Source organism: Notamacropus eugenii, chromosome 5 (genome assembly GCF_028372415.1).
Source record: "Notamacropus eugenii isolate mMacEug1 chromosome 5, mMacEug1.pri_v2, whole genome shotgun sequence".
Lineage (NCBI taxonomy): Eukaryota > Metazoa > Chordata > Mammalia > Diprotodontia > Macropodidae > Notamacropus > Notamacropus eugenii.
Window position 1 is genome coordinate 416533180 of NC_092876.1, and position 117607 is coordinate 416650786.

The 117607-nt window shown below is 35.9% G+C and overlaps 2 protein-coding genes across 2 annotated transcripts; both read left to right on the top strand.

The window, feature by feature from the left end:
* Positions 1–755: 755 nt before the first annotated feature.
* Positions 756–67280, top strand: TMPRSS3 (transmembrane serine protease 3). The gene is made up of 13 exons (XM_072615770.1): positions 756–800; positions 2002–2152; positions 22350–22460; positions 23319–23435; positions 24131–24254; positions 34458–34583; positions 42665–42708; positions 43953–44118; positions 44935–45104; positions 45873–45968; positions 58101–58243; positions 60471–60623; positions 66847–67280. Exons 1-13 carry the CDS (start codon positions 756–758, stop codon positions 66862–66864), a joined length of 1464 nt encoding a protein of 487 aa, XP_072471871.1. The 3' UTR covers positions 66865–67280.
* Positions 67281–90878: 23598 nt separating this feature from the next.
* TFF1 (trefoil factor 1) lies at positions 90879–100356 on the top strand. Its single transcript, XM_072606942.1, has 3 exons — positions 90879–91025; positions 93959–94102; positions 100128–100356. The coding sequence occupies exons 1-3, from the start codon at positions 90950–90952 to the stop codon at positions 100139–100141; spliced, it is 234 nt and encodes a 77-aa protein (XP_072463043.1). The 5' UTR covers positions 90879–90949; the 3' UTR covers positions 100142–100356.
* The last annotated feature ends 17251 nt before the right edge of the window (positions 100357–117607 follow it).

Genomic DNA, 117607 nt, shown 5'->3' on the forward strand with positions numbered 1-117607 from the left:
TAATTAGACTTTGATATCATACAATGAGTCCTTTGGTTTGCCTCTTTATAGAGCTCAGGTAAAAACTTGGACTAATATGTTATCTATTCTCCAAACTATGTCATTTTGAGAACAAACCAGGGGATGGCAGGCCTCCATACCAATTCACTTATTTTTGCTTTAGTCACAAGCCACTATATTGGACTATGAATTTGTTGAGATCAGAAATTTAGTTTTATCATAGGGGAGAAATTTCATGTCATGTCTTCATGCCTAATATTTCCGTGAATATGATAGACAACTTTAAATGTGTTCTGTAGTTCATAGATAATAGAATTTAGAGATAAAAAGGTCTGTTGAGATAATTTAGTCCAATTGCCTCATTTTTTCACAAGAGAGATCAGAGGCACAAAATGTGGGTAATGAGTAGCAGATTAAAGATTTTAACCCTTTAACTCCTGTACTATTTATCACTATTTTTTATTAGACCAGTAAAATAAAGGGGATAAAAAATTCAGCTTCACCCCAGTGAGAAACTACCACTGCACTGCCCCTAGCTTCCTATGCTATTCTTAACGAAAATGAAAACAATCTATTCAAAAGATTCTTTTCTGAGAGGTCCCTGGAAGGGTTTGATTACCTTACCTGCTCACACTAATTAAAAAAGAGGCAGCTTTTTTTTTTTTTTTTTTTTTTGCCTACCCCATTTCTGTAGTCCTGCCATCTAGGCTATCAGATATCCGTAGATAGCTTGAATTTCACCGAGCAGAGCAATAATGTCGCTTGCTACAAATACTGGGTCTGCGGTGCTGAGTGAATTGGTGAAAACATTTCCAAAGTGGAGTAATTTGTTAGGCTAGTTTCTCATTGAGTTGATTTTTATAATGAAAAAGGAAAACCCTTTGGTTTTGAATGATGGATTCTCCAGAAATGGTGAGTAACATGGGGGTGGGCAGTGATGCATCATTAAAAAGAAGAATTCCTCATGTTTCTCAGCGTGCTATATACTTACTTGATTGCCTGTTTGAGAGAGAACATTCTTTACTCCTAAGTCTTACATTTCAAAAAGTATTTTACATCTTCTTTTATCTCATTTTTTCTTTCTTTTCTTTCCTTCCTTCCTTCTTCCTTTCTTCTTTCTTTCTTTCTTTTCTTTTCCTTCCTTCCTTCCTTCTTTCTTTCTTTTCTTTTCTTTTCCTTCCTTTCTTTCTCTTTCTTTCTTTCTTTTTCCCTTTCTTTCTTTCTTCCTTTCTTTTTCTCTTTCTTCTAAATAATTTTCTGAATGCCGATAGTAAGCTGCAATTACCAGCTGGGATAAGAAAACAAGATGGCTGAAGCATATACGCAAGAAGTGCATTGGATATTCCAAACAGCTAACAGAATGAAGAAGGAGGGGAAGGGAAAATAGCATGTTTTTCTTTTTTGGAATTGAACTGTGCACTTAAAAAATGATTAAAGACTAAATTTGTGTAATAGGAAACGGGGCTGGTCAAATAGTCCAAGACCAGTTCTGGGCCCCCTGATACATGTTTTGTATTGTTTAATAAAAACTGTTTTGAAATATCTCTAAAGCAAAGGGAATAATGATGAAGAATGTCAAACACCTATTAACATATATGTTTTAAAAATTTGTGCAAACTATAGTTATGCAAAAGTTCTTGACCTCTGCATTGAGGAACAGATGGAATTCCTTGATTAGGGAATAAAGGTACGCTATCGTAGTTGCTAGAAGGGAGGTCCCCTATGCTTATTCAGACTTTGCTATATAATGGCAGCTGAGGGTGGCAGACACCCAGCTCCAGCATTTATTCTCACCCTTAATTAGGTCATATGTTTAATGGCCAGAAAAATGATTTTTCCATAGAGAAATGCAATATTTAGAATTGTCTTCAGAATTATAATTTATGGTAGTTGCACCAGCATGAATGAATAGATAGCACTTAATAGTCTAAGCATAATCACTAGACAGAATCATCAAAGATTTGAAAATTTTCTCCCCCTCTTTCTCTTTTTATTGAAAAGGAGGTGGAAGTGGAGGTGGAGACCAACCGTGGAAATTCTGAAGTAGTCACTGGCACTAATCCTGAGTTGTCAACAGCTGAGGCCCCTTTTTCTTTTAGATCATTTTTTGGTTTTGATGATTTAAAAATGGAACCTGGTGATATCGGAGCAGGTAGGTTTTTCTTTCTCATCCCAATGGTTACTGCTATAGAATATGCCTCTTCATCTTCTTATGTATTCTTATGTCCTTGAGGGTAGTACGATCACAGAATGTTAGAGCCTGAAAGAACAACTGATTTATTGGTTCATCACCCCTGCCACCTTTAGCTAGGTATCCAGAATGAATAGTTGTTGAATTTTCTAATGGCTCCTCTCAGTAGCTTGTTACAGTGTTTTATTATGATGACAAACAAATTCTCCCTCATTTCTCTTTTTGGAGAGGGAGATCACTCTAGGGAGGTGACTGTGAAGAACTTCCTTTATCATTTCAGATGGGTGCCTTTTCTTGCAGAATTTCTAGGGGATCCCAAGATTATATGACTTACTTAGGGTCGGAGAAGGAACCTGAATTCAAATCTTCCTTTCTTTGAGGCAAATTATTCACTATGACACATTGCTTTTTCCTGCACTAGTAATTCTTTCTTATGTCCAACCAGATCTTCTACCTTAATTTAAACTCATTTCTCCATTAGTGTTCCAGGAATATGGAAGCATCTGAGACATTATATATGTAAAGAATAAAACACTGAATTTAAAAATAAGACCTAGATTTGAGTACTGGTGTCACACACAGGTTAGCTTCTCTGAGACTCAATTATTTCATCAGTAAAATGAGTATACTATTTATTTATACAATATATATGACATATATACACATAACATATATATATGAGGAATAAATAAGTAAAATGCATGTGAAGAAAGTGCTTTGTAACCTAACAGTACTGTACAAAGTGTTTTTATAAATTTACAACAATGTATATCATAACAATATATCTGTCCCTCATTAAGACCTTTTATAGAAATGAATCATCATCCATTATCTACTTCAGTTCAGATCAGATTGCTTCTTTTGTGAAATCAGACAGTTGGTTTTAAGTTTCCAGAAATATTTGTAGCAGGTTGTCAGGGAGAAGGAACAAGATGTATTTTGCACCTTATTCTCAGATGCATGAGAAAGGCAATCTGTATAAATCATGTAAATTATGAATAAATGAGGGAATGAAATGGCATTTACCAAGTACTTACTATGTGTTGAACTCATGCTAAGGAAGTGAGGCTATAAATACAAAAAAAAAAAACAGGTCCCACCTTCAAGGAACTTGCATTCTACTGTGGAAAAATCACCTACCCACTGCCATTAATGGCAAAGAGAGCACTGGTTTAAGAATATTACATGGGATTGTGAGGTAGGCCATTGGGTAATAAACTGACACACTTTATCTAGGAGCAATAGCAGGTTTGATAGGATCATCAGTGGTTCATAGTTTCGGACTTGAAGACAAGTGCAGAAGAAAGTGTTTTGGGATAGGTAGTTGGTAAAGAGGTATAACCACTATCCCAAGGCTTATTGGCATAGGATTCTTTCCTTATTTGTATAGATGAATGCTCTGCCTTGCATGAATGACAAAGAGGAGTTAGTGAGAGGCAGAAGAGTTTTAGTTCTCCAATTCCTTTTGAAATTCTTCTAGGCTAGTTGTTTTGTGACTCTCCAAGCTTTAGTCCTTTACAGGACTCTTAAAACTTCTAGTTTTTTCAAGTCTCTTGAAGTGTTGAGTGGCTTTGGATGCTTCTAGCTTCCAGCTTTGATAGGTAACATAGCAGAGGTTAACCTCATTTCAGGATACTGAAAGAAAAGATTCTGGGAAGACATGAGTAAAGTTACCAGTCTTTACAATATCTCTAATCCCAGGTTATTACATTAAAGATTTTCAAGGATTTCCCCTTGGATGAAACCCAAGACTCCCTTGAATTGTCTTAATCTCAATGGAAGAACTTCTTTACTGTGTATTGTCTGGTATATATTCTTCTTTGTATACCCTTCTGTATTTCTGTGATTTGGATAAAAGGTTTTCTTTGCTATTTGTTATATGTGTTCATTGTAGAATTGTTCTTAGATAGGCAAGGAGGCAAGCTTTGGATATAAAGCCTGAGATCCACCTTCCCCTTGATAATGATGACCAAGTAATTGAAAGTTAGATTGAACCTCTAGATCACATCCTCTGGACTAATAATATTTAAGGGAGTACGTGCAATTCTAGTTCAGCATCTCTCTCTCTCTCTAAGTAGAGCAGAGAAGCTTCTGGCCCTAACTTCTGGTTTCCCCTTTTGGCAGGAATGACACCCCTCCCCCCCAACCTGAGAAGGATGGGCATAGAAAATACTAGAGATATCTATTCTGCCTCACTTTGAGCCACACCATGATAGTCTCCTCCTTTGATGTGGGTCTCTCTATATTTGAGGGTTTTTTCCACAGAGGTTATGGAGGAGGTAACCAAAGTAGAGAGAGTAAAATAAAGTGGAGCATGGCTGGAGTTTTTCTGGGAAAGGAAAACTTTTCTGGGAAAGGTAGTCACCAACCAGGAGAAGTAGTGTCCCATAGCAGAAGTTCCTCCAAGTCAAAATTTGTGGTGTGGGCCTGAAGAGGTCACGGGGTATGTGGCGAGAGTAAGAAATCAGTTAAAGACTTTTCAGAGCATTCTGCTTACTTATTCAGAGAGCCACAGAGATGGCTATGAAAGATAGAATCATGTGAGAATTTGGTCCATGCCTCAAAGAATAAAAAAAGGATGCTACTTTAATTGATTTCATTAACCAATCTGGGCGATTGATCTAGAAAGAAGCATTAATAGCTACTTCAGAAGGAATAAGCTCAAACAGTATCTTCTGAAGTGGTTTTTTTTTTTTTTCGCACTTTCCCAGTGAGATGGAAAAATGAGCAGGGGCTATTGTCATAGTAACTACATCTTATTACCAGTGTGAGACCAGTGGGGGCCCCTAGAAGATGGAAGAAGATATTAATTGCATGGATAGGAAAGCTGTTAGCAAGCACACAAAGGCCTGTTTAGTATTTCTAACTTAGAAAAGAAAATATTGAGGCTGGATCTTATGTCTTGAACTCTAGTCCTAAATCTGTTTTTTTTGAAACTATAACTTGTACAATGACATACATAGTTTAAGATACCAATTTAAGAAAGAAAAAAACACATTAACTTGGAGTAACACATTTAAATTCATTAATTTGTTACTTAGAAGTAGGGTTCTCTATCTTTTATGATGGACCTTAGTATTCTTACCAAGTCTATGGACCCCCTTCTCTGAATAATGTTTTTAAAAGCATAAAACAAAATATTTAAGATTACAAAGGAAGCCAATTTTATTAAATATATAAATTTTTATATAATATAAATTTATCTATATATAAAGATCTGGATTTCTTAAAAATTCAATTTTTCCTGTGCAATTTTACATACCCCTGAAATTTACACATAGACTCTAGGTTAAGATCCCTTGATGGGGAAAGAATTTTCTGTTCTCTAGGTCTTCCAAATTTGCCACTTTGTTCTTCTATTAAGCAATCCTCCTTTTCATCATTACTTAATTAAGAATGAAAGTAACTTTACCTATTGACTTTTGTCACACTTCCTTTCTCACTTTCCGTATGAACATTAACTAGTTGACAATCTTTCTGTCTCATTCATTTCCCTTCTCCTATCCTGCCTTTGCTTATTTTCTTTTGTTTTCCTCTTTTCCAACCTCTTTCCTCAGCTTGTATCCTTTTTAAATTTCAGCAAATCAATAAGTAAATTAATAATAACTCACATTCAAATAGCATTTTGACTTGCAAACCCTCCCCCGCCCTGGAGGTGGACAGTACCTATATTATTATGTCTATTTTATGGATGAGAAAGCTGAGGCTCAGAGGGCTTAAGTGCCCTTGAGCACACAGTCTAGAATTCAAATCCAGATCTTCATACTCCAAGTCTACTTCTCTTTCCACTACACCATTATTATACATCTGTTATATACAAGGCACTAAGATATGCTAATTTAAAGAAGTGGCTCCTGACTATGATCCAATGGAGATAAAAAAAAATCTGTATACAAAGAGTAAGAATACAAAATAGAATGTAATTCATCCGTAGAAGACCTATAAACAAATTGTTATGAAAATTCCCATCATCAAGATGGTTTTGGGGTCAGGGAAGGGAAGATGTTATGGAGAGAGTAGTATCTGAGCAGGATCTTATGAATGAGTTGTATTTAAACAAAGATGGGAAGGGAGTGAAGGAATGAGTATAAAAAGGGAAGAGGGAATGAATTAAAGCAGGAAAGTGTGAGATGAATTCAGGGAACAGTTTGTAAATGACCAGATGTCAGAGACTATTTGACATTTTGTCAGAGTTATATACACTTCAAAGCACAGAAACACAAATCTGCAGATCACACTGTGGGTATTTTTTCACTTGTTCCTAAAAGCAATATGGCATAGTGCTGGACCTGGAGTCAGAAAGAACTTGGCATTAATCCTGCATCAGCAACTTGTTGGCTGTGGCGTACTGAAGGAGTCATTCTTTCTGAAGCATTTTTGGCTCATTTGCAAGATGGGGTTAATATTAGTACCTCAAAAGTTTTTTGTGAGAATGAAATGAGGAAATTTTCATACATTGCATTAAAAATTTAAAGTGCACTAGTATTTCTGAATATCATTATAGTCATTATTTTCATCTCATTGTCATCTTTTTTCAAGGTGTTCAAGTAGAAATGGTTATGAAAACTGTCATTATATTATTTTTACTCTTTTTTGGATTTTAAACTAAATAGTTCTTTTTAAATTAACAATCATTTTTTTTCTCTCCTCACTTCTACATACCCCCTCCCTAGGGAAAAAAAAGGAAAACAACAAAATCCTTATAACAAATATATGTAGTCAAACAAAACAAACTCCCACATTAGTCACATTCTGTATTCTCTGTTAAGAGGTGGTAGCATTCTTCACCATTGGTCTTTTGGAATTATGTTCATTCACTCATTGGTCAGAATTCTTAAATCTTTTAAGGTTATTAGGTTTTTAAAATGTTATTATAATGTAAATTGCTCTTCTGGTGCTACTCATTTCACTTTGCATCAGTTTATGCAAGTCTTCACAGGTTTCTCTAAAACCATCCTCTGTTGTTTCTTACAGCACAATAGTATTCGATTACATTAATATAATTTAATTGTTCAATCATTCTTCACTGACAATCATTTCCTGAGTTTTCAATTCTTTGGCATCATAAAAGAGTTGTTATAAAGTTCTATGTAAACAAGGCAGGTGGATGGTTCTAGCAGATGTAGCTCCAGACCTGGTGTTAGGAAGACCCGAGGCCAGCCTCAGATGTTGGCTCTGTGACCCTGAACTTGGTTGGTCTCTGTTTGCCTCATTTTCTTATCTGCAAAATGGGAATAATAGTTCCATCTACCCCTCAGGGTTGTTATGAGAATCAAATGAGACAATAATTGCAAACTCTTAGCACAATGCCTGACTAAGTGCTGTGTAAATGTTAACAATTGTTATTGCTGTTATTATTATTATATAGATCTTTTTCTTTTCTCTATAATTTAATAGATCATAGCCTAACAAAGGTTATACTGGGTCCAAGTATATGCACATTTGAATAACTTTTGGGGTATTGTTTCAAATTGCTTTTTAGAGTAGCTGGATCAATTAATGGTGAATTAATGTACCTATTTTCCTGTAGCCCTTCAAATATTTGTCCTTTTTTTATCTGATGGATTGGAGGTGGAATTCCAAAACAGCTTTAATTTGCATTTCTCTAATTGTCATTGATATAGAGCAGAGGTGTCAAACTCATAAAAACAGCGATCACCGAACTGTACATAAGGAACCCTAAAGGCTTCATGTTGATTTTGTTTTAAAATATAGTGTTATCCATCTTTTATTGTATTTTTATTTTGTTAAATATTTTCCAGTTGCATTTTAATCAGGTCCAAGCTGCACTTGGAAGTGCTGTGCACTGCATGTAGATTATATATTTGACCAGTAGATCATATATTTGACACTTAATTTGACCAGTAGATCATATATTTGCCACTTAATTTGAAACTTTTTTTATATGGTAATTGATATTTTGACTTTCTTCACTTTGAGAACTGCCTGTCTCCTTATATCCTTGACTATTTATCAGGAAGCATGGAAGAGGAAGCTGATAAGGAAAGCTATAAAGAGAGCAGGGAGGATGTTGTGGCTGAAGCCAGCAAAGATGACATTGTGAGAGTGATGATCTTTTCAGGTGTCAAAGAAGCAATAATTCTTATACATTTGAATTAGTTCCTTAAATATTTTAGAAATAAAACCTTTACCTGGGAAACATGCTATAAAAGTTTTTCTCCTAGTTAACTGTTTCCTGTTTAATTCTAGCTGCATTTCTTGTGGTTTTTTGTTTTGGTGCCAAATTTTTTAAATTTTATATAATAAAAATTGTTTACTTGATATTTTATGATTTTTTTTCTTGTTTCATTATGAACTCTAGCTGTAGATCTGAAAGGTAATTTCTCCTTTTTCTCCTCTAATTATCTTATGATATGACTGTTTTTTTTTTAATCTAAGGCATATAGCCATGTGAAGATTTGGAGCTTATGTTGATATATGATGTGAGGTGCTGATCTAAACCTAATTTTTGTCTGACTGCTTTCCAGTTTTCACTTCAGTTTTCATCAAATAGTGAGACCTTATTCCAGTAACTGAGGTCTTTGCTTTTTCATACTTTATTCCTTTCCACATACTCTTTTATTCAATGACATTGTCCTTCTTTGTTTAAAAATTAGTTTATTTTTAGCTTTCAGCATTCATTTCCAAAATATGCTGAGTTCCAAATTTTCTTCCCATCTCTCCCCTCACACCACCCCAGATGGCATGGATTCTGTTTACCCCTTTCCCTACTCTGCCCTTCCTTCTATCATCCCCTCTTCCATTCCCCCCGCCTACTTTCCTGTAGGGTAAGATACCCAATTAAGTGTGTATGATATTCCCTCCTTATGCCAAATCTGATGATAGTAAGGTTCACTCATTCCTTCTCACCTCCTCCTCTTCCCCTCCATTATAAAACCTTTCACTTACCTCTTACGTAAGATAATTTACCCCATTCTATCTCTCCCTTTCTCTTTCTCCCAGTATTTTCCTCTCTCACCCCTTAATTTTATTTTTTAGATGTCATCCCTTCATAATATTCAACTTACCCTGTGCCATCTACCTACCTACCTACCTATCTATCTATCTATCTATCTATCTATCTATCTATCTATCTATCTATCATCTATCTATCTATCTATCTATCTATCTATCTATCTATCTATCTATCTATCTATCTATCTATCTATTTATCAATCTATCCATCCATCCATCCATCCATCTATCTATCTATTTCCTCCAACTACCCTAAAAAAGAGAAAGGTCTCATGAGTTAGAAATATCATCTTTCCATGTAGGAATGTAAGGAATACAACTTTAATAAGTCTTTTATGATTTCTCTTTCTTGTTTACCTTTTCATGCTTCTCTAGATTCTTGTATTTTTGAAAGTCAAATTTTTCTATTCAGCTCTGGTCTTTTCATCAAGAATGCTTGAAAGTTCTCCATTTTATTGAATGTCCATTTTTCTCCCTGAAGGAATATACTCAGTTTTGTTGGGTAGGTGATTCTTGGTTTTAATCCTAGCTCCTCTGACCTCTGGAATATTATATTCCAAGCTCTTCAATCCCTGAATATAGAAGCTGCTAGATTTTGTGTTATCCTGTTTGTATTTCCACAATGCTTGAATTATTTCTTTCTGGCTGCTTGTAATATTTTCTTTAACCTGGGAACTCTGGAATTTGACTACAATATTCTTAGGAGTTTTCCTTTTAGTATCTTTTCCCAGAGGCCATCAGTGAATTCTTTCAATTTCTATTTTACCCTCTGGTTATAGAATACCAGGGCAGTTTACCTTAATAATTTCTTGAAAAATGATGTCTAGGCTCTTTTTTGGATCATAGCTTTCAGGTAGTCCAATAATTTTAAAATTATCTCTCCTGGTTCTATTTTCTGGTGGTTTTTTCAGATGAGATATTTCACATTGTCTTCTAATTTTTTCATTCTTTTGGTTCTGTTTTATAACTTCTTGATTTCTCACAAAGTCATTAGCTTCCATTTGCTCCATTCTGATTTTGAAGGAATTATTTTCTTCAGGGAACTTTTGGGCTTCCTTCTCCATTTGGCTAATTATTCTTTTTAAGGCATTCTTCTCCTCATTGGCTTTTTGGACTTCTTTTGCCATTTGGGTTAGTCTATTTTTAAAGATATTATTTTCTTCAGTATTTTTGGGTCTCCTTTAGCAAGCTGTTGACTGAATATTCATATTTTCTTGCATCACTCTCATTTCTCTTCCCAGTTTTTCCTCTACTTCTCTTACTTGATTTTCAAAATCATTTTTGAGCTCTTCTTTAGCTTAAGACCAATTCTTATTTTTCTTGGAGGCTTTTGAGGTAGGAGCTTTGACTTTTTCTTCTTCTGGTTGTATGCTTTAATCTTCTTTGTCATCAAAGTAAGATTCTATAGTCTGAATTCTTTTATGATGCTTACTCATCTTCCTAGCCAAACACTTGACTTTCTAAGTCTTTATCAAGGTAGGACTCTGCTTCTGCTGGGCTTGGGGTATACTGTCCCAGGTTTCAGAGATTTTGTATTAGCCACTAGATCCCCCACTATCTGTGGGCCTAGAGCTCCAGAAGCAGCTTCTGCCATTGTTGCTGCTACGACTCCTACCTCCCTGGGGCTGGGACTGGACCTATTTAGATGGCTCACTTCTCTTTCACCCAGCTCCTACAGAGTTTTCCCACTGACCTTTTTGGCATTTGTGGGTTGAAAAGTTTGGAAATTGCCACAGTTGCCAATGATTAAGTCCCCTGAGGCCTGCTCTGGCCCATCTGTGCTGGTGTGGCCCACACTGGACTGTATTTCACTCCCTGCCAGAAGTGATAGACACTTCCTGCTGATTTTTCAGGTTGTCTTGGCCTGGGGATTTGTTTCACTCTGTCATTTTGTGGATTCCATACGAATTTATTTAGAGTCATTTTTTTTACAGGTATTTGGAGGGCTTTGACGGAGGGCTCAGGGCAGTCCTTGCTTTCACTCTGCCATCTTGACTCTGCCCTGATATTGGCATTCTTGACAGAAAAACTTGTATAAGATACTCATTTCCTAACTTTATGCATTTTCATTGACTGTTCCCGTGATTGGAATTTTCTCCTTTCTCATTTCCACCATCTGGTTTTCCTGGAAATATCAGCTAAGATCCCATCTTCTGCAAGATACTTTTCCTGGTATCACTTAATGGGAATGTCTTCCCTCCGAAATTATCTCAAATTTATCCTGTATATATCTTGTTTGTACATAGCTGTTTGCATGTTATTTTCTCCATGTGATTGCAAACTCCTTGGAAGCAGAGACTTTTTTTATAGCATTTATTTGTATCCCCAGTGCTTAGCACAATGCTTGTCATGTCCTAGATCTGTAATAACTGTTTACTGACTTGACTTGCCTTGTCTATAACCATAAAGTATGTTTTAAAATTGACATGCAATTTTTGTGTGTATCTTGGCAGGTAGATTGTCAAGTATTTTATTCACCCTCTGATTATTTTTCCTGTGATTTTTCTTTGTATTCTTCCTGGGCTTTGTTTGTAATACACAGAAATACTAATAATTCATGTGGATATAGTTTATATACTGCAATTTCATCCCAGAAAAGTCTTTGACAAAATCCAGAGCTTCTATGATTAAAAAAGTACTACAAGTAGCCCAAAGGAAAAAATTCAAGTTTAAATGAGTCACTGTGAGGATTCAAAAGATTTGTCATTTGCCACTATAAAGAGGAGAACTTGGAATACGATATACCCAAAGACAAAAGATGGAGGCTTTCAATCAAGAATAATTTAGCCAGAAAAAATGGAGTATAATTGTACAGGGAGCAAAATGGATCTTTAATGAAATAGAGGCCTTCCAAGAATTCCTAATGAAAAGATAAGAGCCTACTAGAGACTTTGAAATGAAAACATAGGAATCAAGAGTACTGTAGAAATGCGAGTATGTTAGAGGAATCAGAAGGAATGATATAAAGATGAAGTGTTTGCATTTTAATAGATTGAAAAGAAATAAATGTCCCTTCATAACTCTAATGTCATTGAGTGGTGTCAAAACGGGAGTTATATATAAGCAAGGACCTGGAAGTGTTTTTTATACAGTTATTTGAAATCATAAAGACCATGGGAGGCAAAAAAGTAATGTACTAGGGAAGAAAAGAAGTGTATATTTGTGCACGTGTGTGTGTGTGAGTGTGCGTGTGTTTTGGGGGGCTTACTATCTCATATAACCAAGGTACACAAGCTATATATTAAACCAAAAAAGAAGTGGGACTAGTCAGTGTCACTCAAAGCTCATTCCTTCTCAGTGGATCAAAGGAGGGTAGAACACACACATAGATAAGTTTGATATAGAAATACATTCAGCTTAAAAGAAAAGAAAGGGATTGGGAGGGTGGAGAGGGCAGATCTGAGATGGCAAAGACGGTTGGTACTCTCATAGAGATAGTCACAATCAAGCAAACTGTAACCTTAGAGAGTGAATCATGAAAAGGGGTTTAGAGAAAGGTATAAAAACCCATGTGTGTGATCTCAACAAAAGGAAGAGAAGGAAGAGGGGCAGAGGCAGACTGAATCAAGCATTTCACCATCCTCTTCTGCATGGTTAACTTACAGATTTCAATGTACCTATTTCACACACACACACACACACACACACACGTGTGCGTGCGCACACACACCCCCCCCAAACAAATGAAAAAAGCAAACAAGTGTAAGAAGTTAAGTACCTGAATATAATTTTAGAAAGTTTAGCTCTCTGGTGGTTGCTGATTAGATATGTAAAAGAATGTGTTTGTCTCTGTATATACACACACATACATAATGCATATATACACATATGTAAATGCATATGTGTATATATTAGTATCTATCTATCTATCTATCTATCTATCTATCTATCTATCTATCTATCTGCACGTCCCTATTTCTCCCCTATAAATACTTATTTCTCAGAATTGCACGACATATTTTAAAAACTGACCACATATCAAGACATGTAAAACCTCACAAAATCTATAAAATTCTACATATTGAATGCACTTTTTATTAATCAGAATGTGACACCACTTTAATTAATAAATGGCATTGAGCAAAAGAATAAAAACTAGACTAAATAACCCTAAAGAATTGATGAGTTTGAAGAATGTCATGGAGAAAATACATAATTTCATTAAATATAATCCAATAATTTTCCTGCCACCACTTTAAAGCTGTATATAGCCAACCACCAATGTAATGTTATTTCTATACTACTTGCAAGCAGCAGACAACCTCTCTACCTATCTATCAGGTGAAGGTAAAATGTCTTTTGAGAGTCTAAGATGGGCATATCTTATTTTGGAGCAGTGCTAGGCAAATGATTAAAACAGATTCAATCCCTGGAATATCAAGATAATTTGAATTTTTGCTTTGCAAAATCTTGTCAGTATTGATAGAATTCTATTAGTTAATAAATAAATTAGTTATTAATATTCCCATAATAATATTGCACATTATATATAATATATCATCATTATTAATAATTATCTTCCTGACAAGTTCATAGAGATTCAAAAGGCCAAAATTTTAAAAAGAGACCCCTCCCCCAAAGTATTTATAGATGGATTGATCATGTATACTTCTGAAAAATAATAAGTGAACATTTTGGAAAATTTGCAGATTGACAAGATCAAAATTTCTATGGACAGAAAAACAAATGAAAGAAGAGAATTTTGTTTCATGATATATTTATCTGAAGAACAAGTGAAGAAATTGCTGTAAAATAGATGTCAGATTGGTTCTAGAAAGTGTGAAATCAAAATTACACAAGCCAAAGAGTTAGACAACCAAGAATACATTGAACAAAATGAAGAAAGTGTTGCTACAGCTGACAAACAATGTGGTGCTAGGGTTCATGATCAAAGTCAACAAAACACCTGACAAAGCATCCTCAGGGGGTAATAATCATCAAAAATAATTAGCAACCAAGTTCTGATGCTATTTTGCAGGATGAGGACATTAAATGGTAAATTCTCTTCTACTGAGACTTTTAGAGTACAATGTACATCTGTGTCCAATTACAGGTAAAAATGGATAGTGTTTTTCTTTTGTCTCATCTCACCCTTGCAAATACAAATATGTATTTGTGTTTATAAAAATTTTGGGGGGATAATTTCATGCTAAATGATTCTTCAAAAAATACTTGTGGTAAACAATAGGAAACAAGAAAAAGCAAAGATAATGACTGGACTAAGGAAACAGAACCAAAATACAGAAGATTAAGCCAAGGCAGTTCTGAGTAGAATATTTTATCTGAGCACTTTCATCTGCAAAAGACTGAAATAAATGATCAATTTGTTGGGTATTCAACTAAAAAAGAATAGATAGAGAATAAAGTAATTAAATACATGTTACAATTTTTGGATCTCAAAGAAACTAACAAAATTGAAAGCAAAAATCTCCAAATATTAAATTGATGAAGCTATTGATACATTGATAAAAGTTGTCTTTAAAAAAAGAGGTCAGTAAAATAAACAAACCACTAATTGATCTGATTTTTAAAAAGAATGATCAAGATCAAATTAGCAATATCAAAAATGAAAATAAGTCACAAGTGAAAAGAAAAGAAGGACGTTCACATAAATCATTAGTATTTCTGTTTGCTACCAATAAAACCCACCAAGAAATAATGGGAAGAGATATTTCATTCAATATTACTATAGAACATATAAAACATACATAGAACATTTAAAAACATAAAATACATTCTACCTACTAAAACACAACTTTAATGAATGCAACTGAACTTTCTTTATAATAACAATATAATAAAGTCAAAAAAATTGGAGAAATATTGATTGTTCAGAGGTAGGCTTAGCTAATATAATTAAAATGCCCATACTACATAAATTAATTTACTCATTCACAGCTATAGTAATCAATATTTCAAAGGATTGTTTTGTAGATATAGTGAAAATAATAATGAAATTCAATGGGAGGAACAAAAGTTCAAGTATGTTAAGGAAAAGAAACTAAAGGGACCCTGAAATCATAGATCACAAACTATACTATAAAGCAATAATTATGAAAATGATTTGGCGCTGGTTAAAAAATAGAGATATTCATCAGTGGGACCAATTAGATACACAATATAAAGAAACAAAAGAACTTATTAGCTTCATCTTCAACCCCATCTATTGGGATAAGACCTCCCCATCTGACAAAAATTGCTGGGAAAACTGGGGAAAAAAGTCTGGGAGAAATTAGGGTGACACCAATACTTCACAATATTGCCTCAAATGGATACATGACAGATATAAAAGGTGACATAAATTAGAGAGCAAGAAACAAAGTACTTTTTACAACTATGGATAGAGGAAGAATTAATGATAAAACAAGAGATAAAGAGTGTTACAGAAGACACAAAGAAAAATTTTGATTGCATAAAATTGTTTTTTTTGCACAAAAAATCCAGTTTACTTTTTGTTTTTATTTTTCAATCAACAAGAATTAAAATTTTTTTCTTACATCTCAATTTAAGAGAAAAAGAAAACCCCCTTAACAAATATGCATCGCGAAGCAAAATAAATGTCCACCTCATCCATGTCCAAAAATGTGTGTCTCGTTAAGCATCTTTTATTTCTTGCCCCTCTGTTGAGAAAAACAGATCATTATCAGTCCTCCGCAATCATATTTTGTCACTTCGTTCATCAGAGATTTTAAGTCTTTTGTCTTTATAATCCTGTTATAGTGTACATTGTTCTCCTTGTGCTGTGCTCTCTGAATCAGTTCATGCAAATCTTTTCAGCTTCCTGTGAAATCATCTTCCTTGTTGTTGTCCTCTTTGAGCCAATAAAAAAAATGATAAAAGTCTATGAACTGGAAATTTTCAAGGAAAAATTCCAAGCTAATAATAAATTATATATATAATTCTTATTTATATTTATCATATATTATATTATATGTAACATATAATATTTATATTTATTATAATACAAATAATAAACAAATGGAAAAATATTTCATATCATTAATAGTTCTTGAGTGAAAATGAATAACTCTGAATTTGTACTAAGAAACAGAAAGGTAGATTAACGGAACAGAGTAGACATATAATTTATAGCAGCAAATGGATATAATAACCTTATATTTGACAAGTTTAAAGACATGTTTTGGGGGTAAGAATTCACTATTTGGTAAAAAAAATTCTTGGGAAAACTGGAAAGCAGTGTGGCAGAAATTGGGCATACATAGATCAATATCTTAATCATTTACCAAGACAAGGTCAAAATGGATAGATAATCTAGATAGAAAGAGAAACATTACAAGAAAATTTGAAGAACATTTTACTTATCTTACTTATTAGACTTATGGATGGACAAACAGTTGTTTGTTTCGTTTCCCAATTGATAAATGGTCAAAGGATATGAATAGACAATTTTCAATGAAGACATCAAAATAGTTTATAGTCATATGATAAAATGCTCTAAATCAATATTGATCAGATAAATGCAAATTCAAACCACCTTGAGAGATCATTTTACACCTATCAGACTGTCTAAAATGATTTTGGAGAGCAATCTGGAATTACGCCCAAAGAGTTATTAAACTCCCTATATTCTTTGACCCAGAAATAGCACTACTAGGTGTATTTTCGATGACAATTACACAAAAAGGAAAAGAACCTGTATGTTCTAAAACATTAATAGTACCTCTCTTTGTGTTGTCAAAAAACTGGAAATTCTGGGGATGCCTGTCAATTGGAGAATGACTGAAGAAGTTGTGATATGTGATTGTGATGGATTAGTACTGCGCTATAAGAAATGATGAGTTCATTGTTTTTAGAAAAAATGGATAGATCTGCATGAAATAATGAAGAGTGAAGTAAATAGAAGAAAGAGAATATTGCCTATAGCAATAGCAATTTTATTTTTAGAATAACTTTGAGTGATTAAGTCATTTTGACTTTTATAAATTATATCTACAGTGGGCCTATGAAGGAAGACACTATCTGTATCCAGAGAAAGAACTGATAAATAGAAGTAAGCATAGGGTGATTTTATATACATGCATGCATACATATATATATTTGTGTTTAATGGTAGTTATCTCTAGGGTAGAGGGAGGAAAGAAAAAAGGGAAAAAATGTTTACCTGATAACTTTATTATATACATAAAAGTAATAGCAAGTTGTACATAATACATTTGCAGTCTTGTGCCATCATCTTCTAAAAATTCTATTATGATAACATAGTAGTAAGCATGACAATGCTTGTTTTATTTCATAAATTAAAAATAAATAAAATTTTAAAAATTTATCCTTCTACAAGCCTTGGAAAATTCTTCCACTAATACGTGCCATCTGAGTAATGGTAATGAGGTCAAGGCTACTGAAAAGTCTAATATCACAGGTCCATGATAATTTTTTTCTCCATATGAAGTCCTCGCAAAGTCCCCAATCATGCAATATCTCTTTAGGGCAGTTTGCTCAGCTGAGCTGCTAAGGTTTGCTCCTCTCTACAGCTCAGTTCTCAAATTTGAATTCTCAGTTTTATGGACTCCCATATCCATATCTCATCTCTATCACCAGAGGTCACACTCTTGAAAGATCTATCCATGTCAGTCTGGCATGTATGTCTGTGCTCCCTCAATTGTGCCTTGAATTTTCTCAAACTGACTTTTCAATTCATGGATTGTATATTTCCTTCTTGGCAAGTAGTTCCATTGTTAGAGACCATGATGAATGTGTGTGTATGTGTGTGTGTAGTAGGACCAATTTACAACAGGGGTCTCCCCTCTCCCAACATGATTTCAACCCTAAAAGGAGAAAAAAACCAGGACTTAATTGGCCTGGGGATGTAATGTTAATGAGAGTTTAAAGATCTTCCCCACTCATTGATGGGCCTGCTCATTAAGTGAAGCTTGATAAAGGGAGGTCTACACCTTTTCTTAATTTCTAATGAGGCACTGGTTCTCAAGAGTTGTGATGCCCTCTGGCTCTGAAAAGTGTATAAATACTCAGGTGAGTTTTATTTTGAGGCTTTCTCATTGGAAGTGTTTGACTATATGAGACTCTGGGCAGCTGCTAAGGATCCCTGTGGTTTTGAAAGCCCATATGTTGGTGCTTCTCTCTCTGGTAACTATGTATGTACGTATGGTCAGACAGTTGGATCTGTCTGTTGACCTGTGATGTATGCATTGCTTACAGTCAGACAGCTGGAAGCCCCGTCTGTTGGTTGATGGTTGTTTCTCTGAAGTTCAGAGTGCTGACTTTTTCCCCTGAGCTAAATGAATGATATACGTCTTGATTAATGTAGATTCTTGACCCCTCAAAAGTTGCTTTCCTTTTAGAAAAGCAGATCTAAGAACCTGTACATCAGGCCCTCCTGTGTATGCTAGGGTCCTGGCTGTTACAGAGGTTGGGTCAAGGCTTAAGCTGTACCTCCCTAGAAGTAACTTCTTGGGGCCTTTACTTATGGTGATGTGGTTTTCTGATTACCTAAGGTATGAAATGATCCCATCCACACGGGGTCACTGCCTTTCCAACTAGATGGATGCCCCCAAATACATGGATTGCTATGCTCTAGGGGAGAATGGGCATGACTATAGAAACTGCATTAAAGTGCTACATCCTTTTTTCATATCCTTGCTATGTCACGGCTAAGTAAACATTCTTTAGCTAACTCTCCAATTATCTATAAATATCTCATTTATCCCAACATTGAAGCTGAAGTAAGAGGTTGTGGGCATAAGGCACACTTGATCATTGGGATGAAATGGCCTCTGTGTTTTACATTACACTTACTTACAACCAACAATCATGGTTGAAGTAGGGAAAAGGTATAACAAACCTGGAGGGTGGAGTGATAAAATGGCTGGATTCAGCAGGATGGAACCTGGTGGTGAGGTCCCACTGGTTGTGTATGGGGAGACCTCTTAGTGAAACAGGCAGCTTGTCCCTTTTCAGATGGAGCTATTGTTCCATGGGTCCTGAGAAGGCTGTTAGGAAGTGGTGGGGGTGGGGAGAGGAGAAGTGCCAATTCCAATATTCCCTGCTGGTTATTGTCTTACTTTCAGAAGCTGAGCTGCAACTATAACTGCCAGACTGAAATTAAACTGGCCTAGTCCATTCAACCATTAGAGAGCAAGCTCTCAGCTTTTAAGCAATGTGCATTGAAGATGGAGGGGAAGCTCACAGAACTGGTGACAGTGCATTTGAAAGGATTCCTTTCCAGGGTTTTGGGCACTGACAGGCCACAGTCAGGAACTCATGGCATGATGTGGAACCAAAAGCTGCACTGCATCCTGTTGAGGTCAGAGCCATGAGACAGGAGATTGAGAGAAGAAGAGGGGAAGAAACTTGGAAACACCAACATAGCAACAACAAAAACAAACCTCAAATCTGTCTTATTACTGTTCCTAAGAGGAGGATGTCTTCCTCCACTGAGAGAGCAGGGGTTAGGAAGACTTTCACCACCAAGGAGCTGAACAGGTTGCATGAGAAATTCAAGCATGAACCTCATGAATTATTTACTGGAGCAATGAAGGGCTCCTGAGGACCTGATGAAGTCATTACTAAAGCTCTTTCCACAACTGACTTTCACAGGCTTTAGGAGCCCTTTGGGGACACACAGAGTCAGGTAAATCAGAGTCTTCTGACTAGGGCCACCTTTTTCACTTTTGATTGGCTAGAATGGTGAAATATTTGCACATAGTAAGAAAAAAAAAAGAAGAATTTATCTTTCAGCTGACTGCCTGACAGCGTATGGCAAGGGACGAGATTAAATTCCTAAAGGAAATTGGTTTGATGAAACTTCCTCCCATCTCAAACAGCCTACCACACCAGCTTTTATGATCAGTTTGCCTTGAAAGTAATTGTATCCCTCCTTTTCAATGGCATCTCGTTAGAATGATGTCACCTATATATCTTTCTTACTGTACAACTACACAGGTTTGGCCTAATTAATTGGTAAAATTTGATCAAGAGTATTGTGGCTTTGGTAAAGATTGTAGTCAGTGAAAATAAACACTCTGGGATTGTGAAGAGCAGTTGTGGATCTCATCATCCTGATAGATGGGCAAAGTGCAATGACATCCTCTCCTGGAGGAACTTTGGGATATGATTCTTAAAACATGGAATTGACAAGAAAGCAATTGATAACTACTCTCTCTCATGGTGCCACATTATGGTGGGCAGAGACATGAAAGAGACCTCCCTAGTGGCAATAATATATACCACTATAATGAAATAATATTTGACCAGGCCAGAAGAAGTAATGGTGGAACAGGTCCAAGGTCAGACGATGGCTCATATGAAGAACTAAAGGTGGGAGATCAATCCTATCAAAATGCTATTTTGCCTGGTTTACTGACTGATCCATCCACTATGAGAGGCATACACAATAATTACCAGTCTAGTAATATTCCCCTAAGAAGTGGATGTCTTGGTAGGTCCTTCCAGTGGGCTAAGATCCAATATTTATGAATGGTATATGAGAAAGCCTTGAGGGATGAGACAAAGAAGATCTTTATCTTCACTGATTCCTGGGTCAGATCAAGTGGTCTGTAGCCTGGAGAAAATAAGATTGGACAAGCAAAGGCTCTCCTCTTTGAGATCAGAATTCACAGGAGGAATTTTGCTGATATGTCCCACTGCATAGAGTTGCTTGTGTGACATGTCAGCATCAACCAGTAATATCATGTGTTAAACAAAAAGTAGGGAAATGATATTTGCACTTGCACATTTCCAGGAGAAGGGGTATTGGTATTTCTGATTTGTTCCCATGTATTTTTCCATATTTAACCAAAACACAAGGGAGAGCTTCTCCATATTCAGCTTATGATTAGAGCTGTGAGTAGAGGAAGTCTGTAACTTAATTTAACTGCGATGCTAACCCAGGAAATGTTATTGCCAGAGCCCAGTTTACCAGTATTTTAGAAATCTACAGATATCTCGAAAGCCTCAGATAATTGGAGTATTAGTCACTGTAGTCAGCAAAACCCTTCCCTCCCTCCTTCCATGCCCTATGGAATGATAGATTAAACTTTCAGGAGGTTGTAATATTAATAATAATTATCATTATCCTTTGTAGTAGTAACAATAGTAGAAAGAACAGTAATTTTGGAGTCATGTGACATAGATTTGAATCTTGGTTTCACCACAGAGTATCAGTGTGACTTTTGGCAAATAATTTGCCCTAACTAGGCATGTTTTTCAATCTGTAAAATAAAATGAAGGGGCCCAGAATATTTTTTGCCCCAAGCCTCTTTCATTCCTTGATTCCAGACCAGAGGAAGACACAACTTTTTCTAGTGATTTAACTATGAAAGAAAAAAAGTTACAAGATAGGTTGAGGGGACAAAAAAGTTCAGTGAAGATTTAAAAATACTTTTTATTTTCATTTTTTCAAAGGATAGGGGAGAGATGAGCATATTTGTAGAATCAGGAAGGAAGGAGATAGTTATTAAGGAAAGATTTAAGGTTAGTTAAAGAAAGAAAGTTATCTAGGTGACAAGTTCCTGAAGGATCCTGGAATTAAGACCATATATAGAGGGGTTGGTCTTGTAAGAAGAGTTCCTTTCTTGTCTAAAAGTAGAGGAGAGAATGGCAAAAGATATACATGGAGTTTTGATATGTGTAGTAGAGGAGAAACAAATGGTTTCTTTTCATTATGACTGGTGACTTCTATTTTCTTGGTAAAGTAAGAGGCAAAATATTCCATTAAGAAAGGGCAGTATCTTCTCCCCTCCATTCAATTTAGGATGCCTTTTTCCCCTCAGAAGTATTACGACAATCCTTGAGACTATATTGGATTAGAGGAATAAGTTTAAATTCAGGCTGTTGATATCACTTCCTGGTTGCCCAAGTACAAAGCAACTATGAGGAACTCCATGGACACTGATATTTAGTTGATGGATTATGCTGGGCAACTCAGGCAAGGGAGCTCTGCTCAACTGAATAAACTGTCTTCCAGGCTTCTCCTTATTGAATATCCTTTTTTTGCTATGGTAAGTAAATCATTTTTGTTAACTCTTGAATGTATTTTTTTAAGTGTCTCATTTGGTTTCCATGTTAAACCTAAATGACCAGATAAGATTGACTTGAGTAAGGCCCAACACATAACAGATGGGAGGGAGTGATTTAGAGGATGTTAGGAGACAAATATCATCTTTCAATTATGGTTACTATTCCCATTCTTCCATTTGGATTATAGATGCTGATGCATTAGCTGCGCAGATCCTTTCTTTACTTCCTTTAAAGTTTTTCCCCATCATCGTCATTGGAATTATTGCATTGATCATAGCAGTGGCCATTGGTCTGGGCAGTGAGTACAATTTATTATTTAATAGGTCTTAAAATCATTATTAAAACATTTCAATGTTCATGAGCTTCCTCTTTAGATTAGTGCTTTGTTGCCACATACCCTTAATTAGTGAAACAAAAGGTACTGTTGGTTAGGCTAATCTGCTGTTTCTAAAGCCAAGTGTGGGCAAAAATCAGGGCTACGTCACTAAGGAAATTGAAACAGTGAGAAACATTCAAAGGGAGATACTGTAACTGAATAGTGTCAGGTGTGCCAACATTGTCCAGAGCACCCCTACACACAAAGAACCCCATTCAGTCATTTATCAAACATTTCTGCCATTTGAAAAACAAGTTGGAGGCAATTTTAGTGAAAATCCATTGTTTCAAAGTCTGTCATAAAAGGAAAAATATTTGCTCATCCATTGGATTTACTGAAATAATGATTTAATGCATTAGTGGACTTCCGGAGCCGCCATTCATTTGCTCCTCTTCCAGAATAAAGGGGGAAAAGAAATAAAAAATAAGATTAATGAGCAGACTATCTTTAAGGTTCCATCACTAAACTTGCTCAGCTATTCAGTACTTTTAAGTGCTGGAATTTCCCTTCTCAGATTAAACTTTCAGATAGCTTCTACTCTGGGAGAGGAAGCTGTGTCTCTCCTGGGTTAAGAAATAGAAACTAAAAAGGAGTAGAAAAGATAAAGCATCAGAAGAGAATACAGCTTCTACAAATGTTATTATAACTTCAACAGGGCTGAGCAAGAACTTTCCTATTGTTTTTAAATTGTATTTTGAGCACAGAGATTTGTTTTTCTTGTATTTAGAACTATAATCTGGTTAACATTCTGGGTTTTTTTTAAAATCCAATTTCCCTTAGTACACTTCAATTGCTCTGGGAAATACAGATGCAGATCATCTTTTCAATGTATTGAACTGACAGCAAGGTGTGATGGTGTATACAACTGTAAAGATGGAGAAGATGAATACAGATGTGGTAATATGATTTATTCTTCTCTTTTATTATTGTTAGTATGAGTGAGAGGAAATTTATTCAGCTACTCTTTTTTCTTATCTGTAAAAAAGGTCATACTCATGTTTTGTTTAAAATAAATGAATCAACAGATATTAAGTGCCTATTCCATGAGGTCCTGTGCTAGGCCAGAGGTGAGTAACCTAGGGCCATATGGGGCCTTCTAGGTCCTCAGGTGAAGACCTTTGATGGAACTCAAACTTCACAGATGGGAATTTGTTTGGTGAAGTTTGGATTCAGTCAAAGGGCCATACTTGAGGACCTGGAGGGCACATGTGGCCTTTCAGGCCCCATGTTCCCCATCCCTGGCCTAGGTTATGTGAGTAATATGAAAAAGAAAGTTTTGTTCTCTACTCACAAAAAAATTAGTTGATGAGAATATATATGTATATATGTACCTGTATACATATATGTATCTATGCATAAGTATTTATACATATATATGTCATGTAAGTGATAGACATGCTACATGGGTACAGATTATTGTGGATTGTAGCAATGAGGAGAGAGGATTCAAACAGGGTTATGAATGACCCCTGGATAGTAATAATGAACAGAAATAAACATAGCTGGATAAATAAAAAGCACTATTTGAATTATGATATTGCATTATCAAATCTTGCCAACTAATCATATTTTTCTTCCTATGTTCCTACCAGTCCGTGTGAGTGGACATAATGCTGTGCTTCAGGTGTTTGTTGCTGCTGCTTGGAGAACGATGTGTTCAGATGACTGGAAAGGTCAATATGGACTTATAGCCTGCGAACAATTAGGCTTTTCAAGGTAAATGGAAAAAAATTCAAATCTACATGCTGCTGTTTGTTTTGAAAAGTTAAGTGCAACAGATCAAAATTTTGAAATGCTATAATATATGGAAATAGTAGAAAGTCTTTAAAAGGTTGCAGATTTGGGATAAACATCAATAGAAGTACAATATATTCTCTCTTTCTTTTTGGCTGTCTACATGAGACCAGGGGCAGCTAGGGCATGACATGGGCTGGAGTCAGAAAGACCTGAATTTAAAGTCTAACCTCAGACACTTAGTAGCCAGGTGACCCTTAACCCTGTTTGCCTCAGTTTCCTTATCTATAAAATGATCTGGAGAGGAAAATGGCACAACCACTCCAGTATCTTTGAAAAGAAAATTCCAAATGTGGACACAAAGAGTTGGAAAGGACTGAAAAGACTGAACAATAACATGAGACCAAAGGAACTTTTTTAAAAAATTAGTTTTTAAGAAGTAGTAATTCAAATCTGTTAGTATCAAGTAAATAATGCTATTTCAATGAATTTTTCATTTGTTAACTATGTTTTATGTACATAGGATGGCATCAAGTAAATATATCCCTATCCTTATTTCAATTTCCTCTTCCTTTCTCAATCCTACTCTTTACCACTTCCATGTCCCTTTGAATCCAATTTCTCTAAGTGTTCTATGTCTCTAAAATTGTAGTTCTAACATGGAACTTAAAGAAAACAACTTTGAAGTAAACATGCCCCCCTCACCCAACCCAGCAGGATCTCTGTCCTAATACCAACTTGTTGGTTGATGGGCAGCTAGCTTCCTTTTTCTCTGTTTTCTTTCCCTCATCAAAACTGTCCCATGTCTCATTTCATTAGGGTCTTACGTATCTGATTATTATAGGACCATAGATTTCTAGTTGAAGAATGTGGCAGGTGGAAGTATCTCAATCCCCGGGGCAAGCAATCTATTAAACTTGCTGACTCTGCCAAAAAAAAAACCCAAACAAACTGTCAGGTGAAAGATGAAATGACTGAGGAAATAAAAGTTTGAGCTTTCAAGCAAAGCAATTTATTTTTTTATTTTTTAAATTATTAATTTGTTTTTCAGTCTTCTACAATCACTTCCATAAGTCCTAGATTTTCTCCCTTTCCCTCTAATCTCCCTCCCTGACATGGCATGCAATCTCATATAGGTTCTACACATATATTTCTATTGAATACATTTTCACATTAGTCATGTTGCATAGAAAAATTAAAAAATATGGGAGAAACCATGAGAAAAACCCAAACAAAACAAAAAATAACACAAGAGAAAATAGTCTGTTTCATTCTGTGTTCCAATACCATAGTTCTTTCTCTAGATGTGGAAGGCATTTTGCCTCAAGAGTTCTTTGGGAATATTTTAGGTCCTTGCATTGCTATAAAGGGCTAAGTCTATCACAAAAATTTCTTGAACACTTGTGGTTGTTGCTGTGTACAAAGTTCTCCTGGTTCTACTCCTTTCACTCAGCATTAATTCATAGAAGTCTTTCCAGGTCTCTCTGAAGTCTTCTTGTTCATCATTTTTATAACTCAATGGTATTCCATTACATTCATATACCACAACTTGTTCAGTCATTCATTCCCCAATTGATGGGCATCCCCTCGATTTGCAGTTCTTGGCCTCCATCAAGAGAGCTGCTACAAATATTTTTATACATGAAGTACATCAATTTATTAAGCAGTGTTTGGTATTTGCTCAACAAACTAGACTGCACTGCTTCATCTTAGGCCTGGACCTTGAATACAGGAGGAGACAGACTTTTATATATTAGGGCAAACAATACAACATTCGATCATGTGATTTCTAATTGGAGGAAATATTAGGGACTTTCCTAAGTTGAGATGGAGAGAGCGAGCAAGTGCAATTCCCTGAATTCAGAAAAAAGAAGTGCCCTACTCCCCTCAAGTTTCTGTAAATAATCAAAGGAACATGGAAACAATAACTGATTGATCAGCATGAGGCCAGTTTTCAGGTAAGAATTATGGGTTGCTTGAGATGTACAATTGTAAGAAAACTCGTTGCATCAATCTTTGGATCTTAATAGATTTCTGGTCGGCATAACCTAGGCAGCAGGCCAAGATGGTCCAGTTTCCTAATCATGTAAGACTAGTTTTAAACAATATGATACATTTTTCTCCTAATTTCCGTATTTGAATACATTTTTCTCAAAAGATAGCATTTGGACTAGACTCAACTGAATAGAAAGGGAACTGAAATAGCTCCAAAATTGAGTCACAAGATGGAGTCAGTGTGATTCACTCAATTCCCAAAATTCTTAATCTCCTCAATTTTCTCAAGTGGACCTCAAAGTCCAAAACCTCAAAGAAGTTAAGAGACTTAGTGTTCAACGTCACACAAGAAATAAGGAGTCAGTCTAAATACTGGGATTCATACTGTATCACCTTGTCTCATTTTAAGCACGGATCCCCAGCCAAAAATTAAGCTATTCCAGTAGATAATGAGGCCTCATCTAGTAAATATTCAAGCTGGTTGTTACCGTCATGTTCCCATTTACAAAGTTTTCTGTCATTCCCTGAATGCAAGGAATTAAAATTTGTAGTGACATCACGACCTGTACTTCACTCACAGATTTCACTGTCAATACTCTTATAACTCGAGTATCCAAAGGTTTTCAGTAAAAATAAATTCTTAAAAAAACATTGTGAATCCTTGTGATAAATAAATCACTGCTAAAGTCTTAATGTGGTGTATCCAGTAAAACACATCATGGATTTGAAATGCCTTCTACAGTCAATAGGCATTTTAGACACCATAGCAAGCCCCCTTTAAGTACCTGCTGTTCCCACGTGTCTCAATATGACACTGAGTTTCTCCTGTAAGATTTTATAAAAAAGTTGTATCTATATAACAATACAGTAATATGGCCTATGACACAGTTTCTCATATTATAAAATACAAATTAAGACTGTTTACATTCTCTTCCTCCCTTTATTTTATTTAATATATTTTTAATACCAATATTTTACCACTATTGTGGTAAAATTATGAAAATACATGAATAACAGTTTCCCAGTACAGGCAGGCGTGGATGGATTATGGTCTATAATGCAGGAAAGAGCATCCAAATGGATGAGATTTCAGATATATTTTGCTATTTAATCTAAATTTAAAAAGTCATTATTTTATATCACTGACATTTTCCTTATATCTATCCTTTATTCCCCCAAAGCTGCCCCATATAATAAAAATGTTTAAAAATAAGCTTTGATTAATATATTTTGCTTTTTTGTTGCCTAAATTTCACCCTTTCCTCCACACTCCTCATCTTACAGAGAACCACTTCATGTAACAAAAACTTTTTTTATTTTTATTTTTTTATTTTTTTATTTTTATTTTATTTTAGTTTATTTTTTGTTTTTATTTTTATTTTTTTAAATTAATTTATTTAACTTTTAACATTCATTTTCACAAAATTTTGGGTTCCACATTTTCTCCCCTTTTGTCCCCTCCCCCCACCCCAAAACACGGAGCGTTCTAATTGCGCCTGTCTGCCAATCTGCCCTCCCTCCCTCCCCACCCCTTCCCTTTGGAAGGCAAGCAATTCAGTACAGGCCAGATCTGTGTAGTTTTGCAAATGACTTCCATAATAGTAGTAAAAACTTTTTTTTTGAAAGAAAGAAAAAGAGGAATAAGAGGGAAAAATGCTTCTAAAGATATGAAAATATATGCAATGTGTTACTACCACTGGACCTCCCACCTATGCAAAAGACTGGATAGAGAGGTGTCTTTTCATATTTATCTTTGGGACACAGTTTATTCCTCATAATTTTGCAGCATTCACTTTTTATTGTATTGTGTTGACTGTTCTCTCCACTTATATTGCTGTTTTCATTGTGCATATCGTTTCCTTCTCTCTGCTAGCTCCACTCTGTATCAATCCGTGCATGTCTTTCTGCGCTCCTCTGTATTAACCATATTCACTGTTTTTACATTACGAAAATATTTCATTGTGTTCATCTATTATAATTTTTTTTAACCATTATTCAGTTAAAGTAAAAAATTACTGCTATAAATACTTTGGTGTATAAGGAAACTCTTTATCAGTGACATTCTTGGGATATATATCTAAGGAGAAAAATTTCTGAAAAGACTAGGAATATTTTGCATATTTATAATTTAGTTTTTATTTATACAATTCAAAATTACTAAAATGGTTGTGCCTCTCTTCCACAACTCACTCCTTCAATATGGATTATCTCTATCTTTTGTCATCTTTGCCAATGTGCTGCATGTGAGGTGAAACTTTAGGTTGTTTTGACTTGAATTTCTCTTATTATTAGTGATTTGGACCATTTAAAAATATAATAAATAGCTTACAATTCTTTTGGGAACTATTTAATCAGATCCTTTGACCACTTATCTACTGAGAAATGGCTTTTGGTGATAGATGGATTGATCGATTGATTGTTAGATGGATAGAAAGATCTGTTGATTTGAATATCTTTGATACCAAACAAGGGTTTGGTAACAGAGATATTTGATACGATATTTCCCCCATTTGAGATCTTTTCCACTTAATGTAGAAGCACTGATTTCATTTGTGGAGAAGTTTTTCTACTTTAAGAAATCAAAAACATATATTTTATCTTTTGTAATGGATTCTCTCCTTTGTTTGGTTGAAAAGGCTTCTCCTACCCATAGCAGTGAGAGGTCTATGATCTACTTCTTTCCTAATTGCTTATGGTATGATGTTTAATATTAAAGTCAAATATTCACTTTCAAGTTACTGTAGGAATATGCATAAGAAGCTGTTCAGTTTGATTTCCAATTTTTCTAGTAGTGTTTTATCAAGTAGAGAACTCATTCCTGAGTAATTTATGTTTTCAGTTTTCTTAAACACTGAGTCATTGAGTTCTGTTATTTCTGAACCCCTTGTTTCTTTGTTCTATTGGTCTTCTCTATTTTTTTAGTCAGCACTAAATTGTTTTTTATGATTACTATTTTGTATATAATTTAGTGTCTGGAAGTGCTTTGGTCTAAGGATTACTACCATTTGTCATTATTTCCCTTGATACTCTAGATTTTTTGTTTCTCCAAATGAATTTTATTATTTTATTGAGCTGTACAAAGTACAGATTTGATCATCTGACTGGTATAGTATTAAAATTGCAAATTAACTTTGATAGTATTGTCATTTTTGTTACATTGGCACAGTCCAACCATACACAGTGGATATTCTTTGTACAATTTAGGTTGTTCTGAATTTCTCTGTAATTGCTTTGTAAGATTGACCTACAAATATTTTATATACTTTTTAGTTATTTGGAATCAGAATTCCTCTTCTATTGTTGTCTGTTGGATTTCATTGTTATATAGAAAAACTTGATTTTTCTTTTAGTTTGCAACTTTGTTGAAGCTATTACTTATCTCAATTGTCTCTGCTGTCCCTGGTGTTCTCTAAGGATATACCACATCACCAAAATGTAGTATTGTCTTTGTTTCTTCTTTGTCTATATGTATGCCTTTATTTTTTATTTTCTTACTATTGCTATCTCTTTTAGAATGATATCAAATAATAGGTGGGAAAATTTGTACATCGCTTTACTATTGAATATATTGGAAAAACTTCCAGTGTATTCTCATTGCATATAATTCATGCTTTTAATTTTAGACCATTTTTATTCTATTAAAAATGTCCCTTTATGCCTATATTTTGAAGGATTTTAAACATAAATGAGTATTTTACTTTGTCAAAGGTTTTGTAAAAATGCTTTTAGAATCTATTGAGATAATCGTATGGTTTGGGATTTTTAAAAAATATGATTAATTAAATTGTTTATTGTTGAACTGTCTTTGCGTCTCTGGCATAAGTCCAACTTGATCATAACAATAGTTAAAGGCTTGCAGATTTCTTTAATATGTTAACTCATTTGCTACTCATACAACACCTGAGAGGTAGGTGTTATTATTATCTTCATTTTACAAATGAGGAAACTAAGGCATTTAGAGGTTAAGTGGCTTGCCCAGGATTACACAGGTAGCAAATATTTGAGGCAAGGTTCAAACTTAAGTCTTCCAGATTCCATGTCTTGAATCTTATTCACTATGCTATCCAGCTTTAATAATTTCTTGAATTAATTAGTTATCTTTTTGACAGACTTTATTTGAAATTTTTGAATCCACATTCATTCATGATTTAGCCTGTAATTCTCTTTTGCCTTCTCTGATTAGGGTATCTCATAATCTGGTATTAATAATTCTTTCTGGCAGTGGATAGTTGGTGCAGTGGATAGCATGTTGGACTTAAAGCCAGGAGGAACTGAGTTTGAATTCTCTTATTAACTTTGTATCTCCGAGAAAGTCACTTAACTTCTGATTCATTCTATAAAGGTAATCAACATATAAAGTAGATTGGATGGCTACTTATTTACTATTTATTTTCCTTCACCACGACAGAAATGTTTAAAGCATGTATTGACAAGTAATGTATGTAACAATAAGTTATAACACCTGTTTATACACTCCTTTTGAGATCAATAATTAAAACATGATGTCCTTTGTAAGAATGTGGTTTGAGCAACTCATTCATGGTCTTTATGACGCTGGGCAACTTCTCTGAAAACTTTTTTCAGAGTTCACTCTTACTGGGCAACCAGTACTTGCATACAGGAGTCTCTTGCTTCTCAGTTGCTTATGCTCAGGGGAACAAAAACACAAAACAGAAGCGGCACCCAGAAAAGTCTACATAGATGCCTTCGTTTTCTAGCTGGGAAGAACATAATGATTTGAACTAGGAGTAAGGATTAGAAATGGAGCCTGTTATCTGAAATAGGACGTAATCACCACAAAAGTATATAACCCTTAATACACACACACACACACACACACACACAAGCACACACAAGCACACAGAGGAAACAACTGAGTTTTCTAGTTAAGGGTCTGGATAGAAAGAAAACTGACTGGAATATTTTTAAAATTTCCCTCTTTTATGATGAACTTAATATGTACAAACATGAATATTTCAATATGTGAAGAAAAAAGAGAAGAGGAAAAGTGCAGATGAAATTGCTAACTTCTATTATGTGTAGTTTTTTTCCTATGTACAAGTTGTAACATTTTTACAAAAATAAAATTTAACATGATAATTACAAATCTTGTCAGATTGTGCACAATTCTGGAATTTCTTTGGCTCCTCTGGTTTATTTCTTATGATTTAATGACATTCTTTTCTTTCTTTTTCCTAGTATCATTCACTGTACTGTATTCCCTGACCTAAACCTTGCCCTCTGAAGAATAAAAATGAAAGGACTTCTATGTAAAGTATAAATATAGATGTGAAAATAGAAGAGAAAAAATAAAGGGAAAGGGATCATTGAATCATTTTTAAAACAGAGGGCAGGAAATAGAAGGAATTTTAGGAGAAAACATAAATAAGCAGGACAGTTTTAAACATTGCTTATTGAATTTATTATGTAATTGAAAAGAAAAACTAGTTGTATGGAGTAGAGATTTCTTGTTTCAAACACAACCTCTATCTTGCAAAGGAAAACATTCCTTTTATTTAGTATTTGTTAAGTCAAAATTTAAAAATAAAAATAATTGACTTAATATTCATTATTTTAGTCTATATTTTTCTTTGATTTACCTTATACAGATATCAGTCCAATAGAATGAGTTTGATAAGATCTTTTCCTTTCCTATTTTTTCAAACTATGTGATATTTGAATCAATTGTTATCTGAATATTTCATAGAATTCATTTGTGAAATCACCTGGTCCTGTTTTGTTTTCCTTTGAAAGTTCTTTTAATGGCTTGTTAAAATTCTTTTCCTGAGACTGCTTTATTTCAATTCTCTGCTTCTTGCTTTGTTTGTCTACATTGTATATCTATAACTATTCATTTACCTTAACAGTTTTATTTGAATATAGTTGAGCAAAATTATTTCTAAAAATTGGATTATTTTCATTTCTTGTGAATGCTTCCTTTTCACTTTTGTTATTAGCTTTTTAAATTTCCTTTTTTAAAAATCAGGCTTGGATGAGGGAGGGATTAATAGAGAGAAGGGTAAGGGAATAAGTTATAGGGAGCTATAGAAGGATGCTCAGATTTATGAGAATGGGAGGATGGTGGGTAGGCACGAAATAGCAGGGCAAGGGAGCAGGTAGAAGTAAAGTAGAGGAGGCGGAGGGATAGGAAACAAGAGATATACACAAACATAAAAACAAAGATCAAAAGTAGAATTGTTTGGGAAAAAATATATCTATATATGTCAGCATATGTGCGTGTATTTATAGCTATAGAGAAATATATCTGCACTTAATTTTAGCCTTCAGCGGGGGAGGGAAAAAAAGAACAAAAAAACCCAAAGGTACACAGCAGAGAACAAAAGAAAACTTACAAAAAAGTGAAGAAAAGATGGACAGCTCTCAGCAAAATATGTAGTGTTTATCAGTTTTTCTTGAAATGAAAATTTATTGTTACCTATTTTGTACCCTCTCTTTACATTCTGGTATATACATGACGTGCTTCCCCCTTCTTACTTTGTATTTAAGTTCCAATATTTAAGTTTATGATATGTTTTTGCTCCTTTCTCTATTCTGTATTTATGTTCTGGTTTTTGAGTTCTAAAATAAAATAAAATAAATCAGGCTAGCTATAGGTTTGTTTGGTTTTTTTTTAAACCAGGTCTTATTTTTGCTGATTCAACTTTTTAAAAAATTGTTCTCTCTTTTTCAGAATTCCTAATTTTATGTTTGATTTAGATGATGTGTTTTGTTGTTTTTCAATTTTTTGGTTGTATAGTCATTTTTTTGTTTTGTACTTTATTTTATTAGCTAAAATATTTAAGGACATACATTTTTCCTGGGGTGTGCTATAGATGTATCCCAAAAGTTTTTGTTTCATTTTTGGCATTTCTTAAATAAGTTAGTTTCAATTTATTCTTTGACTTGTTTAGGACTAAATTACTTAATCTCCATTTAATTTGGATACCTTCTTCAATAATCCTTTAATTGCAGCATTTTTTTTGGTATATGTTATCAGTAAAAGATCTATTTCTGTCTTTCTACATGTATTTATAAAGTTTTTTAACCTAACCCACGGTTAGAGTTTTTTGTTTGTTAGTTTGTTTTTTAGGTTGCTATGTCAGGCTGTGAAGTTAGTTATTTGCAATTCCTACTCACCAATTGTCAGAAATACATCATATCCAACTTTTCTAAACTTCTGTTTTTGTCCTTAATTTCCTCATTTTTTGGGTCATATTCGTTTATCTCTAAAAGAGGTCCATCAAGATATCTAACTATTGTAGCTTTTTCTGTCTATTGTTCCCTATGAATCAGTTTTTTCCTTTGAGTTCCCTTTGAGTTTCAATCAATTTCCTTAGTTGTTATGCCCAATGCTTATATATTAAGTAGGGAGATGAATAGATATTGGATCTGTAATTTCATTGTTATAGGGAACTTCCAGGTGAGGAAACTCTCTCTCCCAGTATAAGTTGGCAACTTATCTTCCACCTACAGAGCAGAGGTTCTTAATCTGGGCTATATGAACTTGTTTTTAAAAATACATATATTTTGATAACTGTATTCAATACAATAAATTTCCTTTGTAATCCTATTATTTTATTTTATGCATTTAGAAATATTATTCCGAGAAGGGGTCTACAGGCTTCACCAGACTGCTAATGGGGTTTGTGACACAAAGATTTTAAGAACTTGAGGCATAGAGATTGGCCCATGCCTCTGAAGGGCTGAATGGCATGTTTAGGGTTACAGAGCCAGTTTATATCAGAGGGAAGATATTAGTCTGGGTTTTCCTGGCTCCAAGAGTAGCTCTCTGTCTGCTGTGCCATTATGCTTCTTATATATTAAATAATGATACTATTTAGTAATCCCTGATGTTTGTAAACAAAATATAATTTCCCTGCTTATCTCTTTAAACTATGTGTATTTTTACCATTTCATCGTCTGAGACTCAGTTTTCTATCTTGAGTTTTTAAGTTTTATTTTGCCTAAAACCTAATCAATTTCTCTTGAGTCCTCATTTTAATCCTGTGCAAACATTTATGAGGAATATCTTAATCCAAAATGAACAACTTGCATTTTCTTTCATCCAGATAGGCCTGCCTTATAAAATATGATAACCAGCAACTCTGAGAGTTGAAGTGAAATTCACCTGAGTTCTAAAAATCCATATAATAGTGAAGATAGTGGTTTATATTTCTCCTTTGTTTGCAGTTATATAAGTTCACATACCATGAGGGTAGAGGCAGTTGAGGAGGAGTTTCAAGAGGAATTTGTTTCCATTAATCACCTTATACCAGAAAATAAGGTGACCTCTCTACACCATGCAGTATATGTAAGGTAAGTTCATAATTTCATTGATGTATGCAGTTCCTCCACTAAGGTAGATTATAATTCTTCCACGCTTCAACAGACAGCCATCAGACCATTTGAAACCTGTCTTTTGTGAAGTGGAATTCTGAAGATAGACATGCCTTTCCAGCATAGTTGGATTCACTACAGCTTGTGGTAGACTTCTAGGACCCAGGAAAATGAGGAGTTGGACATTAGCATAATTAAGAAATAAATGAAACTGTCTCAAAAGCAAAGAAATCAAAAGAAACATAGATTCCAACTTGGAAGATATTGAAAATATTCACAAAACCATAGATTACTTGATTGAATTCATTGCCTATAGTTATAGAACGTCTTAGCTGCTCATATAATGCTGGAAGATGCAGAAAGTCAGATCAAGGGTTGCCTATGTGGCTGAAGCCTAGATCACATTATTAAAGCTGGCTCTACTCATTCCTGATCAATTTCCTGAAATTATTTTGTGTTTTGTTTCATAAATTTTAACAATAAACACTAGTGATCCTCATTGCATTTCTTACTACGGATGAATAAAAAGTTCAGGAATACATCTCATTTTGTTTTAAATAATTTGTATTAACCTTGTTGCAGACAATTTTTTAGATTCGTAAACCTGTCCTCATTATCCTTAGATTTCTGGAACTGTGGATGAAAATAACTCTCAAAGGGCAAAAATAGAGCCATCATCAAATCTGATTATACCGGGTAGCTTGTTATATGTCTTTTTTTTTTTTTTTGGTTATGTTATCTAATGATTGAAATTATAAACATTAAAGAGCCTTTGAAGAAAGGAAATCCAGATTAAATAATTCAGCCCTAAAGAAATGATGAGTGGAAGAAGAACTTGTAAAAGCAACAGATAATTAAATTATAGAAATAAAAATTGATGATCATGAAAGGATAGATGTGACAAATAGAGGATGCTAAAGTGAAAAAAGGTACCTAATGTTCTCTGGAAAGAAATCAGTCAATAAGCGTCTGTTAATTGCCTGCTATGTGCCAGGCATTATGCTAGGCTTCAATGTTTGCTTTTCACCTGGTCAACTAAGAAGAATATATTAAGCACTTACTGGAGGACGTATAAAAAACTGGAATTGAGATTGCTTGGAGATATATCAACAATCTCAGAAATGCAGACAAGTCTACTGATGGCAGAAAATGAAGAAGAATTATGAAGTCTCCTAAGAGGAGAGTATAAAAGCAGGCTTGGAGTTTGACATAAAACAAACTCTAAGATTTTGGCAACTGGTTCCAAAATTTGCTGACAAATAAGGGAAGAAAAAATGGAAGTATTTTCAAATTTTATATTTTTGGACTCAATGATCACTCCAGTGATGACAACCATAAAATTAAAAGATGCTTTGTGCTTTGCATTCTTCTCCTCATTGGCTTTTTGAACCTCTTTTGCCAATTGAGTTAGGCTAGTTTTCAAGGTGTTAATTTCTTCAACATTTTTTTGGGTCTCCCTTAGCAGGGAGCTGATCTGCTGTTCATGCTTTGACTTCATGTCTCTCATTTCTCTTCCCAGCTTTTCCTCCACCTCTCTAACTTGATTTTCAAAATTCTTTTTGAGCTCTTCCATGGCCTGAGCCCATTGGGTGGGCTGGGACACAGAAGCCTTGATTTCTGTGTCTTTGCCTGATGGTAAGCATTGTTCTTCCTCATCAGAAAGGAAGGGAGGAAATGCCTGTTCGCCAAGAAAGTAACCTTCTATAGTCTTATTTCTTTTCCCTTTTCTGGGCATTTTCCCAGCCAGTGACTTGACCTCTGAATATTTTCCTCACACCCACCTCACCTCCTGATCCTCCCAGCCCGTGTTTGTGGTCTGAGATTCAAATGCTGCTTCCAGCCTCAGGGCTTTTGGCGGGGGCAGGGCTGCTATTCAGTATGAGATTATGTTCTGGTGCTGAGATCGGGGCAGGGCCACCTCTCAGGCTCAGTTCCCTCAGGGGGTTTATGCACAGACCTTCCACAATGGATTCAGGCTCCCGCCCGCTTGGGGAGCCCCTGTCTGCAGCCGCCTCTCAGCTTCTACCTCCCGGGGGGGGGCCTGTATTATGGGGGCACCCCACTCCCCTCTCGACCCGCCAAAGAGACTCTCTCACCCACCCCTGTCACCTGTGGGTGGAGGGACTTGTGCGGCCGCTGGAGATCCCGTCCCTGAAGCCTGCTCGGATCTGTTTCTCTCGGTGCAGCCGTGGCCGCAGCAGGTCTGGGCTGGGCTTTGTGTCTGCAGCGCGACGGACCTTTTGCGAGAGGTTTGCAGATCCCTCTGTGGGTTGAGGGACCCGCGTGGCCGCTGGAGATCCTGTCTGTGAAGCCTGCTCGGATCTTTTCCTCTCGGTGCCGCGGCTGCGGCAGGGCTGCACTCAGCTCCCAGTCCCGGCGCCCAGTCCGCAGCGCGAAGGACCCCCCCGCGAGAGGTTTGCAGGTCTCTCTGGAACAGAAATCTCCCTCGCTCCAATGTTCTGTGGCCTCTGGGTGCGGAATTCGCCGTGAGTTACTTCCCTGTAGCCATTCTATGGGTTGTGGGTTCAGAGCTATGTGTATGTGCGTCTTTCTACTCCGCCATCTTGGCTCCGCCCCACGCTTTGTGCTTTGAAGAAAGTTATGACAAATAGCGGCAGCATACTATAAAGCAGAGACATAACCTTGTTGACCAATGGTCTGTATAGTCAAAAGTATGCTTTTTTTCCAGTGGTAATGTATGTCTGTGAAAGTCAAACTATAAAGAAAGCTGAGCACCTTAGAATTGATGATTTTAAGCTGTGGTGCAAGATAATCAATGCTTCCTAATTGTGGCGCTGGAAAAGACTTTTGAGAGGCCCTTGGTTAGCAAGGAGATCAAATCAGTTAATACTTACAGAAATTAATTCTGAGTATTCACTGGAAGGTCAAATACTGAAACTGAAACTTAAATGCTTTGGCCATGTAATGAGAAGAAAAGACTCATTGGAAAAGAGTCTGATGTTGGGAAAGATTGAAGGCAAATGGAAAAGGGGGTGGTAGAGGATAAGATAGTGTCATGGAAGCAATGAACTTGAACTTGAATAGACTTTGAGAGACAGAGGAGGACAGAAGGGCCTGTGGTGATATGGTGCTATTATGAGTCAGATACCCCTGAACAACTGAACGACAACAGTGAGAGGAAAATATGACTTGAAAAAATACTTTATAGGAAATATTTCATCTCCAAGATCCTGAGGTCCAAATAAGTAGTTTTATCTTTATGTGCCAGGCCTAGAGGCCTGAGGGCTACCCGAGTCTTACCTTACCTGTCCCAGGTCTTCGGTTGGCCAAACCGGATAAACGTATGAGAGAAGAGACTTTCCGGAGTCGAACAAGGGTTAGGCTTTATTCAGGGTCCTGGTTACATGTGCAGGGGGAGCTCTTCCTTAGGAGGGAGAGAGAAATCTCCCAAGGAGGCAAAGATCTTACAGTAAGAGATTGGAAGCAGAAGTGTAAGTGGGGAGAGAGGGGGAGGGGAGAGCGAAGAGAGGAAAAGGGAGGAGAGGCCTTCTGTCCTGTAAGGGCCCCTCCACACTAAAGAGCGCCTTCAGGCTTTCCTGACCCTAATTAAGCTCTCCGGCCGTGTAGTTTGCACCTGAATACCGTGCCTGTTAGATAACAATAGGTGTGCCCAGATCCGGGACAGTCTCGAGGGTGGGGATGCTCCTCCCATCATGTTTCTCACGGGAAGAGGCGGAAATACACGAGATAGCTCGGTCTCACTCCTCGATTCCCTGGTGTTTCATGGGGGGCCTCATGAGAACTCTAAGATTTAGAAGTTCCCACCTTTACCCGCCCGAGACTGTCCACATGGAATTGAGCTTCCATCCCCAACATTTATGTTGGAGTAAAATATAAGTACTTTCACATCTGTTTCTCATGTTATAAAAAAGCAATGACTTTGTGCAGCTTTGCCTCACTGAAATCCAATTCATCAAAAAGTCAAGGAATCACCCTGTAATGTAATTGGTCCTCTTAGAAACAAAGGACAAACAATCCTTATCATCCCAGTGATTTTCAAACCTTTGCTGTCATTGTTCAAATCTAATTTTCCATCCCCCCACTGATAAATCTCTTATTATGTCTTACAACCCAACTTCCAAAATATCCCACTCTAATGCTATTCAAACCTTCTTCTGTGTTCTCCAGGAATGCTTGCTCCATAGGTAACAAGCTTATTTCCTTTTAAAACTTTTCCTTTCTCAATTGTTCCCATGTTCTTGCACTCTCTAAGACCTGGTTCCCTCTTAAAGACACAGCATCCTTGGTCACTCTTTCCAGTACTGGTTGCACTTTCTTACATCCACTCAACTCACTTGTCATGAGGAAGGCAAAATCCACCTCACTCTTCATTTCTACTTTAATGCTTTTCCTTCTACCTCTATGACTCCTTTGTGATGTAATCATCCCATATTTATAATCCAAAGTTCTAGTAATTATGATCTATAATCTTCAAGACATTTTTTATTACATTATTCAGTGACTGACTCAAACTTTCCACTAACTTTTGTCCTTATACTAAAGGATTTCAATGTGCATATTTATACTTTGAACAGCTTAAACTTCTAGTCTATTACCTTACTCATTTCTTGTTATCTACTTCTCTGCCCTACTTCATCTTATTACAGAGATGGATATAGCCTTGATTTCGCCCTCACACACAAGTGTTCCATTAGCAAAGTCATGAACTGTGAAATTCACTTATGTGGTAAAAACTTCTTGTCATCCCACCTTTCTCTCTGCCTTGCAACTCCAAACCCTATTCTTCAGTCTCATGATGACCTCTGATGCCTCCCTCTCTGGATTCTTTCCTGACCAATTGCCCCTTACAGTGAAGATACACTCCAACCTTCCCTATCTTGAATACTTGATGAACCAGTTTATTTTTTTTTAAAATGTATTTATTTCTTAACATTCATTCAAGAAAATTTGAGTTCCATATTTACTTCCACCATCCAGTCCCTCCTCCACTCATTGAGAAGCCGCCCAATGTGATACTTATTATACAAATTATAGTCATCAAAACATATTTCCATACTAACCATGTTGCAAAAAGCAAAAAAGCAAGAAAGGTAAAGAAAATGAAACAAATATGCTTCCATTTGTAATCATATTTCATTATTTCTTTCTCTGGATGTGAATAACTTTTTTCATCATAGTCCTTTGGAATTGTTTTGGATTCTTGCATTGATCAGAATATCCAAGTCTTTCACAGTAGATGATCATTACAATATTGCTGTTACTGTGTACAATGATCTCTGGGGTCTGCTCATTTCACTTTGTATTAGTCTATATAATTCTTCACAGGTTTTTCTGAATTCAACATCCTTATCATTTCTTGTAGCATGATAGTATTTCATCATAGTTGCATACAACATCCTGTTCAGCCATTCCCCAATTGATGGGAATTCCCTCAATTTCCAGTTTTTTGATGCCACAAAAAGAACCACTATAAAAAAAGTTTTGTACACACACATATATATCTATATCTATATCTTTTTTCCTTTTTCTTTAATCTCTTTGGGATACAGATATACTAGTGGTATTGCTGGATCAAAGGGTATGTAGTTTTATACCCCTTTGGACATATTTCCAAATTGTTATTTAGAATTGTTGGACTAGTTCACAAATCCATCAACAGCATATTAGTGAAGCTATTTTTTTCATTTGAGCATTTGTCCTTTTCCTTTTCTGTCATGTTAGTCACTTTGATAGATATAAGGCACTACCTCAGAGTGGTTTTAATTTTCATTTCTCTAATTACTAATGTTTTAGAAGGGGCAGCTAGGTGGTGCAGTGGATAGAGCACCAGTGCAGGAGTCAGGAGGACCTAAGTTCAAATCTCATCTCAGATGCTTGACACTCACTAGCTGTGTGACCTTGGGCAAGTCACTTAACCCCATTTGCCTCATCCTGGGTCATCTCCAGTCATTCTGATGAATATCTAGCCACTGGATTCAGATGACTTTGGAGGAGAGTGAGGCTGGTGACCTGCACAGCCCTCACTCAAAACAAAGTCAAGTGCAAGTCATGTCATTATTTCTCTGATGGCATGGTCTTCTTTGGCAACGAAAGATGAACACACACAATGTTTTAGAGTATTTTTTTCATATGGCCATTGATAGCTTTGAGTTCTCCCTTTGAAAACTGCCTGTTTATAGCCTTTGACCATTTGCCATTTGTAGAATTACTCTTATTTTTTATAAATTTGATAAATTTAATAAATTTGACTCAGTTTCCTATATATTTGAGAGGTGAGAGCTTTATTTGAGAAACTTGCTATAAATCTCCTTCTCCATTTTTCTCCATTTCTTCTAATTTTGGCTGCTTTGGTTTTGTTTGTGCAAAAACTCTGCAGTTTCATGTAATTAAAATTATCTACCTTACCACCCATATTTTCTCTGTCTTTTGTTTGATCATTAGCTCTTCTCTTATCCATAGATTTTATCCATAGATAAAATTTTCCAACTTCTCCTAATTTGTTTATATCACCCTTTATGTCTAAACCAGTGTTCTGGTTATTGCTTTAATTTCATCTTCATTGTAGTATGTTCAGCTCTTTCATTTTTTAATACTGGTAGTCTGGTTTTCTTTCTTTTAAAGAATAAGAAGTCCATCTTATCAGGCTTGTTCTTCCTGCTGTTTTCACAGTTAGTTCTGAGAGTTAGTAAGTTTTCAGTGTTTTCAAGGTGGCATGATCTGGGGAAAGTTGTGGTCACTGCTCTCCTCTGTATTCTGATCTTGACCCAGTAAGGGCCCCTGCTTCTTTATGACCACAAGCACTAGCAATTCTCCCTCTACCCTGGGATTGCTACAGGATCTAGGGTCCCCTGTTCTCTTTCCATCATAGAAGTATTACCAGAACCTCTGCTCCCTTGTGATCACAAGTGCTCCTCTCCACTCTGGAACTGTGATTTTAGACTGGATAACAGGCAGTGGAGTTTCCAAGCTGTACCCAGTTGTATACCTAGTGCTTGCATAGAGTTCTGCTATAAATTTCTGACCTGTTATGTAATCTTCTTAATGTCTCTGGGTGGCAAGAGCTCTGGAACGATTGGTGCTGGTTTTGCTGTCATCACTGCTACAGCTTCTGAGGCTGCTGTTGCCACTATGCTGCACTCTGGGCCAACCTTCTCCTTCTAATCTCCTAAGTTGTCTTGGGCTTTCCCGTTGGCTATGGCGCTCAGGAATTCAATTTGATTCATTATCTTAAATTTGTTTGGAGGAAAGTATTAGGAGAATTTGGCTAGAATGATACCTTTACTATACTACCAGTTAAATTCTACACTGTTCTCTTTTCCTTTATGCCCTAGTTAAAATTCCACCTTCTGTAGCAAGCTTTTCTTTACTCCCTTTAATATTAACACTTTCCTTCTAAGATCATCTCTAATTAATATACTAATAATATAGATATGTACATACATGCACAACACATATATGTTATGTGGTATCTTCATACACATGTAAATACATACACATACATATGTTTGCATGTATGTGTATATATATGTGTGTGCGTACATATATAATCTTATAAAGTAGTTTTCTCCCATTAGGACTGTGATGATCAGGGACTGTGTTTTTTGTTTGTTTTTCCCTCTTTTCTTTGTATTTCTAGAACTTAGCACAATTCTTGGCACAGAGTAGACACTTCATTAATACTTGTTGACTCAATTGGACTTGACCACTGTCACCTTCCAGATTGGACAACTAAAAAATACATAAATATGTGTAGCCCTCAAAAACATATTTCTAATTTTGTCATATCAAGAATGCATGTCTCTTTCTAGATTTTAAATATATCCCCTCATTGGCCAGAAGTATGTGGTTTGGTCTAGTTTCAGTCTTTTGGACTCATTATTTACTGGTATGTAGCACTTGGACACTAATTTTTGTTGCTTGCATTTCATGTTGAAGTCATTTTCCTTGTTCTACCATGGGAGAAATTTAACTGCTCATTATCCTAGGATCAAATAAGACTTAATAGTCTCACCAACCAAGAAATATATTTCATGAGAAATGAATATTGAGAAATAGGCTAACAATTATTTCTATTTTAGGGAGAAATGTTCTTCTGGACGTGTAATTATCTTAAAGTGTGTGAGTAAGTATTTTGGAATATTAAAGAGTTGAAAATAGAAAAGGAAAAACTCTCATTTGGGCAAACTAACATATGTCTGTCTATTTTTCAATATTATGTCCTCCAAGAGGCCATTGTGTTTCTCAACTTTTTATATTAAAGGCCAACATTTTATTTCAGTGAAAGAAGGTCAGTTTGTCCCAGGTATCTTTAGGATAGGGAGTCAGAATGGATGCCCTTCATGTAATAGGAAGTATTCCCATCATATTTGTTTTTAAATAACAGTTTTGGGAAGGAGATTATTGTTCCTTCCATACAAGTAACAAATCATTTGTTTATTCTCTAGGGATAGTCCTACTTTCAAACCAGGTCAAGTAATATCAACAGCAATTTTTAAGGAACTACTATTGCCAAACTTTAGGCTAAGCATTGGGAACGCAAAGGAAGGCAAAAAGTCCCATATGTGATAACAGATCAGATTTCTATAGCACATCAAGGGTTCCAAAATATTTTCTTTAATATAACTCCCTGAAATGGGAAGTCCAATTAAATTAGATTACTAAGGGAAATAATATTGAGATATAGTAGGATAATGTCTGGCATAGGTCCTTATGGGGTGGAGGCAGATGGAGGACCCTGGCAAAGGAGACCAAGAAAGGGAGATTAAACAAGTAGGAAGATATGCATGAGAAAGATGAGGAGGACGAAGAAAAGATGATAGCCCGAATAGTTGGCAGAGTTAAAGATAGGAGAGGCCTGACTATATTTGTATGTAGTGAGGAGTTAAGTGATGGGAAATTAGAGAACATGAATTTGTAGTGACGTATATGGCAAAACTTCATGACTGTGAAAAGAAACATGACTATGAAACAGGACCCAGCAACTGGGAGAGGAGCTTTGAAAAAGACCATGGATTGTGCAAAGGCGAGTGTCTTGCTAAACTGGTTCAGTATAGATTTAAGACTATGAAAAGATGATGAACCGGAATTGATGTGAACTGGGGTGGGGAGGACAGAATAGGGCTGAAGAAGAGTGAGGGGAAGAAAAAAAATTATAATCAGGGAATGAATTGAGGTTACTTTAATTCAGCTGACACTAATTTAATACTTTAATAGACTGATGTTAACTTAATTGATGGTTGCACGTAACATGGCCCCTTCTCTGATCACAAACAACTTGAGACATGGAGGAGAGAGGCAGTGAAAAATGGCTTGGAGATGAGTCATTGACTGAGGAAATATTTTACTTTTCTCTCCCCACTCCTTCAGCCTGTGGTTTGAGGATAGGCTACACTCCACGTATAGTTGGTGGAAACATGTCATCCCTTATGCAATGGCCCTGGCAAGTTAGCCTTCAGTTCCAGGGATATCATCTCTGTGGTGGCTCTCTCATCACTCCTGTGTGGATTGTCACTGCTGCCCACTGTGTTTATGAGTGAGTACTGACATCCTTGATTCTTTTACCGCTCCTTAAACAGTGCCTGATAAACCTATCCCTTTTATAATTTTTTTTGAAGCACAATAGCATTCTATCACATCCATACATAAAACATTTTAGTCATTCTCCAACGGATGGACATGTTCTGTTTCCAGTTCTTTGACACCATAAAATAAAAGAGCTGTTGTGAATATTTTTGCGTTACTAACTCCCCCCTTCCCCTTGTTTGTGAAGATTTCTACTTACTGTGATTGTTAGATAATTTTCCTTAACCTTCATTCCTTCATCCCTTGCAGTGTATTTCTTTACCCTCTCTGTTTCCATTCTCCTCTTCAGATCAACAAGCCATAAAATGTAAACAATTTATCCTTATTTAGTCCTTCATAATTGTTCATTCCAGTTTTCCTTTTTATGTTTCCCTTAACTGCTGTGTTTGTACTTCAAAATTCCTACACAGCTCTGGTGTTTTTATCAGGAAGGTTCTGTATACATTTAAGGTCCATATTTCCCCTATAATATTATGCTCCATTTTGCTAGGTAAGTTATTCTTGACTGCAAGTTTTTAGTCTTCTAGAATAATGCATTTCAAGGTCTCTGCTCCTTTAGAGTGGTAACTGCTAAATTAAGAATGATTCTTATGGTTGTTCCTTAGTGTTTTACTTAGAATAAAAAGCCAAATAGAGTGTAGCATGTGATACGAATGCTAACATTTATCAGAACTTCCTTCATACACCAATTTCCACAATGTTTATGAGTGAATATTTTGTTTCTCTTTAGTTTTCTGTACCTTTACCATCTTTAATTCCATTTCAGCCTGTACATGCCCAGTTCATGGACCATACAAGTAGGTTTGGTGACCTTAATAGATACACCAGCTCCTTCTTATTCAGTGGAAAAAATCATATACCACAGCAAGTATAAGCCAAAGAGACTGGGGAATGACATTGCTCTAATGAAACTAGCTGAACCTCTCACTTTCAATGGTAATTTAAAGTGTGGCTGCCTCATTGTTTTCTTGCTTTTTAAATTAAAATGATGATACAGATTTCCAGTATTATATTTTTACTCCTTCTAGAACTATTCTGAAAAGATAATCTTTATTTATCTTCTGAGCTCAGTTTCACAATTTTCTGAATTCCCCAAAGCAGACAGTATTACATTTCAGTGTGTTCCGTGAGAGAATAAATAAATTAATAAATCCTTGATGAAGGTAGAGAAGACAGTTTCATAGGAGATTGTACTTAACAAAGGCTTGCAAATAAATGGAAAGATATTAGGCATACCTAAAATTCCATTTTGGACTCAGTTTAAAATACAATAGTACCATACTCTCCTCCATAGATAATGCAATAAAATATTTTCATGCTTTTTTACAAATCCCTGGGAAAGGGATGGATATATGTGACCTAGCATGCAGGGTTAAATATATGTAGCAAATTATAAATTAAGTAAATGTAAAAAGGGGGGATGAGAGGGAGAGAAAAATATATGAAACTAAAAATATTACATTCAGAATGTTAATGTGATCATTGACATATGACTTGTAGTCATCTCTGTTCTAGTCTAGGGCTTTTGTTATGAAAGAAACTCTGGGATAAATTGATAGCTCTTAAAATGATCAAGAACTCATATTTTTCATATGATTTCATTTTATCCATACTTATAAATTCTAAAATGAGAAGAAATTCAATTTTTTACTTTATCTTTCTTCTTTGGTTTGATCTACAAGAAAACATTTATTTTGTTAACAGATATGATTCAACCAATTTGTCTGCCTAATTCTGAAGAGAACTTCCCTGATGGGAAAATGTGCTGGACATCAGGGTGGGGGGCCACAGAAGAGGGAGGTGAGTACTGTAAAATTTAATATTATGGATCCTGATATGCCAACATATAGATCTTATAAAAATCCAGAAATTTTCATAGGTTTATGAGGAACTGGAGAAAATTTTCCATAAGTAATTTTGGATGATCTTTTGTTACATCCTAGAAGAATAAATGGGGAAAGTAGGCTCATTATCACTAGCATCATCATCACCTTGTTTTTGACATTTTTTTCAAATTCTTTTTAGCATCTTAATTGTCCATAAAAAGAATGAGATGCTCCTCTCCTATTTACTAAGGAACAGAAATTTTTTTCCCTCTGTAGTATTCTGTTCTTCTCATTCACAAATGAGCCTCTCACAAAAGCTGCTTCAGGCTAAAAAAAAATCTGTTGGTCTGCATCTACTCATAATCATAGTTCACAACCCCCTACCAATGTGTTTGCTTCTATGCAACAGTCAGCAGACACAATTAGTTCAAAGGAAAGTTGTTTCATGAGATAGAATAGTAAGAAAAACTTGCAATCAAACATTCCTTCTGTTAACCTGGGGTACACACGTATACCCCACCACAAATATATACACATTTGAAGAGTTCATGAGTGAAAAGATCATGCTAGAACACACATATGGAGCAGATGAAAAGTAAAAATACCTTCTACATTATTTTTCTCGTACATCTTGTACATATCGAACTGAAAAAAAGAACTGGAGTCCCTTGTAGCAGAGGCAATGTTATATACATGGTAAAATTATTCTGTTTAATAAACTTCACAAGACTTTTAACAAGACAATATATGTGAATCAACTGATAAAATGTTCTCCTACTTGGTTTGCTAGTGATATCTTTATATTATAAATGTTTATACTGAGAAATGGCATGTTGAACACTGTAGATCACAAGGATCACTTGTGCTGAATTTGAATTATTATTAACAAAAATTATTTTTGTTTTTCAACTTTAGAATGTATTGTAATGCAAAGTTTATCTTTATACTTTACCTTTCATGAGAAACAAGGCAAGTAGACAGTAAAGTAAAAGGTTTGAAAATGTTAAAAACAGAGGTATATGCATAGGAAACTCCTACATCCAGTGCACAGATATGGATGGGCTCACATATCAGTGACAAATGTATCTAGAGCACATGTGGAGGAAATATGTGAAGACAATTCACATGCATAAAATTAGAGAGCTGCTACTATCTTCTGAGGATGTTTCTTGAATTTGTGTTGAACTTTAACCCTAACTGGGCTCCATGTCATATTTCTATAACTACTTCTCCTTTTTTTGTTGTTGTCACTTAGACTAGTTTTCAAGTCCTTAACTGAGGTGCTTTCTCTTTGCTATTTTTATTTTTAAAAATTAAGTGAACCTCATACATAGTTCCTGGACTTGATAAAACAGCTTTTTATCTATAAAGAGACTATGGTCATTAGACATTATGTCTGTCATTTTGAATTTATTTTCTTCTTCTGTCATATACATCATTGGTTTAATGGTCTGTATACCTTGAATTTGTAAATTTCTTGTAATTTCCAATGCATTTGGGGATATGGTGCCCCCCTGCCCAAGTCCATTTCAAGAGAACATGTTGAAGAAATACTATAAGAGTTTTGTGGGGCCAAGGCACCGTAGTTTCCTTCAGTCCCCCAAGATCTTTAGGGTTTTGCCATGAAAATGAAAAGACAAGACACACATACGTATGCACACATATATGTAAACACATATGTGTACACATATGTGTAAACACATATAAACTAGGTGAGAGTGCTATGACACTTATTACTCTATACATGAAATCCATTGTTCCAGACTCCACTGCACAGGCAAATGTGTCCAAGAGAAAAGATACCAGGCTTTGAATTGGTTTACATTATTTTATAGCTGAAAAAACTGGGTTTGCAATAAATAATCAACAGCAAAAAGTAAACCAATTACAGAGCTAGACTATCACGTTTCCCTGAATTCACTTGACCTCTCTAAGTTCTGTTCATCATTCATTTCATTCTTATTAATACATGCTTAATCATAAAATCAGAAAGAATTTTAGAAATCCTCTCTCTGACATCCCTGAGAAGTAGTCATATGGCCTCCATTAAGTTAGCCTTATCTATTTTTTTTAAGAAAAGCTCCTTGCTTTTGAAATTGATGCAACAACTTGAACTTTAAAATATTTGTTAATTTCTCTTTCAAATTTCACTCTTTTTATTTGAGTATTTAAAAATTTTTAATTATCTTTAAAGTATGTGTAGAATTATTTTTATATATGTGTGTGTATATACAAATACACATAATGGCAGCTATTTCTAGGGTGGGGAAAAGGGAAAAAAAAGAAATTTATATAACTTTATTATATATTCAAAAGGAATAGTAAATTGTAAATAACAGATCTGCAGTTTCATGTACAATCACCTTTAAAAGTATACTATGTTATGAAAATCCCTGTTTTATTCCATAAATTAAAAATAAAATTTAAAAAATTTTTAAAAGAAAGAAATATTAAAATATGTCGGTTTCCTAGTTATGTTTGGTCACATGCCCAATTCATTGATCTGCTCTTTCTCTCTTTTACTTTTGAAAGTGTTTGGAAATATGTATTTTCACCTAAGTATAACTTTGGTTGCATTCCGAAATTTTGGTATGCTATTTCATTGACATCATTTTGAATAAAATTATTGCCTCCGATTTGTTCTTTGACTCATTCTTTAGAATTAAGTTATTTCATCTCCAATTAATTTTTAATCTTTTCTTCAGAGGACTTTTATTGAACACACACATGTGTATGTATATATTTGCATCACAGTCTATAAAAGATGCATTTGATATTTTTATGTTTCTCCATTTGTGAGGTTTTTATGCCCTACAATAGGGGCTGATTTTTTTTTCTGTGTGAAAGTTCCACGCGCAGTTAAGAAATAGGCATATTTCTTGCTATTTCAATTTAAGTATTCTCTAGACTTCTACTGTATCACACTATCTCAAAATTCTATTTAGTTCCTTCATTTTTCATTGTTATTTTTCATGATTAGAGTTATTTAGGTGTGAGAGGGGTTAAATTGATGTCTCATTATTATGGTTTCTATTTGTCTAACATATAATACATGACAGGCATTATTAAACTGTTATATCCATATCTATAGTTCTATAAAGTTTTTATTGGTCTATCTCTCGCTGCATCTCATTTAACTTTCCTTTAACAATTTAGTTGATCTGTTGCAATATGCAATACATATATAGTATTATTCATATACATATTAATATATATAATATACTAATATATAGTATATATAATATAGTCGCATTAATTTTTATAATACCCTTTAAAAATATAATTTCCTGTTTATCTCTTTTCCTTAAGCTTATTTTTCAGTTACTTTGTCTCAGATCATGATTGCTCCAACTGTCTTTCTTGAAGCATGGAGTGTTTGGTTTCTAAGAGGACCAGCACCTCCAATATGAGGGCTTTCTGAGCTCTTTTCAGGGCTGCTCTTCCTCCTAGTTGTCCAAGTGGCACTCAATTCTTACCTGTGGCTCTAAGAAGCTATAACAAGCACAGCTTGTTAGCATAGCTACCCCAAGTAAACTGTCTTAGCAGACAGGCTAAACCAGATTGAAGGTAACCTAGAGGCTTCAAATTCATAGTGAGTTGGGGGGTATTTAGCCAAGCATGTAATGACTCATGTCAGAAAAATGGGTAGATGAGAACACTTTGTTCCAATGGCCATGAACTTCCATGACTCTGAAAGACAGAGTGAGGCTGACTGTGCAACTCTCATTTAAATTGAATTCATACATGAATCAAGACATTGACTGTGATTTCATTGCTTCTTTTCGAAAACAGATGAAAAACACCTCAGCTAAAACATAAAAGATTCTTCTCTAATCTGGGTTCAGGAAAAGAAAGTGAGATTGGTGACCTTGCATAGCCCTCCCTCACTCAAGCCAAAGTCAACTGCAAGTCATGTCATCATCTTGATGTCATGGTCCTCTTTGAGAATGAAGGACAAACACAGCAACAAATTTTAGTTCTATGGGTATCTTTTTGTTTCACGTTTGTTTCTTTTAGACTACATATTGTTAGATTTTGGGTTTTGATTCATTTTACTATTCTGTTCCATTCTATGGATGGGTTCATCCCGATCATATTCACAGTAATGCTTGTTGATTATTTCTTTCCATCCTAATTCTTTTACACTTTTTTTCATTTCCCTCTTCCTCTTTAAGAGTTTGTTTTGCTTCTGAATAATCCTTCCCTCAATCCACTCTCACTCTTATTTCTCCTCTTTCTTTTTACCCCTCCCCCACTCCATTTCTCAGTTAAATGCAATTTTCTCCTAAACCCAAAATTTGTATGTGTATTCTTCCCCTCTTTGATCAGTCCAACAGAGAGTTTCAAGTGTAATCTTTTCCCCCACCCTCTCGTCTTATATAACTCTACTTGTACACTCAAATTATATGAGATAATTTCCCCTATTAATCTTCCCCTTCCCCACTATTCTCCTCTTCCCTTCCATTTTTCTTTAAAGATTGTAAACAAATGTCAGAACCAATTTCAGGCCTTCAGTCTAATTAGCCTACTAATTAGACCCCTGATGATGATTGATAGAATTCCAAGGGGATAAATGCATTATCATCTTTTTAGGCATGTAAGCACTTAATACTACTTGAGGCTTTTCTTGTAAATGTTTTGTTGTCATTCTCTTCTGGGCTGTGTTTTGAACATACTTTTCACCATCATAATTTTTTTATTGTGGGATTCTTTGTTTGCTGTTCGTCCACATTACTTCTATATTAGGGACGATTTCTCCACCTTTCACAAAGGAGTGACTGGTTTCAACTTTCGTCTCCTTGGGTCCTTTCTCAAGGGTATTGAGTGTTGCAATATTCTAGGATCTCAGGGACAGCTTAATCTGGGGAGCTATAAGCTTTCAGTTCTCCTAAAATGGTCTGCTCTTGGGTACCATCTGACCCCTATTCTCTTGGTCTGAGCTCTGTGAGTTCCTGAACCAGGTTTGGTTCTGAACAACACTTCGATTGGTTTGTCCAAGGTTGGAAGCTTCATTAGACTGCTGCTGGACTCACCAGCTGGAAGGCTCTGTAGTTTCAGAATGATTGAATGACAGACTCCCTTTTATTCTGGGAGTTTTACTCTGGTGATCCCACTGCAGGCCTTAGCCTGGAATGAAGGCTAGAAATGAGCTCCTTATCTCTTCCTAGGCTCAGAGTCTAGGAACTACTGAGTGCCTCTGAACTTGTTCCTTATACAGTTTTTAGCTAGGGCTCAAGACCACAACCACTATCACTGATCTCTGTCACTTCAGGTGCAGGTTTTCTCAGTCTATGGGAAGCTCAACTTAAAGGTAGTGAGGAATATAGATGAGGGAAGGCACCTATTCCTGCATGATACACTACTCAGAGAACTCCTGGGACCTCTTCCTCCCTTAGTCTTCTCTGTTCTTGTATGCAGTTCTGACCTTCTTTCATTCTTGGGGGCTGGAGTGTTTGAGTGGGCCCCCTCCCATTCCTAGTCAGACACAGGCCCCAGTGTCTGCCTGCTTCTCTCTTTGTCTCTGGGATAATACAGATCTATAATGTCTTTGTTGAATTTCTCAATTAAGATTTGTTCTGGTGTTTTCAAGATCTTTGGGAAGACATGTAATGGGGAAATTGGGCTACGCTTTTTGCTACACTACCATCTTGGTTCTACCTGGTTTGTTTTCTTTAGTGACTACACTCAAATTTGCAGGATATACCATTTTGATTTGTACCTTGAACTTCTTTATTAGAATATATATACACACCAAACATATATATACATACATGCCACACATATGTATATATACATATTAATTGCACTCTCTTGTGTGATTACTTTTTCTTTCACGTCTTCATGTCAATTTTCCACCATGAATAGATTTTTTCAAACGTGCTACTTGAATTTTTAATAGACTTCTGCTTTGAGAGATGTAAATTGTAACATTTGTTCCTAATTTATTCTCTTACATATTTCATATTCTCTTACATATTCTCTTACATATTTCAAATTCCCTCTTGGAATTTCTCGTTTTATACTTTCTGGAGATGAATTAATTTGGAGACTCATAGAGAAAAGGTCCCTGGTAAGCACTTTAAAGATTACTATTCTCTCACTTGAATATCTTAGGCATTTATATTATTGATGTACTCTCATGTACTGTGGATTCAGTTCTAATTATTCTACCTCTGGTTAACAATTAACTTAGGACAGAGTGTTAGAGCCATGCCCAAATCAAGTGATGTGGAGGAACCTGCTTTGCGGAGTAGACGTCCTGTGTTCTACTAACATATGAATAGGAGCAGCCTTCTTTGATTGACTGCAGAGTCAGAAAAAATGGTGTCTTTAAAACTGCCAAACAAGGATAGTCTTGTTCTCTTTCGTATATACTCTTTCCAACAGTAGTACCCAGAAAGGGTGAAAGTCACATTCACCCAAAGAACAGGCACAACAAACTGAGTGGTGGGAGGAATATTTTTCCCTCTTCCCCCTTTTTGTACCAAGTGGACCCATGAGTTGGACTGGGGGTTGTTTTAGTTTGTCCTTTTAGGTTGCAGATGCAGGCAGTAATCCCCATTGGACTCAGAATTAAGCCAAACAGCCTTTGGAAAAAGAGTTTCAGTGCACATTATAGCTAGTCAGTCTAGTAGGAAAATCCTAAGAAATCCAGCTGCATGGAACTTGAGCCCTAGGAGGGCCTTGGACTTTGAACTGGGGACTGTGCTATACAGGAACTGAGCTAAGGTGTGAACCTAGTTCCCTCACAATCTCCAGAATTTGAGGTTGTGGTGGAAAATTATGTTCCATATCTTGGGGTGTATGTTTGCACATTTGTTATTACACCTTAGAAGCAAATATTCCTTCGTAAAAGTTCATCAAAATGTTAAATGGCTAAATGGAACAGAGGTGCAAAGGGCTCTCCTACAGTTGAGGAATAACATTGTGGCAGCTGGAGTCATTTGGCAGAGCGTCACAATCCCTGTTGGAGAAGCTTGGGGGAGGGGCAAAATGCAACACTCCTGGTTTCCAGGCAGTGGGGGCCAGAGTACTCACTGTTATGCATCTATTTTGGAGGTTTCTGAGAATTAGTTTTGATTAGAAGAAATGTCAAGTCTCCCAGGTTGTTATTCAAATGTCCCAGAAGTTCCTTATTTTAAATATTTATAAGTTTTTTCAGTAAACTAAATTTCTGAGATATATATATATATATATGATGTCTAGGTACAATGACTTGAATTTATATCTTCACTGGTAAATACTTAGCTCTTAAATGTTTAACTAATTGATGCAAAAATCTGCACTGTAAAAAATTTTCCTTTCTCTAATTGTTGATGATTAAGGACATTAAAATATATCTAGGTAGGTTAGATTTGTTCCGTTGAGGACTATCTGCTCATATCCATTTATTAATTATTTAATGATTTTTATTCTTATAAATTAGAATAAATTCCATATACATATACGAAATTAAAGCACTATCTTCATCTAAAGTTCCCCTCATTAGTTAATTTTTCTATTCATTTTAGCTGTACAGAGTTTCTTGGCTCCATATTATGTAACAAATCTCATCTATTTTATCTTCTTTAATTATCTGTATTCCTCATTTGATCATGAATGGTTTCTTGTCAGTAGATCAGAAAAGTGAGAAAAAAGTTCCCCCCTTTTCTCCTCCTCCTTGATATGACCTTTAAAATCTAGACCGTGCATCCATTTGGTGGTTTTCTTGGTATACGATTTGGCATATTTTTCTAAGCCAAATTTCTGTCGGACTGTTACCTGATTTTCACTGCAGTGAATGTATTGTTAGTCAAATATTAGAACTCCACAGGGTTTACCAGCAGGTTAATTCATTCATCTCTAAGAAGGCAGTCTTTAACTCCATCAAAAGTAAAGAGCAAGCAAAACTTAGAGAGAAGCAGGATTCTTGGCTCAGTAAGAAGGCAAATGAAACTTGGTTTTATGCTGATAGTAACAGCTAGTAACTGATATTAACAGTTCAAAAGCTCTTTTTTGATATCTTGAAGACTACATACGGCCCCAAAACCTAGAGTGCATCTGAACTATTCAGTGCTGATGGAGCCACATTGATTAGTGAGAAAGACATGAACTTGGAGAGATGGGCTGAACATTTCCATAGTGTTCTCAACCAACCATCATCAGTCAATGCTGAAACCACTGATCATATACCTCAGGTTGAAGTCAATCCCTCTCTAAGTGTATTTTCAAGTCAAGAAAAAGTTTTGAATACTGGTACTAATTTTATTCCAGTAGAGATTTACAAGGCAGGGATTCCACTGTTCATATAAAAGCTGACAGGAATCTTCTAGATTTTATGGCAAGAGCAGGTTAATCTTAGAGGAGTTCAATAATGCCTCCATCGTCCTTCTCAATAAAGGTAAAGGAAATAGGTTGTCCTGTGACTTTCCACTTAGTCACTGGACTCACCGGAGTTTTCCTTGATAGCCTGATCCTTCACCTGAAAGATGGTCATCTACTCAAGAGCTTATGTGGCTTCAAAAACGGCTGAGTAATGATTAGTATAGTGTTTGCTGTTTGACAACTTCAGAATGCCAGGAGCAGAACAGAGGTCTGCACGTCATGTTTGTAGATCTAACAAAGGTCTTTGACACTGTTAGTCATGAAAGCTTGTGGAAAATTATGGAAAAATTTGGTTGCCTGGTGAAGTCCATTAGTTTTGTACATCATTTTCTTGATGGCACGCTTGCCTGGGTGTTGAATAATGGACAATGTTCTTTCACTTTCCCAGTGACCAATAGAATTAAGCAGGGCTGTACGCTTGCCCCCACATTTTTAGCATGATGTTTTCTGTGATATCAGATGACTTTAACAAGGATGAAAATGGCATTAAGATCAGCTAACATACTGATAGTAAATTATTTAACTCAAAAAAGCTACAAGCCAAGATGAAAGTGGAGGGAGAGTTGGTACACAAATTTTTGTTTGCGGATGATTATACACTCAAGGCAGCCTCTGAGGTGGAGATGCAACAGAGTATAGCTCAATTCTCTGCTGCTTTTACTAATTTCGGCCTATCAATTAACACCAAGAAAGCATATGTTCTCCACCAGCCAGCACTGCACCATCCATCCATGGAATCATTAGTTACAGCAAATGAAGAAATTTTGAATGTTGTAGATAAGTTCGCTTACTTTGGCAATATACTTTCTAGGGATGTGTCCAAAGATGATGAGGTTAATGCATGCATTGCCAGAGGAAGCTCAGTGTTTGAGAGGCTCCAGAGGAAAGTGTGATAGAGAAGAGGTATTAGCCTACCAAACTGAAGGTCTACAGAGCTGCTGTGCTCACCTCATTTTTGTATGCCTGCAAAACCTGGACAATATACCAGCACCATGCCAGAAAATAGAGTTGCTGCCATTTGGATCGCCCTAGGAAGATTCCAAAGATTGTCTGGCAAGATAGGGTACTGGACACTGAAATCTGTTCTCCATCTGAACTTCCAAGGATTCAGACTTTATTGCAGAGAGCACAACCCCAATGGACTGGCCACTTTTTTCAAATGTCAAATGTTCTTCTGCTTAAAAGACTGCTTTATGGGGAACTCATACAAGACCAATGCTCACATGGAGATCAGAAGTGATGCAAGGACACTCTCAAGTTCTCTCTGAAGAACTTTGCAATTGATCGGGAGAAATGGGAGATACCGTCACAGGACCATCCAGCATGGTGTAACCTCATCAAAGAAGGTGCTGTGTTCTATGAATGAAGCATACATGCAGTACCTCAAAAGAAACATGAGGTACACAATTTTAGAGATATCTCCACTCCAAATGTTCATAAGGATTATTTGTGCCAGACCTGTGGTAGAGCCTTCCAAACTCAGATTGGTGTGATAGGTCACAGTGGAACATACTGTACCTTGACCCTAACATAGTGATGTCATTTTGGTCCCCTTTGAGGATGAAGGTCAACAACCAACTAATCCTTCAGAGTGGAGTAGTTCTGATGTCTCTATCACTTGTCATCATACTCCTATCTATCCCAAGTTTTGACCTACAATTTCTTTGACCTTTCCTAGCTTATGATAAAATCCTCCTCATTCTCCTTTTTTGGGGACTTTTAATCTGCTCATGAAGCTTCAAAGTTCCATTTTCATTCGTTCAGCACATGCTAATCTTTTGTATTCTTGCACAGCCCTCCCTCACTCAAAACAAAGTCAAGTGCAAGTCATGTCATTATTTCTCTGATGGCATGGTCTTCTTTGGCAACAAAGGATGAACACACACACACACACACACACACACACACACTTTAAAAAATATATATTGATTAATGAGTTCCATTTTCATGCAAGTTGGTCATATCTGTTCTTTTTTTTTTCCAAGGAGGTGGGCTGGACTGAAGAGTGATTCCCACAGAAACATCTAAAACACCTCATTCCATTAGAGGCAACCACTAGGAACCAGAGAAATTATACCAACCTGGATATATATTTTTATTTTAGAATTCATTACTGGGGAATTTGTAAAGTACATCTGAATAACTTGTATACTTTTGATTACAAGGAGAAATGAGTTCCTGAGGGGAGAGAAAACAATAGACTGTTTATGATTAATATTTTGTCCTAGAAAGACCTGACTAGGTCCTAATTGGACTTCACATGTAACTAACATCTAACAGGATCAGGGGAAGAGGCTGGAACGCAGCATTTATTTGTCATAAACTATTTTTCCTCTGTATTTGTTTTGACATTTTTAAAATTTGTGACTACTTAGTTCCTGAGCTTGAGTTGTGTCTATTTCCCTAGATTGTGCATCTGATATATTTACCATGTTTGTCCATCTGTGTTCATCAATTCAGAAAATTCCCCTTTTCTTCTTCAGAATTGTTTGTGCCAATAGAATTTCATTCTCAAGTGTGTTCTATTTCTCTTCCTCTGAAAAATTTTAGATCCTAGGATCCTATTTATAAGAAATTCTGGATTGGATTGCTTCTTTTAGCTCAAGAGGAAGAAATCACGTTTCTCCCCCACAAGAAAAGGCTCTTTCTTTTCCTCCCTCTCAGTTTTCTAAGGACAATTAGGGTTATGTCCCCAAATACCCTGAGAATGATGACGCTGCTGCTTGTGAAGCATACAGAGAAATGCAATGTAATACAATCCATCCACCAATCAACAAGTAGTTATCAAGTGCTACTATGTACTGTCTTACTTTCTTATTATGAAAGTCCTATGTGTTTTAATTTTCTCGTAGGATGTTGTATGGAAATACAGCATTAGCTACTTTTACCCCAGCTCTACTTCTACCTGTCCCAGGCTTTAATCACTAAAAGTATTATGTTTTTGAAGATGTCAGTGCATACCGTCTGTAATCCTTCAATATATTTTTGTAGGCGGGGTGAATATTCTTTCCTCCCCAGATTAACCTAATAGTGTCATGAAATAAATTTATGAACCATTCTTTCCAAGGAACTGGACAATCAGGGTTGTTTTTTAAGATCTCAAGAAGCCAGTTTGTTGGCAAGCTTATAACCTTGTTTAAAACATTGGGTTAATTTATTTCCCTTGGCAATGTAAAATTTCCATCTTTGCCATCTACATTCATCGTTGGTGATAATTTCAAATACAAAGGAGGTGAAGATGCCAAAGAACTGTATGAGTCACTTCCTTTTTGTGTTCATAGTTATTATTCTTACTATTATTTTTAGAGGTAGAAATGGATGGCATATTGTATTATATGTTTGAAGTTTCTTGACTTATGGAAATGTGATATGCTGAAATATGAATTTGCAAAAAAAGAGGCAAGCTAGGGATTTGTTTTTCATCAAAGTTTCTTTTAATAAGAAGTATAGTGTGTTTATTGAAAACTGAATATATGTATCATTTCTGTGAAGCATTTCTATCACCTAAAGCCAAATGTGCCTTCATTGGTTATATGGAAGTTGACCAGCTCATGTGAGTTTTTGCTTACCCAATGTTCTTTTGATCTAAAATTTATTATTTCCCTACTCAGATTTTCCCCTCTGTGGGGTTCATCATATTTAATCTCCCTTATTGAACGAAACAACCAGTTTACTACATACAGCTTGTGAGAAGGGGATATTTGCCTCTATTTCACATTTACCAGTACATATTTTGAAACAGGAGATGCCTCACCAGTCTTGAACCATGCTGCAGTACCTTTAATTTCAAACAAAGTTTGCAATCATAAAGATGTGTATGGTGGAATCATTGCTCCTTCAATGCTCTGTGCAGGCTACTTGAAGGGTGGTGTGGACAGCTGTCAGGTAAGGAATGTTCACTAAAACTTATTCATATGACCTTAAAATACCAAGATAGTAAAATGAAGCTTGGCTGGGTCTATTTAAGCAAAAGTACATACGTACTATAGCCTATATCAAATTTCTATATTACTTATACTTCTTACACTTACTCATTTTATGGATAATTGAAAGGTTCTGAAGGGCAAAAGAATTTGAGAGAATTTTATTTGATTTTCTTGGCATATATTACAAATAGAAACATTCATTGTAGAAATGTTAGTTTTCAGTATTAGTCTGAAGAATTTTCAAAATGATATGATCATTTTCTACCACCCATTTTAATTCCTACATTTGATGCTGAAGACCACTTCAAAAGAGTTATTATGTGGTATCTTAAGATCCATGTTAGATAAATGAAAAAGAAAAAAGCCCACATTCAAGACGGGTGTCCAAATGAAATTGATTAAAAGTTATTCCTTATGTCTGGCTGGAGATGGGACTGAGATTCTGTGGTTCTCCAGATCTAGGTCACTGCCTGCTTTGTAGGGACCATAAGCTAAGAGTAGCTTTTTACATTAGAAAAAATGTATTTGTATTAAAAAAAACCTAAAAACTATTCTTAACTCAGGGGTCATATGAAATGTTGACAAAAATAGAGGGTGGGACAGATTTGGCTCTGGGGCCACAGTTTGTTGACCCTGATCTAGAAAATCAATCAAACAACAAATCAAGCCTGAATTTTAGCATTTGTTCTAGTACAAGGTGTATATATTCTCACTCTGAAAATTTAATAATTAACTCCTCAGAGCTACTATAAAACTGACTTCAGAATAACCCCATGTCAACGACTAAGATAGCTTCCCAGATTTTTCTTTTTGTTAAGGAAAAATTCCATGTCTACTATGTGTTAAAATTCCTTATTCTTTTTGGAGGAGGTTCCAGGATTGGTGAGGAGCAAGCTGGTGTTTATTACCTCTCCTTCCAGTTTTATGCTTTAGTATCTTTGAATTCAGTAAGTAGTAGAGGGTGCATGAAAACATGGAATTGGAATGCTTTCCAGTTTATTCAAGGTGGGCTAACAAAAGACATGTAGAAGGTTTATCTGTGATCCCAGGTACTATGAAGCTGCTTTTGTCTAGGTGGACATATAAATGAAATTGCAGCTGGAGATAATTGCGAAACCTGATTCTCTGCTGATTCCAGAGGTGAAAAAAGAATATAATTAAAATTATGTAGGCACTAAGAATAGTAGATATGTAATGTAGTTATTAACTTTCTCAAGGAATTACTTCTTAAATTATCTTTGGTCAGAGCCTGGAGCTTTGGATTATTCTATCAAAATAAGGATCAAAGGCCTCTGATGGAGGGACTTGATAATTTTTCTCTTTGGGCTTCTACATACCATGCCAACTCAGATTCTATAAGATTGGGAGGAAATAAAGTTCCAACACACAAAGATCTTAGCATGTGGGAAAGGCCTCATTATTTCATATTTCTAAGTATCAATGTGTTTATGTGTAACAATATACATAATTATTTATGGGACCAGAGAACTTGGGTCCTTACCCTCTCTCTCTTTAAAATGAAACCTCTCTCAGCTTTTAACCTAACTGGACTAGGTTCAGTGCTGGGAAAAGTTTGGCTTCAAAAGAGAAGGATTATGCTCTTACCCAGCACCCCCTACCCCATGCAGTGTGGGGGTGAAACATATAAATCCTATATTTGACTCATCTTTAGGGTTCCTCCAAAAGAGGGATACTCAGTGTACAACTTAAGTCAAGTGTAGAACTTCTTATTTCTTTCATACAAAAGAAATACTTAACATAAGACACACAAACACATTTGACAAATACTTAAACAAGCGGTAGAAGTGAACTATTATATTCTCTTGAGTACGACTTAAAACACAGAAGTGTGAAACACTTTTTATCACTGCTAAGCAACCATTTCACTTTTACTTTGGCTCTTTACTGTCTGACTCCCTCAAATCGTGGCTTGGGTACATTGTCCTATTAGTGGTCATCTTCTCCTCCTAGATGTCCTGTAATAGATGAAAGGACCACCTTTAATAATGTATCTGGTGCCTACTGAGGGGATCAGGAGCCCTTAAACTTAAATTCATGAGATCGACTCTAGGGCTTGAAATGTTCATCCCTTGCTGTTTGGTTACTTATGCTCAGTCAACAATATAAGTCTAATTTTACAGTACCTGTGTTGCTTGATAGTTGCTTCATTTTGTTTTCACATTAAGGGTGATAGTGGAGGACCTTTAGTTTGTGAAGAGATGAGAATCTGGAAGTTGGTGGGGGCTACCAGCTTTGGAATTGGTTGTGCTGATGTAAATAAACCAGGAGTCTACACTCGTATCACTTCTTTCTTGGACTGGATACATGAACAGATGGAGGTTGGTATCAAACTCTATAACCTGCTTCCTGTATTTATGTTGAAATCTTACCCTAACTTCAGGCTCCAGATAACTCTGACTCAAACTAAAGGGACTCCATCAGTTTCTATAAAAAATAATTAAGGACTATTCCTTCACCTGACAGGTGTCTCACAAGATGAGCCATTGTTTTAGGTAAGATTAGGTCTACAGAAGTTTGTATAATTAGAATAAGGCAAAGTAAGAACCTAGATAGCAATATATATATATATATACGCATATTATGCACTCAAATATTTATCGATTTGCTTTGATTCATATTTATCTGCTTATAATGTAATAAGATCATAGATTTAGATCTGAAAGGGACACAAGGGGCCATAGAGTACAACCTCCCTTGCTTTTTCAGATAAGAAAATTGAGGTCCAGCAAGGTGAAGTGACTTCCACAATATCGTATAGATAGTAGGTATGACAGAGAACCCACATTCTTTGACTCCAAATTATGTGTTCTTTCCACTATCCTATGTAGCCTCTTGATGAATGGGGATTTCACCTCTTGCAATTTGTGGCAAGACATTTTAAAATTCTCTTAAAGAAATGATTAAATGAAGAATTAAAACACCCAGAATCATTTCTTCTCCTCTAAATTTTTATGAAAGGCTTCATGAGGAAATTACCTTCATGTACCCAATGGATCTGAGACATAGAATTGATACAAGGCAATATCAGAAGAGTTTCATTTGAAAACTTTTGTTGGCTAGCATTTTGTATAAAAATAGTCAAATAATCCATGAATTAAAATTAAATTTCATTTTGATACTCTTTTGAAAGATATAAAATTCATCAAAATTAGTCAACTCCATAAAAAGTTAATATGAAAAAAGACAAATATGAAATACTTTGAAGTCTAGTTAAACAAAAACATTGCTTCATTTGGTTAGTTAATTGTAGTGTAGGTGCGAACCTGATGCATAGATATGCTTTGTATGTACAAAGCAGTGGCAGATAACTAATATCATGGCATCCCTCATAATCATTATAGATTAATCTGTAGAAAATATATCAGTATTGTTGGGTGTGTCTCATAAAGTTTCTATTTAACTAGACTCAAGTATAGTGCTGTACAAAAGCTTTAGATTTGAGGTCAGAGGATGTGGGTTTGAATCCAAGCTCTGATCTGTAGGACTGTTCAAATATTTTAATCTCTTAACTTCAGATTTTTCATTTATAAAATGAGGGGGTTAGATTTCTTCTAAGATTCCCTTTCTTTTTAAATCTATGAGCCTATGCTACTTAAAAAGATCACAAAAATACTTGAATAAAGCAGTTATCTATCAAGCATTGTAGTCCGCAGAGTAGAATGAAGAAATTTCTTAGTTTGTATGGAAAAGAGGCAGTTTGTCTCCATGAATGTTAAAAATCACACACACACACATACATGCAGAACCTCTTCATTCTATGCTGTGATGTTCATTCAATCATTTTCTCTTACTCAGATATTCTCAATTTCTCCTTTTTTTCTGAACTCTTCCCCTCAGCATAAAAACACAGTTTGGTGTAGCCTTCAAAAGCAATAATGGCTGCAGTGAAATCTCCCTTTAATTCCGCCACTCCCTCTTTCTCTTTTTCCCCTTTAACTGTCAAGCTTCTAGAAAGAGCAGTCTTCATTCATTACATCTACCTCCTCACCATTTACACTTCAACCCATAAAATATGGCTTCTATTCCCTCCATTTAATGAAATGTTTCTCTTTAAAATTGCAAATTATCACTTTAACACTAACTCCAATGGCTTTTATTTATTATAATACAACCTTATTTTTTAAACTTTAGACTTCCATGACAATTCTCCTCCTTTTTGATGGTTTCTAATATTCTCTTCCCCCTTCAACGTGGTCCCCCCTTAAGGGTTTAGTCTATGACTCTCTACCCTTATTTCTCTAAACTCTTCATCCTTCATCTTATCTATTCCAAATACCTTCAATAATACATGCAAGTAATCCTAAAATATATGTGTGTAGACTCCAAGAACTGTAGACCTATATTTCTTGCAGTGTGTAGGATTATCTTAGAATACCCGAATTTCAGAACTGAAAAGGACCTCAGAAGTCAAATAGTTAATAACATACCTTAACAAGAATCCTCTCTCCATATATCTGAAAAGTGGTCTTCTAATTTTTCCTTGTAAATTTCCAATGAAGAGGAACGACTTCCCAAGATAGCTTAAAAACTCTACATTTGAATGACTATAATCATAAGGAAGTTTTTCTATAGACTTGATTCAAATCTTTCCCTTTTTTAAAAAAAGTATTATTCTTTTACCACTTAAAATTTTTTTGAGCTCCAAATTCTCACCCTCCCTCCCTCCCTCACCACCCCCTGAGAAGGCAAGCAATATGATATCAATAATACATGTGACATCATGCAAAAACATATTTCAGTATTAGCCACATTGAAAAAAAGCAAGAAGAACAAAAAAGTGAGGAAATTATACCTCCATCTGCATTCAGAGTTTATAAATGCTCTCTGAAGTTGGATAGCATTTTCTCATAATTAGTCCTTTGGAATTGTCTTAGATTATTGAATTGGTAAAAGCAGCTAAGTCTTTCACAGTTGATCATCATTACAATATTGTTTTTACTGTGTACAATGATCTGGTCCCACTCTTTCACTTTGTATTAATTCCTATAGGTCTTGTCATGTTTTTCTTTAACCATCTCTCTTGTCATTTCTTTTTTTCTTTCTTTTATTCCTATTGATTTATTTTTATTTTTCAACATTCACTTCCACAAGATTTTGAGTACCAAAATTTCTCCGCATCTCTCTCCTTCTCTATCCCAAGACACTGTGCATTCTGATTAACTTTCCCCCCAATCTGTCCTTCCTTCTATCACCCCCTCTTCTCTTATCTCCTTCCCTTCTTTTTTCTGTAGGGTAATAAAGATTTTAATACCCCATTGCCTATATATCTTATATTCCAGTTGCATCTAAAAATAATTTTAGACATTTGTTCCCTTAATATTCTTTGTCTTCTTCCCTCCTCACCCACCCTCATTGAGAAGGCAAGTAATTCAATATAGGTTATACATGTGTCATCATGCAAAACACTTCCACACAGTCATGTTGTGAAAGACTAACTATATTTCCCTCCAACCTATCCCACTCCCAATTTATTCTATTCTGTCCTTTGACCCTCAAAAGTGTTTACTTCTAATTATCCCCTCCTCCAATTTGTCCTCCCTTCTATCATCCCATAGGGTAAAAGATAGATTTTTGTACCCAACTGAGTTTCTGTGTTATTAGTTCCTTAAACCAAATCTAATGAGAGTAAGGTTCACTAATCCCCTCTTACCTCCTCCCTCTTCCCCTCTAGTGTAAAACCTTTTCCTTGCTTTTTTAATGTGAGATAATTTATCCCATTCTACCTCTCTTTCTCTTTCTCACAGTACATTCCTCTCTTATCCCTTAAATTTTACTTTTTAGATATTATCCCTTCATATTCCACTCACCCCTCCAACTATCCTAATACTGAGAAAAGTCTCATGAGTTATAAATATCATCTTTCCCTACAGGAATGTACACAATTCAAATTTAATAAATCTCTTATGAATTCTTTTTCCTGTTTACCTTTTCATTTTTTTCTTGATTCTTGTATTTGAAAGTCCCATTTTCTATTCAGCTCTGGTCTTTTCATCAACAATGCTTAAAAGTCCTCTATTTTATTAAATATCAATTTCTTCCCCTGAAAGATCATATTCAGTTTTGCTAGGTAGGGGATTCTCAGTTTTAATCCTAGCTCCTTTGACCTCTGGAATATCATATTCCAAACCCTCCACTTCCTTAATGCAGAAGCTGCTAAATCTTATGTTATCTTGATTGTGTTCCCACAATACTTGAATTGTTTCTTTCTGACTGCTTGCAATATTTTTTCCTTGACCTGGGAACTCTGGAATTTGACTGCAATATTCCTAGGAGTTTTCCTTTTGTGATCTCTTTGAGGAGGTAATAGGTGGATCCTTTCCATTGATTTTATCCTCTGGTTCTCGAGTATTAGGGCAATTTTCCTTGATAATTTCTTGAAAGGTGATGTCAAGGCTCCTTTTTTTATTGTGATTTTCAGGTAGTCCAATAATTTGGATATCTTCCCATGCCTTTCTAAAATTCAGCTGAAACATTATAGATTTCGCTCCAATTCCTCATCTTAATTCTCCATGAAGATGTTTTAGGTGGGTTTCTTATGAAGATATTGTTAGATTCTGCTTTCTTATCCATGCTGTTGTCTTCTTCAGCTTTATACCTTAGTTCATTCTATATTTTCTTAGTTAGGATGATTAATTGTATACTTTATTCCATTCTATTCTTTGACACTTTTTCTTGGCTCAATTTGCTGTCCTCTCTTCATAAAGAACAGGATGATAAGAGAGATGTGTGGTTAGCATTAGTTCCCTAGATCTTATGCAATCTGCTTCTGCTCCACTGTCACACTTCTCTTTCCCTTGCACAGAGTCCAATTAGTCAGTCAATAAACATTTATTAAGCACCTACTATGTGACAAGCACTATGCTAAACACTGGGAAAAGGCAAAAGATAGTCCTTGAACACAAGGAGATCACAATGTAATGGAGGAGCCAAAAAGTAGCAAATATTTGCCAACAAGCTATATGTAGAATAAGAAGAAAATAATTAAAGGAGGGAAGGCACCAGGATTAAGATGAGTTAGGAAAAATTTCCTGTGGATGAGATTTTAGTGGAGACTTAAAGGGAGAAGGCTGAGAGAGGGCTAGGTAATAAAAGGTTTTGATCCCCAAATCGAGGATTTTATATTTGATCTTGTTAAGGAACCACTGGAGTTTATTGAGTAGCAGGATGATACAGTCAGTCCTGCACTTTAGGAAAATCACTTTGGTGGCTGAATGGAAGATATGTTGGAGTAAGGATACTCTTGAAGTGGTCCTATCAACTGCCAGGCTGTTACAATTGTCTAGGTATGAAATGATGAAGGCCTTCACCAGAGTGGTGGGATTGTTAGAGAAGAGAAGGGGCCACATTCAAGAAATCTTACAAAGGTGAAATCAATAGGCCGGAGCAATAGATTCAACATAAGGAAGGGGTGAGCTATAGAGAAAAATGTTGTCATTCAGTAATTTCAGACATATCAAACCATTCATGACCTCATTTGGGGTTTTCTTGGCAAAGACACTGGAGTGGTTTGCCATTTCTTTCTCTAGCTCACTTTACAGATGAGAAAGCTGAAGCAAACGGATAAGTGACTTGCCACAGGGTCACAGTTAGTAAGTGTATGAGGTCAAATTTGAACTCAAGTCTTCTTGACTCTGGGATTTGGTGTGGTGCATTTTCTAGAATCTGTTCAGAGAACCTTGTGGACAAGAGCTCAGTGTATTGCTTCCCATCATGCTTCCATATTCCTCCATGTCTCTCTGACCTTATCTTTAAATGAACTCACTCTCTTTCTCCAACTGCCAAAGCCCTTTACTTCAAAGTCCACATCAGGTGAAGTTTTCCTGATATTTCCCTCATTTCCACCCTTTGGTAAAAGTTATTTCCCCTTCAAATTTCTCAGAAAAAACTTTGCTTGGACCTTTCTTTCACATTCATCTTATGCTTCCCTAATATTACTGTTATCAGTGTTTAGTTATGTCATAACCTTTTAGTTACATGAGTCTTTCACCAGATCTCCATTCAAGCATATGGTTCATGACAACAGTCAATGTCATATCGAGGATTATAATCCTAGAGTCTATTACAGTCTCATGTACAGTGTGTTTAATAAATGTTTGTGGAATGGAATGACTAAATTAATTGTTGATACATTTCCAGGTATTCTGAGTATTGGGTTACTGGAAGACATATAAAGAATTTCTATAGTCAACAGGAAAATACAAAGGATTTAATGAAAGTTACATGTTATCTTCAAGACACAATTGGAAATCATGCATACTTTCAGATATTCATAGATTTATGTGCAGTCTCTGATGCTACTGCAAACAATCTGCTAACTAATGTTATATCTGGGATGATCAGGAGTATTTTACAAAAGAATTAACAATATATTTCTATAAACTACACATGGACAACTTTATGTGTGCTCTGAAATTATTTTTCAGTAGTGTTCAACAGTTTCAATAGTACTGAGTGAAGAAACCCACCTGAACACAGTGCAAAAATTGCTAGAATAGAAGGATTTAAATATTTAAAAAGATTAATCAATGTTTTTATTTTTAGAGAGAACTAAAAACTTGAAGACTACAATGAACAGCAGAATGATTTTTCTCACCTTGAATTCCCACTCTGCAAGGAGCTGTCCTGTCCTACTTGGGACTGATATGAAATACTTAGCTTTCATTCCATTTCTTGATTATTCTTTTCATATGTAAAGAATATTTTGGATATTAACTATAATGCCTGGCACAGAGTAAGCACTTAAAAAGTGTTTATATCTGTTTTAAATATCAGAAACCACACAAAATGTACTGGCTTTCCCCAAGCATATCTTGGAGAAATAGAAGGAGCTACCCTAAAAGAATTTTATAATCACTTGAATGAAACACTGTGTGGAATTAAAGAAAAATGTTATTGTAGATTAAATACCTTTACACCAGAAACCAAGACACTACCAAAACTTTCTTCTTTCAAGATCTATTTACATGTAAAAATTATATTCATTAATAAACCATTTTCATGTATTAAAAATTAATTGTTGCTGTTTTTGCTTTGTAATTTTTATAGTTTTCTCTGAGGATAAAACTAGGTTAATCTTGATGTGAATTAATTAACATTCAAAAGTCTGCTGGCACTGAGAAACCAAAAGCTTAATTCCTTGTGTATGATGCAGGTAATGAAACTCTTAAGATAAAAAGTAAAACAAAATACTTTTGACCTTGTGCTTATTTGCTGTGCAAGTCTTAAAAAGCCTCTGCTGGGCCTGGGGACTAGGACACTCCTCCCCTCCTCTTTCTCCACTAAAAGATCCCTCTGCTTTGGATAGATGCGTTTATTTTCTATACATAAAATAGATAGCAGACACAAAATACTCACAAGCAGACATTGAAAAAAAGTCTTTAAAAAGAAGCAGAAATAAATTCTGTTGTATATTCTTGAGAGGTCCGTATTTTAACATCATCTAAACATTAGATATTTTGCAGTCTTAATGTTGGGAATTTGCTGCCTGTCAGCAAATGAACCAAGTGATCCAGGCTTGATGAAACTCTTGAACTCCCAGAGTGGATTCCAAGCCTGGAAACTTCAATCTCAGTATCAACATTTGTTTATCTAAAATCAGGAAAGAACCTATGCAGAAGAGAAATCCGTTGGGATTTACCTGCCATATGCAAGCTGTTCTTATCTTTGTGATTTATAGGAAATATATACAGAACATGTTGATAATAGCATGATAAATATAGAACTAAAGAGGATCTCAGAGGCCACGTAGCCAGCCCATTAATTTTGCAGATGAGGAAACTAATAAAAAAGAGAAATCAAATGATTTGTTTATGATCATACAGAGAGTAAACTTTAGAAGTAGGATTTCAAACAGCGTGCTCTGGATACAGAACCAGTTAGCGCCCATTCCCATAAACAATGCTGTCTCCAATCCAATGTGTGGAAAGGCAAAGTTAGTGATTGTATGGTGAGATTAATTTGAAGGATATAAAAAAACCCTAATATACCCCAGTAATTTCCAGGGTTAAAGTCACCCCATTGTACCTCTATAGGTTTCTTATTCGATTACATATCTTACATGAGATAATAATTGTCAGCCACTAAAGATATTAATTTAATACTAAACATAAATTAGCTTATCTGATTAACCAGTTTATCACTTAGTGAGATTTTGAAGGAAAGAGACAGAACATTTAAGTTGTGTTGGAAGGAGGAACTGGTGGTCCTAGAGAGATCAGATGAAATAGAATTTTGAGAGCCAGGATTTCTTGAGGAGTATGTAAAAGAGGAAATGGGCTAAAGACAAATTTTACCTAGAACCAACACTATTTATTAAACCACAAAAACAAACTACAGAAATCTCTTTCCTGTGAAGGAAATAAGGGAAAGGGAAGGGAATAAATATTTATATAGCACCTACCAAGTGCCTAAGCTCTTTGCAAATATCTCATTTGATTCTGACACTAATAAGTGCTTTAAGATTTACAAATTCCTTTGTGTATATGAGTTCATTTGAACTTCACTACAAAGTATAACAATACTCTAGCTATCACGACCACTATTTTCCAGATGGAGAAACAGAGGCTCAGAAAGCTAAAGTGATTTGCCTTTAGTGACATAGTTCACAAAGATCAGAGTAAGGATTCAGAACCAGGATTTTTGTAATCCCATAATGTAGCCAAATTATTGTATGTGTCTGTATGTATGTATGTGTGCGTATGCATGGATGTGTGTATATGTATATATGTGTACATATATATAAATGCATGTGTGTATATGGAGAACCTGGAAAAATCAGTTTCATGAAAGCCAAGAGATGAGAGAGTATGTTGGAGGAAGGAGTCGTCCAAATTGTCAAAAACTGAAGAGAGATCAAAAGGGTTATTAGTAATCTTGGACAGAGAAGTTAAAGTAGAATTGTAGGTGTGGAAATTCAGAATGTTAGTAAGAAGTGTGATTAAAAAAAGAAAAAGAAAAAAACCAGGCTGATTAGGTAGCAAGAAAGAAATAAAAAAATACCTTGAGCATGTACTAGTTTACACATCATGATAATGTGCTTAGTGTATAGTTTCTAGTATTGACTGAACTCCCTAGGGAAAATGTCAGAATATGCCCGGGGCGACTCCCGGGCCTTCGCCTTCTACTTACCTATCCCTGGTCTTCGGACGTCTCCGGCCCCTCTCCTGGTTGGGGGAGGGGAATTCCCTCTCCCTGTTGGGGGAGGGGAATAAACAGGCAGAGCACCCGAAAGGAGTTGCAGCCAGCAAGCTTTATTGCGTTTCTTCTCCCCCAGCTCTCGTGGTCATCCCCTTTTATTATCCCCTGTCTCCTCCCCCGTACCTCCCATGGGCGGGCGAGCTCCTCCCAAGTGCCTCCCCGTGGGTGGAGCCAGCCTGTTACCAGGGCCATCCCAGTACCCCACAAGAGGGTAGGTTCGGACCCTCAGGCGTCTCACGGTCCTCACGCGGGACCCCGGTCCAGAGCTGTCCCCCAACAAGAATACATAAAAAAGCTTGTGCTTTAAGCATGAGAAGACATGAATACCTTGCAATCAGTACCATTTGAGTGAGGACTCACCTCAGAAAGAGCATAGATTTATTGAAGTAATGTTGGTTAGAGCTTCCTGCAAGTGAGACAGAGGTCTTCAAATCTCTGCCTAATATGATTTTTGTTGGCCCCACCACCCCATACCTGCCATGATGATTGACTATATCCCCAATAATCCAAATGATCAAAGTGGGAATCAGAAGAGCATGATTGTATTAGATAATTTTAGTGATAGTTAATAGTATCATCTTCATTTTTAAACAATTGTATATTTGATTAAGAGGATTTTGGTATTGTTTTAAAGTGTATCAATTGCTTCACAATAATTGATAGGGATATGTAGAGGTCTCACTAAGAATTATTGCGTCCTTTCTAGATCCTGAAGTTTTTCTTATTACCATGTCTAAATTTAGAGAAACAAACCATGGTGCTATAATTCTTTCCTCCCATAAAGATTTCTTTAAGTTTCTGCTGTTATTGTGGGTACTGTCTCCATTGACTCAAATCACAATTCTTTTGTGTCTCCAAAGGTACTCAATAGGAGTTTCTGTGGTGAAAAAATCCATCATCTCCTGTCCAACCTAGGAATAAGATATTTTGAACCTAGTCAGGCTGGTTTTTTCAATAGCAAATAGTCTACTCCTAAGCCCATCCTCAAACCCAGCTTCTATTCTATCAGTATAGCTTTTGAGAACACAGATATTCCTCTATGCTAAGCAAGTAAGGGGATTTAATTTTATTAAATGTGTTTCTTTTCAGTTTTCAACAATAACTTCCACAAAATTTTGAATTTCAAATTTTTTCCCCATCTCCTCCTCCCACCAACTCAGGACTACTTTCCTCCAATTTGTTCTCCCTTCTATCAACCCCACCCCCTTATCACCTTCTTTTCTATTTTCTTGTAGATCAAGATAGATTTCTATACCCTATTGCCTATATGTCTTATTTCCTAGTTGAATGTAAAAAAAATATCCGGTATTCATTTTTAAAACTGGGTTCCACATTCACTCCTTTCCCCTTTCTCCACCTACCCTCATTGAGACAGCAAGCAATTCAATATCACTTATACATGTGTAGTCATGCAAGATACTTCCATAAAAGTCATTTTGTAAAAGACTAACTGTATTTCCCTCTATCCTGTCTCACCCTCCATTTATTCTCTTCTCTCCTTTGACTTGTCCCTCTACAAAAGTGTTTGCTTTCAATTACCCCTTCCCCCATTCTGCTGTCCCTTCTATTGTTCCTCCTCTCTTATCTCATTCCCCCCTGCTTTCCTGTAAAGTGAGATAAAGTTTCATGCCCAATCAACTGTGTATGGTATTGCCTCCTGAAGCCAAGTCTGATGAAAGGAAGGCTCACTTCTTCTGTCTCACCTTCCCCCCTTTCCCTCCATTGTAAAAGTTCTTTCTTGCTTCTTTCATGTGAGAAGGTTTACTACATTCTACCTCTCCCTTCCTCTTTCTCCCAGTACATTTCTCTCAACTTGTAGTTTTCGGTTTTAGATACCATCCCTTCATGTTCAGGTCACCCTGAGCCTTCTGTCTGTCTGTCTCTCTCTTCACATACACACACACACACACACACACACACACACACACACACACATATATATATATATACACACACATATATATATATGTATATATATATGAGACTGAGATTAAGTCTTGTGCCCTTCTGAGTATTACATTTAGGGCAGCTGTGTCATTTACTTGAATCTAGTTGCCTCATGGCATGTATATAACACAAATTCTCCTTGTGCCATGAACATAACAGCATAATGTTACTGTTGAAAAAGAATAAATTGACTGTGTCACTTCCACTTTCTAATACTGGAACTCCTTGACCACATCTGAGGTATACCACCCCTCCTCAAAGGAGAGGCATTACTTTGCTAACAGAAGTTGATAATGTCAAAATAATGCCTTTTCCAGTAGCAGTGTATGTCTGTGAGAGTTGAACTATAAGGAAACTGCTCAGAATTGACCCTTTCAAATCATGGTACTAGAGAAGACTTTTGGTAGTCCCTTGGGCAGCAAGGAGATCAAATCAGTCAGTACTTAAAGGAATTAATTCAGGTTATTCGCTGCAAGGTCATATACTGAAGATGAAGCTTAAATATTTTGACCACATAAGGAGAAGACAAGACTCATTGGAAAGAACCCTGATTTTGGTAAATACTGATGGCAAAAGGAAAATGGGATTGCAGAGGATGAAAACGAATGATAATACCATGGAAACAAAGAACATGAACTTTGATGGACTTTGAGAAATAGTAGAAAATAGAAGGGCCTGACATGCTATGGTCCATGGGGTCACAAAGAGTTAGATATGACTGAATGACTGAACAACAAGAAGAGATGATATAATTTAATTGCTCCTTTATTTCTTACATGATGAAATCATCCTGGTCAATGCCAACAGGTAAATGAAGGTTTGAGTTTGTGGAACTTTTGATCTACTTGATCTACTTTGATTTAATTCATTTATGTTTTAAAATAGATACGTCTGAAAGTATGATTGGAGGCAGAAGTTAGAAATTTGGGTACAGGTTTGAAAAACACATTAAATTCCACCCCATCACATATTTTTCATACAATAAGATTTGCCTGTTGTAATAACTAAGGAGTTGTTGACCTATATAGAATATAACTCTTTAAAGAAGTGAAAGAAATTTCCCATGACTAAGTCTTCAATATTAGCAAGCAGTGTCTTAAGTAAATTTAAAGGCATCTATATTAAGCCACACTCATTTTTAGACAATTTATTTAGCTTCTGTTTAGTAGTAATACTGGGTAACCTATTTTTTACTTTTAAAATGGAATTGGAAAAACTCATTGGTTAAAACATATATGAAGTTTTCAGATTGGATTACATTTTACTGAGAATGGAAAGAAATGGTAAACAATGAATGTCATAATTTCCAGACCAATGGCTTACTTAGGCAAAGTTCATTCTTAAGCTATACCTTCCTCATCAGTCTTTGGTAACTTTCTTATTTTCTCTTTCCATTTTGAGTTTAAAGAGAACATACCTTTTTACTGAGGCTTCATTGTTTCCTCTTCCTCTTCATTCATGTATATATTATTATTTCCTTTCATCATTTTCCTTCATAACATTTCACTTTTAAAAGATTGTTGCCTAAAGTTCATACTTATTTTGATTCACACTGGAGGAACAACTATTTGTCAAGGTTGTTGGTGAGGGATTCAATTCAACAAACATTTTAAAGTGCTAGTCACTGAGGACTCAATGACAAAATGAAGCATTTGCGTTCAGCAAATCTACAGGATGGAGATAATAAGAAGTTAGGAAAAGGGTTAAATCATAACCTGTAATTAAAGAAGTCAGAACAGGATATGAACTTGGAACTAGTTAGCTAAGCCCCTTCTCCCCACTTTTTTTGCAAATAAAGAAACAAATCCCATGGATTAAAATAATCCCCTATGAGTATATAGCTAATCTCATGTTAAAGTTGGGAAAGTCTTTAAAATTAAGCAAAATTATAATATGACTAAGATGGGGAGAAAAGAACTGCTGTAAATATAGAACTTCTGATTTCCTCTCTACCTAAACAAGAAAAACTAAAAAAAAAATATAAAGAGAAATTTTTTCTGTAGAAAATATCAATTTGTATTACATTGTTCCTCTTTTTGAAAGACAAGCAAGTGAAGGTTTGGGTTTCAAAGAACAAGGCATTTTAAACAAACAAATCCGAAGTATGCTGGCAAGTATCTTTTTAGGCACAGAATGGATAGAACTCCCTTGTTACCTGTCTAAAAACAAGCAGAGGTAAAGCCAAGATGGTGGAGTGGAGAAGCTCTCCGATGAACTCTCCCCAAATTCCCTTCTAAATAAATTTAAAATAGCTCCTCCAATCAATTTGCAGAGTGACAGAACCAACAAAAGCTCAGAGTGATATTTCCAAGCCAAAAACAACTTAGGTGGTTAGCAGGAGATGTCTCTGACACTCCAGTGGGGGAGGGGCAAGCCCAAGTGGGGCAACAGCATTAGTGGTGGGCCTTGGAGGTCCCTGACAGTGGCAGCGGTAACAGTGGCAGGAGCAGTTTGGGGAGCTCTCAGCCCAGAAACGATAAAGAAGTCAGACAAATGGTCAGAAAGACATTACATGGGAACACTTTCAGGCATTGGTATGCAGGTGCTACCAACTGGGAACTCTATTGCCCATATATAGTTCTGGGTTGCAGTTCCAGGGTGAAGAGGAGCACAAATGAGGGTCACAAGGGATCAGGGGCCTTGATCAAGGTTCCAAGAAAGCGGCACACCAGCACTTGTGTCTGCAAAAGAGCAGGGGACCTGGTCACATTTTCAGGGCTAAGAAGAGCACTAGTGTTTTTAGCTGCAGGGGAACAGGGGCCCTTCCTGGATAAGAAACAAAGTACAGACCAGAAGAGCAATGACCATAGCTCCTCCAGATTATATGTACATTAGAAACATCAAAAACTTGCAAAGCTCCAGAACAGGCTCCGAAAACAACAGCATGAAAAAACATGAAGAATGAGATGGTGCTTCCCCAAACACAGGTGCTCAAACCCAGAGCTCATCTTTGACATGAAGTTCAAAGTCAAGAAATAGACTAGAAAAATAAGCATAAAAGAACATGACCATAAAAGCTACTATGGTGACAAGGAAGACCAAGGCATAAACTCAGAAGAAAACAACAACGTGCAAACAGCTACAAGTAGTCTCAAAGAAAAATGCTGATTGAACCAAATCCCAACAAAAATACCTGGAAGAGGCAAAGAAGATGAATATTAGAAGAAAAACTGAGAAAAGAAATAAGAGTTATGCAAGAAAACTATGAAAATTAATGACTTGGTAAATGAGGCACCAAAAATACTGAAGAAAATAATACTTTAAAAAACAGAATTGACCTAATGGTAAGAAAAAAAAAGACGCAAAAATTCACTACTGAAAAACTACTTAAGAAGCAGAATTCGCCAAGTGGAAAAAGATGTACAAAAACTCACAGGAGAAAATAATTTCTTAATAATTAGAATCAGCAAGTGGAAAATAATTACTCTATGAGATATCAAGAATCAATGAAACAAAGTCAAAAGAATAAAAATATAGAAGAAAGTGTGAAATATCTTATCAGGACAAAATAGCTGACCTCGAAAATAGATCAAGGAGAGATAATTTAAGAATTAATGAACTACATGAAAGCTATGATCAAAAAAGAGTCTAGACATCCTATTTCAAGAAATTATCAGGAGCAGAAGTAGTGCCCCCACACTCCTCAAAAATCCTGTAAAAATGACTCTAAGCATATTCTACAGCAGCAGAAGTTACAAAATGACAGACTAAAGCAAATTTCCACTGCAAAACAATCTGGAAAGTCAATAGGAAGGGTCTATAGTACCAGGTGGGAGTGGAATACAGATTAGTGTGGGCAGTGCCAGCATTGATGGATCTGGAGCATGCTTTAGGGGACTGAACTGCTGGCAGTGGCTGCAGTTTCCAGACTTCTCAACCCACAAATGCCAAAGACAGCTTCAAAGGTCAGTGGGAGGGGTCTCTTACCTAGCTGAGAGGGGAACATGGTACAGTACCAGCCTCAAACCTAGCCCCAGCCTCAGGGCAGCAGTAGCTACTGGCAAAATGAGCAAATAGGGGGAAAAACAGACTATACATTCTCATTTTATTGGTGAAGAAGTAGTTTGTTACATCATTGTTGATGGGGAAGATCAAAGCATACAACCAGAAGAAGGCAACAAAGCCAAAGCTCCTACATCTAAAGCCTACAATTGGTCTCAAGTCATGGAAGAGCACAAAAAGCATATTAAAAAAAATCAAGTAAGAGAAGTAAAGGAACAATTGGGAAGAGAAATGAGAGCAATGGAAGAAAATCATGAAAAATGAGTCAACAGCTTGCTAAAGGAAACCCAAAAAGTGCTGAACAAAATAACACCTTTAAAATTAGACTAACCTAAATGGCAAAAGAAGTCTAAAAAGCCAATGAGGATAAGAATGCCTTAAAAAGCAGAATGGACAATGTGGAAAAAGAGATCCAAAAGTTCACTGAAGAAACTAATTCTTTCAAAATTAAAAGGCAGCAAATGGAAACTGATGACTTTTTGAGAAATCAAGAAATCATAAACCAAAACCAAAACAATGAAAAGACACTGTGAAGTATTTTATTGGAAAAACAACTGACCTGGAAAATGGATCATGGAGAGATAATTTACAAATTATTGAACTACCTGAAAACTATGATATAAAAAGAGCCTTGACATCATCTTTCAAGAAATTATCAAGGAAAGCTGACCTGATATTCCAGAATTAGAGGGTAAAATAGAAATGAACGGAATCCACCAATCACCTCCTGAAAGACATCCAAAAAGAGAAACTCCTAGGAATATTGTAGTCAAATTCCAGAGTTCCCAAGTCAAGGAGGAAACATTGCAAGCAGCCAGAAAAAAACAATTCAAGTATTGTGTAAACACAATCAGGACAACCCAAGATTTAGCAGCTTCTATGCTAAGGGATCAAAGGATTTGAAATATGATATTCCAGAGGCCAAAGGAGCTAGGATTAAAGCTAAGAATCACCTACCCAAAAAAATGAGTATAATATTCAGAGGGAAAACTGGAACTTCAATGAAACAGAGGACTTCCAAGCATTGTTGTTGAAAAGTCAAGAACTGAATAGAAAATTTGACTTTCAAATACAAGAATCAAGAGAAGCATGAAAAGATAAACCGGAAAGACAAACCATAAGGGACCATTAAAGTTGAACTGTTTACATTTCTACATAGAAAGACAATATTTATAACTCATGAGATCTTTCTCAGTATTAGGATAGTTGGAGTGAATACACACACACACATGTAAGGAGAGAGAGAGAAAGACGGCACAGGGTTAGTTGAATATGAAGGGATGATATCTGAAAAAGAAAATTAAGTGCTGAGAGGAATGTACTAGGAGAAAGAGAAAGGGAGAGGTAGAATGTATTAAATCTTCTCACATGAAAGAGGCAAGAAAGAGCTTTTACACTGGAGGGGAAGAGGGTGAAGGTGAGACAGAAGAAGCGAGCCTTCCTTTCATTGAATTTTGCTTCAGGAGGGATTGGATATGGAATTTTATCTCACCCTACAGGAAAGCAGGAGGGAATAGAAGGGACAGCAGATTGGGGTAAGGGCTAATTGGAAGCAAACACTTTTGTCAAGGGACAGGTCAAAGGAGAGAAGAGAATAAATAGAGGGTGGGACGGGAGAGAGGAAAATATAGTCTTTCACAACATGACTGTTTTGGAAGTGTTTTGCATGACTATACATGTACAACCTATATAGAATTGCTTGCCTTCTCATTGAGGGTGGGTGAGGAGGGGGGATGGGAGAGAATGCGCAACTGAAAGCTTTAAAAATGAGTGTTAAAAATCCTTTTTGCATCCAACTAGGAAATAATATATATAGAAATCCATCTTGCCCTACAGAAAAATAGAAAGAAAGGGTATAAAAGGGGGTAGTGGTGAGAAAAGAGAGGACAGATTGGAGGAAAGGGCAATCAGCATACATGCTGTCCTGGAGTGGGGGGAGTAGGAGATGGGGAGAAAATTTGAAATTCAAAATTATGTGAAAGTGAATGTTGAAAACTGAAAATAAATAATTTAAAAAAGAAATTATCAAGGAAAATGGCTGCAATATCCTTGATCCGGGGGGTAAAAGAGAAATTGAAAGAATCTGCTGATCATCTCTTCATTTCCCAAATGAAAATTCCCAGATGTATTATAGACAAATTCCAGAGCTTTCAGGTCAAGAAGAAAATATTACAAGTATCCAGAAAGAAGCAATTCAAATACTGTGGAGTCAGGATCATGCCAGATTTAGCAGCTTTCATATTAAAGAAGCATGAACTGGGAGAAGGCATAAGAGAGATAGAATAGGGAAAATTTTCTCACATAAAAGAAACTTGTAAGGCAGAGCTTATAGTAAAGGGGGAAATGGGAGTGAATGGTCAGTGCTGGAATATCACTCTCACTGAAATTGGTTCAAAGAGGGAGGAATGTATACACACACATATTCAGCTGGGCATAGAAATCCATCTTATCCAATAAGCAAATGGGTGGGGGAGGAGAGAATAGATGGAGAGGATGATAAAGGAGAGGATGAATTAAGGGAGGCAGTGGTCAGAAACAAAACAGAGTTTTGAGGAGGGACAGGAAAGAGAGACAGAGTGAAAGAGTGAGGGCGAGAGAGAGAGAGAGAGAGAGAGAGAGAGAGAGAGAGAGAGAGAGAGAGAGAGAGAGAGGGGATGGAGGGAAACACACGGTTAGTAATTATAATTGTGAATGTGAATGGAATGAGCTTACCCATGAAATGGAATCAAACAATATATTATTTACAAGAGATGCACTTGAAATAAAAAGACATACCCAGAATTAAAATAAATAATTGTAGCAGAATCTATTATGCCTCAGCTGAAGTTAAAAGAAAAGTTTGGGATAGCAATCATGATCTCAGAGAAACAAAAGCAAAAATAGGCTAAATTAAGAGATAATCAGGGAAACTATGTTTTGCTTAAAGGTACCACAGACAATGAAGTAATGTCCATTTTTTTACATCAAGTTTCTCTGATAAATTGAGTCAATTAAAAAACATAAGAGTCATTCCTGAACTGATAAATGTCAAAGAATATGAACAGCTTTCAAAAGAAGAAATAAAAGCTATAATCCTTTGAAAAATTCTTTAAATTACTCTTGATTAGAGAAACACAAATTAAAACAACTATGAGGCACCACCTCATACCTATAAGAAAGTATAAATGCTGGATGCAATGAGGGAAAATAGATACACTAATAAATTATAGGTGGAGTTGCAAGTTGGTCCAACACTTCTGGAGAACAATTTGAAACCATTTCCAACAGACTATAAGCCACAAACTCTATGATTAAGAAATTCCATTACTATGTCTGTACCCTACAGAGATCAAAGAAAAAGGAAAATGGCATATATGTAAAAATATTTATAACAGTAATTTTTGTGGTAGCAAAGAATTGGAAATTAAGGGGATGTTTATCAGTTGGGGAATGACAGAAGAAAATGTGGTGTGTGATTGTGATGGAGTACTATTGTGCTATTGAGGCAGTTAGGTGGCATGGTGATAGACCTAAATGGGTCACAAAGAGTTGGACATGACTGAAAAATGACTGAAGATGTATTTTCATGTTATTAGGATATAAACACTTTGGGAGAGTTTCTTGCTTCATTGTCTTTGTAAAGGTGATCTCTGTATTCTTTCAACTGGTGTTTTGATTTCAATATTTTCTGAGAAGGGTTCTATTGTTCTTGCATTATGGTATTCAAGTTTTTTTGACTTATCATATTCTTTTGGGAGTTCTATCATCCTTAAATTCTCTCTGTGATTTCCATGTTTGGAATCAAGGTGTTTTGCTTGCATAAAAAGCACATATTTTTCATTTTTGCTTTTTGCTTCTCTTCTTCCATATTTTCTTCATTTTACAATTTTAACGTCTTAAATATGATATTCTCTTTTTTACTTCTTTCTTAATATTTTACCCCAGTTATATGTAAAACAATTTTTAACATTCATTTAAAAAAATTGAGTTTCAAATTCTCTTCCTTCTTCACTCCTCCCCACCTCATTGAGAATGCAAGCAATTTAATATGTTACACATGTGCAATTATGCAAAACTAATTTCCATATTCATGTTGTGAAAGAAAACACAGACTAAAAAGACCCCAAGGGAAATAAAATTTTAAAAAAAGTGTGCCTTGATCTGCATTCAGACTCCACCAGTTATTTTTCTGAAAGTGCATAGCATTTTTTATCCTAAGTTCTTTGGAATTGTCTTGGATCTTTGTATTGCTGAGAATAGCTAAATCATTCAGAGTTGATTGTCACATAATATTGTCACTGTTTACAATGTTCTACTACTCATTTCATTTTGCAACAACTTGTGTAAGTTTTTCCAGGTTTTCTGAGAGCATCCTGCTCATCATTTTTTATAGCACAATAGTATTCCATCACAATCATATACTACAACTGGTTCAAGCATTCCCCAAATGATGGGCATCCTCTCAATTTCTACTTAGTCACTACTACTAAAAGAGCTGCTATGAATATTTTTGTACATCTATCGTGCTTTCGCTTTTTAAAATCTCTTTGGGATACAGATGTATTAGTGAGTGGTATTGATGGGTCAGAATATGCATGGTTTGAGCATCGTTCCAAAAAGTTCTCCAGAATGATTTGATTAGTTCAGAATTCCACCAACATTGCATTAAGTGTTTCAATTTTCCCACATCCTTTACGACATTTGTCATTTTATTTTTCTGTCACATTAGCCAATCTGATAGGTGTGGGGTGGTACTTCACAGTTGTTTTAATTTGCATTTCTCTAATAAATAGTGATTTAAAGTATTTTTTCATAGGACTAGGACATAGTTTTAATTTCTTCCTCTGAAAACTGCCTGTTCATATCCTTTGACCATTTATCAACTGGGTATTGGCTCTTTCTTCTTGTAAATTTGACTCAACTCCCTTTATACTAGAAAAATCATGTCTTCATTAGGAAAACTTGTTATAAAAATTTTCACAGTTATGATTACTGTGTATTTTCTTTCATCCTATTTTCCCCCATTTGTCTTATTCTCTCTCCTTTCACCATGTCTCTCCTCAAAAGTGTTTTGCTTCTGATTAGTCTCCCCTAACCTACCCTCTTTCCTATTTATGTCCTTACCCTCCTACTTTTCTGTAGAGTATGATAGATTTCTATGTCCAATTGAGTTTTCATATTATTCTCTGTTTGAGCCAGTTCAGATAAGAGTAAGATGTAAGCAATTCATCAACCTCTCTCACCTCCCCCTCCACTGTAAAAGCTCTTTCCTATCTCATTTATCCCATTCTACCTTTCTCTTTCCTCTTCTCCCAGTGCATTTCTTTTTGTCACCTCTTAATTTTATTGTTTTACATATCATTCCATCACATCTGTGCCTGCTGTCCATGTGTACTCCTTCTAATTGCCCTAATAATGAATATTCTCAGGAGTTACTGGTATCATCATTCCATGTAGGAATGTAAAAGATTATTGAATCTTTTATGTTTTCTCTTTTCTGTTGCTTCTCTTGAGTCTTGTATTTGAAATCACATTTTCTATTTGGTTCTGATCCTGACTGACTCTACAATATTTAAATTGCTTCTGTCTGGATGGTTGGAATATTTTCTCCTTGACTGGAGGACTCTGGAATTTGACTATAATATTCCTGAGAGTTTTCATTTGGAAATCTCTTTCAGGAGGTGATCAGTGAGTTCTTTTAATTTCTATTTTACTTTCTGTTTCTAGAGTATCAGGGCAGTTTTTCTTGATAATTTCTTGAAATACGATTATTTGCACAGATAGGCCAACACTTCTTAAATCTATTTTCTAGATTAGTTGTTTTTCCATTGAGATAGACCACATTTTTCCTATTTTTTCATTCTTTTGACTTTATTATTTCTTGATGTCTCATGAAATCATTAGTTTCCACCTGCCCAATTCTAATTTTTTTTAGGAATTTTTTCCATTAGTGAATTTTTATACCACCTTTCCATTTAGCTAATTCTACTTTTTAAGGGTTTTTTAATTGAATTTTTGTACATCTTTTTCTATATGGCAAATTCAATTTTTTGAGGAGTTCCCTTCAGTAAATTTTTTTGTCTGTTTTACCACTTGGCCTATTCTATTTCTAAGGTGTTATTTTCTTCACTCTTTTTTTTGGTGCCTCCAAGTTGTTGACTCTTTATTTTTCATGATTTTATTTCATCACTCATTTCTTTTCCCAACACTTCTTCTACTTCTTTTATTTGATTCTATAAAATCTTTTTGAGTTCTTCCAGGAATTCTTTCTGAGTGTGAGAATAATTCACAGTTTTTCTTTGAGGCTCTGGATGCAGATGTTTTGACTTTGTCATCTTCTAAGTTTGTGTTTTGATCTTCTCTGTCACCATAATAACTTTGGATAGTCAGGTTCTTTTTGGTTATTTGCTTACATTGCCAGTCTAAAAGTCTTGGCTTTTAACTTGTTTGAGTTGGACTCTGCTCCCTCTGGAGGTGGTGTCATTTCCCAAACTTTTTTACCCTGCTGTTTGGACAGCTTGTTGTTGGGGTCTATGAATTGTTGGTGTGTGCCAAGTGGTGTGATGGGGACAATTGTGGTCACTCCTTTCCTGTTTTCCTTTCTGCTCCTTACCTTTCAGTCCCCAGTGCTAGCCCTCTTTGCCCTGGATTTTCAAACTGGTACCAGGGTTCCTGTTCTCTCTGTTCTGGAACTGTAACTAGGGCTTCTAATGCCTTGCTCCTACAAGTGCTCTTTACCACCTGGAAGTATGACCTGGAAATCTGTAATGGGGAATGAAGTGTCCAAACTGTGCCTCTTCCTGCACCCAGTCCCAGCAGAGCCATCTTCTGTAATGTCTTTTTTTGACCCATTCTCTAATCCCCTTAATATCTCCAGTTGATGAGAACTTTCAAAACTGCTGCTGCGATCACTGCTGCTTCCAATACCCACAGATAGTATTCCTAACATGTGTTGTGTCAACTCCCACCCTAGTGGGACCTAGCCTTCTGACCTCCTAAGTTGTCTTGGGCTAAACAATTTCTCACTCCTACTTTTTGCTCCAAAAATAATTTTGCTATGTTATTATAAAGTTGCTTGAAGGGAAATGTTGATTGAGTTTGGTTTGAAGGATCCTTTTACTCTGACATTTTGGGTCTACCTCCTGCAGTCTTTCTTCCTCTATTTTACAGATGAATTTACCTCAGTCACATTCAGCATTATGATTGTTAATTTTGTATTTCATTTTATCCTTTTCTCGTACTTTTCATTTTCTTTCTCTCCCTGTCTTTAAGAATTTGCTTTACTTCTGATACTCCATTTCCTTCCGATTTTCCTGTTGAGTGAAATGTATTTCTGTACCAAACTCTTTCTGTGACTATGCATGCATGCAAGCACACACATATGCATATATACATACATACGTACTTTTGTATTTGTACTGTGTGTGTGTTTGTGTGTGTGTGCAATTCCCTCCTCCACTCAACCCATACTAGAGTGTTTTGAGTCTTACTCTTCCCCTAACCATTCCTCCTTGTTGCCTGGACTTCTACTTGTGCATCCACGTTACATGAGATAAGCCCATTTTCCATTATCCTATCTCTCAGTATATTCCATTTCCACTCTTCTTTTAAAATAATCAAAACATAATAGGCATCCAGGCCCTCTGTTTAATTATATTCCCTCTATGACCCTTGATGATGATAGAGATCTCTCCCTGTATAGCCATGTGAAAAGTTTATCTTCATTTATTCGCTTTTGATTGGTTGCTCATTTTACCTTCTTATGCATCTCGAGACTCCCATGTTTAAACTTCAAAATTTTTATACAGTTTTTTCTTATTAGCAATGACTAGGAGTCCTATATTTCACTAAAATTCCAATTCTCCCTTCCCCCCACCTTGTAGTATTATATTCAGTTTTGCTTGATATATTATTCTTGGCTGTAAGCCTAGATATTTTGCCTTTTGGAATGCCATATTCCCAGCTTTCTACTCCTCCATAGTAATGGCTGCTAAATCATGTGGTAATGACTATGGATCCTTGGTATTTAAACTCTTTTTGTAATATTTTTCTTCAAACTGTAAGCTCTTGATCTGATTATAATGTTCCTGGGAGTTCTACTTTTAAGCTTTCTTTCAGAAAGTCACTAGTTGATTCTTTGTTTCTTGTTTACTCTCTGTTTCTAAAAGATTGGGATAATTTTATGATTTCTTGAAATATATCATGACCCTATTAGTCATGACTTTCAGGTTTTATTTATCCTCAGTAGGACAATTGTTTTCTACTATGAGATTCTGTACATTTTCTTCTATCTTTCAGTCTCTTGACCTTGTTTTAATATTTTTTAAAAAAATGTTTCAGAGAGCCATTGGCTTCTCTTCAGTCAATTCTATTTTTCAGAGAGTTATTTTTTGGAGTAAGGTTTTGTATCTCTTATTCCAGGCTGTTAATTCTCTTTCCATATTTTTATTCCTTAGCTCTCTTTTCTAATTTTTTCCCTTATACCTCTCATTAGGTCTTTAACATCAATATCTATCTCTTAAAAAAAAACAAAAAAGTTTTGCTTTATCTCTGTCAGGAATTCTGGTTAGAATTATGGCTAAGCTGCATTTTCCTTTGAAGTTTTGCTTGTAGATATTTTGTAGTCATTCTCTTTTTCTGGGTTTGCATTTTGAGTGTCCCTGTTGCCATAAACTTTTTTGGTAGGTAGGAGTTTTTTGTTTTGTTGTTTGATCATTCATCCATCCTACTTCTTGACTTTCAAGTTTAAGTTGGAAGAATGTTTCAGCTGAACTTCTGTCTTCTTGGATTCTTCTTTTGTTTTCTGGGGATTTCAGATGCAACTCATGGTGGGGTCTTGCAAGTTTTCCATACTCCCAAAAAAGCATACTCCAGGGTGACATCTGCTCACTGCCTTCCTAACCTGAGCTCTGTTCATCACTGACCCTGGTTTACACTTGAGCAATATCTCTATTGGCTTGTCCTTGATTGGAAGTTTTAGTAGACTCCTGATAGACTCAGTCACTGGCCACTAGGAAGCTCTGCAGGTGAGAAGGAATTTTATTGTAGACTCCTCTTTGGTCTGGCATTCCTGCCTTCATTATTCTAGAGTAAGGTTTAGCCTGGGCTTGAGGCTAGAACTGAATCACTGCCCTCTTCCTGGGTTCAAAGCTACATAGCTACTATGATATTTAACTTATTCTTTGTTTAGTACACTGTAAGGTCCAGGATGATGATGGTAGAGGACCAGAATGGTGGCCATTATCCCTCTTTTCCACCACCCCTTGGCATAGGTCTTTCTTAATTCTGCCCTGGATCTGTGACTTGGAACTGGGTAGGGAAAGAAACAATCAGATGGCACCTGCTCACTAGTTCAGGGAGTCGTTAGGACCTCTTCTTGCTCTAATACTTCCTGTCCTCCTAATGCCCAGTCTTGGGCCTCTTTCAGTCATTGGCATTGGAATCCTTTCTGTGGGTCTTTATTCCTGGCCAGATCCCATTCCCAAAGAGTTTGCAGTTTCTTTCTCCATCTCTCTCTGTCTCTGTCTCTCTGTGTGTCTCTGTGTCTGTGTGTCTCTGTGTCTGTGTGTCTCTGTGTCTGTCTCTCTTTTTCTCTCTCTCCCCCACAATGAAAAAAAATTAGTAAACACCACCTTCCTCTCATGAAATTTCTTTTAGGGGTTGGTATAACAGTACTCTATTAGTCCAAGTTCAGTTTTGGAATGATCTGAAATATTTGTAAGTCTTTGAATAGTTAACAAAAGAAGATTCACTTTGACCTAATGCAATAAGAATATTTATCAATGGTACAGTGAAGGTTAGGTTCTATAAATGCGGGCCCTTTTGCCTCTATGTCTAATCATTTCTGGTGATCAGGGTAGGATATGGTGGCTAAAGTCCATCTTTCAGGGTAATAGATTCTTTTAGCCCCCACTTGAAAGAGACAGATTTGTGAGTGATTTAGTAAATGGGAACCATCAGGTTACTGAAGTGAAAAATGTGGGTTCTCTAAAATTTGAAGAATCCAAGTCTTGGGACTTTATTCTTAGATTCTAAAAAACTTGACCCAGTGGACTGAACCCTGGATTTTCTTGGGACTAATTTTCTACTTTTTCTCCTCTCACATAGGCTGTCATTTAATCTTGGGTCTTTGCTACCATGGACTAAACTGATCTGATCAATATAATAGTGTACATCAATGCCCTCAAGAAGTGAGACCTCTTTTAGTATCATCCCACTCTGCCCACTTAGCAAGGAGGCAGTGGACTCCGTAACTCCTCCTCCAATTCTCAGAGTGACTATTTGCACTGAGAGCATTATTTATTCAAATAACAACTGACTTGACCTCATGCTCATACTTCTTTAATTGATCTATCCAAACCTGTGTAGTTTTGTAGGAGCAGAGATCCATAGCTATAGTCTGAAGCAATTCTGGAGAGGATCTATGCAAAAACTATGAAGTAATTGAAATCAGCTCTTCTTAAAGTATAACAGATTGGTGAGAGGTTGCTACACAGGTCCAATCAATCAAAGTTATTTCCTTTAAGAATTTCATGTTCTTTTCAGTATCCTATCAGGTAATTAGCTAGAATGAGAATTCATCTTTATAGAGCCAGGTTTCAACAAATCCCTGTCTTAACCACTTAAAAAGATACAGAGGGTGGTCCACATGGGGAGTCTCAATAAATATATCTTATTCTATAAAAAATAAGTTCTTAGTGAGTTCCTCCAGCATACGAAAGTCATCTACAGAGAATGGACCAGCATTTGTTGCACTAGATCATGAATGCAGGACCCAGTGACCAATGAATCATCAGATTTCTCCTTAAGATTCTTATGCAATCACTCCTCTTTCTTGGTAAAGAAGCCAGTCCATTTCCTGGTTCCAGAGAGCAATGAACTTCCTTCCTAGAAAATTAGAGTCCCAGAAAGAGGTCTCATCATACACAATCAGAAGGGCTCTTACTAGTAGATGCCACCAGGTAGTAGGGGGTATCTGATCATTTCCCCCAAATTGACCACAATGTTAAACGTGAGGCCGTCTCACTTCGTTCCAATTATCATATTATATATATGATATATATATATACCAACTGTTAGGGGTAGACCTAACACTGCCACCCTCTTAGCTAAAGTTTGATTTCAGATTGATATGAAACATTTGTAAGGTATTGAATAATCCCCTCCCCCCACCAAAAAAGATTTTGCTTGCTCTAGCACAGTAAGGATAGTCTAGAAGCATATAGTGACATGTAGCTTCCATAGACATGAGCCCCATTACTTCAGATTGAAATAGGTATGGTCAATAGTGCAGGGTATGATGACTCATCTTCAGAAATCCACCAAATCTGAGGAGCTCCAATTCCACACAAATTGGATCTTTGTAACCTTTGATGACTATGAAGCTCCATCAAAAGAAGCAAAGGCAAATCAGATTGCAGGGTCAGCTTTTTTAACCTTTTAGGGAAACTAATTTTGTGATAGGGAAATGGAAAAACCCTATTCTTATCACACTCTACGAAAATAACAAAAAAAGTCACTTAGATTCCAATAAGACTATAAAAGTTAAACTTGTATTCTGTTACTAATGTTTAATTACAAAAAGCAGTGATAGTATGGGATCCCTAAAACATTAAATATAAAAGAACAGTATCAGGAGAGTTTCTTTCTGAAGTACACTGAGCAAGATAATAACAACATAATAATGATAATGGCAACGATGATGATGATGATGATGATGATGACTAGATCCTTCAAATATAGGCTAAGTTTGCATTCATATACTTTGCACAAAGCTGAACTGCAAAACATTTGTGCCAAAAAGTGTAATCATGTAAAAAACAATTCATCATAAATTTAATAATAGTTGAAGAAATTGAAAGACTATTTATTTTTCTTCCCTTTAAATATTTATTTGCAATATCTCTGTGCCTTAATCCATGGTCAACTTTTCTATGTCATGATGAGAAATAAATATATTGTTTAGCAGTACCATTTAGAATGTGCCATAAATCCTTTAGCTTTAGTTTCTCCAATGATTTGTTCAACTAACTTTCTTTTAAATCTTTCTTTTAGATTTATCAAAAACTAAGAAAGTGATATTTGAGTCTCCTGTCATTGCTATGTCATGATGTCTTCTTGTAGTTCAGTATATGTTTATTTTTATCAATTTAGATATGAAAGAATTTGGAGCATACGTTTGATACTGATTGCAGGTTGTTGTTCATAGTTCCTTTCAGAATAATGTAGTTTCTTATTTATTCCTTTTTATGTTGTGAATGTTTGCTTTTGCTTTGCCTGATGGGACAATTGCAACTACTGTTTTTCTAAATTCATATAAGACAAAATATTTTTTCCAGTTTCTTATTTTAATTTTGTGTATGCCTTCATTTTTAAGATGTTTCTTGTAAGCAACAGATCATGGAGTTTTGTTTTCTTATTGTCTGTCATTCTTTAGGAGACTAATCCATTCATATTTCATGTTATAAGGTAGGTTTACATTTTTTTCAATTTGTCTTTAATATTGTTTTTCCAGATTGGGATGTTACCCCTCTTCTTCTGAAACCACAGTATTATGTCTCTTGGGATATCTTTAATCTCTTCTCATTAACAAATCCCCTCTCTACTTTTTTTACTCCTTTCCCTACTTTTGCTTAACTTATTTTTAGAAAAATAATCACAGCATTAATTAATTGTATTACAATTAACATATTTAATTATATGTAGCATTATATTAATGAAATATAATTATAATTAATACTACTGATAAATATTAACAAATAATAACTTATTTTTCTAGTTATTCAGGTCTTCCCCTCATTTCCCCTCCTCTCCATTAAGTTGGCAAGCAAAATTCTCCTTCTTTTCTCCTCTAACTAGTTTTGTTGGTTAGTTTAAATTTTTTCCCGTGGCTTTTTAAAAAAGAAACTTCCTGAATTTTAGCAATGTAATGCCTTCATTTATTGTCACAAAATCTTTAGCTCAGATGCACACTCATAGATTGTATATAAAGAACACCCAAGTCTGGTATTAATGTTAGAAAATATGATATTTACATACAAGCTGTTTTCAGTCATATCTGACACTTCATGACTCTATTTGGGGTTTTCTTAGCAAGGATACTGGAGTGGTTTGCCATTTTCTTCTGCAGCTCATTTTACATGGGAGCAAACTGAGGTAAACAGATCTAACTGACTTGTACAGCTTCACACAGCTAGTAAGTGTCTGAGGACAGATTTGAACTCAGGAACATGAGTCTTCATTACTTCAGGTCTGGTGCTCGATCCACTGTGCCACCTGACCAGTTACATAGAAACCTAGCAATAATACATTAATTTCATGACCATACATTTTCCAGGGAGACAGTTTACATTCCTTATGGTTTTACCTAGCCTTAAACCCATTAGATACATTCCAGAATAGAAGTGAGTTTGGCCTCTAAAGTAATGACGGAATCACAGCAAAGAATCATATTAATCACTGAATATACATGGATAATGTCAATTTTGACTCCTCCCAAAATCATTGAACAACTCCTTCATCTTGTGGAATTTACCCAGTGATAAAAATGCCACTTGAATTCAATAGGCTTGAAATTATTAATATGTGCAGAAGGATAGAGACTGAAGTCTTAGTATTTGAATATGTGTAATGTAAAGATCTTCCCTTCCAATTACTAGACCTCAAGTGGAACCCATTAAGGGAAGCTTAATTAGGGGAGGCTTGTTTTGTAGAAGGGCCCACACCTTTTGTTAATTGCTAATGTGACACTAGGCCAAGAGGGTCTTGCCCTCCAGTTCTGAAAAGTATATATACTCTGAACTGAGGTTTTGCTTTGGGGGTTTACTCTTTGGAAGAAGGTTTGTGTGCCAGATGAGACTCTGGGTAGCTGTTAAGAAGCCCCCTGGCTTTGAAAACTCAGATGTTGGTGGTTTTCTCTCTGTAATTATACATGTATATAATAGTCAGACAATTGAATCTGTCTATTGATCTGTGAGATACATATTGCTTATGGTCAGACAGTTAGAAACTCTGTCTATTGGTCTTTATTTCTCAGCTTGTATTTTCTCTGTTTGTGTATGTGATTAAAGAAGATTGCTGAACCCCTCAAAAACTCCTTTCCATTTAGAAAAGCACATCTAAGAACCTGAGCTAGCCGGCCATCCTGGATGTGTCAGGGTACTTGCTGATACAATATGGAGGTCAAAATGAATAAATGTGTAAAGGTAAGAGCAATAGTTATCAAGCAAAAAGCTATCAATTAAAAGCTATGACTTAATGCACTAAGAGATTTGTTGGCATCTTAAAATGAAAATGAGAAAGAGAAGAACATTAAAAGGCAAATACTGGATTAATGTATATTTGAAGACTGCAGAACTTATGTACCATGAGTCATAAGAAAATACAGGTCCTATCACCCTAAAGCAGATAGATAAAGATAGTATTTTGTCTTCCAAAAGGAGGAAGAATATTACTGGGGGAAGGAAAAAGAGAAGATCATTTTTTGCTGATAAAAAAATAAAATTTAACTATTAAAAAAACACTTTATAACTGTGACCACAATATAACAGCTACATAACTATTGCTAAGATCAGACAGGAAGTAACTATCTGTGCTTTAGTCATATTAGTTCAGTCAGTATTATGTTAGATGAAAATAATGATATTTAATAGGAACTAAAGAAAATGGCTCTTTGGAGAAATATTGATTTGATCAAAGGAAAACCTTTCCCTCCCATTTTTAACATTTTCTTTGAAAGGGACCTTATCCTATTGACTTATGAACTTGTCCACCAGTGGGGAACCTGTGGCCTCATGGCCAAATGTGGCCCTCTAGGGCCTTGGGTGATGCCTTTTGACTGAGTCCAAGTTTTACAGAACAAATCTTTTTATTTAGGGGATTGTTCTATAAAGTTTGGATTTAGTCAAAGGGCTGCACTTGAGGACCTAGAGGGCCAAATGTGGCCTCGAGGCTGCAGGTTCCCCACCTCTTGACTAGTCCTTGCAATTGCCATTCCATGAATTCTGAAATCCTGCAGTATCTCAGGAGATACTAATTTGAGAATGCGAATCTCATCAGGCAAAGCTAAAATCATCTTCCTTGTCCCACCATAGAAGAAAAATGAAAACTTATGAAAACATCATTAACACACCTTTCACTATGAGTCACTTTTTTAATAAAAGAATTTTAACTTTCCAGAAAACCCCCTTAACTGATATGAAATGGATCATGAGCAGGTCATGGGATACTCCCATAGGATAAGGAAGACTATCTTGTAAAACCCTGTCACAAGATGACTACACAAAATGGCATTTTCCTCTATAAACAAACTTCTTGTTTGGTTCTTAGTAGGTTTAGGAAACACCTTTTAATCAACAGAGATTATTTCAAGCAGAGGGCTGCCAGAGCCTCCTTAGGTAAATGTTATCTAAGACTCTTTAAGCAAATATACCTGGTTCTATATAATAAAAAATTTAGGCTGATTCTCATTCTTGACACCAATTCTTCTTTTGACCTGAGAGAAAGAAGACAGAAGACTAGAATGGAGTACAAGGTGATTTGCACTTTGATGATCACTCTGATGCTGGGGCTCAGCGTGCTGTCCCAGGAAGCCTCTGGTAAGACAAGCTTATTTTTTGCATATTATTCCAACGCTTCAGAAGTAATAGAGTAGAATCCATAGTTTTGGAACTTTTGAAAAGTGATCTCTTCCCCATTTTAGTTCTAAGGTGGGAGCAGATAGAAGGCAATGTCTTAAATTAAAGGCAAAATTCACATGACACAAGAACATACAATACAATTTCCTGTTAGCACATTTCTCCCTAAATCATTACTGGTAGTAGATTAATCACCATCACCATACAGCCACCACCACCACTACTATTACTACTTTTACTAAAACTGACATGTTTCTGAGAAGATATTTTGTATAGGATCCAAAAGGAGCAGTGATAAACCTCCTGGCTTGCCTTTAGCTTATAGCAAGAGCTATATTGTTGAGCCCCGAGGGCAAAAGTAGGAACTATAGAGGAGGATAATAAGCAGAAAAATTTCACATTAACACTAAGAAAATCTAGTACTTCAAGCTCTGCACTGAGATCTTTATAAAGAGGCTGGATAAACCCTTGGTAATTTTGTAGATGATATTCATGATGTAGGTAGGGATTGGACCTGAGGATTTCCAAGATACCTTCCAGCTTTAAGTCCAGGCATCTATGAATGAGTGGTTGGGAGACTGGGAAAGATGCTATGGCATTACAGGACAACAAATATTCTGATTTTCAAAATAGGGAATAGAATGGCAAAATTCCAAGAAGATGACTATAAAACATTAAGGAAAGGAGGAGGCAAGCATTCATTTAAATATCTATCACGTACCAGGCATTGTGCTAAGCACTTTGTCAATAATATCTCATTTGATCACCACAGCAACCCTGAAAGATAGGCGCTATTACCCCCATTTCACAGAAAAGAGAATTTAGGCAGGCAGAGATTAAGTGACCTGCTTAAGGTCACACAGCTAATGACTGAGACTGCATTTGAATTCATATCTTCCTGACGTTAGGACCAGCACTCATTCTACAATGCCACCTATCTGCCCCTACCTGTCATTAAGACAATGAACCAACACTGTTCTTTATCAAGAGATATGCCAAGCTAATCTTTTTTTTTTTTTGCTTTTCTTAGAAGTACGAGAGTAGAATGTTTTATGTATCTTATTCTACTTTTAGAAAATAATTTGATAAGTTACTCTTATTATTCTAATGTAAGGATATGAGACAGGCAATATCACAGACAGGTCTTTTTGGAACTGATTGAATGACTTGACAGAGAATAGTTCAATATTTTATGTCAGTTTGAAAGGAGTTACCTGGCTTTTCAAATATATTTCTTTCAAATATCTATTCTTCTCCTTGTGCTATTTAATATTTTTCTCAATGACTTAACGGCATAAAATAACATGTTTATTAACTTTGATGAAGACATAAAGTTGTCAGGGATGTTGGAAAATAGAGAGTACAAAAATAATCTCAATAAAAGCTTGGCTGAATCTAAAATGTTATAGAACAGGTATTGATATGGTTTTTACATTTGGGCTTAATATATCCACTTCACAAATACAATATGGGAGAGGAGTCTTTTCTGAAGCAGAACAGGTGATTCTATTGGACTCTAAGTCAATGTGAATTAACAATATGATATGTGAACAAAAAAGAAGCAAATGTTTTCTTAAGCTCCCTTAAAAGATGCACAATGCCAGGAAACAAAATGCTAATAATTCAACTTTATTTTTCCTTGCTTAGAACATAGTATTGTTGTGTTACATTCTCAGTGCCATGGTTTAATAAGGATATTATTCCTTCAACAAAATAAAACAATCTAGATGGTGAAGAACCTTGCTTTGTCACCTGAAGATACTGAGAACGTTTAGATTAAAGGAAGACAAATGTCTGAGCCTAAAGGCAGCCTAAGAATACATTAACCTTTTTGGGGGCTCATGTATTATTGCTTCATATTGAAGTTGCACTTCAATAGAATAACCTGTTCTGTTCCAGACAAACTCAAATCTAACTACTCTTCTTCTGTCTTGTCCTTATGAAATTCATGTTTTGAGCCTGAATGTAAAATCTTTACATCTATCCTGATTCAATATAATCTTCTTGGATTCATCTCAGCCTCAGGATAACTACCTTAAAGTACTTGAAATGCTTCACTGTGAAATAGAAATCACATTCATTTAGTTTGACCCAGGGGACAGAACCAGAAACCATGGTGCATGTTGCAAAGAGACAAATTTAATATAAGGAAAACCTTCCAATAATTAAAAGTTCTGCAAAAGTAAATTGGGTTTTCAGAGGGTTGTAGATTTATTTTCACTAGGCAGAGGCTAAATGATCATTTGTGATTTTATAGACAATATTATTATTTAAAAGCAGCGTAACGGAAATAGAAATGGACTTGAAGTGAGGTTAATTCTGGTATACACACTAGTTGCACAATTATTGCCACTTAACCTCTTTGAATCTTAGTTTTCTCATCCGTAAAATAGGCATGGAATGATTTTTTAATACGAATGTTGTGAACATCAAATGAGATGATATATGTAAATTATTTTAAAGTATTATTATTATTGTTGTTCAAGTATGAATTGGACTGGGAAGTTGCATGCCCCCAGTGAACAGAGGGTCAAACTTGGAGTTGAAAAAGAAATTCAGCCTCTATCTCTGAACCATATTGGCTTCATGATCATGGGCAAATCATTACATCTCTAAGTAACACTTGGATGGGCAACTGTATAAGAATACAAGTTACAGGGGTGAGTTACTGACTGGTTTCAGTGTAGGGACTTTCCATGCTAGAGGTTACCAACATTGAGACTGTCACAGGTCCAGACCATCCCTTCAATATTCTCCCCCCACCAAAGGGATCAGGCTAGATCACTTCTGAGATAATTTCTAGCTGATATTCTGGGATGAATATTATTTAATGAATGAAACTATCTGATGCTACATGACTTGTTTACATTTAATTTTATCTTACATATTTTCAGAAACATGTATTGTGGACCCAAAACAAAGACGTAATTGTGGTTGGTCTGGTATCACCCAGCAACAATGTCAACAAAACAAGTGTTGCTTTGATAACAAAATTAGTGGTACTCCCTGGTGCTTCTACCCTGAGCCTATAGAAGATGGTATGTATCTTTGGAAAATTATTACAATGACTTCATGCTTACAGTAGATCAAGAGGTTGGATTAAGTAATGTATAATGTCTTTTTCCAGATCTAAAACCTATTGTCCTGTGAAGTCCAACTCTGATATCTCATCATAATACATAGGTGATTCTAAAAATCAAAGTTGAATACAATTATGTATTCATATACAAAGACACCACATTTAAGACTTGAGGAATAAATAACACATGATAGAGAAAGGGCTTCTGATAGAAACTATACTGAATGCAGAGTCAAAGTGCTGTTTTTTAGTTAAAAATATTTTAACAATAACCTTTACCAAAGAATCTCAGTTCACATCCATCCCCTAAAAATGGCTTTACAGCAAGAGTTTTTAATATTTTTTGATTGTTATAGATGCTTTTTGGAAGTCTGGTGAAGGTTAAAGACCCCTTTTCAGAATAATATTTTAAATGCATATAATAAAACATTTAGTGTTACAAATTAAACCAATTACATAAAATAAAGTTTTTTTAAAAAAATAAATGTTTTTTTAAAAGTTCATAAATTCTGGGTTAATATAACTGTCTCTAAACAAAAAATTATTGAAGAAAAAATGCTATTTAATCATCAGGAAAATTAAAAAAAATTGATCATTAGTTTATTAAGGCATCCATAATAGATTTCATGACTTTTACATGTTTATTTCATCATACAACCATGCACAATCTCCATTCGTTCTCTGTTGAAGTTATTTGTATACCCTTTTTGGAAAGTTATGCCAATGAAGTGCAAACTTTGGCAGGTCCTACAAAGTTTGAAGGGGTAGCAAGGTAGCGCAGGGATAGAGTGCTGGGCTTGGGGTCAAGAAGAGTCACCTTCCTGAGTTCAGATCTTGCTTCAGAGACTTACCAGCTGTGTGACCCTGGGCAAGTCACTTAACCCTGTTTGCATCAGTTGCCTCATGTGTGAAATGAGCAGGAGAAGGAAATGACAAATCACTCCAGTAGCTCTCCCAAGAAAGGCACAAAAGGAATCACAGAGTCAGATATTATTGAAATAACAACAAAGCTAGAAGGATTTGGTACTTGCATATTGTTGCATAAAGTAGGATAGACTCATCATCAGAAGCTTAGGCATCAGTTTATCAATGTTTTTGGCAACACATGAAAATGTTCACTAATGCATAAAAAGGTAAAAAAATCTACTTCAGGAAGAAAGCATTCATACAAGTGAAATTACAGATCTATTCAAATACTTACAATGAAAAATTGGTAATTGAACAATGGTAGATTATAAAATGTTTCTTTACTAACACAAAGATTAGATTGACATAGAGAAGAGTCAAATGAATGTTGAGAGAAAGCGATCTATAACTAAAAAAGTGGTCAGTGATATGTCCAGGAATTAGAATTTAAAAGGAAGGAAGAAACTGAACTAGGAAAGAGTAGACAATTTATCATGCTGGTGCTCAGTACCTTGACCTTTGTCATTGGTATTTCCTACAGTACTTTGATTTCTGTCAGTTTATCATAGAAGTTTTGAACCAAAGTTTTTAAATTTTCTATTTATTTTTAACATTCTTTTTTTTAAATGTTTATTTATTTATTTTTAGTTTTTTCAACATTCATTTCCACAAAATTTTATGCTTCAAATTTTCTCCCCATCTCTCCCCTCTCTCCACTCCCAAAACACCATGCATTCTGATTGCCCCTTCCCTCAATCTGCCCTCCCTCCTATTACATCCCTTCCTTCCCTTATCCCCATCTTCTCTCTTTTCTTGTAGGGCAAGATAGACTTCTATACCCCATTACCTGTATTTCTTATTTTCCAGTTGCATGCAAAAACAGTTCTCAACATTCGTTCCTAAAACTTTGATTTCCAACTTTTCTCCCTTCCTCCCTCCCCACCCATCCCCACTGAAAAGGCAAGCAATTCAATATAGATTGTATATGTGTAGTTATGCAAAAGACTTCCATAATAGTCATGTTGGGTAAGACTAACTATATTTCCCTCCATTCTATCTTGCCCCCCATTTATTCTATTCTCTCTTTTGACTTTGTCTCTCCCCAAAAGTGTTTACTTCTAATTATTCCCTTATCCCATATGCCCTCCTGTCTCTTGTCCCTCCCACCCCACTTCTCTCCTTCTCCCCTATTTTCCTGTAGTGTAAAAAAGATTTTCATACCAGATTGACTGTGCATGTTATTTCCTCCTTAAGCCAAATGTGATGAGAGTAAGCCTCACTTTTTCCCTCTCATTTTCCCCCTTTTCCCTTCCATTGAAAAAGCTTTTTCTTGCCTCTTTTATGAGAGATAATTTGCACCATTCCATTTCTCCTTTTCTCCTCCTAATATATTCCTCTCTCATTCCTTAATTTTATTTTTTTAGATATCATCCCTTCTTATTCAACTCACCTTGCACTCTCTCTGTATATAATCCTTCCAACTACCCAAATACTGAGAAAATTTTAAGAGTTACAAATGTTATCTTTCCATGTAGGAATGTAAACAGTTCAACTTTAGTAAGCCACTTATGATTTCTCTTTCCTGTTTACCTTTTCATGATTCTCTTGATTCTTGTGTTTGAAAGTCAAATTTTCTATTCAGCTCTGATCTTTTCATCAAGAATGCTTGAAAGTCCTCTATTTCATTGAATGACCATTTCCCCCCCTGAAATATTATACTTAGTTTTGCTGGGTAGGTGATTCTTGGTTTTCATCCTAGTTCCTTTGACTTTGGAATATCATATTCCAAGCCCTTCAGTCCCTTAATGTGGAAGCTGCTAGGTCTTGTGTTATCCTGACTGTATTTCCACAATACTCAAATTGTTTCTTTCTAGCTGTTTCCAATATTTTCTCCTTGTCCTGAGAACTCTGGAATTTGGCTACAATATCCCTAGGATTTTCTCTTTTTTTGGATCTCTTTCAGGAGGTGATTGGTTGATTCTTTCAATATTTATTTTACACTCTGGTTCTAGATTATCAGGGCAGTTTTCCTTGATGATTTCATGAAAGATGATGTCTAGGCTTTTTTTGACCATGGCTTTCAGGTAGTCCCATAATTTTTAAATTGTCTCTCCTGGATATATTTTCCAGGTCAGTTGTTTTTCAAATGAGATATATCACATTGTATTCAATTTTTTAATTCTTTTGTTTTTGTTTTGTAATTTCTTGGTTTCTCATAAAGTCATTAGATTTCATCTGTTCCATTCTAATTTTGAAAGAACTATTTTCTTCAGTGAGCTTTTGAACCTCCTTTTCCATTTGGCTAATTCTGCTTTTTAAAACGTTCTTCTCCTCATTGGCTTTTTGGGCCTCTTTTGCCAATTGAGATAGCCTATTTTTAAAGGTGTTATTTTCTTCAGCATTTTTAGGGTCTCCTTAAGCAAACTGTTGGCTCATTTTTCATGATTTTTTTGTATCACTCATTTCTCTTCCCAATTTTTCCTCCACCTCTCTTATTTGATTCTCAACATCCTTTTTGAGCTCTTCCATGGCCTAAGAACATTGCATTTTTTTTTGGAGGTTTTGGATGCAGAAGCCTTGATTTTTAGGTCTTCCTCTGATGATATGCATTGTTCTTCCTCACCCAAAGGGATGAAAGAAAATACCTGTTCACCAAGAAAGTAGCTTTCTATTGTCTTATTTTTTCCCTTTTTTTGGGCATTTTCTCAGCCAGTTACTTGACTTTTGAGTCCTTTGTTGAGAGGAGGGTATACTCTAGTGACCTATAAGTTCTCTGTTCCTCCAAGGTGGCACAATCAAAGGAGAGGAGCTTACTCCTCTCTTGGCCTGCACTCTGGTTTGGGAGCAACCACAAGCACTCTTTTCTGCCTAGGATCTGAGAGTGGAATTCACTCTCCAGAGCCTCCATCAGCTCCACCAGGACAGCCAGAGGTCCTCCTTATCCCAGGAGCACCACTCAGGGCTCAGATCCAGATCAGCTGCATGATTCCCCCAGGGGCTTTAGGCTGAGATCTCCTAAGATGGACACTGTGCCACAGGAACTGTTGCCACCCTGGGGCTGCTGGGGCCAGACCTCCTTCCCTTCTCATGCTAGTGAAAGAGCTTTCTCTCTGACCTTTGAAGATGCTTTTGGAGTTTGTGGGTTGAGGGATCTGGGAACCTCAACTGCTACTGGGGATTCTACCCTCTGAGGCCTGCTCCTGTCCTGTTTCTGCTGGTGCCACATGACCAAGGCTGGGCTATGCTCTGTGCCTGGTGCAATAGTCCTTTCCTGCCAGCCTTCCAGGCTGCCTTGGGCTGGAAATCTCTTTCACTCTTTCATTTTATGGCTTCTGCTACTCTGTTGTTTAGAGTAATTTTTTACAGGTATTTTTTGGACTTCTACAGGTCGGTCCCTCTACTCTGCCATCTTGGCTCTGCCGCTCCTTAACATTCTTTTATTTATTTATTTATTTAAAATCATTTATTTATTTAACTTTTAACATTCATTTTAACAAAATTTTGGGTTACAAATTTTCTCCCCTTTTCTCCCCTCCCCCCCCAAACACCAAGCATTCTAATTGCCCCTATCACCAATCTGCTCTCTCTTCTATCATCCCTCTCTGCCTTTGTCTCCATCTTCTCTTTTGTCCTGTAGGGCCAGATAACTTTCTATACCCCTTTACCTGTATTTCTTATTTCCTAGTGACAAGAACAGTACTCGACAGTTGTTCCTAAAACTCTGAGTTCCAACTTCTTTTCCTCCCTCCCTCCCCACCCCTTCCCTTTGGAAGGCAAGCAATTCAATATAGGCCAAATCTGTGTAGTTTTGCAAATGACTTCCATAATGGTCGTGTTGTATAAGACTAACTATATTTCCCTCCAACCTATCCTGCCCCCCATCACTTCTATTCTGTCTTTTGATCCTTTCCCTCCCCATGAGTGTCGACCTCAGATTGTTCCCTCCTCCTCATGCCCTCCCTTCCATCACCCTCTCACCAACATTTGGGGCCCGTGGGTGGAAGGACCCACATGGCCTGCTGGAGATTCTGTCCCTGAAGCCCACTTGGATCTGCTCTTCTGGTGCCACGTGGCCAAGGCAGGGCTGGGTTCGGTTCCACGTCCACAGTGTGATGGACCTTTGGCGAGAGGTTTGCAGAGCTTTCTGGAACAGAAATCTCCTCCGCTCCTCCATTCTGTGGCCTCTGCTGCTCCAGAATTTGCCGGGAGTTCTTTTTTACAGATATTCTGTGGGCTGTGGGTTTGGAGCTAGTGTATGTGTGTCTTTCTACTCTGCCATCTTGGTTCCACCCCCCCTCCTTCTCTTTTCAGAAGGCAAACAATATGATGGCAATTATAAATGTGAAGTCAACCAAAGCATATTTTCATAATAACAATGTTGCCAAAAAAGTTAGAAGAAGAAAGTAAAGATATTATACTTTAATTTGTACTCAGAGTTTATCAATTCTCTTTCTGGAGGTGGGTAGTATTTTTCATCATGAGCCCTTCAGAATTGTCTTGGATCATTGTATTGATCAGAGTAGTTAAGTCTTTCATAGTTGATTATCTTTACAATATTACTATGTACAGTGATCTCCTGGTTCTCACTTCACTTTGCATAGGTCTTGCCAAATCTTTCTTAAACTACCTCTCCTCCATCATTTCTTATAGCATAATAGTATTCTATCACAATCACAACAACTTGTTCAGCCTTTCCCCAATTGATGGACATCCTCTCAACTTCCACTTCTTTGCGACCACATAAAGAGCTACTATAAATATTTTTTTATATTTATATTCCTTTCCTATTTCTGTGGTCTTTTTGGTATACAAACCAAGTAGTGGTATTGCTGGATAAAAAGATATATAAAATTGTGTAGTCACTTTAACCAAATGATTTTGACAGATAACCTACTATCCATTTGGTTTGCTTTTTGTCTACTTTGCTGCAGGAGAAAAATTGGCTATTAATGTGGGAAAATTAGTCAAGGATTCTTATAGAACTAAGTTTAAGTTGAACCTCATTTAAATAATTTTTATTTTTTCCAAATAGCAGCAATGTTTATTTTCAGTAACAAAATTATTTTTTTCTTTTTTAGATTGCAACTTTTAAAGAAATCTTACTGCAGGACCTTGCTTGCTTCATCCAATGAAAACTTTACTTTATTGCAATGGGAGATGTTTTCAGCTTTTACTGTATTTTCTATAACTTTGCCATGGGTGTGTATCACAATTAATTTCACATTTTCAGTGACACAATTCACCACTTCTATTCAAATACTTCTCTGGTATCTAATTTATAATTTGGACTTAAAATTAAAAAAATGGAGATGAAAAGTTTCACAAATGTTTCTCAGTTCTTGAAAAATATCGAAAATTATTTCACTTTTTGAGAAATAGAGAATTTTCATATCTATTTGAAGTGTGGTTCCTAGTATAGGATCTCAGAAGAAAACACTGTTACTATTATTAGGAAGAAATGGATGAGTGGATACCATAAGAAAGTAATCACAGAATGACAGCTCAATTTTTTAAAGATACCTATCATCATTTATTTATTCAATAAACACTTATTAATAGCCAGCTATGTGCCAGGCACTGTGCTAAGTGTTGGGGAGGGGAACAGATGCTAAAAACAGTCATTGACTTGAAAAAAACTTAAATCTAATGGGGGAGAAAACATGCAAACAAATATATGCAAAGTAAGTTATATACAGGGGGAAAATAGGAATCATTTTAGAGGAAAAGCACTGGAATTAAGAGGGATTGTGGATAGCCCTCTGTAGAAGATGGGACTTTGGTTGAGACTCAAAAGAAGTCATGAAGTTCAATGTCAGACTAGATGAGGAATAATGTTCCAGGCTTGAGGGAGAGTCAGAGAAAATGCTGAAATCAGAGAGATGAAGTGTCTGGGTGGTGAAACACCCAGGATGTCAAAGTCACTGTATCAAAGAGCACGTGTAGCTGAGGAATGTTTAAAAAGATTGGAAAGGTAGGAAAAGGGCTCTGACTGACAAACAGAGCATTTTGTATTTGCTCCTAGAAGCAATAGAAAGTCATTGGAGTTTATTGAATAGCGGTTGTTGGATATTATCAGATCAGGGTTTTAGGGAAATCATCTTCACAGCTTCATGAATGGAGGATGGATTGGAGTAGAGAAAGACTTGAAGAATACAGACCCACCAGCAGCCTATTGAAGTAATCAAGCTTAAAATGATAAGGGCCTACACTAGCATGGTGGCAGTTTCAGAGGGGACAAGGGAACGTCTGAGGATATTGCAAAGATGTTGAAAAGTCTTGGCAAAAGTTTGGACATTGGAGAGGGGCAGTGAGAGATAGTGAAGAATCCAGGGTGACTTTTAGATTACATGCCTGAGTTACTTGGAGGATGGTGTTGCCTTCTACAATAATATGGAAGGTGGGACAATTTAGGGGATAGATAAGGAGTTGTGTTTTTAACATATTGAATTTAAGGTATCTACTAGACATCCAGTTTGAGATATCTGAAAGGTGGTTGAAAATGCTAGATTGGAAGCCAGCAGAGAAATTGGGGCAGGAAAGGTGGATGTTGATAATCATTGGCATAGAGATGATAATTAAACCTACTGAAGCTTCACTAAGTGAAATAATATAGAGGAAGAAGAGATGGGACAGGACCCTGAGGGTCACCTGTGATTAGAATCTATGATCTGGAAGAGGATCTAGGAAAGAGACAAACAAGGAATGGCCAGCTAGGTAGGAAGAAAACTAGGAGAAAATTATGTCCCAAAATCCCAGAGACAAGAGAGTATCATGGAGAGGAGAGAGTGAACAACAGTGTCAAATCTACAGAGGAGAATGAGGATTGAGAAAAAGTCACTGGATTTAGCAACTACAAGATCATTAGTAACTTTGAAGAGAAAAATTTCTGTGAGTTGCTAAGGTCCAAAGCTAGATTGTAAGGTGCTAAGAAAACAGTGAAAGGAGAGAAAGTGGAAGTACCAATTGTAGAGGACTTTTTTTGAGGAGTTTGACTGTGAAGGGTATAAGAGAAATAGGATGAGAAGATGAATAGAAGGATCAAATAAGTTTTTTTTTCAAAAATAGGAAAGACAATATGAACTGAACCAGGAGGGGAGAAGCAATTGAAAATAAGTGAAAGAGTGCAAATGAAAGAGTAGGTGATCGGCTGGAGGAGATTGGGATCACTTGAACAAATAGAGGAGTTAACCTTCATGAAGAGTAAGGCCATTTCATCGAGGGGACGAGGGTAAATGAAGAAATAGTGGCATAAGGCATTTTGGTGACAGGAGATGAAGAAGAGGGGGGAAAAGGAGTTCATCGAAAGTGGCATCATTGTTTTTTCTGTTAACTATGAGGCAAGGTTTTTAGATGGTAGAATGGTGGAGGGGAAGCCCTGGGAGGTTTGAGAAAGGATGAAAAGATTTGGAAGGGCTTCTGTGGAAAATGGAATAATGAGTTGATAAGGAGGAGGGGGTTAGTAGGATTGGCTAGTAACAGTAAAGGCCAATTTGAGGTTGTCTCTGTTGGATCCTTTCATAATTTGGAGTGGACCCAGTCAGAACACTTGTGTGACTTTTCTCTGCCTTTGATCAGCAGTACATGCTTAGGCATGAAGGCATCTTATGGTGGGAATGATTCAAATATGAGAGTTGACTGTGCATAATAAGGGGAAAAGGGGATTAAAGAGAAGAAAATAGTGCAAAGTTTAAATTGCTTACTAAAGAGTCAAGACGGGAAGAAGAGGAGAAAGTAACTAGTGCAGGAAACATGACCTAGGAGAAAATTGAGGAGTCAAAGGGATTAGAGATCAAGGTGAGGATAGAGAGTAGGCTTATATAAAGGAGGGCAGAAAGAGAAGTTAAAAGCCAATTGATTATTGTTGGATAAGGTAATTTCAGAATTCTTGAACATGAAGGTAGCACATTTGTGGATGGTGTCAAGATTAAGAGAATAATTATGTTTTTGTGTGGCTAAGGTGATGTGGAAGAATAGTTAATGAGTAGGTTGAGGAACTGAGTGGTTAGGGTGTTGGAGAGAGAATATATATATATTCATATATATATATATATGAAATTCCCTAATATGATTGCAGAAATTGGGAAGGACTGAAAAATTGTTAACTAGGTATCAGATTCATTGAGAAAGGAAGGGGAGTGACCTAGAGGTTCTGTAGATAATAACTACCAGAATTTTAAGAGGGTGGTAGATCTAAATGGAGCAGCTAGTTGGCAGAATGGATAGAACATGTCAAGATCTTCATACTAGGACCACCTCTCTTTTTTCACTCCTCTCTTCTTAAGTATTAGGAGATGTCTTGTTTTCCAGAGGTAAGGCCCAGCAAGAAAGCTATGCTTTGAGCTTAGAATAACAATAATCCTTTGAACTCACCCTCTGGATGAACTCTGCTGCAGGTGAACCACAGAATTGGCTCAAGCCAGCACCAGGTGGTCCCTGAGCTCAGACAAGTACTTGTAGGTACCATGTCCTGGTCATGAAGTCCTGCTACAGATAGACTTTTTCTTCACTAGACAAACTTACCTCCTTGTTGCTGTTACCCCCTCACTGCTATGGCTATACCTCATTGCTAAATTCTTTATCTAGCCATAACTGTATGTATTGAGGCTTAGCCTCCGTGCCTTGAGTCTTCAAAGTCTTAGAGGAGTCCTTGATATGCATGTCTAGTTTCCTCCTCCAATAGAATAAAGAAGGTTTTTTGCCTATAACTCCTGTGATCTCTTTGGTTTTATTTTGTTTCATTTTTCATAGTTAATGGTTATTCCGTAACTTCTGTGGCTCTTTGGTCATTTATTTTCAGTTTCACGCACACAGAGACTGGAATCAGGAAAACCTGAGTCAAAATCTGGTCTCAAACATTTACTACCTATGGGACCTTGAGCAAGTCATTTAACCCCTCTTTGCTTCAGTTTCTCAACTGTAAATTGGGGAGACACTAAAGAAGGAAATGAGAAAGCACTTCATTATCTTTGCCACAAAAGAGTCAGACACTACTGAATGAACAGACAGCAATAACTAATTATAATAATGGGCAGCTAGATTGCAGAGTGGATAAAGTGCCAGGCCTGGAGTCAAGAAGACTCATCTTCATGAGTTAAAGCCTGGCCTCAGTTGCTTACTAGCTGTGTTTCCTTCAGTTTCCTCATCTGCAAAATGAGCTGGGGGGGGAGGGGAGGAAATTGGCAAATCACTTCAGTATCTTTGTCAAGAACACCCCAAATGGGGTCATGAAGAGTTAGGCACAATTGAAATGACTAAACAATAAAGATATGAATAGCAAGAACCTTAAAGGAAGAGAAATCACTAAGTGAAGAAGGAAATGGGAGAGCTTGGAAATGGCAATAGAGAGCAAGGAGTATTCCAGTTTTTGCAAGACATTATAACAGGAATAATAGACTTTTGCTCTGGAACCCATTTAGCAATTTCATTGCTGCTTCTACAGTCTCTACCACCATACAGTGCTCCTGCCCTCTGCCTATCACTCTGTAGCACAACAAAGAGCAGAAATCAACACTACCCACTCTGAAAAATGTGTGTAGAGGAGGTGACAGTATAGTAAATTAGAAGTATATTCTGTCTAGAGTGCATGCACCTTGCTATGGCATTTTTCAGATGAAGAAATAAAGAAGAGAGGAAATTGTTAGAGGTCATCAGAGTATGTGTGGAGCTGCATAAAGCCTGAAGGAAGAGGGCCTGGCCTCCAGATGAGGCAGTTCTGCCCCAGCCACTTCCAAAGACATTTGGAATAGAGTGGGAGGCAGGTAGGAAATGAATTCCATAGCATGGGAAAAGGATGAGACAGCTTTGAGGTACAGTCCTGGAGAAGGATTCAGAAAGTGAGTGGTAGAGGAATATAAAGAAAAAAGACAAAAATTGGCAAAAATCTCAGAAGAAAGAAAACAGTCTAAAACCTCAAATGGAAGTGGATATATTAAAATAAAATATATTGATAATACAAGGGAAGATATACACAAGAACAAACTGAATGAGATATTTTGTAAAGTATTTAACATGGTGCCTGCCACATCGGAGGTATTTATTAGTGCTTATTCTATTGTATTCCATACATTTCTAAAAAAAATATTGCAAGACAAAGGAATCAGCATGTGAAAAGACAGAGGTACCTGTTAATTTCAAAGGAACATGTGAATGCAGCAAGATATTCTATTCGGTTCAAGAGAGAAATAAGAAATATGAAAACAGAATTCATGGCATGCACAACAGAAATAACTGACAATACAATTAACTTGAATCCATGGCAGAAAATTTCACCAAAGAAGTAAAAAACAAGGGATGAGAAAGACAAATATGTAGAAATAAAAGAAAATGGGGGAGAAGCAAAAAGCAACGAAATTAAAAGAAAATATGATTTATAGATAAGGAAAATATATTGCTCTTGAAGATAGGATGTATGAAGATAACTTAAAGATCAAAGATCTTCCAAAAGAACATGAAAAATAATTTAAAAACTTTGAATATTATAATGAAAGATTTAATACAAGAAAACTTCCCTGAACTTCTGAATACTGATAATAAAGTGCTGGGGATGGAAGCTCAATTCCATGTGGACAGTCTCGGGCGGGTAAAGGTGGGAACTTCTAAATCTTAGAGTTCTCACGAGGCCCCCCAGGAAACGACTGGGAATCGAGGTGAACCGAGCTATCTCGTGTATTTCCGCCTCTTCCCGTGAGAAACGTGATGGGAGAGAGCTCTCCCCGCCCTCGAGATTGTCCCGGATCTGGACACATCTATTGTTATCTAACAGCACGGTATTCAGGTGCAAACTATGCGGCTGGAGAGCTTAATTAGGATCAGGAAAGCCTGAAAGCGCTCTTAGCGTGGGAGGGGTGCGGACAGGACAGAAGGCTCCGCTTTTCCCTCCCCCTCTCTCCCCACTTACACTTCTATTTCCAATCTCTTATTGCAAGATCTTTGCCTCCTTGGGAGATTCTTCGCTCCCTCCTAAGGAAGAATTCCCCTGCACCTGTAACCAGAACCCTGAATAAAGCTCAACCCTTATTCGACTCTGATAGGTCTCTTCTCTCATACGAGTATCCAGTTTGGCCAGCCAAAGACCTCCAATAGAGGTAAGGTAAGACTCGGGTAGCCCACAGGCCTCTAGGCCTGGCAATAAAGTGTCAATCACAAGGATGTGCTGATCACCTCCAATGATAAAGGGAAGAACTATGCTACAAATTTTCCCCAAAACTAAGGAAATGAGAAGAGGTTGAGAGCTTTTAGGAGTAGCATTGCCTTAAAATAGATGCAGTAAAAATAACTTAAGGGCTCAAATGCTCTTTAAAGAAGAAAAAACATCCTAATTTGAAAAAAAAAAAGCTATTAGAGAAAAGTGGAAAAACACAACTCTAGTTCTAATAATTTTAAGTGTGAATAGATTAATGAAAGTAAGGGTAGCAGTCACTTTTTTAGACAAGTCAACCAAGTAACACCTTGATTAAGAGATATAGCAAAACCATAATTTTCTGAAAGCAAGAAAAGTTGGTTAAAAGATAAACAGGAAAACTACATTTTTCTGAAAGACATAATGGAAAATGAATGAGCATATTTTTATCTTTTAACGTTTTATTGCTGTATTTTATTCTTATATTACAAACATTTACAGATTATTCCAGCTTGACAGTAGTGTAACAAAATAAAACAAAGTAAAACTAAAAATACGATGACCTCATCTAAAAATGCATGCAATGTTTCACATCGCTAGCTCCACAGCTTTTCTATTTGAAAAATGAAACACAAATCTATTTTCTTTCTTTTCTACCACCATCCGACTGGAAAAAGAGAAAAGTAAACTTTATGACAAATAGTCAAGCAAAGCCAAACAAATTCATGTGTGTATGCATACATAAATATATGCATGTATATATATACATAGGTCATAGTTACATGTTTATGCATACACATATAATATATGCACACATGATTCTGTACTGCCAATCCATCACTTCTCTAAACTTTGGTAATTCACAATCAGTTTTTCAAAAAGGAAACATATAAAAAAAATGTCCCTACTCCTTGGCTTACTCCTGAAGATTTCTGAATCATCAAGCCAGGTAGGAATGGGTTTGATATAGTTACTGTTTTAAATGACTGGCTCACTGTTTCTTCTGAGGCTCAGTCCTAGAATCCTTGAACTATGTATAGCTCCACAGATATCAATGGGGAAAAAAATTAAACTGGAGAAGATAAAATTACCTAACAAAGCCAACAGCTCATTGATAAGTTTCCTGAGTGTCAGTAGTTAAATCATCTCTTACACAGCCATAATCTATTATAAGCAAACACTCTGAGTCAATTTACCCACTGGCAACTGCTGCCAAATCACACCGAGGGACGTGTGTGTGACTCTCAAGTGCAGTAGCCCACAAGGTGATAAAGGAATTTCATTTAAATGGAAAAATTAATTAATGAAGTACTTATTGCATGCTAGGTAACATAGCTACAAAGCAAAACAAAATGAAATAATAAGAAAAGTCCTCAAGGAGGTTGCATTTTCTTAGAGAAAGGCAATTATGTGCCTAGAAATTTTTCTCTGTCTGTCTCTCTCTTTCTGTCTCTCTCTGTCTCTTTGTCTCTCTCTGTCTCTGTCTCTCTATGTGTCTCTCTGTCTGTCTGTCTCTGTCTCTCTGTGTCTCTCTGTCTGTCTGTCTGTCTCTGTCTCTGTATCTGTCTCTCTGTGTCTCTCTGTCTGTCTCTTTGTGTCTCTCTGTCTGTCTGTCTGTCTCTGTCTCTGTCTGTGTCTCTCTGTCTGTCTGTCTGTCTCTGTCTCTGTCTGTGTCTCTCTGTCTGTCTGTCTGTCTCTGTCTCTGTATCTGTCTCTCTGTGTCTCTCTGTCTGTCTCTGTCTGTCTCTTTGTGTCTCTCTGTCTGTCTGTCTGTCTCTGTCTCTGTCTGTCTCACTCTGTCTCCCCTCTTCCTCTTCCCCCCCTTGTAATATATGTATGTATGTATGAACCTCTTTGTTTTATTACTTTTTTTGTATGTATTTTAAGGTTGAATACTACAGAATCCCCTTTGTTAAGCCCTTCTTTGTTTCCATAAGCTACATACTCATATAGCTCTTGCACAGGTCATACTCTCTATATTAAATTTAAATGGAATCTCTTTTCTTATCTCTTCTTACTGGGTTTTATTGGTAATATACAGAAATGTTGATAATGAAATTAGTTTTTAAAATTAATTTTAGCTGATCCTTTAGAATTGTCTATGTAAACTATCATATGTGCAAAAGTAAAAATTTTATTTTTTCTTTGCCTAAACTTATTTCCTCAATTTCTTGGTCTTGATTTTCATCATACCTGGTATTCTAGCAATATATCTATCTAGCTATATCTATATCTATATATACATAGTGCTGATGATTTACATCCTTGCTTCCTTACCCTTTTGAAAAGACTCTCAATCCCCCCATTAATTATAAAGTTGGGTCTTGGTTTTAGACATATGCTACAAATCACATCACATTTTCAACAGATCCATTAATACCTATTTTCCAGTGTTTATTTTTTTCTTGAATGTTATAACTTCTCAAAAACTTTTTATGCATCTCTTAATAAAAACCATATGATTTTTGTTGAATTTATTATTAATGATAACTATTGTATTGATACTTTTCCTAATATTTAACCAATCCTCTCTTTCTGTTTTAAATCCAACTTGGCCATAATGTATAATCTTTTTTAATATGTTCTTGTAGCCTTTTTGCTAAAGTTTTCCTAAAAATGTTTTTGTCAATGAACATTAGGAATACTGGTATGTACTTTTATTTCTCTTTTGGCTTGTCCTGATCAGTTACCTAAACTATATTTATATCACAGGAAGAAATTGCTAGGTCCTTTTCATCTCTTTTTTTTCTGAAAAAAATTTATGTAATACTAGGAACCTGGAGTTGTACTTTTCCTTTTGGAGAGATTGTTTATGCTTATTCAATTTCGTTTTCTGAGATTGGGTTATTTAAATTCTGAACGTCTTGTTCTGTTACCAGGGTATTTTAAACTTCTCTTATTATTCATAATTTCATTTGTTTCATTATGTATGAGATGTAATTAAAGAAAATATTTTCTAATGATTTTTTATTTCTTCATTTGTTGTGAATTCTTTTTATTTTCAATTCTGATAATAGATTTATCTCTTTAAAAATAAAAAATCCTAAGTTTTAATTAATTCAATGATTTTCTTTTATTTTCATTTTTGTAATCTCTGATTTTTCAGCATTTCTCTTTTGGTGTTTAAATCAAAACTTTAAAATAGTTGGTTTTTCAGGTTTTTTTTAAATGGGGGACGGTAACAAGGGTCAAAGGTCAAGGCTCAAACTAATCTAGGTAGTGTGTATGTCTTCCATAAATTCTAGGAGGTGAGGAAAGGTGTCCCTCTTCCTTTCTCTTTTACGATAGGAAGGCTCAAGTACCATGCCACACATTCTAGAGAGCACCACTGGGTGGAGTAACTCTTCAAGTGTGCTGAGTAATAACTCTATTTCAGTGTCCAATCTCTTGAATGTACCCTCCTCTACTTGCTACCATTGTGGGGAATTCTTTGGGGTAACACATAGTTATCCCCATTTCTGAAATGGGGAAATTGAGGCTTAGAGGAATGAAGTGACTTCAAACATACTTTCTCTTACTAAATAAGAATAATGAGATCACAACTAAGGGTCCTGATCTCTTGATTAAGATTTAAACAATTAATTATAGTTGGAACGTGAAATGGAACCAGGATCTTAATTGATACATTTATTAATAATATTTCACTATCCTGAATTTGTGTTATTCCAAGTTGAGCACAAAAATAAACATGATGTGACATTAAGTGGCCCTAAAGAGTAGAGAAAATCTACTAAAGGCAACAGATTTAAATATTATCCATTTTTTATTTTGAATATAGCTTACTTACATATATCAAATCAATAATTCTAGTTTTAAGGATTGATTTAATAAACTTTTGTACCTATTTGTTTATTTCACAAACTGGTCATCTGTAGTTGAAGAAAACATTAAAGTGGTAGCAAGAAAGTAGAGTTTCATCTCACTGATAGATTTTTGGTCTATCAGGATATGAGAATTTTCCTCTAACTTTAATTTAAAAGATCCATTTTTGCTTTGCTTAGTACATATTACTTTAAAAATTTTATCACTGAGGGGAGGAGACAAGATGGTGCAGTAGAAAGATACACTTATGCTAGCTCTGAACCCACAGCCCATAAAATACCTGTAAAGAAGAACTCCCAACAAATTCTGGAGCAGCAGAAGCCACAGAACAACAGAGTGGAGGAGATTTCTGTTCCAGAGAGACCTGAAAAACTGACATGAAAGGTCTGTTGTGTGCCGCACTGAGGGGAGCAGATCTGAGCAGGCTTCAGGGACAGAATCTCCAGCGGCTGCGCAGGTCCCTCTGCCCACAGGAGCCAAAGGTCAGTGAGAGGGTCTTTTCAGCTCACCGAGAGGGGAGCAGGGTGTCTCCATAACTCAGGCCCCCTCGGGAGGCAGCAGTGGACAAGGGCTCCCAAAGCAGTCAGGAGCTCGGATCCACTGTTGAAGGTCTCTGCATAACCCCTCTGAGGGAACTGAGCCCAGTGTGGAGGCCCTGCCCTGCCCTGAGCACCTAAACTTAATCTCACACTGAATAGCAGCCCTGCCCCCACCAAAGCCCTAAGGCTGGGAAACAGCATTTGAATCTCAGACCCAAGTGCTGGCTGGGCAGATCTGGAGGCAAGGTGGGTGTGGAGAGGACATTCAGAAGTCAAGTAACTGGCTGGGAAAATGCCCAGAAAAGGGGAAAAAAAATAAGACCATAGAAGGCTACTTTCTTGGTGAACAGATATCTCCTCCCATCCTTTCTGATGAGGAAGAACAATGCTTACCATCAGGGAAAGACATAGAATTCAAGGCTTCTGTATCCCAAACATCCAAAATAAATATTCAATGGGCTCAGGCCATGGAAGAGCTCAAAAAGGATTTTGAAAATCAAGTTAGAGAGGTGGAGGAAAAACTGGGAAGAGAAATGAGAGACATGCAAGAAAAGCATGAAAAGCAGGTCAACACCTTGTTAAAGGAGACCCAAAAAATGCTGAAGAAAATAACACTTTGAAAAATAGGCAAAAAATTTATCACTGTCTTTTTTGAAAAATCATGACTTTTAGTACATATTACTTTTCATAAAAATTTTGTAAAAATCTTTTATTTTTGTCTCTTTAAAAATTATGACTTCCCGGTATTCTTTCCCCTTCCTCTTCCAGGGAGCTATACTATGCAAAAATAATATTTTCTAAAGAAAAAAGGGGAAAATCAGCCTGACTAATCAATACAAAAGTGGAAAGTGTGGTATCTTCTATCTTGTCCTCCATAATGTTACAACATTCACTTTTAATATGTTCTGTTTCGTTTCTTTTTTTCCATTTATCCTATTATAGTCTTTTAGTTTATTGTTTTCCTGGTTCTTTTTGCCTCACTCTGAATCAGTTCAAGTTGATCTTTACATGCATCTTTGCACTGATTAAATTCATTGCTTCTTTTTTTTTTTTTTACAGCACAGCAATATTCTGTTACATTGATGTATCAAAAGTTGTTTAACCATTCCAGAATTGATGGACATCAACTTTATTTCCAATTCTTTGCTATCACAAAAAGTGCGGCTTATAAACATTTTGGTGTACGTGGTGATTTACTTCTTATCAATGGCCTCCTTGGGGTATAAGTCTAATAATGGACTCTCTGAGTCAAAGGGTATGGAAACTTTAGTCACTTTATTTGCAAAATTCTAAATTGCTTTCCAAAGTGCAACAATGCAATAGTGTCTCTCTTTAACCACTTCAATACTGACTATTCTCATCTTTTGTCATCTTTACCAATTTTCAGTGTGTTAATTGAAACTTCAGGGTTGGTTTCATCTTCATTTATCTAATGATAATAATTTGGATCATTCTTTAGAACGGTTCTTAATAATTTTAGCTCTTTCTTTGGGAAATGCTTTCATTCATATCCTTTGATCACTTATCTATTGGGAAATGGCCTATTGTGATGTATACACACATGTGTATGTATGTGTAAAATCTGTTACAAATATGTGTAGTCAAATTTCCACATTACTATTCCTTCTCTCTCTTTCTCTCTGTCTCTGTCTCTCTCCCTTTCCCGTATGTGTGTGTGTATGTGTGTGTGTTATTACCTCACTCTCTGGAGTTGGATAGCATATTTCAAAGTTCTTAGGTTTTTGAAAGCTTTTTGTTTTTATAATTCTATTGTCATTACATAAATCGTTCTCCTGGTTCTGCTCATTTCATTTTGTATTAATTCATGTAATTCACTCCTTTTATTATTTCCTACAACACAATAACATTCACTCATTCATATAAGATAACTTGTTTTGTCATCCCCCAATTGACAATTACTCTCTCAGATTCTAATTCTTTTTTCCCATAGAAAGAGTTTTTATAATTATTTTTATACCGTATAGATTCTTGAGGGTTTACTTTGTAGCCTGTAACTTTTATGAAGCAAAATACAAATTTTCTGAGTATACCTTCATATAGTCAGCAAATAGGGATTTTTTATCTCCTCTTTACTGATTTCTAGGCATTATTTTTTTTTAATCTAATTCCTCTTGCTAATATTTCCAGAATTACATTAAATTATAGTGAGGATAATGGAAAGCTGGAAATAAAGACTTCTGTTTTTATTGGGAAAGATTATGGTGTTTGACATATTTTATAGGAAGCCTTTTCCAGCTCCTCTTAATTCTAGTGCCTTCACTTTGTCAATTAGTTTCCATTTATCCTGTATATGAATTTTTTTGTATAAACTTGTTTGCATGTTCCCCCCTCCCCTTAGATTGCAAGTTCCATGAGGGCAAGAAATATCTTTAAAGTTTTTGTATCCTTAGTGCTTAGCATAGTGCCTGGCATATAATATATATTTAAAAAATATTTATTGATTGATTGGTGTATCTCCCTTACATATGATGCTTACTATTGGTTTTAAATAGATACTTTTAGGATACTAAAAAAAGTTCCTTCTATATTTTATAGTATTTTAGTATAAATGAATGCCGTTGTTGCTCAATTTTTTCCACATCGTTTGAGACAATCATAAGGTCTGGGATATCTTTGTTTTTAAATATGATTAATTAGGTTAATTGTTTTCCACATATTGAATCATATTTGTATCCCAGTGTAAATTCAACTTGGTCATGATGAATCTTTTTACTGTATTTCTATAGTCTGAAGGGATTTTATTCTAAAATTTTGAATTGATATTCACTAATGACATTATTTTCTAGTTCTCCTTCCATGTTTTATCCTTCCTCAGTTTGATCATTATAACTATGTTTACATCAAAAAAGGAATCTGACGATACTTTTTCAACTTTTGAGAATAATTTGTGCAATATTGATAGTAATAAGTAGTATTAAGTTGTTCTTCAAAAGTTTGTAACTCCATCAGGACCAGAAGCTTTTGTTTTTCCCTTCATTTTTCTTTACAGCTATTGAATTGGATTATTGAAGAGTTCTATGTGGACTTTTGTTAATTTGGACCAGTCTGTGTTGTCAGTTCTGTTAGGATATAAATCTATAAATAAATCTTTTCCTTACAACTGGTTTTGTTATGCTTTCACCTTGTTAATTAGTTATTTTCTTGATCTGATTTTGTATCTTCTTCCTTTTAATGAGTTTAGTTTAAAGGTTTATCAGTCTTTTTTTAAAAAACAGAATTTAGTTCTATTTATTATTTCTATGATATTTTTAGCTTCTAGTTTTATCTGTTTTACCTCTAATTTTTAATATCTCTCATATGGACCTAGTTTAAATTTGTTTTTTTCTAAACTTTTAACTTTTATATAAAATAATACTTAGATAATTAATATTTGAATGAGTTAATTTTAATTTTAAGTAACATTCAGTTATCAGTCCTTTCTTTTTCTATTTTCTTAATGTATATTTGTAAAGATATACTTTCCCCCTGAAGACTGCTTTAATTGAATACCCCCAATGGTGATGTGTTGATTCATTATTATTTTGGTAGGTTGTTTCATTTTACTTTTAAGATAAGTCATTTATCTATCAATTCTCACGGTTTAGGACACAACCGAGACCTAGAAAGGAAGAAAATATGGCCTTTGGGCATCCAAATCTCATGAAATAAATGTTCATATATTTTTTTCACACAAGAACCTTCAAAGCCTTCACTCAGATACTGTTTACTTTTGTTTTACATATAATACTTTCAAGATTTGATATCTGGTATTTGAAATATTCCCATCAATAATAATAGGTAACATTCATGTAATAATGTTCTATATTTTACCAAACTTATTCACTAGAACAACACTGTGATATGTTTGTGCCATTACTATTGTTTCATTTTTATAGAGGAAGCTAAGTAAAAGTAGATGGCTTGTCTAAGTTCATAGTGATAATTAGTAATAGAATAAGGGCTCAAATTCACATCTTCTTACTCTATACTTGGTGCTGTTTCTGCCTTATTCATTCTTTCTTTTACTCAACAAGCACTTCAGCTTGCCACCTTCTAGAAATCAAAATACTAAAACTTTTTTAAATAGTTACTTAAATGTGGTAGATTTTAGCTGTATACAAATTTTAATTATGAGGATGACGTTTCTCCTTGATAGTGTCTGATGAAGGAATTATTGTATGTGTGCTTTTTTAACCACAAAGGGAAAAGAAGCTAATGTAGAATTTGTTTCTTACATCAAAACTGCTTCAATAACAACAATAATAAAAAAGGTTCCCCATCCAAAAATCCATTTTACATTCTTTATATTTTGAATTTGGTGTCAATATGCTTATCCTGCCAAAGGAAAAACAGGCTTAGTTACCATTCTAGAGACCATACAATGTCATGTATAGAGTAAGGACTAAAAACGGAAATTTTTCCTGTTTCATGCAATCTACCATCATGCAATCCACCTTTAGACTGCCTGTGTATACAGGGGAAAGTCACTTTACCTCCATGGGCCTCAGTTTCATTATATGTAAAATGAGTGAATTAGACTTTATGATCTCTGAAGTCCCTTCCTAGTACTAAATTTATATGCTATGGTTCAATGATTCTTAGTCAGTAGATTGGGCTTTTTCTCCAGTGATTATTAGCAGACTTTTCGCTTCAAAAGAATCAAGACTTTGGATTTCATTACTGTGAGAGAGTTCCTCATATAGAAATTTCCATTTTGTAAGTCAATTTCTTTTGTGTAATTTGTATTTTAGAAAATTGCCTAGGACTCTGAGAAGTTAAATGAGTCTCCTAAGGTGTAATGTTAATTTAAATGGGGAGTTCTTTCTTGTTCATTAATAGGCCCATGTGAGCCATGTGGGTCACATAGAAGTCTAAGTCACATGGAACCTGTAGGTGGGAGGAGTTTGTTGAACAGGTGGAACTAGCAGAGGTGGAGCTAGAGCACAGCTGAGAGGAAAATTTGGTCATGAGAGCATTCAGAGCTAGAAAGGATGCAGGCTGCTGGTTAGCATGAGTGAAAGAGCTTGTTTGTGATTTTGTTTAAGGGAGCTGATTTGTGGGAAGTCTAGCAGAGAGAAGGCTTGGGGATGGTGTTGCCCTCTGCATTGTTACTGTGTATAGATTTTGTTACTATGATGGATTTGGCTTTCTGGTATCTGAATAAATGTTTTGGTTCTGTCTTCCATGTGGAGAGTCTATTGTATTTCATCATTCAGAATTGCAGGGGGATACTCGTGACTGTTATAGATGCTCTGAATATTGCATTGGTGCTACAAAAGGTTATATAGCTAACACACTTCAGAAGCAAGATTTGAACCATGCTCTTCCTAATTCCATAGTCAGTTACTTTTAAATGATATACTATATTGATTCTCTTTAGCATGTGTAAATCCTGTTGTTGCCTTTTGAATAAGATTCCCAAGGATTAGGCTGGGCCATGGAGAGTGTAGAGTAGGGTTGCCCTTCTTTACATTAATACCTGGACTTTCCAAGCTTTTCTGTAACAAGGGACCCCTTTGCTGTCACCAGGTGCAGGATTATGTTGCATTGTCTATACTTGGATTTGAGTCACAGTCTTAGGTCCTAATCCTAGTGCAAAGAGGAACACTAGCACAACAGAGTTTGTAGTCACAGGGAAACAGAGACCCTGGTCACAATTCTAGAGTTGAAAAGACTGTGTTCACTCACAAACCAGTGCACACAATACAGGGGAGTAGTAAATATATCTCTCCCTGGATCACACCAATTTGAAAGAATTGAAAACTTACAGGTTCCCAGAATTACCTCTGAAAACAGTTGCACAAAAAAACTGAAGCTTGGGACATTGCTACCTCCATTTGGGAGGCAGAGCCCCACTTCATCAAAGAGTCATGATATATTCTGGAAAATGAGCAAACAATAAAAAAATTCTGACCATAGAAAGTTACTATGGTGTCAAGGAAGATCAAAACACACACTTCGAAGGAGACAACAAAGTCAGAATTCCTGTATCCAAAGCTCCAGGAATAATAAGACTTGGGAGAGGATTCTGGGAAGATGGTGGAGTAGGTCAGAAAATTTCAAGCTTTCAATATTTTCCTCCACAAAAGAGATAAAATAGCACTCCTGGGCACACATAGAGTGGTGAAATAAATAAATGTAGTGGCAGAACAGGGGTTCGCCTTGGACAATTGGAGAAGACCTGAAGAAAAATCCCAGGATGAGATTTCCTTCCTGTGAAGAGTAAATACTTCCAGGCTAGGTTGCCTTTTAGCAACTATTGATAAGCTAATTAAACAACAAGGGGCAAGATCTGGGGTTAGTTGGTTTGAGAGGCTGCCTCAGCCCCAGCCACAAGAACTTTTACCCCTGGGATAGCGATGGCATTTGGGCATCTGAGCCCAAGAAGATCAAGGGAACCTCAGCTAACAAGGAATGCCAGATCCAGTTGTACTGTGAGGAGTGGTGGTGGTAAGAAGGAACCAGCTAATGCCTGGTGAGTGCAAAGCAATGGGGCAGAAAACCCTGACTGTGGATACTTACAGGAAGCTGGAGGTCTTGGATTTGAGTTCAAAATGGTAAGGGAGAAGTGAAAAGGATCAGAGGCTAGAGGCACCAACCCCCATACCATAGGATTACAGGTGATTATAAAAACTAAATTATTAACAAAAAATGCACAGGTAAAGAAGAAATAATCCAACCATATGGAGCTACTATGAGAATAAAAAAATGGGGTTCATCTTCAGAGGATGATACTGCAGCAAAGAAACCGTCTTCTACTCCAAAGAGTAATGTCAAATGATCATCTGCCCCAAAAGAATTCATTGAAGGATCTAAAAAGATTTTAAAAATCAAATGAGGGAGATGGAGAATAAATTAAAAAGAAAAGTATGGATAATACAAGAAAAACAATAAGATAATGACAAGAAAGCCAACCAATTAGTAAAGGAGATCCAGAATCTTAAGGAAGAAAATGACTCCTTGAAAATCAGAATTGGGCAACGGGAAGCCAGCAAAGCTATAAGAGATGAAGAAATAAAAAAACCGAAATATAAAGAATGAACAAATAGAAGAGAATGTGAAACATCTCATAAGAAAA

Excerpts from the sequence above, each read along its gene's own strand:
- TMPRSS3 (XM_072615770.1), top strand. The coding sequence starts at position 756 with ATGTCGCTTGCTACAAATACTGGGTCTGCGGTGCTGAGTGAATTG. Across the intron at positions 44,119-44,934 it reads GCTGCCCACTGTGTTTATGA|CCTGTACATGCCCAGTTCAT; the intron begins GTGAGTACTGAC and ends ATTCCATTTCAG. Across the intron at positions 58,244-60,470 it reads GTGGTGTGGACAGCTGTCAG|GGTGATAGTGGAGGACCTTT; the intron begins GTAAGGAATGTT and ends TTTCACATTAAG.
- TFF1 (XM_072606942.1), top strand. The coding sequence starts at position 90,950 with ATGGAGTACAAGGTGATTTGCACTTTGATGATCACTCTGATGCTGGGG. Across the intron at positions 91,026-93,958 it reads GCTGTCCCAGGAAGCCTCTG|AAACATGTATTGTGGACCCA; the intron begins GTAAGACAAGCT and ends ACATATTTTCAG.